The 121,896-nt window shown below is 44.8% G+C and overlaps 3 protein-coding genes and 2 long non-coding RNA genes across 8 annotated transcripts; 2 read left to right on the plus strand and 3 right to left on the minus strand.

Moving 5' to 3' along the window:
* The first annotated feature begins 27,374 nt into the window (after window positions 1-27,374).
* Window positions 27,375-34,153, plus strand: LOC110070586 (uncharacterized). Of its 3 annotated transcripts, none has more exons than XM_072987736.2 (2): window positions 27,375-27,524; window positions 29,603-34,153. In XM_072987736.2, the coding sequence occupies exon 2, from the start codon at window positions 29,848-29,850 to the stop codon at window positions 31,219-31,221; it is 1,374 nt and encodes a 457-aa protein (XP_072843837.2). In that variant the 5' UTR covers window positions 27,375-27,524; window positions 29,603-29,847; the 3' UTR covers window positions 31,222-34,153. The 3 variants fall into 3 exon arrangements, with proteins under 3 accessions (XP_072843837.2, XP_072843838.2, XP_078244003.1); XM_072987737.2 differs by having other exon boundaries at window positions 27,403-27,493; XM_078387877.1 differs by lacking the exon at window positions 27,375-27,524 and adding an exon at window positions 28,219-29,275.
* Window positions 31,779-38,888, minus strand: LOC140703927 (uncharacterized). Its single transcript, XR_012083108.2, has 2 exons — window positions 34,557-38,888; window positions 31,779-34,121 (listed from the first exon to the last, which is right to left on the minus strand). It is a non-coding gene; the product is annotated as an uncharacterized LOC140703927 (long non-coding RNA).
* A 20,553-nt stretch (window positions 38,889-59,441) lies between these two features.
* On the minus strand, window positions 59,442-78,024 carry LOC140703736 (uncharacterized). 2 transcript variants are annotated; one of them, XM_078387463.1, is made up of 4 exons: window positions 77,888-78,024; window positions 75,957-76,079; window positions 64,642-64,897; window positions 59,442-63,505 (listed from the first exon to the last, which is right to left on the minus strand). In XM_078387463.1, exon 4 carries the CDS (start codon window positions 63,028-63,030, stop codon window positions 60,457-60,459), a length of 2,574 nt encoding a protein of 857 aa, XP_078243589.1. In that variant the 5' UTR covers window positions 63,031-63,505; window positions 64,642-64,897; window positions 75,957-76,079; window positions 77,888-78,024; the 3' UTR covers window positions 59,442-60,456. The 2 variants fall into 2 exon arrangements, with proteins under 2 accessions (XP_078243589.1, XP_078243588.1); XM_078387462.1 differs by lacking the exons at window positions 64,642-64,897; window positions 75,957-76,079.
* A 101-nt stretch (window positions 78,025-78,125) lies between these two features.
* Window positions 78,126-121,517, plus strand: LOC140703891 (uncharacterized). Its single transcript, XM_078387996.1, is given in 4 exon segments — window positions 78,126-78,328; window positions 79,759-79,843; window positions 95,061-95,823; window positions 118,335-121,517. Coding segments are annotated over 2 exon segments (2,361 nt in total). The 5' UTR covers window positions 78,126-78,328; window positions 79,759-79,843; window positions 95,061-95,283; the 3' UTR covers window positions 120,156-121,517.
* Window positions 86,118-102,564, minus strand: LOC144587437 (uncharacterized). Its single transcript, XR_013542595.1, has 2 exons — window positions 99,067-102,564; window positions 86,118-96,564 (listed from the first exon to the last, which is right to left on the minus strand). It is a non-coding gene; the product is annotated as an uncharacterized LOC144587437 (long non-coding RNA).
* Window positions 121,518-121,896: the final 379 nt, after the last annotated feature.

The raw sequence follows: 121,896 nt of genomic DNA on the forward strand, positions 1-121,896 counted from the left end.
TTCCTTGAGGGGAGAGGGAAATCTACCCTCAAGGAAAGACCCATTAATTATTACAGTAGCCCATTCCGTTGTTGAGGGTCTGGCTGCCTTGATTAGCCAGGCCGGGCAGGGGTCCAAAGAGGAGGTGGTGGCACGACAGCGATCAAGCGTCCTGGCCACAGTGTCGGGCGATACGGGCTGAAAAGAGTCAAAATACACCGGGCAAGACGGAGCGCTGGACATCCCAACTTGACTCACTGTATTCAAAAAAGGAGCGAGATCCCGGCGGATGGCCTCCACTTTGGATTTAAAAAATGCTGCAAATTGGTCCAGGGTAAGACTAGGCGGAGGCCTATCTCCCGGGCCAACTCCGGATAGGTCACGTACTATACGGAATAGTTCCGCCTGCTGGTTGGATGCCTCACTTATCCGGTTAGCGAGGTAAGTTCTACTGGCAGCCTTTACCTTAGACTGGTAAAGGTTAGTTGCGACCTTAACAGCTATACGATTGAAAACCGTCGGGTCCTTTCTCCATTTGCGCTCCAGCCGTCTCCTGACCCGCTTCGACACCCGAAGATCCTGGTTAAACCAGGGCGCCGGGCGATCTCTGCGGCGGAGAGGGCGTTTAGGTGCGATCGTGTCAATGGCACTAGTCGCGGTGGTGAGCCAGCCGTCAACCAGGGCCTCGACAGGAGCGCCAGCCAGGTCAGCCGTAACCCCTCTCATGACATCCTGGAATCCAATCGGATCCAGTAGCCTTCGAGGGCGGACCATGACAATAGAAATACTGGACAACACCAGCAATCATTACGTCAGACTGCACAGGGAAGCCACTGAAATCCACAAGCACCAGTAAAACTTCAACAAAAAAGAGGAAAGTTTGAAACTCAACAAAACTTGGCTCCTAGCTCTCAAAAATACAGCGTGCAAAAGGTCACGAACTCTACCCAACCACAAGGTCAAGGGGATCACTACCATCAACCACAGTGACAGATAATTTCCTTATTACAACAATACACCCACAACAAAACACACTAATCACCCATCCACAGAAAACAATAAACCCACAACAATACAGACTAATCATCCCATCTCACAGCCATAAATACTCCACACCCTAGCCAAACTACACCAGAGCACAGTTTGCTGTCCTCTGAAGATGCCGGCCACAGAGACTGGCGAAACGTTAGGAAAAACCACCTTCAGAACACGGCCAAGAAGCCCGAAAAACCCACAACAACCAACCTTCAAATTGTCAGGCAGTCCTTCTGACAGTATATTCTTCTTTCTATTGTTGTTTCTTCTTGCAGAAATCCTCCCTTCTTTTATACTGCGCCTACTGAGAGAAACTGGACGTTTATTTCATTAATTTCACCCAAGTGTAAGGTCACAACGGATAGTGTGTCAGACTAGGCCTCATTTGTCCTAGAAATTCACTGGTGGGAAGGCAAGAATGAGACTGTTGTCAAAAGACTCACCCAAATTCTAAAAACCTACGATGGGAGACAGTGTATTGCTAGAAAAGAACTCAGGAGGCCTAACCACTTCCTGGACACCTTAGGTTTCCCAAAAAAAACTTAATTAGGGTTTTGGAAATGACTTGACAGTATTAAGAATGCCATTCTTACTTTGAAAACCCATAAAAATTCCTTGGTCACCCACTCCACTACTAAACCTGCAATGTATATAAATACAGAATGTGGGAATCAAGTACAACATTCACAGAGAAAAATAAAGAATGATTATTTCAGTCCTTAAAGTGCTCCAGTTCTTCTCCTTTATTTTTCTTCTGCATGGTCAATGTGACTGGCACAGTTGCTTTTTCAATGGGTGAATTTTGGAATAAGTAATTATAAGTAATTTGAAATAAGTAATTTGGAATTAACAAGCATTAACTCTTAAGGTTTAAAAGAACACTTAATCCTCTAAAATCACCAAATGAAAAAATTAACTGCTGGAGAATAAAGTAGGAAGAATTAAATTTTAACTGGAAAAAACATCTCTAAAGATGTTGAACTTTACTAGCACATTTCAAATGCAAACAATTATTTTCTTGTTTTTCTAGAGAACTGTCAAGAACCCTGGAATGAATCACCTGCAAAAAAAAGAGTTTTCATCTCGAGGTGGACTGCAAGCCACACTTATCTTCACTGCGATGGAAAATCACTTCATCCATGAATGAATGAATTTAAGACACCTCTGACTTCTGTTTCAAGGGGGGAAATGACAATACAGTAACTCAGACACAAACTCCAGCTTCAGACCACTGGATTTCCACCCCCATCAATTTTATGAACTTCTTGAGAGATCTAGGATTTAGTCCAAAAATCCAATATTGATAGGAAACAGAGTTGAGCCTAGAATCTAAGTGGGCCCCAAGTGCTTGCTTAAAAGGAGAGTACATTGAATTTGACCATATAAGATTCTCCAACTCTGTTTTATGAAGGAAGTTTAAAATATTGAAAGAGACTTTGTGGCAGTTCTCTTTGGTAAGTTTCTCCCCAGTGAGAGTTTTTTCGATGCTTAGAACACAACCTGCTGTCATGAAAGCTGTTACCACATCATATATTATGGCCAGAATCCTTGTCATGACATTGGAATCATGTGTCCAATTGCACATCATGCCATTTGTATTATCTCAGTATAGGGTCCGACATAGTTACGCCAGCATCACTTCAAATGATTTGGTGACAAACTGGAGCCATAATATAGTTCTGCTTCTGTGCACATTATCTTGTGGGAAGTAAAATCATTCCTTCAGTTGAACAACTTTCCATGTTGCATGCATCTGTATGACTTCTCCCGTGTGAGTTCTAAAATGTGAACTAAGGTCACTGCTCTGAATGAAGTTCTTTCCACATTCCATATATTTATATGGTTTCTCACCTGTGTGGGTTGTTTGATGGAAATGTAGATCTCCAACCTAACTGAAGCTCTTCTGAGATTCCTCAGATGCATATGGTTACTCATCACTGTGGATTTTTTGATGCCGACGAAGATGTCCACTCCGATTGAAGCTCTTTCCACATTCTTTGCACTTATATGGTTTCTCACCTGTGTGGATTTTTTGATGTTTAGCATATGATCCATAGTCACTGAAGCTTCTTCCACATTCCACACATTTATATGGTTTCTCACCTGTGTGGGTTCTTTGATGTGAACGTAGAACTACCCTCTGACTGAAGCTCTTTCCACATTCTAGGCACTTATATGGTTTCTCCCCTGTATGTGTTCGATAATGTTTAGTATATGTTCCACTGTCACTGAAGCTCTTTCCACATTCAATGCACTTATATGGTTTCTCTCCTGTGTGAGTGCTATGATGAAAATTAAGGCTACCACTGTGACTGAAGCATTTTCCGCATTCCATGCATTTATACGGTTTCACTCCTGTGTGAGTTTTCTGATGTGAACTAAGGCCCACGCGGTGACTGAAGCACTTTCCACATTCCATGCATTTATACGGTTTCTCTCCTGTGTGAGTTTTATGATGTGAATTAAGGGTACTGCTCTTACGGAAGCACTTTCCGCATTTCATGCATTTATATGGTTTCTCTCCTGCGTGAGTTGTGTGATGTGAATTAAGGGCACTGCTCGTACAAAAGCACTTTCCACATTCCATGCATTTATATGGTTTCTCTCCTGTGTGTCTTCTGTGATGTGAATTAAGGGCACTGCTCGTACAAAAGCACTTTCCACATTCCATGCATTTATATGGTTTCTCTCCTGTGTGAGTTCTATGATGTAAATTAAGGGCACTACTTTGACTGAAGCACTTTCCACATTCCATGCATTTATATGGTTTCTTGCCTGTGTGGGCTCTTTGATGTGTAGTATATGATCTGCTGTTATTGAAGCTCTTTCCACATTCCATACACTTATACGGTTTCTCCCCTGTGTGGATGCTATGATGTTGATGTAGCTTTCCCATCCGACTGAAGCTCTTTCCACATTCCAGGCATTGGTATGGTTTCTCCCCCGATTTCATCTGACTCAAGAGTTCCATTCCAACTATAGCTCTTCTCAAAAACCGTAAATTTCTCCCATACGGGCTCTTTGATTTTTTTTTCCTACGGTACACGTAGTCTATAGTGTCTCTTTAAGCTAGACTTGCAGCTTCTAGTTCTTGGTTTTCCTCTTCTTTTTTCTTCTGTATATTAATGGGTTCAGGGACCCAGAAACCGTGGAGCTCAGAGAAGCACAGGAGTCCTTCTTCCCATCTTTTCATTTGCTTCTATGTTGCCATTTATTTATTCTTTTGTTTCCCTTCTTCTCTTTTCCTGCTTCAGGCTCAGTTGTTTCCAAGCATTTTCTCATTTTCCTGAGATAGAAGAAGAAATGAATCTTATTCCCAGGTCATTACAGATGCAGAAGGAATCAGGTATCATGCCCTAGATTAATCTTGAAGGCTCCTCCCTCCCTCCCTCTGCACCCTAGTGTGACAAGAACTGCAATGATATGTTAGGCTACATTAACAGAAGTATAATCTCCAAATCCTGTAAAGTACTAAGCCCTCTCTGTTCGGCAGGGCTTAGGCCTCACAGAATCATCAAATAATGAAGTTTGAAGCGGCCTATAAAGCTGTCAAGTCCACCCCAACCAACTCAATCCAGGCATACAAGTCAAAGGATATCTGCCAGGTGGTTGTCTAAAATTCTCTTGAATGCCTCCAATGTTAGATGATTGTTGTAAGCCACCTTGGATTCTTCCTGGAGAAAGGTGGGGTAAAAATATTTTAACTAAATAAATAAATATCATCTCGAGAGGTAATTTTTCCATTGCTGTACTATTTGAAATGTTAGGAGGTTTTCCTGCTATTCTGTCAAAATCTGGCTTCCTGTAACTTGAGCCCATTTTTGCATGTTCAAAACCGCTTCCAGTTACTTGAAGAATAGTCAGTCGAACAGGACGCAGAGGAGACCCCACAGGAGGACATGAGTAGGGCTGAAGTGCAGCAGAATACAGTCAATGAACCCACACCCTACAAATAAAAGAAGAGGAGAGTAGTTGTAGTAGGGGACTCCATGCTACATGGAATTGAGACCGAAATATGCCGGGAGGATCCATGGACTCGCCAGGTATGCTGTCTCCCTGGAGGACGGATAAGGGATGTGGATGAAAGGATTGGCATTACTCATAACACCTAAAGATACATAGCCCTTTCTTCTAGTCCAGTGGTCCTCAACCTTGGGCCTCCAGATGTTCTTGGACTTCAACTCCCAGAAATCCTGGCCATCAGAGGTGGTGCTGAAGGCTTCTGGGAGTTGTAGTTCAAGAACATCTTGAGGCCCAAGGTTGGGGACCACCGTTCTAGTCCACGTGGAAACAGACGACATAGCCAAGAGGAGCTACTGAGAAATAACATCTGATTTTGAAGCTCTGGGAAAGAAACTCAAAGACTTTGGGGCCCAGATAGCTTTTTCTTCCATCCTACAGGAATCAAATGAGAAAGGACGATCTTCTGGGTGAATGACTGGATATGAAAGTGGCGTCGATGAGAGGGATTTGGTTTTTGGAACCCGGGGTAAGCTTCCTGGAAGAACGACTGCTAGCATGAGATGGCTTGCATCTCGCAAGGACTGGGAAGAACGTGTTTGCCCACAGCATGAAGAACCTCATCAGGAGGGCTTTTAAACTGAAATGGAAGGGGTAGGGAGAAGCAAGCACAGAGGGTAGATGAAGTAGATGAAGCCTTACACACAATTAAGAGGAATGGACCAAACTCATCTAAAGGGCAACAATAATAACATGAACAATAATAATCACAATAATAAACACAACAATAATCATAGTAATAATCATTGTCATGGTATAGATTATTAAGGTTAAAATGTGAATTATGAATGGGATAGAATCCATATTGGTTCTGTGTTAGCATGATTTTGTGCCATGAGAATGTTTTCTTCATGAGGTGAATGGAAAGTTCCATGTAAGCAGCCTTGTCCTGAGATGATAAGGAGTCAAGACACAAAATCCTTGTTTGGATCAAGACCCAGGAGGAGGAGATGGGAAAACAACCACCTGTACTTCTCATGGCAAACAGAGGTCTGATGAGAAGAGACTGTCCTTTACGCCTATTGGTTAACATCTCAAAGCAATAAAGAAGGGCAGTGCCAATAAGGAAGAAAATGGAGGATGTGGACGGAATCATTCATTCATTCATTCATTCATTCATTCATTCATTCATTCATTCATTCATTCATTCATTCATTCATTCATTCATTCATTCATTCATTCAACTTAGAATGGAGAATTAGAATGGAGGATTCAGATGCCAGTTTTTAGTGCTTTTTGCTAAGATGTAGTAGAGAGAAAGAATAGAGGAGGGGGCTAACCCTTGCCTACCTTCCAAATAGCTTTTTAGATTTTTATTTCATTTTTGCTAGATGGAATTTGTTAATATTCTAACTGCAATATCTTATGGAAATGTAACTGATGCTTTGCTTATGCAACAAACTGAATATCTCTAAATTTATTTATTTTTCTAATAAAACAATTATTCTTAAAATGCTGTCTCTTGAAGAGCAAATCTGCTGAGCCTGCTTCCGGAGTAATAGAAGGGCCACAGAGTGCTACTAGAGTCCTTTTTGCCTGAGCTTTGTTCGTCTTGGCAGATGCCAAAGCTCATAATTTTATCTTTGTTTTTTCTCTCAAATTACTTATTAGAACAGACTTCTGGAAAGGGGTTTGTGTCACATCCCAGCTGGGTTACCTGGATGCTGCTCAGCTAATTAGACCCTCTCTGTTCGACCATCAAGAATCCTTTAGGGGATCTTGGTGCTGACAATGATGATCATAACAAACGCAAGCACAGAGTATATGAATGACAGGATTATTGGAAACAAACAAGAAGAACTCGAAAATTTAATTGAGGGGGATAAGCATGACTTGATAGGAATAACTGAAACTTGGCGGGATGACTCCCATGACTGGAATCCAGCAATTGAGCAATATAAACTGATCAAAAAGAACAGAGAGAATAAAAAGGGAGGTGGAGTGGCAGGATATGTAAAAAAAAATACACATTCCTGCACAGAAATACAGGAGGAGGAGATTGTCTGCCGCATCGAGAGCATCTGAATCAATTGAGTTGGGGCAAAAAAAAACACCCTGAACTTGGCAGTTGGAGTCTACTACCGACCACCCAATCCAAAAGAGGAAGCTAACAAAAGTTTTGAAAAACAAACTGCAGGGTTTTCAAAGAGACACGACTTAGCAGTCATGAATTCAATTATCCAGATATATGCTGGGAGGAAAATTCTGCCAGGTATGGCCCTTCCAAGAAATTCCTGGCTTATGTGGCTGATCATTTTCTCCTACAAAAAGTGGAGAAACGAGCTAGAGGGTTTGCTATCCTTGATTTGATTCTGACTAACAGAGATGACTTGGTGGGAGAAGTGTCAGTAAGGGGAATTCTAGGTGAGAGCGACCATGTCCTTCTCAAATTCTTGATTTCAAAGAAAATGAAAGCAGAATGTAGCCACAGAAGTCTGCAGGATATTAAAAAAAGCCAACTGTAATAATCTCAGAACAAGGATAAGGAAGGTCCCATGGCAGGAGATCCTAACAAGAAAAGAAGTCCAAGAACATATGACAGGCAAATTTAACAAGAAAAATACTTTGTTTTAAACATTTAACTTAAATAGCTAAACTTCACCATAACAGCATATACATCACATATAATGACTGGTGACTCACGAACCCACTGTCAGCCTGACTGCCCTTAAGCAAGATGCCTGAGCTGGTTTTTATACAAACTTCAGCTCTTACAATCACAGGCGCCTGTCCGTGGCTACAGCAGCCTCAAACTTTCCCAGTAAATCAGCTACAGGTGTTTGGCTGACCTACATGCATTTTGTTCCTCAGTCTTTCCTACGTGAGCATGTTCAAGACTTTATTTACTGTATTTCTCAGTAAATTAAGCATGGGACATTCCAGTTCTGCTAGACAATGACACCTGTCTTTCTACAGGAAGTGTCTTAGTACGTAAATAGATCAGCAACATTATCCTTGCTTGGGCAAAATTCTGCTTTTAAATTCCCATCTTGAACAGCCTGTCTCACATCAAAAAAAATTAATACAGATATGCTTACTTCTACCTTTAACACTGTCGTTAGAAGACAAACTACTGTAATACATGCCATGTTATCAACATAGACCGGTTCAGGTTCAGTTACATTTATATACAAATCCTTTAGCAGCTGTTTCATCCAGTTCTTTTCGCAACTCATGTAAAGAACCAAACTCTGCTTCTGTACAACTTGAGGAAATTCCCATTGGTTTTCTGGATTTCCACATTACACAAGCATCACCCAGATGCGCTCTCAAGCCAACTACACCAGAGCACAGAGTGCTGTCCTCTGAAGATGCTGGCCACAGAGACTGGCGAAACATTAGAAAGAACAACCTTCAGAACACGGCCAAAGAGCCTGTAAAACCCACAACAACCATTAGATTCCGGCCTTGAAAGCCTTCGCGAATACATCACCCAGATAGATCACCATACCAGAAACTGATTTTCTATCTTTTGGATATTGCCCACTCTGAATACACTTTCAGATCAAAACTCTTTGAAACATTTAGCTTTAACCTCTGATCCATTGTACCTTTTAAACATCTCGACATTCTTTTCACTGCATTCCAATGAGGCTTTGCACACTTTACACACTTTTGAGGCTTTACAAGCCCACCTGCGACCATATCTTGATGGGGGGGCTCACTACTCATGTCCATGTGCTCGTAATCTCAAGGTTAGACCATTGTAATGCACTCTACGTGGGGCTGCCTTTGAGACTGACGCAGAAACTTCAAATGGTGCAAAATGCGGCAGCCAGGCTTCTTAGTGGGGTGAGAAAATATCAGCATATCTCCCCCACCCTGGCTGCTTTGCATTGGTTGCCCATCCATTTCCGCATTGATTTCAAAGTATTGATGATGACGTACAAAGCCCTAAGTGGTTTGGGACTTCAATACGTGGCAGATTGTCTTCTCCCACACAGGTCTACCCAAATCACTTGACAAAGCCAGCAGGGACGGCTGAGGGGCCTGACGCCAAGGGAGGCCCGGAAGGAAAGAACAAGAAACCGGGTCTTCTCGGCGGTGGCCCCTCGGCTGTGGAATACGCTCCCAACGGAAATCCGGCTGGCTCCCTCGCTGGGTGTTTTTAAAAGCCATTTAAAAACTTGATTCTTTAGGCAGGCCTTCCCTCCAGTCAATTAACTTAATTTCTGTTGCTGTTTCTTAACTATTCCCATCTTGATAATGTAGTTATGTATATAAAGGTAAAGGTTCCCCTTGACAATTTTTGTCCAGTCGTGTCCGACTCTAGGGGGTGGTGCTCATTCCCGTTTCCAAGCCATAGAGCCAGCATTTTGTCCGAAGACAATCTTCCGTGGTCACATGGCTGTTACCTTCCCACCGAGGTGGTCCCTATTTATCTACTTGCATTTCCATGCTTTTGAACCGCTAGGTTGGCAGGAGCTGGGACAAGCGACAGGCCCTCGCTCCGTCCCGTGGATTCGATCTTATGACTGCTGGTCTTCTGATCCATGCAGCACAGGCTCCTGCAGCGCCACCACGTCCCTAGTTACGTATGTAGACACTGGCTATTCGGTTTTACTATGTATGCTATTTTATCTTGTCTTATCACTCATGTAAGCCTTTTAAAAACTTGCCTCTTTAGGCAGGCCTTCCCTCCAGTCAATTAACTTAATTTCTGCTGCTGTTTCTTAACTATTCCCATCTTGACAATGTAGTTATGTATATAGACACTGGCTATTAGGTTTTACTATGTATGCTATTTTATCTTGTTTTATCACTCATGTAAGCTGCCCCAAGTAGACTTTGTCTAGAGGGCCAGGGTATAAATTCAATAAAAGACTGATACAATGTTATGTTTTCAAAATCACCTGTATCATTATCCGTATAAAAGTTTGTAACCCTAGGAGTTGCAACTTATTTGGAACAATCATCCACCAGAACTAACAGCCACTTTTTCTGGCCTTTGGTGGCAGATAAAAGATCCATCCCAATCTGCATAAATAAGTTGAAGAGGTCTCTTGGACACTCTTGAACTTTTCTTAATTATAGGAGACATTTTTGATTTACTTCTCTTGCATACACTGCAATCTAAATATATGTGGCAAGACTTGGGACACGTACAGACACACAAGTTTTGTTCACAACCCCAAAATTGGCATGACCTAACCGTCTATGAAGTAAATGCATACACTCGTTATGCTGTGGCTTATTATAAACATTTCAGATAGTTTTTCTTTCAAATATAACATACAAATTATTTTCAAACTTTCCATTTGCAAGAATTTTACCTCCTTGCTGTACGTAAGATTTACTACTGGAAAGGAATGTATTTTATTTCAGTCTTTTCCTATTAAGACAGACTATGAAACGCCAAACAATTTGGAAGTTTAAGATAGGGCTGGATTGCAACTGGAGATTGATAAACCAATAGCCAAGAAATACCTTACCACTTTGAATGATTTCAAATTTTTTTTATTTATTTTATTTATAACCCGCCTATCTAGTCGATAGACCACTCCAGGGCTGGATGAGAGGACTGATGGAATTGGCTGAAGAACTCTCAGAATGGCTCTCCATTACTGTATTTTCTTGAAATTATGGGAAACCGGGGAGGTGCCAGAGGATGGGAGGAGGGCCAATGTTGTACCCCATCTTCAAAAAAGGCAAAAAACCCTGGGGAACTACAGGTCAGTCATCCAGACATCAATCCCAGGCAAAATTCTAGATCATAAAGCGGTCATTGTGCAAGCACCTAGGAAACAAGGCAGTCATAATAGAAGCCAACATTAAGCCACATGGGTGTTGTAGTGTAGGGAAAACTCTCCTAGCATCCTGTGGCTGCATCTGAGGGGAGGAGCTGCCACCGTTCCTCCTCTTCCTCATCATCCTAGAGAGCTTGCCATAGAGGCCTTTCCTTAGGCCAGTCAGAGGGCGTGATTAATTGCCTTTCCCCAAACCAACCCTAATAACATGATGTAACTATTGTCCTAGCTGAACCCCGTCTACTATCTGTAATGCTGTCACTATCTGTGACCTTGTAATGTTAATAAAATGACAGTCTCCTGGGGGCAGGGCAGACAGACAGACAGAGACAGAGAGAGAGAGAGAGAGAGAGAGAGAGAGAGGCCAGAGAAGACTTCTCATTTTGCTTCCTTGATGTACAGCTGGCAGACATCTATCTGTGTGTGTGACTGACTTCCTTAATCTCTTGCTAAGAGACTCTTTGCTATCCTATTATCTGGTGATCACCACAAAGCCCATCAGCCTGCTCATTGCCTGAACCCAACAATTGGCACCCAACATTTTCTCTACACTACAACACCCATGTGGCTTAGCCACCTTGGGAATGGCACCCCCACACATGTACACTTTAGAAACCTTCTCAATCCCTTTTGACTGATTTATTAAGTGATCCCTTTATTGACTTCAAAGTTCTAATGCTTACCTATAAGGCCCTAAACGGTTTGGGACCTTGATACTTGGCGGAGCGCCTGCTCCCACCAAGATCTCCTTGGATCACCCCACGAGTCAGGAGGTGAGGCTGAGGAGCCTGACGCTGAGGGAGGCCCGGAGGGAAAAGACACGAAGCCGGACCTTCTCAGTGGCGGCTCCTCGCCTCTGGAACAACCTCCCTCCGGAGATTCGCAAGGCCCCTACGCTGGATACTTTCAAACGCCAGCTGAAAACATGGATGTACACCCAGGCCTTCCCTCCTGTCAACTTCTGATTTCTTTTGCTTTGCTATTTATTATTTATTATATTCCTGCACTATTTGTTACTGTTGTATGCCAATGTTTTATGTTTTGTAATTCTCTGTGATATGTTGTAAGCTGCCCAGAGTGGTAGAATATACCAGATGGGCGGGCTATAAATCGAACAAACAAACAAACAAACAAATAAATAAATTTATCTCCAAATGATAGTCTCTTATTAACTCTAAAATCACTCCCACAGGTATTAACCTGAAGTCCCTTGACTAATTATGGAGAAACCGTATTATCCACCAAGGGATATTGAACTTCAGACTCTGGCAGCTGATTTGAATTTAATTTGCTGTCCTTGTTTTTATGGTTTGCCCCCTTCGTCTGTAACTGGTGGCAATTATTTCACCAATCTCATTAATCCACTGTGGTGCCGGGCATTTACGCTGACCAGATGTAACACATTTCCCTTAGCTGTCCTTTCTGGCAGGAATCACAAGATCCCCTTTAAGAACCGCCGGTGTAGGCACACTGCTTAGCAGAACCAGACTCAATTCCACATATTCTTCTTCTTCACTCCCCTAAATTTAGGGAGCTCCATCAATTACTACCTAGCTCTGTTATTTCAAATATTTCTCTGGCTCCCCTGAGAGCTTAATTTGAATTATGTTAGCAGATAAACAACCGGCTTTAACTGAGCATGTAAGCTGAATATCTTGCTCTTGGAATAAACTAGGCTGTCTGCTTCGAGGAGCCTTGAAGTAGCTTGACCATATTTTTCTTATCATATTTGAAAGTACTATTGTTTTAATGCCAATAAAGGTTTTGACTGATTGAGTGATTGAGTGATTGAGTGATTGATTGACTTCAACAAAGCTTTTGACCAAGTGCTGATCCTCCTGCCCAGGGTGGGAAAAGACCCGGGAGACCCGGGTGGGGTGGGGGTTGGGTGGAGGAAAGAGGAGGCCGAACAGGGATGGAGGGAGGGGGAGACCCTCGGGCAGCGGCCAAAGGGGGGGGGACGGACTGCCTGGGAGATCTCCCTATTACACAAACCAGGAGGTGGGCAGAGGGGTCTGGAAACAGGCAGACAGGTTTGTACCTTTGGAGGGGGGTCGTTGAGGTGGGCCCCCTCCTGCCTTCTGCTTCCAGTCCTCCCTCCCCCTCCCCATGAATCATGGACGCCCCCCCCCGCCAAGACTGCAATGCCTCACAGCCACTCCCCTTGGGGACTCCGAAGGGTCTCCCTCCCTCTCCCTCCCCCCGCCTGGCAGCGCCTCCCCCCAGGCCCCCTCCCTTTGGACACCCCACCAGGAGCAGCAGGAGGAGGGGGATGGGCGGGGGTGGGAGGCTGGGGGGGCTCCGACCTCGGGAACACCCAGGCCCCTCCCCACCCACCCACCCACGCTCGCTGCCTCCGGGGCCTTGGAGGGACCGACCGACCGACCCCCCCCCCCACACACACGCAAGCACGCACGCACGGCCTTTGGGGGAAAACACCCTGTTATCCCGCCCCTCCCCTGAAGATCTTCGTCGGCGTCGTCCCCCCCCCCCCCCCCCCCCCCCGGCCGCCGGAGGAGAGGAGGAGAGCCTGCCAAGGCGTCCATGCAAAGCCTCGCCCAGGACGGGAGGAGGGCCTCTGCACCCAACTCCGGTGGCAGGGAAGAGAGCGCCGCCGCCGCCGCCGCCCCCCCCCCCCGCCACAGGAGGGGAAATCTCCCCACCAACCCCCTCCCTCCTGCGAACCCCCCCCCTCCAAATCCCATTGCCTACCATTTCTGCCCGGAAGCACCGGTTCCTGTCGGGGGAGGGGCTCCTCTGCCAGCTTCGCGCTGCAATAATACGCAGAGTTATCTGATTGGAGACACGCACACGCTCTTCTTCTTCTTCTGTAACAAGACACGTGTATTATACAAATATACAGACTGGCAGAACCTTGGCGTAGCAGGCAAACAATAGGCAAACCGGCATAGAGGATAGCAGCAAGAGAAAGAAGGAGAAGATATATTCATGTTCATACAGTTCACTTATACTGTATCCATTTACACAGCTTCTTCTGTCCAGTCACAGGACCCATTACATCATCTTCCCCATGTGGGTGTCAGCTCTTCTCCAGACATTGCATCATCTTCTCCTCTGTCACAGTGACTCAGCAGTCACACAGCTGTTCATTATGGCAGCTCATTAATGTTCCCTTTAATACATGTTCAGGCCTATAAAATTACAATACCTTGACATCCTCCTCTCCACTGCCTCCCTCCCCCCCCCCCGGAAGGAGGGGGAGGGGCGGAGGTGAGATGGTAGAAAGAGGAGGGGGGAGGGGGGAAGGAGGGAGGGATGATTGATGGCAGGTGGGTGGGGGAGGAGCTTTGCCCAGAGCCAAAAGGTTGGGGGGTGAAAAGAGGGACTCCCCCCCTTTGACAGACACATACACACAGAGAGAGACTATGACCGAGGCTTTGCAAGTGAAGCACCGAGGAAGAGGAAGAAGGAGGGGGGCAGAAAGGGGATCTACAGCGGGGGTGGGGTGGGATGGGGGGTGTCTTGTGCCTGCTCCTCCCCATCCTGTGAATGTACTGGGAGGCCGGTGGAAAGGGGAGGGAGGGAGGGGGAGCTGCTTCTTTTGGCGTCCCCCCTCACATGTGCCCAGGAGGGGCCATCAAATACATCGCACTCACACACCCCCTCCCCCCCTGCACGCAAGGTTAGCCTTTATGGACCTTGTGGCCATGTGGGGTGGGGTGGGAAGTTTGACTACCTACATGGGAAGGGGGAAGGAAACCTCTGAGTGCCCCCCAAGAAGCATCCCGGTTGAAAGCTAGGGCTCTCCACTCTAGGTGGGTCGGGGGGGGGAAGGAGACAAAATTGCGCCTGAGTCGGGGGGTGCCCCCTACTATCCAGCCCTCCTCCTCCCTTCCCCTCCTGCAGCCCCCAACCTGTGAAGGAAAGGGCCGTGGAGAAAGGACCGTCCCAAGGTGGGGCTCCCCTCCCCAAAGTCCCTTGACAAAAGGGACACCCCTCACCCACAGACCGGCCGCCCCTCCACCTTGGAGGAAGGGAATGCTTCTGGCAAGTGAAGACTTAAGCTGCTCACAGTGGTGGCCAAGGAGAGACAGACCTTCCGTTGGCTTCTTGCATCATCCGCCGACCCGACTCTTCTTCCCTTGGTCCTCATGAATTGCACCCCCAGCTGTGCTTGGCCTCCACCACCCATCTCTTTGGGTTCATAAACTCTGATTGTAGGACAATATCCAAACCTCCTGGTAAGACGGGGCCCGGGAGTCACACACAGGCCTTCCCCTCACTCCCCTCCCCGGCTCCTCCTTATGGGGTCGAACGGGCACAAAAATAGGGGGCAACAGAGGGAGGAAAGTTCTTCCCTCCGAGGCTCCTTTTTTCAGTTCAGGGCCCGCAGAGGAAAGGCAGAGCAGAAGGGGCAGGGGGGGGGACTCATCATCTGCCCTGTGCCCCCCTTCTCCTTTTCCAACTGGGAGTGCCTATGTCTGTTTTAGAGAAAGCTGCTTTCTCATGAGGTGCCTAAAGCAAGACCTCTTCAGCTTCAAGATTTTTGTCTCCAGAGATAGTGGAGGCTTGATTTGATCTAGGGCCACACTTGCTCCTGTTCCTGGCAGGCCACAATATCCACCAAGCTCTCCTCCAGCACTTCCGCATTTCAAAGGAATCAGTTGTTTATTTCCTGTCAGCTTTCTCAGCAGCCCAACTTACAGGGTGTGTGGGAACTCAAGAGAGTGGGTGATCTTAGCCTTTGTTTCCCGTCAGGCTTCCTTCCACTTGATGATCTTTTCTAGTTCCTTCGTTGCTGCTCTTCTGAGTCCATAGAAGAGCCGTAGGGTAGGAAGGGACCTTGGAGGTCTTCTAGTCCAACCCCCTGAGCAAGGTAGGAGATCTCAGACCATCTCAGACAGATGGCTCTCCAATCTCTTCTTGGAAACATCCAGCGATGAGGCACCCACGACATCAGGAGGCAAGTTATTCCACTGCTTAATGATTCTCACCATCAGGATGTTCCTCCTTACTTCCATGTTGGATCTCCCTCTAACAAGTTTCCACTGATTGGTCCTTGTCCTACCCTCAGGCGCAGTGGAGAATAAATCAATGCCATCTTCCGTGACAACCTTTTACATCTTCTTGTTGTTTAGTTGTGTCCGCTTCTTCATGGATTGCTGCCTTGTCGTGGCGAAGGGGCTTGAGTAACTCAGAGAAACTATGGGCTATGCCGTGCAGGGACACCCAAGACGGACAGGACATAGTGGAGAGTTCCGACTAAACGCAATCCACCTGGAGTAGGAAATGGCAAGCCACTCCAGTATCTTTGCCAAGAACGCCCCATGATCAGAAACAAAAGGCTAAAAGATATGACGCTGGAAGATGGGCCCCTCAGGTCGGAAGGCGTCCAACATGCTACTGAGGAAGAGCGGAGGACAAGTACAAGTAGCTCCAGAGCTAATGAAGTGGATGGGCCAAAGCCGAAAGGACGCTCAGCTGTGGATGTGCCTGGAAGTGAAAGGAAAATCCAATGCTGCAAAGAGAAATACTGCATAGGAACCTGGAATGTAAGATCTATGAACATTGGGAAGCTGGAGGTGGTCAAACAGGAGATGGCAAGAATAAACATCGACATCCTGGGCATCAGTGAACTAAAATGGACAGGAATGGGCGAATTCAGCTCAGATGATTATCATATCTACTATTGTGGACAAGAATCCCGTAGAAGGAATGGAGTAGCCGTCATAGTCAACAAAAGAGTGGGAAAAGCTGTAATGGGATACAATCTCAAAAATGATAGAATGATGTCAATACGAATCCAAGGCAGACCATTCAACATCACAATAATCCAAGTTTATGCACCAACCAGCATTGCTGAGGAGACTGAAATTGAACAGTTCTATGAAGATTTACAACACCTTCTAGAACTGACACCAAAGAAAGATGTTCTTCTCATTCTAGGGGACTGGAATGCTAAAGTAGGGAGCCAAGAGATAAAAGGAACAACAGGGAAGTTTGGCCTTGGAGTTCAGAACGAAGCAGGACAAAGGCTAATAGAGTTTTGTCAAGAGAATAAGCTGGTCATCACAAACACTCTTTTCCAACAACACAAGAGGCGACTCTATACATGGAAATCACCAGATGGGCAATATCGAAATCAGATTGATTATATTCTCTGCAGCCAAAGATGGAGAAGCTCTATACAGTCAGCAAAAACAAGACCTGGAGCTGACTGCGGTTCTGATCATCAGCTTCTCATAGCAAAATTCAAGCTTAGACTGAAGAGATTAGGAAAAACCACTGGGCCACTCAGGTATAATCTAAACCAAATCCCTTATGAATACACAGTGGAAGTAAAGAACAGATTTAAGGAACTAGATTTGGTGGACAGAGTGCCTGAAGAACTTTGGATAGAGGCTCGTAACATTGTCCAGGAGGCAGCAACGAAAACCATCCCAAAGAAAAGGAAATGCAAGAAAGCAAAGTGGCTGTCCAACGAGGCCTTAGAAATAGCAGAGAGGAGAAGGGAAGCAAAATGCAAGGGAGATAGGGAAAGTTACAGAAACTTGAATTCAGACTTCCAAAGAATAGCAAGGAGAGACAAGAGGGCCTTCTTAAATGAACAATGCAAAGAAATAGAGGAAGATAACAGAAAAGGAAAGACCAGAGATCTGTTCAGGAAAATTGGACATATTAGAGGAACATTTTGCGCAAAGATGAACATGATAAAAGACAAAAATGGGAGGGACCTAACAGAAGCAGAAGACGTCAAGAAGAGGTGGCAAGAATACACGGAGGAATTATATCAGAAAGATGTGGATATCCCGGACAACCCAGACAATGTAGTTGCTGACCTTGAGCCAGACATCCTGGAGAGTGAAGTCAAGTGGGCCTTAGAAAGCCTGGCTAACAACAAGGCCAGTGGAGGTGATGGCATTCCAGTTGAACTATTTAAAATCTTGAAAGATGATGCTGTTAAGGTGCTACATTCAATATGCCAGCAAGTTTGGAAAACTCAACAGTGGCCAGAGGATTGGAAAAGATCAGTCTACATCCCAATCCCAAAGAAAGGCAGTGCCAAAGAATGCTCCAACTACCGTACAATTGCACTCATTTCGCACGCTAGCAAGGTTATGCTCAAAATCCTACAAGGTAGGCTTCAGCAGTATGTGGACCGAGAACTCCCAGAAGTACAAGCGGGATTCCGAAGAGGCAGAGGAACTCGAGACCAAATTGCTAACTTGCGCTGGATTATGGAGAAAGCCAGAGAGTTCCAGAAAAATATCTACTTCTGCTTCATTGACTATGCGAAAGCCTTTGACTGTGTGGACCACAGCAAACTATGGCAAGTTCTTAAAGAAATGGGAGTGCCTGACCACTTTATCTGTCTCCTGAGAAACCTATATGTGGGACAGGAAGCAACAGTTAGAACTGGTCATGGAACAACTGAGTGGTTCAAAATTGGGAAAGGAGTACGGCAAGGCTGTATATTGTCCCCCAGCTTATTTAACTTATATGCAGAATACATCATGCGGAAGGCTGGACTGGAAGAAACCCAAGCCGGAATTAAGATTGCCGGAAGAAATATCAACAACCTCCGATATGCAGATGATACCACTCTGATGGCAGAAAGTGAGGAGGAATTAAAGAACCTTGTAATGAGAGTGAAAGAGGAGAGTGCAAAAAACGGTCTGAAACTCAACATCAAAAAAACTAAGATCATGGCCACTGGTCCCATCACCTCCTGGGAAATAGAAGGGGAAGATATGGAGGCAGTGTCAAATTTTATCTTCCTGGGCTCCATGATCACTGCAGATGGAGACAGCAGCCCTGAAATTAAAAGGCGCCTTCTTCTTGGGAGGAAAGCGATGACAAATCTGGACAGCATCTTGAAAAGCAGAGACATCACCTTGCCAACAAAAGTCCGAATAGTCAAAGCTATGGTTTTTCCTGTCGTGATGTATGGAAGTGAGAGCTGGACCATAAAGAAAGCAGACCGCCGAAGAATTGATGCCTTTGAATTGTGGTGCTGGAGGAGGCTCTTGAGAATCCCCTGGACTGCAAGGAGAACAAACCTATCAGTTCTAAAGGAAATCAACCCTGAGTGCTCACTGGAAGGACAGATCCTGAAGCTGAGGCTCCAGTACTTTGGCCATCTAATGAGAAGAAAAGACTCCCTGGAAAAGACCCTGATGCTGGGAAAGTGTGATGGCAAGAGGAGAAGGGGACGACCGAGGATGAGATGGCTGGACAGTGTCTGCGAAGCAACCAACATGAACCTGATGTGACAAACCCAGACCTACTGGGATCTATCACACAGTTACTAAGCTGCCACCAACCATTCCCTATAATAAGTCACACAGACCAGGGATGGATTTTTAAACAACAAAAGAATAAGGTTTATTTTAAATACAAACAGGGTAAATAAAACAATCAGGTGAATAAAATAAAGTAACGTGGCTTATTCTCACACACACAAGCATACAGTTTGGTTCACCTAGAACCTTTAACTTAAAGCACAGACCCTGAACCCATCAGTTCTGGCTAACCCACAGACACCTGAACTTATCAGGTTGGTACTCTGACACACAGTAGTACCCTGTCAGACACCCAGACTCCCACAACAGCTTCTTCTTCCCCAGCTGCTGCTTCGTCCCTCCCAGTGTCTCACAGTCTGTCTCAGCATCTCCCTTCACCACACAGGCATCACATATTTATACAGTACAGCCCCTCCTCCTGATGTCCCGCCTTCCACTCCCCATAGGATGGAACTTTCCCTCCAAACCCATGACAGACAGGTAACATCAGTGCTGTTATGTAACACCTCCCCTCTTTATAAGTTGTTTTGTAGGGGGAAAGCTAAGGTGCTTTTTCCCAAAAAAAACAACCTGTATAAAACACACAACATCAATTATACCTACCATATTATACTTACTTACATTCTAAGTTAAACATTTCAAATAGGCATTTAAACATTTACCATATACATTACATCAATTTACCTTTATTAATACCAACCAAATTCAAAACCAGGTACATTTTAACTTTTTGTTTTCATCATATACATATAGTCCATGTTCTTTCGCCGTCTTCAGTCTTCAGGTCTTCTTGATAAGGCGTCAGCAACACAGTTCACTGACCCTCTGACCACCTTCACTTCAAAGTCATAGTCCTGTAGGTTTAAAGCCCACCTCATAAGTTTGCTATTGTGGGTTTTCATTGTCTTTAACCATTGCAATGGTGAATGGTCAGTACACAGAACAAAATGTCTTCCCCAGATGTAAGGCTTGGCCTTCTGGATCGCGTAGACTATGGCCAAACACTCCTTCTCCACGGTTGCCAAATGTCTCTCACCTTTTCGAAGTTTCCTACTCAGGTAGGACACTGGATGCTGGTCACCATTCTCATCCTCCTGGCACAGAACTGCTCCTACCCCGCTGTTAGACGCATCGGTGTAGATGATGAACTCCCGGTCGAAGTCTGGAGCACGCAGGACAGGATAGTTGATTAACGCCTCCTTCAACCTCTGGAACGCCGCCTCACAGTCGCTGGTCCACGGGATGCGGTCATCAGTCTTCTTCCTCGTCAGATCGGTCAGCGGAGCCGCAATCTCGCTAAACCTCGGGATGAACTTTCTGTAGTAGCCCACCAACCCAAGAAATGATTTGACTTTTCTCTTGGTGGTGGGTCTAGGCCAATCTCGAACAGCTTCTATTTTGGCCTCCAGGGGTTTTATCATTCCTCCCCCTACCTTGTGACCCAAGTATTTTCTTTCTGGGATACCCAGCTGCAGTTTGCTCTCTCTGCAGAGCCTAGGCCAAAGCACTTCCTCCCCTGGGTTAAAGCGCCTCTCCCTGCCTTCCTGGTCATCCCAAGCTTTCTTTCTGACCTTTTGAGCTGGCAGGGTCTCTGCTGCTAGCTCTAGGTTTCTCCTTAGGTCATTCATCAAGGTGTCTATGTAAGTCACAACGTCTTGTGGGTCACCCTGGGCGATCTGCCCCCAACCCTGCTCGATCAAATCAAGGGGCCCCTTCACCCCTTTCCCAAATAAAAGTTCAAATGGACTGAACCCGGTACTGGCTTGTGGCACTGATCGATAAGCAACCAAAAGGGATTGCAGCTTCTGGTCCCAATTGTTTGGATTCTCTGCCAAGAAAGCCCTAATCATGCGCATTAGAGTCCCATTGAACTTCTCAGTTACCCCATCACTTTCAGGATGATAGGCAGTGGCTTCCCTGAGCTTAATTCCACAGATTTGCCATAAGCGTTTCATGAGCTTTGACGTGAACGATGTGCCCAAATCTGTGATTATCTCTGAGGCAAATCCCATCCTGGACATGTACCCCACCAAAGCATCGGCCACTGTGTTAGTTTCGATGTTTGTCAAGGGTATGGCTTCAGGATACCTTGTGGCATGGTCCACAATTGTTAGAATGAACCTATTCCCCCTCTTTGTGGCCTTGGGCAAAGGTCCCACAATATCCACCCCTATGCATTTGAACGGAGTGTCAACCACAGGCAAAGGGCACAACTTTGCTTTGGTCCTGTCGCGGTTATTCCCCTGCCTTTGACACACATCACATTGTTTACAGAACTCCCTGATCTGCTTCCCTATGTCAGGCCAGTAGAAATTCTGTGTGATTCTCTGCTGTGTTTTGTTCACTCCTAAGTGTGCAGCAACCATGTCAGAGTGACCTCTCTGTAAGATCATGGGGCGATACTTTTCAGGTACCACCAGCTGACTTCTGATCCCATCTCCCCCTTTTGAGATATTTCTCAGGGTTTCTCTATATAAAATCCCCCTTTTCTCCAGAAATCTCACTGGGGTTTCAGGTGTTAGTTGCGCGTCAGTCACCTGTTCAAAACACTTTTGGAGAGTGGCGTCTGCCTTCTGCTCCTGTCCAAATCTGCTGTCTGTGGTTAAGGTTTCCACCACAGCTTCTGAACTCCCCTCTGCCTCCGTCTCTGGCTCATCATTACCCCCCTGAACTGTCCCTGTGGTGGCTTGTGAGCGTGTAATCACTAGCACCCGTTTCACATGTTCAGCCAGGTCATTTCCCACGAGCACGGCTGCTGGCAGAGTCGATGAAATCGCTATCCGCCAATCTCCCCTCCAGCCTTGAAAGTTGACAGGTACCTCTGCTACTGGCAGAGAGATTACCTGCCCCTCAATACCTGCTACCTTTATGCTCTCATTTGGGATTATAAACTCCCGGGGAATAATATCTGGATGGCACAGGGTTACCTGGGAACAAGTGTCCCGCAGCCCCCTATACTGACGGTCAAGTATTCCTACGTCCACTCCTGCTGTCTCAAACAACGGAGAATCTGTTTTTATCAGCAAGCAGCGCTTTACCTCCACAAGAGGACCATTTTCCTCAGCCTGCTCAGCATAGGTAGCTGTTCCAGACTGAGTAGCCATGGCAACAGGCTCCCTCTGTGACACTGAGCCTTGCTCTTTCTGGACACAGAACACAGCTTTTGGCTTGGTCCCACTAGAATTCTGAGGCACCATTCCTTTTAGCTGCTTCAATTTCTCACACTCTGAGATCAGATGACCCTTTCCCTGACAGAAATAGCATTTTCTGGTGTATTTTGATTCTCTCTCCTCTTGTTTGGGTTTTCCCTCCAAATTCTGAGGGCTTGGTTTCATGTCTGAGGGCTTCCCTTCACCATGGGCCCCTCCCCCTTGCTGGCTTTTCCCTTTTATTCTCAAATCCAGCTCCTTTTGCTTGGCCTCAAACTCAGCCCTGATCTGTAAAATTTCTTCCTCAGCCCTAGCTTTTATCTCTTTTACTTTTTCTTCAGTCTTATCTCTGATTTCTTTTAATTTAATGTCTTTTTGCTGAGTATATTTTTCAAGATCTTGCTCACTTTGTCTGACCTGAGCCTCATACTTTTCCTTCTTTGACATTTCTTCCCCTGATAAATTGTTAATAAACTTATTTAGGAACTTCAATTCCAATTGTACCAGTCTAATTTGGTGTTTCAGTTCCATCTCTTTTATCCTCATGGCCATTCCCCTTTTCTTGGCATCTGCCTCTGCCTGACAGATTTCAGCTCTTTCTCTTTCCTCCATTTCCCTCACCCTCAGTTCATGCTGTTGGGCTAGGAGTAATTTTCTGAGTTCTGGGTCCTGCTCTCCTGTGCTGTCACCTTGCACTGAGCCAAATTCATCCTCAGAACCTTGGTCAATCTGGGGGTCTTTCACTTCACCCATGTCTGTTACTTGACTTCGAGTCAAGGGCATAATCCCCCCTCAGCACAGGCGGCTTTAAAAAGTCAAGCCTCAAAATAAAACGACCACTTTTTTTCCTTTTTGCCTCAGAACCAGCTCTCCCTAGAGATTGCTGCTGTTCTTCAGCACTACTTGCAACAGTATCGAGTCAGAGCCTACCCCCCTCTGCTGGGCCTCTCAGCTGGCAAGCTAGCTTGCTGTTGCTACGCAGTTTTGCCTCAGCGTTTTCCCGCCAAAATCAGGCTGCCTCAGAGCACCTTAATCTAAGTCTCCCCAGTTGGCACGTTCTTCTACTAGTGCACCTCCCCGTGAGGTACACCTAGAAGATTACCTACGCGCCTCAGACTGTCCCTGACTAGACCCCCCTTGCTCTGGGCACACTTGCCAAGGCTTTGCTGGACCGCTGGACAACTGGACCAGTCGTATCCCACCCGCTGGACACCAATCAATGTGACAAACCCAGACCTACTGGGATCTATCACACAGTTACTAAGCTGCCACCAACCATTCCCTATAATAAGTCACACAGACCAGGGATGGATTTTTAAACAACAAAAGAATAAGGTTTATTTTAAATACAAACAGGGTAAATAAAACAATCAGGTGAATAAAATAAAGTAACGTGGCTTATTCTCACACACACAAGCATACAGTTTGGTTCACCTAGAACCTTTAACTTAAAGCACAGACCCTGAACCCATCAGTTCTGGCTAACCCACAGACACCTGAACTTATCAGGTTGGTACTCTGACACACAGTAGTACCCTGTCAGACACCCAGACTCCCACAACAGCTTCTTCTTCCCCAGCTGCTGCTTCGTCCCTCCCAGTGTCTCACAGTCTGTCTCAGCATCTCCCTTCACCACACAGGCATCACATATTTATACAGTACAGCCCCTCCTCCTGATGTCCCGCCTTCCACTCCCCATAGGATGGAACTTTCCCTCCAAACCCATGACAGACAGGTAACATCAGTGCTGTTATGTAACACCTGACACAACTCCGGGAGGCAGTAGAAGACAGGAGGGCCTGGCGTGCTCTGGTCCATGGGGTCACGAAGAGTCGGACACGACTAAACGACTAAACACACACACACACACACAGTTGTGTCCGACTCTTCGTGACCCCATTGGCCAGAGCACGTGTGATTGAGATCTTTTATTAAGGTAGGCAGGCCCAAGGATTCGGCGGGAATGACAGATGGAGTAGATGTAACAGTTCCAAACGTTTTAGTTTTATTGCTTCCAGCATCAAGTAATTCAGGACCAAACGGGTCCAACAGTTCTGCATCAGTTAACAGGTTATATTTCTTAGGCTTAACAACTCCAGCTACATTTTCAGGTCTTACATTTTCTTCACCCCAAAGGGGGAGGTAGGGTTCGTGTTCCAAAGAGGTGCGCTCAACACCGCACAAGTTGTCCCGCAACAGGGGTGCTTCACGACTGAACCCTCCAGCCTGGGTAGATAAGTGCTGACACCATAAAGGGTCTCGTAGTGCTCTGGTAAAGGAGTAATCGAACCCACCTCCCGATTCCATTCTTTCTCCAATCCCCTAACTCCTCCCCCAAGTCCTTTGATCTCTCCGCTAGAAACACTTCCACCGCTTTATTCGTTCCGCCTTCTTCATCCAGTTTGATCAATTCTCCTACTACACAACCTTTGCCTTCCTCCAATGTCTTTTCTAGTCTGGATCTTCTGCTAACAGCATACCAGGCCCTCCTGTCTTCCACTGCCTCCCGGAGTTGGGTCAAATTCATGTTGGTCACTTCCATGACACTGTCCAACCACCTCATCCTCTGTCGTCCCCTTCTCCTCTTGCCTTCACAGTTTCTCAACATCAGGGTCTTTTCCCTAGATCAAGATGAATCGAAGCGACCCACATGAATTTGACCCAACTCCTCCCTCCCTCCCTCTATCACCCTAGTGTGATAAGAGCTGTAATGATATGTTAGGCTACATTAACAGAAGTATAATCTCCAAATCCTGTAAGGTACTAAACCCTCCCTATTCGGCAGGGCTTAGGCCTCACAGATTCATCAAATAATGAAGTTTGAAGCGGCCTATAAAGCTGTCAAGTCCAACCCAACCGGCTCAATCCAGGCATACAAGTCAAAAGATATCTGCCAGGTGGTTGTCTAAAATTGTCTTGAATACCTCCAGTGTTAGATGATTGTTGTAAGCCACCTTGGATTCTTCCCAGACAAAGATGGGGTAAAATATTTTTAAATAAATAAATATCATCTCTAGATCTTTCTGAATGTTGCATCTATCTCCCCCTAGCTTCATGTCATCAATGAATTTGAGGAGTGCTCCTTCAACCCCCTCATCCAGGTCATTTATGAAGTTGTTGAAGAAGAGCACTAGGCCCGAGAAAGAAACACGAGGGACCCCACTGCGTGCTTCCTTCCATGTAGATCTGGTGGTTGGGTTGTCTATATCACTTTGTTCTATCTTACTCAGAAGCAGGTTGTGGTCTACCTTATCCAGTGCCTTACTGAAGTCTAAGTAGACTATATCCACTGTGTTTCCACTAATTTAGTCACTTTATCAAAGATGGCAACAAGATTTGTTTGGCATGACCTGATCTGTTCTCAACAAACCCATGCTGGCTTCTAATCATCACTGTGTTGTCTTCTAGGTGCTCACAAATCTGCTGCTTGATTATTTTTTCAAGGATTTTCCCAGGTATTTATGTCAAGTTGCTTGGTCTGTAGTTTCCTGGATCCACTTTTCACCCCTTTTTGAAGACTGGAACCACAAGAGCTTTTTCCCAGTTCTCTGGCAGTTTGCCCGTGCAGGAGTACTCTTTTGCAAGATTCTTTCTGGTGTCGTTTTTGGGATGTTTAGTAGGCCACCTGCTGTCCTGAAAGTTGATTCCACCTCATACCCTTGGGCACGGAATCCTTGATGTTACGTTGGATCTGTGTGACAAACTGTGCACCATGCCATCTTGCATTGCCTAAGGATAAAGCCGGACACAGTTAAGCTGGCATATCATCTGATGTGGAGAGGAGCTGAAGTCCAACCATAGCGTAGTTTCCATTCTCTCTGGGTTGCTTCGTATGAGGCAAGGCTATTTTTCTAGCTAAATAAACCAAATAGAACAAAGTGAGGATGACTGATTTTCATTTTTGCAATTGCAATTTCTTTTGTGAAACCCGGATTTATTATTTGGTCTTTTCTCTTGTTATAGTGCACCTGGCCTTTCCTGAATCCTGTATTCTAAGTTCTGGGTGAATCTTTTTTTCCTTTCTTTTTCCCTCGTGTGAGGAGCCCGGCAGCACAATAATAATTTTCACCCCATGAGTGGTAACATCCAGAACACTGGAATCAGGAATCCTTGGAACTCAGAACCTCTGAAACATTACCCAAGAAGGGAATCTTAGAAACAGGTCCATGAAAGTTGAATACTGTGGGGTCCAAGGAAGACTTGTTCAACCGTGGTCCTACTCTGCCCTCCTTTAAGCCCATGGGGATTCTACCCTGTTTCACAAAGAGGCCTTCGCCTCTCCCCTCCTGACCACTCAACCCGTCCTTCTCCGGAGGTTTTTCCATCTCTGGGACAGGAGAGTCTTCCAATGGCTCCCGGCCTTCTTTTGAGGGGAAGACCCAGTGGCTGGTGCTGGGGGGGAGGGTCTCCTGCTCAACGCCCTGGACACTGGCCTGTGGGGATCCCTCAGATTTTGTCCCGTATGCTATTGACCATCTCCATGAAACCGCTGGCCAAGGTGGTCCAGAGTTTTGGGGTCGACGGTGACCCCCCCCCACTCGGCCTCTCCTTTCCCTCTCCTTTCCAAGAAAAGGCCGTTGTGGCTCTAGACCCGTGCGCCGGTTGTCAGGAACGGAACGGACGAGGCTGACCCTGAAGCAGGGCAAGAGAGAGGCGCTCATGGTCAGTAGAAAAGGAGGCCGAGGAATCAAGGGGGTGGCCTGTGCCGGACGGGGCGACACTGCCCCCCCCAAAAAAACAAACCAAAAGAAAACAGAGGGAATGATAGCCTGGCGGGGCTTCTGATATGGGGGGGGGGAGGCCTTTGTGCTTCGAGTGTGTTCTCGGGGTTCCTTTTGTGTGTCCTTTCCTTCTCAGGGCGGGAAATGGGATTTCCTCCTGTTGAGCGTGTTGGGCCTCCTCAATGTTTTTGCCAGTCAGGATTCTAGTCCAACAGAAAAGCTGGGTAGAAATGGTAGTCAAGAAAGGAAGAAATGTCAGGGACGTCAGGCTAGGTTTTTGAGGTGGTGGGGGTGTTGTGGGTCTGTGGGGTGTGTATTGTGTGTGTGGGGTGTCCCATTCAGGATCCCTCTCTTCCTCTCCCCGCGCCCCCCGCCCGCGTTCCTCAAGGGTCTCCCCCTCCCCCCCTCCAGTCACAACCATAACCACCCCCTCTCTTCGCGGAGGGGAGGAGCTTCTCGCGCTAGCTCCAACCGGAAGCGGAAGCCGTGTGCCTGCCCCTCCTGCTCTCTCTATCTCCCCGGACCCAACTCTATGGTCCTCCCAGGCGCGCAGCGTGGCGGAGCAAGTGGGCTTCCTCGTGAGTTTCCCGCCAGAGGACCTGGAAGGAGGTGGGGTGGTTGGGATACATGGGGGTGACAGAGGAGGAGGAGGAGGAGGAGGAGGAGGAGGAGGAAGGATCTATGGGGAGGGGGCTGAGATTTTCCCCCAGGGTGGGGCAGGCCTTGGTCTTCGGGGGGGGGTCTCTTCCCTGTTTGGTGGGGGGGAAGGGAAAGATTCAGTGGGGGAGGGGGGGTCCCGATCCGGCGTTTCGGGCCCAAGAGACTCTTCTTCCTCGCCCCCCTCCCGTCAAGGCAGCAATGCCTAATGGGAAGGGGGGGCTTTGTCCTCAGTTCTTCCTCCTACGGTGGGGGTCAAAAAAGCGCCCCTTGATTGCCATCCTGCCCCTCCTGGTAAAGCTAAGTCCACCCGCGGGGGTGGGGGCGATGAGGGTTCCTGGAAAGGACTCCCTCCCACCTCCCTTGCCCCCCCCGTGCCCCCCCAAGCCTGGGAAGATGATGGAAGGACCTGCAGCGTCTCTGGGTGGAAAGAGGGGCTGGGAGGAGGGGTATTAGGCATGGGGGGGAGAAGGTCATATCCAGACCCCCCCTCCTGCAAAGGGGTAACCTCTGCACCCTCTCTCTCCCACCCCCTTGGTGGCCCTTGGACTAAATTTCATCATCATCATAACAGCGCTGTGAGAACAGAGGGAGGGCAACCCATGGAAATCCACCGTGGGGGGAGGAGGGAGCCATTGGGGGAGAGGTTTGGGGGTGCCTGTTTGGGGGTAGAAAAGGGGAGTCAGGAAAGGGGGGCTGAGACCTTCACAGAGGCAGGGAGTTCCAGTCCATCGATCGGTCACACCCAAATCCGTGGCCTGGCGGGGAGAAGAGGCTGCTGGTTTACGGTCTTCCGAAGAGCAGGGATCTCTTGAGATGCTGCAGGAGGAACTCAGCGTGGCCACCCCTCCCCCCACTCCCTAAAAGCTGCCTTGGCTCAGTGGAGATTTGAACCCAGGTCTCCTGACTTCCAGCCCCAAATCTGTTTCCCATCATCTTTTAAGAGCCTCCTGGTCATTTTCTACCCCTAATACTATCCTACAGTTTTTACTTTCTGACTTTTTAATTGGCTTATCTTTTCCCTTCTCCCTTTGAATTCTAATTTCATCAACCTCCGTGCTTTTATCTCTAATGCATTTGTCTTTTCTAGTAATTTCTGTCCGTCATTTGTCATCAAATTTGTCATTTCTGTCCATCTCCTTAATTTTAAAACCAATCCTGATTACTTCCTTCCCCACATGGGCCAATTTCAAAGTTGGTTTAAAGGGCTGAAATTGCTTTCTGCATTTCCCCCTTCTCTTTAAGTTTTCCATCTCACCTCTTAAGCAGTTTACACTGGATACTATCCCAGTCTTTCAGGTCCTTTATCTTCTCCAGTAATTTATCTTCTTTTTGCCATTTCTCCTCGTACCAAAAGCTCTATTCTCCTGACTCTAGAGAAACATTTATACCTCAGTCGGCCTCTGGTCTCTAGTCCGCTGTACAGTCTTTACGCTTTGCTTCTCCTCTTATTTTGTATTACCTCTTATTATCAGATATAACCACACTTGAAATTCGTTAGACCCAACTGTAAAAATCTGTAACTTGTCACAAGCAGGATACAAATTGAATGAATGAATCAATCAATCATATTTCAGTTGACATTTTCCAGACATCCCCTAACTCCTTTATTAGCAGCAGAAATGAAAGTTTTGCACAAACATTAAGGAGGGGAAAAACACAGCAAAATTTTCAGGCTCACCTATCCTCAAAATTAAATTCTGGTAAGTGCTCCAAATCCTCATATAGTCTTCAAGAACACCACATTTCATGCCAGGGTGTCTGTCAGTTTTAGCAAATAAAAACAAGCCTTTCAACTGCATTGCAATGTTTGAGATGCCTTTCACTTGCCACTTCCAGTGCAAAATGTTGAGTTCATAAGCCTTTAAACACCAATCTCATCATCTTTTCCCCCCATTAATCTTAGCTGACTTTGAAGGGAATTAATCATGAATCCTTTTCTATTTGGAGATGAAAAAGGGTACGATGCCTGATGCTTTCCTCTTCTGTGATGAACAGGGAGTGAGATTTATTTATTTCTTTTCTCTCAGGACAAGAAGAACACTCTGCAAACAAGTGATCCTGAAAGAGGAAAAGAGGAATTTGGAAATACAGGGGAACAAAAAAGATAATAAGAAGGAATCCTGTGTCTCTCGAAGCTGTGAGGTGTTTGAGCCCCAGAACTGAATTACCAAAGAAAGAGACAAGGAAGCAGCCCAGTCTGTGAAGAAATAACCCTTGCAAGTGTAGCTCTAAAAGGCACTGCAGACGGCCTGTGCGGTGGGGTGGATTTTGTATGAAAATGCAAAAAACCCACGCAACGGAGAAACCATATAAAGGTTTGGCTTGCGGGAAGAGCTTATCTCAGAGTGGAAATCTACAGTCGTATCAACTGAACCACACAGGAGAAAAACCATATAAATATGTTAAATGTGCAAAGAACTTCAGTCAGGGGAGTCAGCTTAATGTACATCAAAGGACCCAGACAGGGGCGAAGCCATATAAATGCATGGAATGTGGGAAGCGCTTTAGTCAAAAAGGTAACCTTGGTTTACATCAAAAGACGCACACAGGAGAGAAACCTTATGCGTGCCTTGAATGTGGGAAGAGCTTCAGATTGAGTAGCCACCTACATGTACATCAAAGGACCCACACAGGAGAGAAACCCTTTACATGTGAGAAATGTTGGAAGACCTTCAGTCAGAGACCTCACCTGAGTAGACATCAAAGGATCCACACTGGGGAGAAGCCATATGAATGCATGGAATGTGGAAAGAATTTCAGTTGCAGTGGAAATCTACAGTTACATAAAAGGACTCACACAGGGGAGAAGCCGTATCAGTGCATAGAATGTGGAATGAGCTTCAGTGGGAGTGGACCATGTACTAAACATCAAAGAACCCACACAGGAGAGAAACCATATAAATGCATGGAGTGTGGAAAGTGCTTTAGTCAGAAAGGTAACTTTGATTTACATCAAAAGATGCACACAGGAGAGAAACCCTATGCATGCCTTGAATGTGGGAAGAAATTCAGATTGAGTGGACACCTACATGTACATCAAAGGTCACACACAGGGGAGAAACCCTTTACATGTGAGGAATGTGGGAGGAGCTTCAGTGTCAGCAGTAGCCTCAGTTCACATCAAAGGATCCACACTGGGGAGAAACCATATAAATGCATTGAATGTGGAAAGAGTTTCAGTGACAGTGCAACATATACAAAACACCAAAGGATCCATACAGGGGAGAAACCATTTAAGTGCATGGAATGTGGAAAGAGCTTCAATCAGAGCAGTAGTTTTAATTTACATCAAAGGACTCACACAGGGGAGAAACCCTTTAAATGCCTAGAATGTGGGACGAGCTTCCGTCAGAGTGGAGATCTACATGCACACCAAAGGATCCACACAGGAGAGAAACCCTTCACATGTGAGGAATGTGGAAAGAGTTTCAGTCGGAGCGGAAGTTTACGTTCCCATCAAAGGACCCACACTGGGGAGAAGAAACATCAATGCATGGAATGTGGGAAAAGCTTCAGTTGGCCCAGTAACCTCACCAAACATCAAACAACTCACATTGGGGAGAAACCCTACAAATGCATGGAATGTGGAAAGAGCTTCTGCCGGAGTGACCGTCTGCATTTACATCAAAGGACCCACACCAAGTGAGAAGGGTCCTTTCCTGAGAAGCATTGCTTTTGGCCTCCGCAGTGTAACCCACATGGAACAGCCCAATTGTAGGAGCCTGATGCTAGGCCACCTCACTGCTTTTGTTGGGTGGGGGAAGGAGGTTGGGAAGGGAAGTGGGATGTGTGGTAGGTAGAGGAGGAGGGGGGAGGGAGGGAATGGGGTAGAATTGGAGATGATTCAGAAAATCCTGTTTTATAAGGTTACAATATGAATAGTTAATGTTCTCTTAATATTTTTCACATGAAAATAATATTAATAGTATAGTTGTTTAGAGCAAAATGTTACATCGTTCAATATAAAGCAGCACCCTTGCATCAGCTGGATTGGTATCCACCGTTTCACTTCTCTGTTCTCTGAAATTATTAAAAATATTAAAAGAAAAATCCCTGAAATACCTCTTTCTATGATGCAATTATCAGAACTGGCCACTGGAGGGGATTCCCTCCAAATATAAACCAAGCACTTTAGAAAAGTTGTTGATATAAAATATGTTTTGTCCTGCCTTTCTCCTTAAAAAAGACCCAGGGTGGCTTACGTCATTTTAAAAATGGTATTTAAAGCTCAAAGCTGTGAGTATACAAATACAAAAAAGGATAAAAGGAATAGAATGGTAAAAAAAATTACAAGCAACACCAAAACACATTCAAAGCAGGAAGGTACATCATTTTGAATTCTGCCCGGAAATGGCTGAGCAGCCTCTGGAGCCGTAACAGGGTGTCTGTGTTTGTTTTGTTTGTTGCTTTCTGGACCTGCTAAAGTTCCCGGACACTTTCCAGAGGCTGTTCCCACATAGAGCGCAACACCAGAACTGGCATTTGAATCCGGATGCTCTGCTGTAACAAAGAGGGCATTAGAATCATCCTGCTGGGATGTGACTAAAGCATGTGTCAGCGTGGCCAGACCGGACCTCGTAAGGAGGAGGCACCTGTTTTAAGGCACTCAAGGCCACTGCAGTATCCTGGACATCTGAACTTCGAGACTATTCCAAGAGGACCCCCAGGTTTCGCACCTGGGTTGTCATCAGGATTTTAAAAGTCTCCTCCATTTTGGCCCGAAGGTTGAATAGCTTTCCAACAGATTATATCCACACAGATCACAAGGTCTTTGTGCCAGACAGACAAAGCTCAGATGCAATTGAAAGGCTGATAAATATTCCTATATAAATGCATGGAATGTGCAAAGAGCTTTAGTCGAAAAGGTAGCCTTGGTTTACATCAAGTAAGGCTTTATGATTTCTTTGGGTAGCTAAGTGCTTTCTGACAAGCAAGCATAAACCTCTCCCTCCTCCATTCTCCTGACAAGCAAGAAAGGGAATTCCTCCTGCATTCTCTTTGCTAGGTCTTAAATTCCATTTTGTTAGGCATCTCCTTAGCCAATCAGATTCAAGGTCCTTTGTTTAGTAGCTCCAATCCCAGAATGTCATTTCTTCTTCAGTTCCGCCTCTCCTTCTCACGGGATTCTACCTTGGTCAGCAACTCATAGATGGGACGGCCTTGACTGGCTGGCCTTAGACGAAAACACCTGTGAAAAGTCCTGAGAACAAAGGACTACATATCCCAGAAGAGAAACCTGTTTTAACCTCTTTTTTGTTCATGCACAGGAATTGGGGCAACCACGACTGTAATTCAGACCCTTTAATGACAGTCACTCCTCACTGGAGGACCAAGTTCCGTTCTTGTGACTTGGTTGTTAAGCCAGTTGGTTGATAAGCGAGGAGCTTAAAGGCAGAAGCAGGAAGAAGCTTTAGCCGGAGCCAGCCAGAAATCCCGCCATGTGAAGAAGCGGTTAAGAGGAAGCTCTTAAACCAAGTAGTACTGAGCCATCCCCTCAATCATCTGGGGCAGAAGGAATGTCCGGGAGTCTAACTTACCTGTGAGAATGGAGAGTTTAACTCTAGAGGGAGAAGGAAAAAAGGCAGGAAAGAGGGAGGATATAACAGAGAGGTTCCTGATGACAGAGGAGGAGGGAGAGGAGGAAAAGAAGAGCTGGCGTTCAAATGAGTCGGTCAATCCAGAGAGGGAGAAAAGGGAGTAAGGGAGTGTACAGAGAGGAGGTGAGGAGGAACCTTATGTCTTTAGAGTACAGTGGTGCCTTGCTTAATGATTGCCTCACTTAACAAGGAAATTGCTGTACGATCAGGTTTTTGTGATCACAAAACGATGGTTTAAATGGGGTTTTTTCATTTAACGATGATCGGTTCCCTGCTTCAGGAACTGATTTTCGCTTTACAACAATCAGCAAACAGCTGATTGTCGGGTTTCAAAATGGCCACCGGTTGAAGAAAATGGCCCCCTGCTGTTTTCTAGGATGGATCCCTCGCTTTACAGGCACCGAAAATGGCCGCCATATGGGGGATCTTCGCTGGACGAGCAGGTATTCAGCCCATTGGAACGCACTGAATGGTTTTCAGTGCGTTTCAATGGGTTTTTTTATTTCGTTTGACAATGTTTTCGCTCTACAGCAATTTCGCTGGAACAAATTAACATTGTCAAGCGAGGCACCACTGTACCAGAGAGAGAAGAAGGAGGAAGAGTAAGAGTTGGAGGACATATGCGAGGACGACGGGTTGCAGGCTTGGAACTACAGTTAGGAGAGCTTGAGCCCCTGGAATGGACTGTATATGTTTTTCCATGAGCGAAAGGTCCTTCAAGGAGGGTGGTCCGCCCCGAACCAGTACCAGTGACCCAAACTCAACACAAGGGAGATTGGGCTCACAACTCATGTTGTGAAACTATATGCATGGTGAGGAGCAATCCATTGAGAAGACCCATGGACAAGTAGTGAAAGACAATGAAGATATTAGTGCACTCTCCTTGTTATGAACTGACCTATGTTGATGACTGCTCCTGTTGGACACACAGAAGTTGCTGATTCCTCTCCTGTTACAGAAAGTAAAGGTTTTGTTGGTAAAGATATGTCTCCTGTGATTAATGCGGTCAGAGAAGGGGAACTGCTTAGTGTTTTATCAGAACCTAATCACAATGGCACCCAGCCTGGGGCAGTTCCCAGCCTGTTGGGAGAAGTTTTGAAAAAGGAAGGGGAGATGAAGAGGAGAGAGGACTTAAACAAACTGGTCTCATAAAAAATACATGCGTGGTGGGACTGGTTCCTATCTGCATTCAAAAGTGGGACCCAAAGATGACCTGGTGGTGTACCTGCACACGTTCGAGAGGGTAGCCACCATGGCAGGTTGGCCAAAGGAATATTGGACTCTTACTCTAACACCCTGTCTCATGGGGATCTTGCAAGAGGGAGGGGGTACCTTCTAAAGAAGCAGCTCAGTATGAAATGATTAAAATTGTCATTTTACATACGCTTAATTTGACGGACGTGGTGGCGCTGCGGGTTAAACCGCAGAAGCCTCTGTGTTATAAGGTCTGTAGATCTTCAGCTGTAAGTTCGAATCCACATGAGGGAGCAAACGCCCGTTGCTTGTCCCAGCTCCCGCCAACCTAGCGGTTCGAAAGCATGCAAATGAGTCAACAAATCCTAAAAAGGCTCAAACAGAGGCAAAACAAGAAGGTAAAACGGTTTCCAGAACCCCTCTCAGCTGGCTGAGTTTGTCCAGAGTTTTGGGGTCGACGGTGATCCCCCACTCGGCCTCTCCTTTCCCTCTCCTTTCCAGGAAAAGGCCGTTGTGGTTCTAGACCCGTGTGCTGGGTGTCAGGAACAGACCGGACGAGGCTGACCCTGAAGCCGGGCAAGAGGGAGAGAGGCGCTCCCGGTTGGTAGAAAAGGAGGCCGAGGAATCAGGGGGATGGCCTGTGCTGGACAACGGGGAAGCTTCCCTGATAGATAGGGGGTTCTGATATAACATATATGAAGTTGTGGCTTTACAATTTAAGATAACATGCTATTTGATTCACATGTACTTACACTAGTAATCATACCCTGTACCTGTAATTGAAATATGACTTCACTATTTCCTTACTATAATGATATTCTATATACATTTTTGTATCTGTACTTTATGTGAATAGTACTCCTGACCCTCCCCTCCCACTTGACGCTCACAGGAACATTCTTACATTATCACACGCTGTTAAACTGACACAGCTTTGTGTGAACCAAGGCCAACTAAGAATAACAAATTCACAGTGCTCCAGGCAAGGCTGTAACTTCCTAACGCCATGCACTAACACCCCAAAAGAACAATCCGTCATTAACATATTTAGAGATATATTGCACAATGGTTCACACATTCACAAACTTGGCAGCCACTAACCCTGGGATGCAATTTGATATTTTTTTCCCACTTCTACCACGGCCAGTGGAATGGCCCAGTGGGCAAACATGGGGTTCAGGAGGCCAATAAGGGGCTCCTGTGTTTTATTGTCCTTTGCATAAAATGCTGTACCACATGCATGATGGGACCCCCGATCTGCCTTTAAAATGGGAGTCCAGCTATATGTTTAATAAAAATAACAATTGACTCACATATAGTCTGACTGATGCACTATCTTTATCTGTTTCCCTGCCGGAGAATTGAAACCTAAAATTGGATGGAGAATGCGGGCAATCTCCGGTGACTTAAAAGTCCACAATGGGGGAAAACAGATTATTGAATACCCAGACCTCTGATGGGGCCCACTAGCCGTTTTCCATGGTGAATACCAGAAGGGCGTTTCTAGCCGTTCTTCGTTAAACTTCTGGAAGCTCCATTGAAGTTTTCCGAAGGGGAGTCTGCGGATTCCCAGAGAGTTTCATGGAATGCGTTTCATGGAACTCCTAAGGACCTGGGAAAAGTGTGATTGTGACAGCTACTCTCTTCCGTGAAGACGGCCCATCCCTGAACTAGGTTTCGGCACCTACGTTCTTGGGGTGAAAGCAAGTGCACGGAAAGACGGGGCTTGATTGGATGTGCGCGAATGAGCAGAGTGTTTGAAAAGAGGGAGTGAAAGAAGTGAGATTGCTCCCGGGTTTTCAGGAAAGGAAAAGGAAAAATAGGCTTGGCCAAGCAAAGGGTTAAAACCTACTGAGCCACCGCCGGGAGGGGTGCCTGCAGTATGGCATGATGATATTGGGACGCCGCAAAGTCGTGTGAAAGATAATTGGAAAAGCCTAGTGGGCAGGAGGTCTGGGCTCAAAAAAAGAGAGGTGCATCATTAAAATTATGCATGAGAATATGGCCTTTAGCCAATTCCTGCATTGCCGAAAGATAATTTATTTCCAAATCTGCACTCAGAGACTGGTCATCTGAGATATGTAGGCTGTTTTGCTTCATAGCAGCCCATCCCGAGAGAAAGAAAAATACAAGGGAACCTTAAAGTTAGTCCCTCTGAGATCAACAACATCCTGTATGGTTTTATGGATTATGTAGCCCCCCCCCCACCAACCTGCGAGTATAAAGTTTTAGTGGCAGGTCCTTGGGGGGCTTGAGGAAACAGAGAAAGACAAAACAAGCCTCATTCAACAACAGGAGAAACATCGGGACTTCTCCCTCCTCCTCCCCAGTAGCAGCCTCAGAAGGGGGGGAGGTGAGGGTGAATTTAGTTCCACACAAAAGAGTAGAAGCTGGAGGCGGCCAGGTTTCTTGGCTTCGCCTCCAGTAATCAGGAAAAAAGAAAGAAAACAAAGAAGGAACGAAAAGAAAAAAAGCACTAGGAGAAATTGCTGACTATGGAATCCCACAGAAACATGCGGGGAAATGAAAGATGCAGTATGTGGGCTGTTGGTACGTGTTTGAGAGCCTCTATTGACCTCAACTTTTTGGGACGAAGGACAAAGAGCAAGTTGCAAGGACAGAGGTGAGTTATTTGGAATTTTTTTGACTATTTCCCTGGTTCCCCTCCCAGATACTAAACAGGGCTGGTGTACGTTCCTAGGCATGGCAGGATTCTGGAAAGAAAAATATCTGGATTTCAAATTTTTCTGTTTTGGCATCCTCTATGAGGCACTTAAAGGGCTAGGAGACAGAGTGGGAAGGAAAAGACTCCCTGCCTGAGTGAGACAGCATGGCACTGGGGGTCCACACACACAGAGGATTGGCAACTGGTGAAAGTCTGTAGCTTACCTCTCAAAAGTTGTTGAACACCATGACCGGCCCCCATCTTTACAAGCCGTGGCAGCTGCTGTCCTCACAAAGGAGGCATGCTATTTTTCTTTGGGAGTGCCGGTAACAGTCCATGTGTCCCATGGGAAAAGGGGGGGCTCTGGCTTTGTCTGGTTAGCCTGGAGCCATGACTCCTTATGAGTCTGTGTTTGAACTCTGCCTCCCTTCTGCCCTTGCCTTGAAGTCAATTCTGATACGGTTGAGGCACAAGCCCGTCCCTTACCCTTGCCCTCACATTGGCCCCGGGCTGGGTAAATAAAATGTTTTCAGATTCCCATTATGCTTTTAGGGTTTTGTCTGTTTTTTGGGGAACTTTGGTGAAATAGGGACTTCAGGACAGTAGAAGGAGAGGAAAGAGACCATTTAAAGGAAGTCAAGACTCTGTTGGAAGCTGCCAGCTCTGTTGGCGGTGCCGCCTGTACAGAGAAAAGGAACATAGGGGATTTTCAGATAGGAGAAAGGAATGGGTTAGTGAATATGAGATAGCCAGCATCCCCCTCCTTGCTTCTCCAGATGCACAAAGTAGGGAGACAAGGGGGGGGTTGGTATCACAACCGGAATGACGTGCTTGTGTTGCCAGCATTGTTCGCTGGGAATTCCTTAGACATGCATGTGAAGGTTACTACATTACTTGATAATTTGTGGCCTTGGGCATCTGAACAATTGAGGCTGTACCACCTGCCTGTATATTTGTTGGAAATACATAATTTGGGGCAGGTTGACTGCCTCAGACATTGAATTGTTTATGATATAGGAAAATGTAGGAAACATGGTTCTTCTTGTTGTAACTGCTTTCACTACTGACATACGGAGATTTCCAACAAGGGCGGTTGGGAGGATCAGCATAACTATTTGCTTGGAGTTTTCTCATGTACAGGATAAAGAAAAAGTTGAAGGGATCGCTGCCTCCCCCATTGGTTGGAGAAAACAGACAGAGGCTGGAAGATCTTCGCCTTTAAACCATAGAGGAAAACACACAAAACACAGGGAATGAGGGCCTGGTGGGGCTTCTGACAGGGGGAGTCTTTGGGGGTGGCTTTTGTCCTTTGAGTGTGTTCTTGGGGTTCCTTTTGTGGGTCCTTTCTTTCCTCAGGGCGGGAATGGGCTCCCCCCCCCCGGTTGAGTGTGTTGGGCCTCCTCAAGGCTTTTGCCAGAAGATTCTCCAGGAGAAAAAATGGGTAGAAATGGTGGTCCATAAATGTAGGAAACCAAGGCCATGGACTGTCAGGCTAGGTTTTTGTATGTGTGGGGGTGTTTTGTGGGTCTGTGGGGTGTGTATTGTGTGTGGGGGGGGTGTCCCCTTCAGGACCCCTCTCTTCCTCTTCCCTCCCCGTGCTCCCCACAGGTCTCCTTCCCCCCCCATCACAATCACAACCATCACCACAACCAACCCCTCCCTTCGCGGGGGGGAGGCGGGGGAGGAGCTCCTCGCTCTAGCTCCCACCAGAAGCGGAAGCCGCACGCCTGCCCCTCCTTCTCCCTCTCTCTCCCCCCCCTATGGTCCTTTAAGGAGCGCAGACATGGCGGAGCAAGTGGGCTTCCTCCTGAGTTTCCCGCCAGAGGATCTGGAAGGAGGGGGGATGGTTGGGATATTTGGAGGGGAGAGGAGGAGGGGGGAATACATGGGGAGAGGGGGGAGATTTCTCCCCAGGGTGGGGGCAGGTCTTGGTCCTTGGGGGGGGCTCTCTTCCCTATTCTTTTGGGGGGAAGGGCAGTCCCGATCCGGCCTTTCGGGCCCAAGAGACTCTTGGGAAGGCAGCAGTGCCTAATGGGGAGGGGGGGCTTTGACCTCAGTTCTTCTTCCTACGGTGGGGGTCAAAAAAGTGGGGGGGGGGAGAAGAAGCGCCCCTTGATTGCCATCCTGCCCCGACTGGTAAAGCTAAGTCCACCCGCAGGTTGTGTGTGTCAGTGAGGGTTGCTGGAAAGGACTCCCTCCCACCTCCCTTGTGCCCCCCTTGCCCCCCCAGCCTGGGAAGGAGATGATGGAAGGACCTGCAGCGTCCCTGGGGGAGGGGAAGAGGGGCTGGGGGGGAGGAAGGGTACTAGGCGTGGGTTGGGGAGGGAGAAGGTCATATCCAGACCCCCATCCTGCAAAGGCGTAACCTCTTCACCCTCTCTCTCCCCCCCCCTCCTGTTGGCCCTTGGACTAAATTTCATCATCATAACAGCGCTGTGAGAACAGAAGGAGGCAACTCATGGAAATCCATGGTGGGGGAGGGGGGAGCCATCGGGGGGAGGTTTGGGGTGCCTGTTTGGGGATAGAAAAAGGGGGTCAGGAAAGTGGGGCAGAAACCTTCACAGAGGCAGGAGGTTCAAGTCTGTCAATCGGTCACCCCCAAATCCGTGGCCTGGGGGGGAGAAGAGGCTGCTGGTTTACGGTGTCCCGAAGAGGAGGGATCTCTTGAGATTCTGCAGGACGAACTCACCCCACTCCCTAAAGTCCTCCTTGGCTCAGTGGAGATTCGAACCCAGGTCTCCTGACTCCCAGCCCCAGATCTGCTTCCCATCATGTTTTAAGAGCCTCCTGTTCTCTTCTCTCCTTCTAACGTTATGCTTTTTTTTAAACCTTGGAATTCATTTTTAACCAGTCTTTAATCTACATTTGTCTTTCCTTTTTAATAAATCCTCAGAAATTCCATTCAGATTTTCCAAAAATTTCACTACAGGTGTTAAGGGAGGAGTTAACGGAGAAATTATTAATTTCCATTTAATCCAAATTTGCCAAGTGAGATTTTCCAACTCTTTTATACAGCCCTTATTATTTTTCCAAAAATATATTGCCCTTTAATTCTTGTGTTTCCCAACTTAAACCATCTCAGAGTATTAGGGGAAGATGTAATATCTGGAATAAATCTTATTTCGTTGGCTATATAAGAAAATATTATATTAGAAAGACTTAACCCTGCCTATTTTTCAGATTGATAGCATCATCTTTTATTTCTCCTGGCTCTTTTGTCTTCCCTTATTGATATTGGTAGATTCCAAAATAGAAATGTTAATTTTCGCCAAGATTATCCTTTTATGCAACATAATTTGACCAAACCGAGATAACCCAGTCTTCTTATATTCCTTTAATTATTTTTAACTTCTAGTATCAATCTATCATTTTTATTTTTTTTAATTCTTGTAAATGTTAAAATCTTCTAATTATTCAAAAATTTTCATTATATTGCTATGAAAATTTTCCTTTATCAGTGCTTTCTCCTCCTTTTAACAATTAAAAACAGCATTTATGATTTAGTCCAGTTTATTTTCAATATCAGGAAAAACTTCCTAACTGTTAGAGCAGTACGATAGTGGAACCAGTTACCTCAGGAGTTGGTGAGTGCTCCAAGAATTATTATTATTATTAAATGTATTTATATCCCGCCTATCTGGTTGGTTAAGACCACTCTAGGCGGCTTACAGCAAAAAACACACAGAAATATATATATAAACAGTTTCTAAATAATAAAACACATTTCACAAGATGGGAGCAAACAATGGGAAAAAGAAGGAAAGAAAGCATCAGGAATTGGAGGCATTCAAGAAAAAATCAGATAATCATCTGGCAGATCTCCTTGGATGGTATTCCTGAGCAGGGGGTTGGACTTGATGCCTTGTAAGCCTGTTTCAATTTCACTTTTCTATGATTCTTTGTAGACCCGTTTTTCCCTCCGTTTCTTCCAAATGAGCTTTATACAATCCTTAACCTTAGATGGGTCCTCTATTGTTAACAAAGTAGATTCAGCAAATACAGTGGTGCCCTGCATAACGAGCGATTTGTTTAACGACGAATGCAGCAGCCAGGCTCCTTAGTGGGGTGAGAAAACACCAGCATATCTCCCCCACCCTGGCTGCTTTGCACTGGTTGCCCATCCGTTTCTGCGTTGACTTCAAAGTGCTAATGATCACTTATAAAGCCCTAAACGGTTTGGGACCTCAATATTTGGCAGATCGTCTTCTCCCATCCAGATCTACCCGAATCACCCGACAGCCAGCAGGGGCGGCTGAGGGGTCTGACGCCGAGAGAGGCCCGGAAGGAAAAAACAAGAAACCGGGCCTTCTCGGCGGTGGCTCCTCGGCTGTGGAATGCCCTCCCAACAGAAATTTGGCTGGCACCCTCGCTGGGTGTTTTTAAAAGCCAGTTAAAAACGTGATTATTCAAGAAGGCCTTCCCTCCAGTCAATTAAGTCTTTCTCTCTTTTTTTCTTTGCTATTCCATCTTTGTAATCCTCTCTTTAAATTAATTGTTTTAAATTGAAATGTGTAATTTTATGATTTTATATATTTTTATACTGTTTTGTTTTATTTTGTAAGCCGCCCCGAGTAGACATGGTCTAGAGGGGTGGGGTAAAAATCATATAAATAAATAAATAAAATCAATAGACGAATCTGCATAGCGATGGCTTTTTTGCAATCACAAAAGCCATCGCATTACGATGTTTCTAATGGCAAAACATCGCTTTGCGATGATTGGTAAGCCTTTTGTTTACCAATTATCGCATAACAATGTTTTTAAAACAGCTGATTGGCGATTCCAAAATGGCCACCAGAAAAAAATTGCCGCCCACAGTGTTTTCGCGTCCTTTCCTCACTTACCGGGCAGCGAAAATGGCGGCCGCATGGAGGATTTCCGCAGAATGGTGAGTTTTTTGCCCATAGGAATGCATTGAAGGGGTTTCAATGCGTTCCTATGGGCTTTTCTGCCCCGCATAGTGACAAATTTATTTATTTATTTTATTTATATCCCACCTATCTAATTAATTAAGACTACTCTATAGCGATGGTTTTTTTCAGAACAGATTATCATCGCTATGCGGGGCACCACTGTAAATGAATCACAGACTTATCTTTTTCGCCAGTGTCCTGTATTTAATTAATAAATTGAGTTGCTTCTCCTGATAGCATTCACCAACAAATCTATGACCAAATCAAGTAATAACAGGGAAAGGATGTATCTTTATCTTGTGTCTCAGATTCAGGAAATGTGTTCTGGTCACTAATATGGATCCTGAATGATTCCTGAATGCTCTAGGAGAGTTTCCAGCTGAGATGGTTGGCGCTCCTGTTGAAGCCCAGGTCGCGTTGTGGTACAAGGAGATGGCCCGGGCGGTTGACACGATTGCACCTAGGCGCCCTCTCCCTGCCCGCAGAGCCTATTTGGCTCCATGGTACACAGAGGAGCTCCTGGCTATGAAACGGTTAGGGAGACGGCTTGAGTGCAGATGGAGAAAATATCGCTGCGACTATGACCAAACAAGCTTAGAGCCCATTATCGGGCCTACTCTGTGGCAATACAGCTGGCGAAATGCCAGTATTTCTCCAATCATATTGCTTCCTCAGCATGTCGTCCAGCAGAGCTATTTCGAGTGGTCTGGGACCTTAATGAATTTGTTACACACTTTGAGGGGGAAATTGCTCAGATTCGCAAAGAGTTGGACTCCACTGTTGATGCAGAGCCTATGGTTGTGTCCAGTGCTCCAGACTTATGTCATAATTTATTGGATGAGTTCCAGTTGTTATGGCCTGAGGACAGGGTGCTTGGATCGGTTCATGCCACCACTACACAACTTGACCCTTGCCCATCATGGCTAATAAATAACTCTGCCAAGGGAGTTCGCACCTGGATCCGGGAGGTCATCAACTCCTCGTTAAGAGAGGGAGTGGTCCCTGCCCCATTAAAGGAGGCGGTGATTCGCCCACTCCTAAAAAAAACCTAATCTGGACCCAGGTCTAGTGATCAACTATTAACCAATAGCAAACCTCCCTTTTCTGGGCAAGCTGTTGGAACATGTGGTGGCTGAGCACCTCCAAACTCTCCTGGATGAAACGGATTATCTAGATCCATTTCAATCGGGTTTCAGGCCGGGTTATGGGACGGAGACTGCCTTCGTCACCCTGTTTGACTACCTTTGCCGGGAGAAAGATGGGGCAGTGCATCCCTGTTGATCCCCCTGGACCTCTCGCCGGCTTTCGACACCATTGACCATGGTGTCCTTCTGGACAGATTGGCTGGGATGGGAATGGGAGGCACTGTTTTGCTCCTACCTGGCTGATTGAGTCCAGAAGGTGGTGATGGGGGACAGTAGCTCTGATCCATGGCAGTTGCGTCATGGGGTTCCTCAGACAAGTCAGAAGTGCTGCTGGTAGGTGCCCCACCAGATAGGTTAAAGGGCTATTTCCCTGCCTTAGACCGGATTTTTTGTTGTTTAGTCGTTTAGTCATGTCCGACTCTTCATGACCCCATGGACCAGAGCACTCCAGGCCCTCCTGTCCTCTACTTCCTCCTGGAGTTGGGCCAAATTCATGTTGGTCACTTCCATGACACTGTCCAACCATCTCATCCTCTATCTTCCCCTTCTCCTCCTGCCTTCACACTTTCCCAACATCAGGGTCTTTTTCCAGGGAGTCTTCTCATGAGATGGCCAAAGTATTGGAGCCTCAGCTTCAGGATCTGACCTTCCAGTGAGCACTCAGGCTTGATTTCCTTTAGAATGGATAGGTTTGTTTGGATAGGGGATTACATTCCCCCTGAAGGACAGGGTCTGCAGCTTGGTGGTGCTCCTTGACCCATACCCCCCCCCGACCTGCTCAATAATGTCTTTTGGGGATTTGATAACTTGCAGATTGTTGGAAACGGGACCCTCTGGCACCTTGGATCTGGCTAAGCCTTCCAGGGAAAATGAGGGGGGGGGACCAGCCAATTCAAAAAGGGGGCAGATGGACCACACACACTCCCCACACAAGCAGCTGTCGGTCTTTCCTGTTTTCCAGAATGGAAAGAGGGGAGGGGGGAGGAGCAGAAGGGGCGGAGCCTCAAAGGGGGGCAGAAACAGGAGGGGGGAGACTCACGTGGGGGTTGTGAGAGCCTCCTTATTCCACCCGCAACAGTGTGGGCCAAGCATTTCATGCTCCCCCTTGAAAAAGAAAAGCAGGGAGCAACCCCCCCGTAGAGCCTTTTCCTGCCTCCCTTTGGGGGTGTGTGACGCTGTCCAGCGATCCCCCTCCCTTGGTGGCCTTCCTGGAGGGGAGCCCGCTCCCCTCCAGGGCTAGCGCCCTCCCCACAGAACCTGGATCGATTCACGTCCGTGGGAGGGAGGGGAGGTGGGGTCCGAGGGGAAGGCGGAAGCCCCCCCACCCCCGGGGCGAGGAAGGGGGAGGCAGAAGGTCTTGCTCTCTGCAAGTTGGAACATTGCAACAAGCCATACTTGCAGAAGGGGTCGCAACTCTCTCTCTCTCTCTCTCTCTCTCTCTCTCTCACACACACACAGAAATCATGCAGAGCCAGCGCCCTCCCCCCCAAAGCTAGCCAGTCTCCCCGCTGCACATCTGCACCCTCTTGGCAGAGGCGGGGGGGTAAGAGAAGCCTGCAGAGGGGTGTAGTTTGCTGGAAGGCCATCAGCAATCCCTCCACACCGCCCCCAAGCCCTTGTTTTCTTCCAGACCTAGACCTTGAGCAGAATACCCATAATAGTCAAGAGAAGTGGGGAGGGAAAAAAGGGACGGCCTTGTCTGGTAGTTTCTGCCCACCCGGTTCAGGTACCGCCACAAAGGCAGAAGAAGGGAATCCACCATCTTTTTCCATTTGAAAAGGAACTCGACTGGATGATCTCTTAGTACTTCTGGGCCACGTGGGGGGGGCTGATTCATGTGTGGGTTTGCAGTGACCACACCGGGAAAGGGTCTCTGGCCTCCTCTGGTGGCCAGTTCTGTCATGGCACCTTGGAGACCTTTTCACAAGGAAGGCAAAGAATCTGTCTTTCCCTTGGCATATGGGATTGATAAAAACTCCAGAAAACAAGCCCCCCTTCAAGGAGAGAGGGTTTAAATCCCTCCACCCACCCACCCAACCCCCTTCCTACACCAGATCCCCAGCCTGGGATCTGGTTGGGAGCGGATCTGGTCACCCCTTCCCTCTTCTCCATCCAGAGCCCAGAATCAACTGCTTCTTAAGAGACCCCTTCAAATACCACAGAGGGAGAGGGAGGGGGATCCAGAAGAGACTCAGGATTGCCGGGCATGGGGGTGAAGGGAGCCCTGTCACAGCCAGCTGGCCCCCTCTTCTCCCCCAAAGCCCGATTTCTGGGACCCCACCCGGCTTCCCGTGTCCAGTTCCCCCTAAATGCAGCGCTGGCAGTGAGAGCTTCCCTTTTGCCCCTTCAATAGCTCTAGATTTTTGTGTTTTGCAGAATGGAAAGAGGGGTGAGGGGAAGGGGTGGAAGCTCAAAGGGGGGCAGAAACAGGAGAGGGGAGATCCACGTGGGGGGGGGTGCCAGAGCCTCTTTATTCCTCTCCCTCATGGCCAGGGCCAGCACCCTCCCTGCAAAAAGAAAGCCAGCCCAGGATGGATCCATGGTGAGGAGGCGTCCGAGGGGAAGTCAGGACCCCCCCAATAGGGAGAGGAAGGGGGAGGCAAGAGCCCCCGTCTGCCCCTCAGGATCACACACCGACCTCGAAAGGAAGTAAGGAAGGAAGGTCTGGCTCTCAGTGCAAGTTCAAACATGGCAACAAGAAATCACACTTGCAGTAGGGGGTAGCCGGGTCAATCTGTGCCAGTCACACACACACACACACACACACACACACACACACACACACACACACACACACACACACACACACACACGTGCGTCCCTTCTGCTCTGCCTGCGGGGAAGGCCAAACGGGCCAGGAATTCCTTCTGAAAGCAAAAAGGAGCAGATCTGGAAAAGAAGCCAAAAAAGGCACAGTCTCCCTACCCCCTCACCCCCATTTTCTCCTTCTCCAAGGCTTCTCTATGTTTGAGAAATTCCCCTGTTTTCCAGTGATGGGATTTATGCAAGGTCAGCTTCTGGGCCAAATCCCAAAAGGCCAGGGTCCCCTGAGCAAGCCCGGCCCAGTGGGGCCCCTCCTGACTGGATGGGGAGCGTCTCTCCCTCTGCTCACCCACCCAGGCCACCTGATCCACCCAGGTGTGGCCTATGCAGGGGGTGGGCACCCTCAAAAAGGCCCAGACAGCCAACCCCAGGAGCCAGGCTTTCTCAGTGGTGGCCTCCAGGCTCCGGAAGTGGTTTTCCTGGGGATCAACGTCCGGCTCCCTGCCTGTCGACCTTCAGGGAAGAGAAGGAAGGAAGGCTGAGCTTCTCAAAGGAAGCCTTTGGGACACAAGGGTTTTTGTTGTTGCTGCTGCTGCTGCTGTTGTTGTTCTTTATTATTTATTTATTATTATTATTATTATTATTATTATTATTATTATTATTATTATTATTATTATTATTATTATTATTATTATTATTATTATTATTATTATTATTATTATTATTATTATTATTATTATTATTATTAATGGTGGGTCTCTCTCTCTTTCTCTCTCTCTCACTCTCTCTCTCTCATATCTCCTCCTGTCTCCTCAGAAAGAGCCCGAGGTGGCTTTCTTCATAAGAAGATAATATTTAAAACTAAAAACAGGAAACAGGCAAATAATTATTGAAAAATCACAGAAATACCATACTAAACACAGGATACAAAAGCAATGCCAAACACACATTTGAAGCAACAAGCAGGAAAACAAAACAAACCTTTTTTAGAAACCCCACTGAGGAAATTATTCATAGGGGGAAAAGCAGATCCTTGAGGGACCTCACGGGTCAAAGGCCAGGGTGTCCGACTAGAGTCTTCCAGCCTCACCCGCTGGGTTCTCCCCTCAAGGAAGGACCAGAGCCACCATAAAAAAAGATGCCCCCAAGTCCCATCCTGGAGAAAAAGACCCAGAAGGACACCGTAGATCAGTGGTTCTTAATGAGGGCGATAATGCCCCCCAGGGGGCGATTTCAATTTTCAGGGAGGTGGTAGAATGAAAAGGGGCGGTGTGGGGGCGCTGGAGCAGAAGGGGGAGGTAGGGCGCACTGGAGCAAGCCAAACCTGTGAAGATGGCTGCAGCCTTTTTACAGTGTGCATGAATATATATTTTCCTCCAATTTAAATTTAGTTTCAGACTTTTTGTCTTGAAATTTTTAGTTCCTGCATTTGTTTTTATGCCCTTTTTATATTTCTTTTTGCGTCTTAAAATTCACTTCCAACTAAATCATCAAATATTACTTTTTGGGGGCATTTCATTTTCTTGGAATTTAATTTTGTTTTCAGGGGTCATTGGATTTAAGTGTCTTAAATAAATAAATAAATAAATAAATAAATAAATAAATAAATAAATAAATAAATAAATATCATCACCTCGAGGAGGGGGGCGATGATAACTTCCTCAATGGCTCAAGGGGGTGTTTCTTTCAAAAAGGTTAAGAACACAAAGTCCTGCGAAGAACACTCTGGTCGTAAAGATGATTATTTGATTTATAATCCACCTTCATGGCTCGAGACAGAATCACATAGGTTAAATTGTTTAGAGTTATTTAAGGTTCTCAAGCCTTTAATTAATTAAAAGCCCGTTCTTGGGGAGGGAGGGTTGAGGTGGAAAAGACAAAGTTAGTTTCGTTTTCCAAGTTCTCTCAGTTGTGACGCAGTACAAAATTTGTTATTGTGGGTTTTTCGGGCTCTTTGGCCGTATTCTGAAGGTTGTTCTTCCTAACATTTCACCAGTCTCTGTGGCTGGCATCTTCAGAGGATAGCAGTTTAAAAAAAGTCCAAGGTTGCAGGGCTTACCAAAGATTCTATGCCACTTAGAGATCTTCCTCCACAGTTAGCTTCCAAGAAAAAAAATCTGATCTATTACTTGTCATAAAAGTAGCCATTCATTTAACCTCTGTTCATGCAGTCAGATCGTAAATCTTCTTATCTCCCCCTTCTCTGGGCAGCTACTCACCATTCATCATGGTGACTTCACAAGTCACTTGTGATGCGGAAAGGAAACTCTTCCGAAAAAACAAATTGCAAGTCTGATTCTCAGCGTTTCCAAGCTCCACTTGCTGCAAGACCACTTCTCCTGTGGAAAACTTGACCCCCTGTTTCTTGGGGGGGGGGGTCTGCTGACTCAGAGTAAAACCCAGGGGTTCTCTGAGGTCTGAGAATTCCCCTGTTCCCGCTGCCCATTGCTCCGCCCTGCACTTTCTCAAGACTTTGAATACCCCTCTGTGTATTATTAATGGACAGCAGAGATGGAATGCCCTGCCCTCTCCAAGGGCCCAACTGCCCTTTTTGGAACTACAACAGCTCTCCAAAAGGCGGCAGACCAGCCAGGGTCACCTTTCAATATCAGCCAGGAGAGCCAGGGAACAGAAGCAGGAATAACAGCAGCTGAAGCCAGGGTCATCTGTGAAAGAACGCCAACAATCGCACGCCCAGGGGATGACGGCTGCAAGAGGAAAAAAGCCACCCGGGGCAAGCACAATACCCTCACAATGGGGCCAGACACCAGCAGTGTTGTCTCACCGTCCTTAGCAACCGCACCTCCCCTGTTCCAGCGCATTACCAGGAGGTTCCATGGTAGTCAACGTTTGAACCACCATCAGAGTCATCACATTCTCAAGCTGCAACCCAAACCTCTGTGGCACAAGCTGTAGCTCACTCCCATGGGATTCCAGACTAAGACCTTGTAACAAGGACTTATAAAGAATATGGAGAATGACAATTGCTGTCTGGGAATTGATAGGTGCACTAGAAAGGCCATGGAAAAAGCTGTAGTAAGCAGAATGAGAAAGGGAGGCAACATGAAAAGGATGTGCAACATTGAAGGGCCTGGAGAATAGCATATCTACAAATGGATTATCTGGACAGGAAGAGAGAGAGAGAGAGCGCCAAAATAGCTGAGGGAGAGAAAGATCTGCTTGTCGTGGTTTCAGCTGGCTGTTTTACAAGTCACCATGTTGAGAGCTGCAGCAATAGCAATATTGCCAGGACCCTTTTTCGTCATTTGTCTCGCTAACACTGACAACTTTTCAACTGTATCTCTCCTTCCATCCTTCTGCAGTGGATGCTGTCCCATTGGTGAGGGCTCCAACACTGAAGAGAAACTTAATCATCACCTGGCAGAACTGCTTTGATTGTATTCTTGCCTTGAGCAGGGGGTTGGGCTTGATGGCCTTGTAGGCCCCTCCCAACTTCACTTTTCTATGATTTCTATGAATGAAATTCAACAGTGCAAGTGAAAAGTACTGCACCTTGAAAATAGAAACCAAATGCACATTGAGAAGATCGGGGATAACTGTCTCAGCATTACTACAAGCAAGAAGAACCTTGAAATCATCGTAAATAAGAAGCTGAACAGGAGCCAGCCAGGTGATGTGTCTATAAAAAGGACAAACACTATTTCAGGAGCCATTAACAGAAGTAGACCTACAGTGTGCAGGGGATTGGACTCAATGGCCTCAGAAGCCCCTTCAAACTTCATGATTCTGGATTTTTGTTAGTTTATCATTTTCATAAAGGTGAAAGGCTCTCTTCCACCTTTCCCTCTCCAAAAGAACCCGACACGCAGTTGCAGCTTGGAAGGAGATATTTGGGAGATAATCATAAAATACAACTAAAATATTAATACAATTGGATTAAAAGTTAGCAGAGTGGAATACGAAGGGAGAAAGAAAAAAACCTTAGCTGGACAGGGACCTGGGAGCAGACAAAAGTGCCCCATGAAGAGGCAGAGAGAAGGAGGCAACAAGGGCTTAAGCCGAAACCCTCATATTGGGGAGAGACTGAGGCTCGCGAGTGGTGACGTAAGTTACGAGAGGAGCAAGAGACGGTTGCTTAAGAAATAGAAAGGAAAAGGGAATGGCATCTGTCCGAGTTGCAGAAGATGGGGGTCTACCTGGGCCCTGGTTGGTCAACCCGGGAGAAGGATCGCCCGGGTAGTTATGGAGTGGGGATGAAGAAACAATACCCCTGATAGACCCGGCACCCTTACCTGTTCCCGAGGGACCATGGCAGTTTGAGAACGTTAATCCGTTTTGTGGAAATTTATGGACTCCCTTGCAACCAAAGTTGCAAGAGAAAGTTACTGTTGATACTCAGACTGTTCCTGTTGGCGTTGGTGAACAAATAAATGCAGAACATGTTGGAGGCTTCCCCATGTTTGACAGATTTTCCCCTTTTTTTCCAGCAATGGGATTTCTGCAACATTGGCATCTGGGCCGAATCCCAAGGGCCAGGGTCCCCTGAGCAAGCCTAGCCCGGACAGGGAGCATCACTCCCTCTGCTCGTTCACCCAGGCCACCCATGTTTGGCCTTTGCAGGGGGGGTAGGAACCCCAAGAAAGGCCCGGACAATAACCCCCACAGGAGCTGGAAGTAGTTTTTCTGGTGATCAACGTCCGGCTCATTGCCTATCAACCTTCAGGAAAGAGAAGGAAGGAAGGTTGAGCTTCTCAGAGGAAGCCTTCAGGACACAAGGATTTTATTTATTATTATTATTATTATTATTATTATTATTATTATTATTATTATTATTATTATTATTATTATTATTATTATTATTATTATTATTATTATTATTATTATTAGTGGGTCTGTTTCTATCTCTGTCTCATATCCCCTCCTCTCTCCTCAGAAAGGGCCTGAGGTGGCTTTCTTCATAAGATATTTAAAACTAAAAACAGGAAACTGGCAAATAATTTTTGAAAAATGAAAGAAATGCCATGATAAAAACAGTATATTTATTTATTCATTTATTTTATTTATATCCTGCCTATCTAGTCAACTCAGGACCACTCTAGGCAGCTATACAAAAGCAATGGCAAACACACATTCGAAGCAACAAGTAGGAAAACAGAAAAACCTTTTTTTAGAAACCCCACTGAGGAAACCATGCATAGGGGGCAAAAGAGATCCTTGAGGGACCTCACGGGTCAAAGGCCAGCGTGTCCAACTGGAGTCCCTTAGCATCACCTGCTGCATTTTTCTCCTCCAGGAAGGACTGGATCCACCATAAAAAAGATGCCCTCGAGTCCCATCTGGGAGAAAAAGACCCAGAAGGACACCAGGGACGATGGTATCGAACACTCACGAGAGGCCCGACAGAACCCAAAGGGGACACACTCACTCCCCTTGTCCAGATCCCAGCCGAGGTCGTCCACCAAAGGGGACCAAAGCTGCGGTCCCTCTCATTTAACCAGGCCTGAAATGGCCAGATTGAATGGGGATTCTGGTCATCCATCTCCTGCAGGAACCGCTGGAGCTGAGAAACCACCACACGCTTGTCAAGAGTGGTGCAGATTTTAGCAGCGTCTGTCGCCAAAGCTCCTTGTTCCCATTGCAGACGTCAAGAAAATCAAGCAGAGACAACTCAGTCTATGGACAAATAAATACAGCAGCAACCGCACCACAGCTGTGAGGCATGACCCAAGAAATCACTACACAGTATCTCTCTATATTCTCACTCTCCAATTAATTGTCAGAGATTATTGCATCATCTTCACCCTAAAGAGGTGTATTCCAGTCTCCTTGTCAGGCACCCCTGCTGACACTTTGTACCTGATTTCTGTGCTTCATTTTCATAGCTGTAAAATTCAGGTTCCATTTTATTTGCCATATTTTATATAACCTTGCCCAGGAGTTGCAATCTTGGAGACGGGCCTCTCATTGTTCAGTAGACTGGGATCCCGGGAGGGCTTCCTCCATCATTGTCTTCTTCCTGCCTCATCAAAAGCAAGCGGGGATCCTGCCCTCCCTGCAAAGAGCCCTTCGCCACTCCCTGGACCCCCACGGCCATTTCTCCCTCCATCCAGCTGCTTTCCTGAGCCAGGAAGGGCCAAGGTCCCGCATGGCTCGGGGGAATGCATTCAGCTCTCCAGGAACCCTGTCCACATGATCTGACTGTGCTAACCAAAAAGTGGCTATGAAAATGGAGCAAGCAGGGGCCAGGATGACATCCACTGGACCTCCATTGATTACAGCAAAGTCTACCTCACAGGAGTGATGTGTGCAATGCCTTAAAAAGGCCTCTGGTGGGCAGGTCAGGTGGCAGGAATCTGGGTCATCCCCCTCCCACCAGAAACTTTGTTTTTTATTCCCACCTTGTGGGGAGAGGGCAGCTCCCCCTGGGAGGCCCCAAAGATGGGGGAAAGCAGGTGGAGGCCCCTGCCTTGTTCTTCTGGTTCCCATGCAGAGATAGCCATGGGTCCCTTCATGAAGGGGCTCTTTTGTGCTCCTTTGTTGCTCTGGGCACCCCTCCCTTTCCCAGGCATCCACCCCTCAGGTGGAAAGGGATCCTTGGGATCCTGAAAGAGAACCAAACCAATATACAAATATACAGACCAGTCAATAGACCAATTGGCAGCCTCTCTGCCTCTGAGGAAATATGAGTTCTCAGAGCAGTTGAGTTCAGGATAGCATCAACAGCATCTCTTCTCCTTTAAAGCTGCATTCAGATACAGTGGACCCTCAATTTACAGATGGCTCCATTTACAGACTTTTCAAGTTGCAGACTTTTCTGGCTGCAAAATTTAGGCTCAACTTGCAGCCGGAGAATTGACCTACAGACCGGGGGGAAAAACAAAATGGAACAAAAACAGCCAGTTATGGATTAATCGGTTTTCAATGCATTGTTGGTCAATGGAGACTCGACCTACAGACTTTTTGACCTGCAGCCACCATTCCAATATGGATTAATTTCGTAAAGTAGAGGGTCCACTGTATACAGTAGCAGGGCCTTAATGCTAACCCCATACCTGACGGGGTTACCACAAGAAATAGTCGATACTTTGGACACTGAAGACGCGGGGGACTACACAAAGGTTAGAACAGCGATACTGAATACACTCAACCTAAACGAGGATGCGTACATCTGACGCTTCAAAGAATTGCGGCTGAAACCAGGATTACACCCCAGAACGGTAGCCCAGAAAATGAGAGTAAACGCCACACGGTGGGTACAACCAAAAGGAAAGACTGCCGAACAAGTGTTGGAATTAATCATAATGGAATAGCTCATATCGACACTGAACCCAGGACCCAGGAATTGGGTAATGAAACACAAGCCCACCAGCATAGAGGGCACTGTGACATTGTGGCTACCCCGTCCTGCGGTGATGGGAGAGAAACCACGTGGCAGGGAGAAGATGGCAGAGGTAGCAAGCACCGGAGCTCCACGTGGCAGCCCGGGTGGCGGTATGAAGAAACAGGGTCCGGATCGCATTGAGTTCACGAAGCTGATGAGAACAAGGATTCCCCGACCCACCATCACAATAGACCCCGCGAAGAGCAGACTGGCCCCAACTTGGAACCCCAGCAAGGAAAAGATGGCAGCTTGCTTCGGCTGCGGCCAATTCGGGCATATTAAAAAATTCTGCCCGACGGAAGAGTGCGCATGGACCAACATATACACGAACATGGCCAAGGTGGGTGCTAAAAATCACCTGGGGTAGGTGGTGACTGCAAGGGTGAATGGGCAAAGGAAACAGGCTCTCATAGACACAGGGTGTACCCAAACACTGGTAAAAGAAATGGAGGGGCACCGACTCCCCAGGACGGTGATTATTAAATGCATCCACGGGGACTCCAAAGAATATGAAACGGCAAAGGCCGGGCCTAGAGGACCTTGCACGCAGGGTAGAAGATGGGTATGTGGGGGAAAGAGACAACTGGGAAGGGGAAACTGAAGTGATGCAGTTATTAAGAGACCTGTTTCGAAACTTTCAACAGGACGGCCCCAGCTTGGAACAAAGCTTACAACAGGCAGTATCCAAAAGCTAGATGCCCGAGGGAGAAGGGTTCGAAATACGCCAGGGCCTATTGTACTTTGTGGGGAAAGGCGAAAGCAAGGAAGAGGCCCTGCTGGTAGTACCAGAAGACTTGAGGCAATGGGTTATGCATAGTGTGGGACACCTCGCAACTCAGAAAACCTTGGCTAGGGTACAACAAAGGTTCTTTTGGCCCAAGATGGGGAAGCAGGTCGAGGAGTACTGTAAGTCCTGTCCGGAGTGCCAGCTTACCCAACCTAAAGTCGGGCCAGGGGCGGAACTGGTACCCATGCCTCTGGTAGACCGGCTGTTCAACCATATAGCCATGGACATTGTTGGGCCCCTAACCAAGTCCGAAGGGGGACACGAGTATATACTAGTGATCATTGACTATGCAATGCGCTACCTGGAAGCCATACTCTTGCAGTCTACCATGGTGAAAATTCTGGCCAAAGAACTATTAGGGGTGTTCTCTAGGGTGGGTTTTCCAAGGGAGGTGTTGATGGACCAAGGGTCCAACTTTATGAGTTTAACCTTCAAACAGATGTGGGAGTTGTTGAGGGTAAAACCTTTGAGAAACTCAATATACCACCCCCAAGCCAACAGTTTGGTGGAAAGGTTTAACCGTACGCTAAAACAGATGCTGAGGAAAGTGGTGCTAGAGCAACCCCGAAAATGGCATGTTTGTGAACCCTCTCATGTTTGCAGTCAGAGAAGCCCCTTAGGTTTCGACGGGCTTCTCGCCATTTGAATTATTGTACGGGCGTTGACCCAGGGGGATATTGGATTTGGTAAAGGAAAAATGGGAAGAAGGTGAAGACACGTCATGGAACACTCTGCAACAAATAGTAGAAATGAGAAACAATCTGAAGGTCGCGTGGGAGGTAGCTCACGAGAATCTGGGCAGGGCACAGGGCAAACAGAAAGAACATTATGACAAAAGGGTAAGATCTTGCAAATTTGAACCAGGCCAAAAGGTGTTGGTGCTGTTACCCACCGAGGCGTCCAAATTCCTATCCAAATGGCATGGCCCCTATGAGATAGTGCGAAAGCTTAATGATGTGGATTATGAGGTAGAGACACCTGATCGGAAGAGGAAGTTGCAGATCTTTCACGTGAATCTTCTGAAAGCGTGGGTAGACCGGGAATGTTTTTTCGATGGGGTAACAGATGAAGATCTGGGACCGGAAATAGAAGAAACAGAGGGGGATGACATAGTAGTAGGAAAGGTACTAAATCACACCCAGCAAAGACAGGCAATGGCACTGAAGGGGGAGTTTCCCCAAGTATTCTCTAAAACTCCCGGCCACATCTCCCTGGTAGAGCATGCCATTGAAACCGACCCGGGAGTGGTAGTGCGGGACAATGGGAGAACCTGGCCCCACCATGTAGTGGGTATAATGGAAAGAGGTGGAAGAGATGTTTAGAATTGGGGTGACTGAACCAGCAAAGAGGCCTTGGAGAAGCTTCCCTGTGGTTGTACCAAAACCTGTTGGATCTCTAAGATTCTGCATTGATTTCAGAAAGGTCAACACCGTATCCAAATTCGACGCTTACCCAATGCCACGCATTGGCAACTTGCTGGATAAGCTGGGCAACACCCACTTCAATCGATCTGACTAAGGGTTATTGGCAGATTCCAGTAAGGCTCCAAGATAGAGAGAAAACAGCATTTTGTACCCCAAGGGGGCTTTTCCAATTCGTCAAAATGCCCTTCAGGCTGCATGGGGCGGCAGCCACATTTCAATGCCTCATGGATAGGTTGCTGGAATCCCAGTGGGAGTGGGCCGCTGTATATATTGATGACATTATTGTTTTCAGTCAAACAAGGGAAGAACATTTGTGGCATCTTAGGCTGGTCTTAGATGAGTTACGTAAAGCAGGTTTGACAGGCAACCCAAGTCAGGGCTAGATAAGGTGGAATACCTGGGCTTCAAAGTGGGCCAGGGGGGAATACAACTCCAGGAAGAGAAAGTAACCAAAATTTCCAATTGGTACAGACCCAGGACGAAGAGGGAGGTACAACAGTTCTTGGGCTTGATATGATATTTCTGGCAGTTTATCCCCGCGTTTGCGTCCATTGCCGCCCCTCTTACTGATCTGACTCAAAAGAGAGCCCCTGTTAGGGAAAAATGGACAAGGGAACATGAAAGAGCATAGAGTACCTGATCTTGTACCTCAGCAGAAAGCTGAAGCCCCAAGAGGAGAAATATGCTGTGATCGAGAAAGAGGCGTTGGCCATTAAGTGGGCCATCCATAGTCTGAGGTACTACCTGCAAGGGGTGCTGTTTACATTGGTTACGGATCATGCACCCTTACAGTGGCTCAACCGCATGAAGGAAACCAATCCTAGGTTGACCCGTTGGTATCTCGCGCTCCAACCCTTTTAGTTTAACATCCAATATCAGAAGGGACTAGAACATGTTAATATCGATTATTTTTCTCGGCAAGGGCCGTGGGCACGCAGTGAAGAAGAGCGAGCGGAACTCTTGGATGGGGGGGTAAGTGAAGCCCCCTGCCAGGAGGCTTATGTAGGAGTGCCGTCGCTCCCGTCGCGGGTACAGACCACCCAGACATCCCCTCCTCCTTCCCCTCCTTGACGCAAGGACAAACAGGTGGACATCCAGGAGCTAGGTGAACTATTGGAGGCTAAAGGCAGCTCCGAGATAGGAGTCGATACCAGTGACCTGGTGCAAGAAACCAAGGGGTTAACCCTAACCAGGAAACAGGAGAGAGTTTTGGTGGGACAGGAGAGGGAGATAGAGGGGGCTGCAGGAGATATTATTTATTTATTTATATATTTATATATTTATATATATATATATATATTTATTTATTTATTTATTTATTTATTAAATTTATACCCCTCTCCTCTAGACGATGTCTACTCGGGGTGGCTTACAACATAAAATGGACAATATAAAATATAGATAATCATAAAATACAACTAAAATATTAATAGTTGGATTTAAAGTTAGCAGAGTGGAATATGAAGGGAGAAAGAAAAAAACCTAAGCTGGACAGGGACCTGGGAGCAGGCAAAAGTGCCTCATGAAGAGGCAGAGAGAAGGAGGCAACAAGGGCTTAAGCCGAGACCATCATATTGGGGAGAGACCGAGGCTTGCGAGTGGCGACGTAAGTTACGAGAGGAGCAAGAGACGGTTGCTTAAGAAATAGAAAGGAAAAGGGAATGGCATCTGTCCGAGTTGCAGAAGATGGGGGTCTACCTGGGCCCTGGTTGGTCAACCCGGGAGAAGGATCGCCCGGGTAGTTATGGAGTGGGGATGAAGAAACAATACCCCTGATAGACCCGGCACCCTTACCTGTTCCCGAGGGACCATGGCAGTTTGAGGACGTTAATCCGTTTTGTGGAAATTTATGGACTCCCTTGCGACCAAAGTTAGTGCTGCAAGAGAAAGTTACTGTTGATACTCAGACTGTTCCTGTTGGTGAACAAATAAATGCAGAACCTGTTGGATTGTTAAGTCTGTCTCGTGCTTTATTTGGAGCGATTGCCCCGGACAATGTTGAACCCTCACACATGGGCAATGGGATGGCTTTATGACTCTGAGATGAATGACATTTTTCACTGCCCATTCAATTTCCTGCTATAGCTGTATTGACCCGTTGCTCCATGGAGCCCTCATTACTACACCTGTGTTGAGGTTGATGGCAGGATTCTCCAATAAGTCAATGAAAATACATCCCAGAATTCTACCTTTTGTCAAAGCTGTTTGTCAAGGGGACAAATCCTCCCTCAGGGCTACTTGCTTCTGGGATTCCTGCTCTACCAGGACAGCCGCAGGTCCCGGCAAGGCATCTCCTACCTTCCCAAATGTAGGGAATGGCCCTTCCACTCCTTCTCCAGATTTACATGAGAGAGTTACAGTGGGTTCTGATGATTGGGCATATAAATCATATACTCAATGGGCCCAACACACTGGACTACCTCAAATGGGCTCTGTCACTGGCCAAGGAACTTTGCTGAGGTGGAGGGGAGTAGACAGACTACCTTTGGTTTCAGTTGGAACTCCTGGGGTTTCAATTTGGTGTTGTAACCATGCTTCTGGGCCAGTTGTAGCCTACTGGTAACTGTTCTCACATTCCATGAATCTTCTGTTTTTTCACTTAGGTATCTATCAGGTCAAGTATGGAACTGGTGCTCAGATGAGACCAGGGAATATGGTGTTGGCTTTGCGGTTAGAAATACTCCAGAGTCTATTCAGAATCACAGTGTGGATTTTGAGCTAACAGATTCATCTCTGAAATGGTTGCTGTTGTTTAGTTGTTAAGTCATGTCCGACTCTTTGTGATCCCATGGACCAGGGCATGCCAGGCCCTCCTCTCTTCCACTGCCTCCTGGAATGGCAAGGTATTCTCCCTCAAACTGCTGCGGGACAAATGTAGGGGAAAATAACAACCACTCTTTTTTGCCTTCATGGATGATCTAACAAAGGTCTTTGAGTTGGTTATCAGATAGTGTTTTTTAAAATACTTCCCAAGATTGGATGTCCACGTCAACTCCTTAACATAATCAGGTTGTTTCATTGAAGGGCACTGTAACATGCAGCCCTCACCACACCTGTCCATCACAGCTGAGGCAGTGAGTCATCAACCAATGGTGTGACAGAGGGTGGGACGTAAGGGGAGAAGCTGGTGTATAAAGGGGGGTGAATGTGTGTGAAAGAGGAGATGAGATCAGATCAAATGGCAGAGAGATGAGATAGGATGGAGACTGAGTGTTGAAGTGATCTGAGTGTCAGTGAGAAAGAGTCTGTGATAGCTAGTGCCTAAGTAACAGTGATTGACTTATTTTATTATCAGTGATTTACCATTCCTGTGTTTTGTAATCAATAAACCAAGTTTTTATTTTTGAAAGTTATCCCGGCCTGATGCTATTTATTTTAAGGAATGGTTGGTGGCAGTGAAGTGGAGTAAAGTGTTTTGAAGTGTAGTAGCGACCCCCTTTGTGAGTCAAGAGGGAGGCCGTTTCAGGCACTGTGGTTTTTGATGGCTCAAAATTAGATCTCTTTGACATCAGATGTCAGGGCTGTGTCCTCGTGCCGACTCTGTTTGGCCAGGTTCCTCTACTTCTTTAATTAATAAATTGTCTTTCCTGAATACATTCACCAACAATTCTAAAACCAAATCAAACAGCAACAGGAAAAGCAGGTATCCTCACATTGTATTCCAACCTCGGGAAATCTGTTCTCTCACATATTTTTCCATATATAATCACAGTACAATGTGCTTTATTATTCATGCTTTCATTTTACTTCCAGAGCCGATCCTGGTCAGTGGAAAAGCAGGTCAAGGAGGGTGGTGGCAGCCTGTGCAGGATGGTGAGCGAGATCTTCTGGAACCACGCTGGAGAGATCTCCACAAGGACAAAATGCTAGAGATTTCTCGAAATGAGGTCTCTCCAGGTAAGGATCCCTTTCCCACCTGGGCACAAATTGTGACTGTTATTTCTAACATGCCACTGTTTATAGAAGTGGCCAAACTTTCATAGCTTCAAAGAAGGTCACAACAAATAATCTAAGAACCACCAGTCAACCTCAGAGCTGTTTTACAATACAGGCTATTTATTGGAGACAATGATCATGGAATGGCACCATTCTCCTCAAAGCCAACCTGTCCAAAGTTACCTTCCCGAACAATGGCCTTTTCTGTCTGGTCACCCCCGGTGTCCCTCACAGGCATCCTTTTATTTCCCCATTACTGACTCCAAGACTGGCCTTTCCAATCTAAATCACTACAGATTCTAAGCAGTTCATTTTATGATCTGGTGTCGATTTCTGGTTGTCCCTTTTTTCAACTTTGTGGTAAATTCCTGTGGTTTCTGACTGCTGAAATAGTTTCTCTTTTTACTCAGTAGAGAAAATGTTACATTCCAGGATACAGTAGAAGTCCCATCTGCCTGTTACAAGTCCACTTCTTGATTAATATGGCTAATTAATATAATAGTTCCTCCTCTTCACTTTTCTTAGGAAAACCGATATACTTGGTCCAGAAAGTGAATAAGGATCTTGATGTGAAGGCTTTATTGAAATGGCAGGCATCCAAACTCAGGTCTAATTCTTACTAAGTCTATCCTATCATTCTTAAAGCATAAAACAGAGGAAAATTCTCATCCTATGGTTAAGAAAAGTACACTACTAAATTTCTAAAAAATCATTTCCCAACATTAAAAAAAGTCACCACAAACTAATGGGTTACAGATTGTATTCTAATTAGCTTATAAATGCTCAAATACTCACACACTATGAAAAGCTGCATTGTATAGCTTCTTCGAGGCTTACTTTCATTCAAAATATTTAAATTTCAATCCGAATGTCATTCCCAATAAAATCCTCAGCAGAAAAAGGCAGCTCTCTAACAAAAATATTTAAATTTGCCCATCGAGATGAACACCTGAAAGACGAAAAGTCACAACATTGTTCTTCTAGCAAACAACTTCAGTTGATTCTCTCACATTTCATAATTCCATGCACTTCTATGGTTTTTCCCCTGTGTGAGTTCTTTGATGTAAACGGAAGGATTTGCAGTGACTGAAGCTCTTTCCACATTCCATGCATTTCTATGGTTTCTCCCCAGTGTGAGTTCTTTGATGTGAACTCACGGTAGTGCTCTGACTGAAGACCTTTCCACATTCCATACATTTACATGGTTTCTCCCCAGTGTGAATTCTCTTCCCACATTCCATGCATTTATATAGTTTCTCCCCTGTGTGAGTTCTTAGATGGCAACTCAGGTGATCTTTCCGACTGAAGCTCTTTCTACATTCCATGCATTTATACGGTTTCTCCCCTGTGTGAGTTCTTTGATGTAAATTAAGTTTACTGCTGTGACTGAAGGTCTTCCCACATTCCATGCATTTATATGGTTTCTCCCCAGTGTGATTACTTTGATGCGAACTCAGGTGATCTTGCCGACTGAATTTCTTTCCACATTCTATGCATTTATACGGTTTCTCCCCTGTGTGAATTCTTAGATGGGAACTGAAGTGACTGCTTTGACTGAAGCACTTCCCACATTCTATGCATTTATATGGTTTCTCCCCAGTGTGAGTTCTTTGATGTGAACTCAGGGATATTCGGTGACTGAAGCTCTTTCCACATTCCATGCATTTATATGGCTTCTCCCCAGTGTGAGTTCTTTGATGTAAACTCAGGTGAACTCGCCGACTGAAGTTCTTCCCACATTCCATGCATTTATATGGTTTCTCCCCAGTGTGAGTTCTTTGATGTGAACTCAGGTGAACTCTCTGACTAAAGCTCTTCCCACATTCCATGCATTTATATGGTTTTTCCCCTGTGTGAGTTCTTTGATGTGAACTCAGGGCACTGCTATGACTGAAGCTCTTTCCACATTCCATGCATTTATATGGTTTCTCCCCAGTGTGAGTTCTTTGATGAGATTTAAGGGTACTCTTATCACTGAAGCTCTTTCCACATTCCATGCATTTATATGGTTTCTCCCCAGTGTGAGTTCTTTGATGTGAACTCAAGGTACCGCTGTGACTGAAGCACTTTCCACATTCCATGCATTTATATGGTCTTTCCCCAGTGTGAGTTCTTTGATGTAAATTAAGTTTACTGTTGTGACTGAAGGTCTTCTCACATTCCATGCATTTATATGGTTTCTCCCCAGTGTGAGTTCTTTGATGTGAACTCACGGTACCGCTCTGACTGAAGCTCTTTCCACATTCCATGCATTTATAAGGTTTCTCCACACTGTGAATTCTCTTCCCACATTCCATGCATTTATATAGTTTCTCCCCTGTGTGAGTTCTTAGATGTGAACTCAGGTTATCTTTCCGACTGAAGCTCCTTCCACATTCCATGCATTTATATGGTTTCTCCCCTGTGTGAATTCTTAGATGTAAACTCAACTGACTGCTACGCCTGAAGCTCTTTCTACATTCCATGCATTTATATGGTTTTTCCCCAGTGTGAGTTCTTTGATGTAAATTAAGTTTACTGCTGTGACTGAAGGTCTTCCCACATTCCATGCATTTATATGGTTTCTCCCCAGTGTGATTACTTTGATGCGAACTCAGGTGATCTTGCCGACTGAATTTCTTTCCACATTCTATGCATTTATACGGTTTCTCCCCTGTGTGAATTCTTAGATGGGAACTGAAGTGACTGCTTTGACTGAAGCACTTCCCACATTCCATGCATTTATATGGTTTCTCCCCAGTGTGAGTTCTTTGATGTGAACTCAGGGATATTCGGTGACTGAAGCTCTTTCCACATTCCATGCATTTATATGGTTTCTCCCCAGTGTGAACTCTCTTGCCACTTTCCATGCTTTTATATGGTTTCTCCCTTGTGTGAGTTCTTTGATGTGAAATCAGGTGATCTTTCCGACTGAAGCTCTTTCCACATTCCATGCATTTGTATGGTTTCTCCCCAGTGTGAGTTCTTTGATGGGAACTCAATTTATCTCTCTTATTGAAGCTCTTTCCACATTCCATGCATTTATATGGTTTCTCCCCAGTGTGAGTTCTTTGATGGGAACTCAGTTTACCTCTCTGACTGAAGCTCTTTCCACATTCCATGCATTTATATGGTTGCTCCCCAGTGTGAGTTCTTTGATGTGAACTCAGGTGAGCTTGCCGACTGAAGTTCTTTCCACATTCTATGCATTTATACGGTTTCTCCCCTGTGTGAATTCTTAGATGTGAACTGAAGTGACTCCTCTGACTGAAGCTCTTTCCACATTCCATGCATTTATATGGTTTCTCCCCAGTGTGAGTTCTTTGATGTGAACTCAAGGTACTGATCTGACTGAAGCTCTTTCCACATTCCATGCATTTATATGGCTTCTCCCCAGTATGAGTTCTTTTATGTGATCTAAGCGTACTGCTATGACTGAAGTTCTTTCCACATTCCATACATTTATATGGCTTCTCCCCAGTATGAGTTCTTTTATGTGATCTAAGCGTACTGCTTTCACTGAAGCTCTTTCCACATTCCATGCATTTATATGGTTTCTCCCCAGTGTCAGTTCTTTGATGTGGTCTAAGCGTACTGCTTTCACTGAACGTCTTCTCACATTCCATGGGTTTATATGGTTTCTCCCCAGTGTGAATTCTTAGATGTAAACTCAACTGACTGCTACACCGGAAGTTCTTTCCACATTCCATGCATTTATAAGGTTTCTCCCAAGTGTGAGTTCTTTGATGGCAACTGAGCGTACTGCTCTTACTGAATCTCTTTCCATGTTGTAGGCATTTGTATTGTCTCACTGCTCAGGGATTTGTCACTTGAAGTACAATCACTGTGCATCATTATGCTCTTTCCTTTTTCTATGCATTGACCTCGTTTCTCCTCTAGGTAAACTATGCGAAGTCCACTTTCATCTGAGGAACCCTTGAATGTTTATCTGCCCAGGGAAATTTTTGTCCTTTTCCTTGTTGATTTTTTCACCTGATCAGAAGTGCATCAAATTCTATAGCTGTCGAAGCTGGAGTTTTCTTTATCTCTTTTTTTTCCTGGCTTCCCTTCTTCCCTTTTCCTCCTTTTAATGTGTAAAGAACTTTTTTGTTGTTCCACACTTGGGTTTTCTTTTTAATGAAAGACTGACTGGCTCTACAGAATTGCAGTTGTCCTCTTCATCGCCTGATGGAGGGGAAGAAAGAGATGAAAGAGGACTGTAACATAAAATACCTTACTTGTTTTCGCAAAGGCTTTCACGGCCAGGATAGAATGGTTGTTGTGGGTTTTTTGGGCTCTTTGGCTGTTTTGAATGTTGTTCTTCCTAATGTTTCACCAGTCTCTGTGGCCAGCATGTTTAGAGGACAGCACTCTGTGCTCTGCTCTGGTGTAGTTTGTTTGGGACTCCCAATCAACCAAAGAAACTACAACAGAGTATTCCCAAACCAACTACACCAGAGCACAGAGGGCTGTCCTCTGAAGGGCCCGAAAAACCCACAACAACCAAATACAGTGGTGCCTCGCTTAACGATTGCTTCGTATAACAAAAAATTTGCCTAATGATGCCTTTTTCAGAGCGATCTTGCACTTCGCTTAACGATTTTCCCTATGGGCAATTTTCACTTAATGATTTCAGGACCATGCTTTGCTTAACGATTAGGTTTTCAGTCCCCTTGTTTCGCTTAACGATTTTTTTGACAGCCCCGTTTTTGCTATTTTTAAAATATTCTAAAATGTTTAAAAATGTTTAAAATGCTTGGAATCGTTAGAGCACCTAATAAAACCTTCATTAACTTAATTTGGCTTTGTTCTGAGTCTTTTTGAATTTTTGTGAATTTTTCCCCCATCGAAATAGGTTTCAATGCATTTCAATGGGTTTCGCTTAACTTTTTTTCCTATGGGGATTTTTGCGTAAGGACGGTAAAGGTAAAGGTTCCCCTTGATAATTTTTTCCAGTCGTGTCTGACTCTAGGGGGCGGCGCTCATCCTGCTCTTCAAGCCATAGAGACAGCATTTTGTCCGAAGACAATCTTTCCGTGGTCACATGGCCAGTGTGATTTAGACACGGAACGCTGTTTACCTTCCCACCATGGTGGTACCTATTTATCTACTCACATTTGCATGCTTTCGAACCGCTAGGTTGGCGGGAGCTGGGACAGGCGACGGGTGCTCATTCTGTCGCGTGGATTCGAACTTATGACTGCTGGTCTTCTGACCCTGCAGCACAGGCTTCTGTGGGAAATGGTGTTTCGCATAACAATGTTTTCACATAGCAATTTGTTTTGAACCAATTAAAATAGTTAAGCGAGGCACTACTGTACCTTTCTTGTTTGGAGGATTTCAAATCCCCAGGACCAGATGAGCTCTATCCAAGGATACTGAACAAACTGGATGAAGAAATTGCAGAACCACTGTGTAATATTCTCTTCTCATCATGGGAAGTGGGTCAAGAGCTAGGCAGGTGGAGGAAAGCTGACACTCTTCCTATCTTCAAAAAGGGGAACCAGGGAACTGCAGACCAGTCAGCCTGACATCCATCTCAGGGAAGGTTCTTGAGCAGATTACAGAATAGACACTCTGCAAGAAGATCCAAAACAATGAAGTAAAACCCGAAAGCCAACGTAGAAAGACTGAAGGAACTCAGCATGTTAGGCTTTGAGAAAAGGAGTCTGAGGTGAGAGACATGATTCCCCGCTTTCCCCATCATGGCAAACAGTTTATAATGTGTATTGGTCTGGTCTCTGTGGTTTGTTATTTGTTTTCTTTTGTTAAGTTCTATTAATTTTTTTTCCTCACTTCATCCTAATCTCTACTGGTCTTACATAATTGGAGAATTCCTCTTCACCTTCTGATGGGACGACTTCCTGCACGAAAGCTGGTCCATGCCCGTCTAAGGACAAAACGATCCAAAGCCAGTATTTAGAAAATCGATAGAAATGAAAGTCAGAGGGATGAGGGAAAACCTCGTGCTAAGAACATCATGGGAGGTTCAGAGTGGTTCCCCCACTTGACAGCAGAACCGTCGCTAACATCCAGAAAATCATGGGAACCGAATGTTCCATTCATAACAGAGCGACTAATCTCTCGGAACTTAGTCGATTCAATTTCTGAATGGGAAGGTTTAGGGTCCCTCTTATGTTCTGAAAACTCCTGGAACCACTGGCTGCTTGCATGGGGACTACAGATGGTATGCTCATTGCTTGTTACAGGAAGTGCTGGATGGTTCAAGAATGGGTTGTAGAAGAGGGAGGAAGGTGTACTTAAGGGATGGAATGGTTTACATTTTAATTCAAGTCTGATGAATTAACCTATCTAATACATCAATGTTATGAAATGCAAAACAGACATCTGAGTTTAAATCCCACCGACTATTGTTTTTGCTTCACTATCACTTGAGAGGGTGGAGATGTAAATTAACCTGGAAATTTAGCTAATACCTTAACTATTGACCCAATAAAACTATAATTAGAACTTCAAATTTTATAATTGATCAACCCTACTTAAAATTATTTCAACAATCAGAACTGATTAACTGTGAAATTATATCACTGCAATTTTAAAAACTGAATACACCAATTGATTCATTGATTTTTCCCCCAGTGATAAACTTTATTTATTTGTTTATATTTTTAAAGAATGAAAAGGCAATCCACCATACAGTATTACAAATAATACATACAAAGTCATTCCCCACAATTCTCCAAATCACGTTTATACCACTCCCCCTCACCTTTTAAAGAAATATTGACCAACAAAGAATGGGAGTTGGAAAAAGAAATAGAGGGCCAACTCCCATTCTTAGATGTCATGGTCCTACACAAAACTGACCTCCGACTGGGACACAAGGTCTACAGAAAACCTACCCACACAGACCGGTACCTACACAAAAACTCCAACCACCACCCACAGCAAAAAAGAGGCATAATTAAAACACTGGTAGACCGTGCAAATCGGAACTGTGAAGCTCAGTTTCTCAGCACAGAATGCAACCATCTGAATTGGGCCCTACAGGCAAATGCCTACTCCAAAAATGAAATTTCAAGAGCCATCAAACCAAGAAAACAACAGCGAACTGAAGAAGAGAAACAGCCACCCAGAAAGTATTTCTGCCATACATCAAGGGGGGGGGGATCACAGACCGCATGGGGAAACTTTTGAAAAAACACAACCTACAAACAGTATTCAAGCCCACCACAAAAATACAACAAATGTTACAGTCAGCAAAGGACAGAAGGGACCCCCTCACTACTGCAGGAGTATACTGGAAACCTTGCAGTTGTGGCCAGGTATATATTGGAACCACAAAACGAAGCATCCACACCAGAATCAAGGAACACGAGAGATACTGTAAACAACCAGAAAAATCTGCAGTAGCTGAATATGCCTAAAACAGGACATGAAATTTTATTTCAAAATACTGAAATACTGGACAACAGCAACAATCACTACATCAGACTGCACAGGGAAGCCGTTGAAATCCACAAGCCCTTCAGCAAAAAAGAGGAAAGTGTGAAGTTCAACAAAACTTGGCTCCCAGCTCTCAAAAATACAGCGTGCAAAAGGTCAACAAATTCTACCCAGCCACAAGGACAGGGGATCAAAAAGACCAGCTAATGACACCCATCAACCACAGTGGCAGATAATCTCTTCTCCTTATCACCAACAATACGCCCACAACAAGACATACTAATCACCCATCTACAGAAAAAGACAAAAGCCTATCCCACAGCCATAAATACTGGACTCCCAAGCCAACTACACCAGAGCACAGAGTGCTGTCCTCTGAAGATGCCATCCACAGAGACTGGCGAAACGTTAGGAAGAACTTCAGAACACGGCCTGTGGCCACCTCCTCATACGTCACAGAGAAGCCACTATTTCACACTCTCTATCTTTATTCAACAAGCTGCCACCAACCACACACATATATCTGACTCCTCAGACAAAGGTATGGATTTAAAATTGAAAATGATTGTTTATTGTAAGAAGTAAATACATAAATAAAGTATCCCTTCAATCACACTATCACTCAGACCTTATATAACAGTGCTTCATAACTTGTACATGCCTTCAGTTCCTTTTTAGACTTAACCAAGTCCCTAACCGGTCCTTAACCAGTCCCTATCTGACTCACACATCACTCACTCCCCCCTTATATACATAACTCCACCCCCTGGAGTCCCACCTCCTGCCCTGCCATAGGCAGATGAGCTCCAGCAGTATCAGTGACAGGCAGGTGACGTCATCGCAGCCGTCGCATACCTCCCCCCTTATAAAGTTGTTTTGCGGTGAAAAGCTATAGTGCTTTTCATCACAAAACAACAGCAGGTAAAATATATCATCAAACACAACATTTCAATAACTATCATAAACATACCACATTTGTATGCATACACATACCTACCATTAATACTTACTTTAAATAATAAATACACATATATCAAGGTATAGAACAATATACTCAACATTGCAATACATATCATAACAGTCAACATTCAGATATACTTCAAGAGTCCATATCGCTTCATCCGTTGTCTTCTGGTCTTCTGGATAAGGCATCAGCAACACAGTTCATAGTCCTTCTGACCACCTTAACCTCAAAGTCATAGTCCTGTAAGAGAAGTGCCCACCTCATCAGCTTACTGTTCTGGGCTTTCATAGTCTTTAGCCACATTAGAGGTGAGTGATCGGTGCACAAAATAAAATGTCGACCCCAGATGTAGGCTTTCAGTTTCTGGATCGCGAACATGATCACCCAACACTCCTTCTCAATGGTAGACAAGTGCTTTTCTCTCAGTTGCAGCTTCTTACTTAAGTAGGACACAGGATGTTGGTCCCTGTCGTTATCTTGTTGACACAGCACTGCTCCAACTCCGGCATTAGACGCGTCGGTGTAGATGATGAATTCTCTGCTGAAGTCAGGAGCATGCAGCACAGGATGGTTGGTTAAAGCTTCTTTCAGCCGACCAAACGCCACCTCACAGTCTTGGGACCAGGAAACAGGGTCACTGCTCCTTTTCTTCGTCAGCTCCGATAATGGTGCAGCAATCTCACTAAAGTTGGGAATAAACTTTCTATAGTACCCTACCAGACCCAAAAAGGATCTTACTTTCTTTTTGGTATTGGGTCTGGGCCATTTAAGAATTGCCTCTACCTTGGTCTCTAGGGGTTTGATAAGGCCTCCCCCAACTCTATGACCTAGGTATTTCATCTCAGGGCTCCCCAGCTGACACTTACTGGCTTTTACAGTTAACCCAGCATCCTTTAATCTTTGTAACACTATTTCTAAATGACATAGGTGATCCCGCCAGGTGTTGCTAAAGATCCCTATATCATCGATGTAAGCCACAGTAAATGCACTGAGCCCTTGCAACGTTTTGTCCATTAGCCTCTGAAATGTAGCTGGTGAATTTCTAAGGCCAAAACTGAGGACCCGGAATTCAAACAGACCGAATGGACTACAAAATGCTGTTTTCTCTTGGTCCCTAGGGTCTATTCTTACTTGCCATAATCCTTTAGTTAAATCTAAACACGAAATGTATTTGCAGCCACCAATAGTCTCAATTAGGTCATCAAGCCTGAGCATAGGATATGCATCAGGTTTAGTTACGACATTTAACTTCCTGTAGTCTACACAGAACCTGACACTGCCGTCCGGCTTGTCCACTAAAACTACAGGGGCTGGCCAAGTGCTAGACGATGGTACAATAATTTGATCTTTCAGCATTTCATCTAGCTCTTTGCGTACTTTCTCTACATAAGGCCCTGTTACTCTGTACGGAGTTACAGACTGAGGGGAAGCATTCCCTGTATCAATCTTGTGTAGCACTCCCTTGGCAACTCCTGTTTTTTTGGAGAACACCTCTTGATATTTTGTAACTAGTGTTCTCAGAGCACATTGCTGTTCACTAGATAAAGCAGAGCTGATCTGCACATCTTGTGGATTGAACTTTTGCTGACCCCTCCCTTCCCAGAAGGGTAACTCAAGTTCCTCTTTTTCAGCTGCTTTCATTGCAAACAGCACAATGTTAGTTTCTCTAAAATAAGGCTTAAGGGCATTGACATGAACGACCCTCCTGCCTAAACTTTCATCACCCTCAATAATATAATTGAGGTCACTCATTTTCTGAATCACTCTATAAGGACCATTCCATCTAAGTTGCAATTTGTTTCCCTTAATGGGTCTCAGCATGAGAACCTCATCCCCAGGGTTGAACTGACATTCTCTTGCTCTTTTGTCGCACCACTGTTTCTGTTTGGACTTTTTAGCTGTTAAATTCTCAACAGCTAAATCCATATTCCTTTTGAGGCAGTTCATTAAGGAATCAATATAAGTTACTACATTTTGGGGATCTTCTTCAATACACTGTTCCCAATTTTGCTTGACTAGATCAAGCGGTCCCCTCACATGTCTCCCAAATAATAGCTCGAAAGGACTGAACCCAGTACTTTCCTGTGGGACTGATCTGTATGCATATAAGAGTAGTTGTAATTTTTGGTCCCAATTATTTGGATTCTCATGTAAATAAGCTTTGATCATCCTGATAAGGGTCCCATTGAATCTCTCTGTTAACCCATTACTTTCTGGATGATAAGGAGACATTTCTAGGTGTTTGAATCCACAAATCTGCCATAATCTTTTCATAAGTTTGGATGTAAATGAGGTCCCTAAGTCTGTAATTATCTCTGAAGGGAATCCCATCCTACTCATGTAATTTACTAAAGCATCGGTTACAGTCTGGGTCTCAATGTTTCGTAAAGGAATCGTCTCAGGGTATCTAGTGGCATGGTCCACAATGGTTAAAATAAATCTGTTCCCTCGCTTAGTGACTGCGGGCAATGGTCCTATAATATCCACACCTAACCACTTAAAAGGCGTTGATATTACTGGTAAAGGACACAGCTTTGCCTTAGTCTTATCACGGTTATGTCCCTGTTTCTGGCAAACATCACACCTCTGACAGAAACTTCTAATATGTTTTCCCATATAAGGCCAATAGAAATTTTGGGCTATTCTCTGTTTGGTCTTATTTATCCCCAAATGAGCTGAGAAAATGTCTGCATGTCCCTTTTCTAGAATCATAAGGCAATATTTATCAGGCACCACCAACAGACTTTTAACCTCAGGCCCCCCTTTTGCAATATTGATCAGTTTTTCTTTGTAAAGCAACCTGCGTTTTATAATGAAACGTTCAGAATATTCAAGGGTTAATTCTTTGTTATTCACCTTGTCAAAACAGATTTTTAAAGTGGGGTCTGCTATCTGTTCTTTGGCAAACACATTTTTCTGAGGTATCTCTAAAGAAAATGCCTCAGCTTGGGGTATATGTTCCTCATTCTCTTGAAAGTCAGTAACACTACTTGCAGCCTCAATCTGTTCAGACTGGGATCGTGTAATCCCCAAGGCACTCTTGACATGTTTTGTTAAGTCAGTTCCAATAAGAACTGGAGTAGGAATCTGAGAAGAAACCCCAACTCGCCAATTTCCCTTCCATCCTCTATAATCAATTAAAACTTCAGCCACAGGCAATATCACTATCTCTTTCCCAATTCCTTTGAGAGTCAAATGCTGATCAGGAATTAAACATTTCTGAGGTACAATGTCAGCGTGACAGATAGTAACTTGGGAGCAAGTGTCTCTTAAGGCTGTATATTTATTTCCAAAAATATTTATTCTGTCCCCAGCTGAATCCAGTAATTGTGAATTGGTCTGAATAAACAGGCAGTGTCTAATCTCAGCTAAAGGCAATTCTTCATAATCACGAACTCTGCCCACTCAAAGTACCAATTTCAGAGTGCTCAGCAGCTGCCTCTGGTTGCGTTTCCATGGTTACAGAGCTACCACTAGAGGGAGTCAACTGGCTGTTCTGTATACAATATACAGACTTTGCATCTTTTAAATTCACTTTCTGAGGGGAGATTTTTTATTTTGTTTATTCTGAAAACATTGAGAGGCAATGTGTCCTCTTTTTTTACAATAAAAGCAGATTTTATCTCCCAATGAGCTTTTGTTAGTGAATCTTTCTGATTTTTCTTTTCCCTCCAAAATCTGGTTTCTGGACTGGCCTGAAGTCCTTTCAACAAAATGGCCACCCATTTTAGGCTGACCCTGACCTGGCCCTTTGGAGTACTTTGGGTCCCATGTTTTCCTCATGTATTTTCCCTCAGAATTTACAGGCCCCCTTATGTGTGAAATAAAATCAGCTATTTGTGCAGTCTGTCTAATGTCTGAAGGTTTATTTTCCTGTACCAAATATTTTAGTTCTCCGTGGAGTAAGGAATAGAACTGCTCCAAGCCTATAATATCTTTTAATTGTTGAAAAGTCTGTACATTCTCCTGTTCTAGCCACCTGTCCAAACATTTCTCTAAGTTAAAACCAAGCTGTGTATAAGTTTCATCTGATTTCTTGGTAAGCTTTCTAATTTTCTGTCTTAGGTGTTCAGAAGATATGCCAAATCTAAGAAAAACCATCTTTTTAAACTCTGAATAATCTTTACTGAGTTCGATTGGCATGTCAGCATAAACTTCCGCCATTTTCCCACTAATCAGAGACCTTAAAACTATCATTTTCTCTGATTCTCTGAGAGAAAAATCTGAGTACGTTCGTTCAAATGTAGTAAGGAACACTTCAACAGAATCCCCTTGTTTATAAGTAGGGAATTTCTTTAAATCTGCTTTTGATATTTGAACCACGTCAGATTCTCTATTATTATTATTATTGTTCTGGTTCATCATTTCCAATTTTCTTAACTCAAACGCCATCCTCTCTCTCGCCAATCTTTCTTCTCTTTCCATTCTCTCTCTCTCTAATCTTTCTTCTTTTTCCATTTCTAATTGTTTCAACCTAAATTCATGTTCCCAAGTTAATTGAATTCTCCTCAGTTCTGCTAACTGTGCACTATCAATTATATCCTCCTGCTCTGAGGCAAATCTGGCCCCTTCTCCATCAAATGGCTCTCCAACTCTTCCAGACATCTCTGGAGATTTTGGCTCACTCTCAGCCATTTTACTTCGCGTTAAAGGCATGTTTCTTACACAAAAGGCTCCTGACTATTTCCAAGCCTCTGTTTAAAATACTTTTTTCCTTTCCGTGTTAAGGTCTGATATAAATTAGCAGTGTGTTCCAGCTGATCTGACACTAGAAACTGTAACTAAGCTTCTATGTCGTCTTCTTTTCCCCTTTTCTGGGCCTCTTGCCAACTAAGGATACTTATATATTTTGTTTTATATTACTGCCTTTGGCTACCTTTAAATTCACCACAGCTCTCTCCACTCACTGGAGCTGTTTTAAAATGGAGACCCCTCAGCCTTGCTGGGCTTGGTCTGTCCTCTCAGAGTTCACCTAACTCAGGACACTCTGACCCACTCGCCACAGCCTCTGCTTAGGGCTACTCTCCCTCACAAAAATGGCCACTACAGAGCTCATAAATCAGTTCTCCCACACTGAAGCCAAGCACCTCTCCACTAGATTTGCTCCCCTTGAGTCAAATCCTAGAGATGCCCACGCTTTCCACTTCAGGTGACCCTCACTGAAGTCCTTTTGCTCTTGCCACTTTAGCCAAGGCTTTACTGGCCAACTGGTATCCCACACGCTGGCACCAAATATTATTGTGGCCACCTCCTCATAAGTCACAGAGGAGAAGCCACTATTTCACACTCTCTATCTTTATTCAACAAGCTGCCACCAACCACACACATATAACTGACTCCTCAGACAAAGGTATGGATTTAAAATTAAAAATGATTGTTTATTGTAAGAAGTAAATACATAAATAAAGTATCCCTTCAATCACACTATCACTCAGACCTTATATAACAGTGCTTCATAACTTGTACATGCCTTCAGTTCCTTTTTAGACTTAACCAAGTCCCTAACCGGTCCCTAACCAGTCCCTATCTGACTCACACATCACTCACTCCCCCCTTATATACATAACTCCACCCCCTGGAGTCCCACCTCCTGCCCTGCCATAGGCAGATGAGCTCCAGCAGTATCAGTGACAGGCAGGTGACGTTATCGCAGCCGTCACACAGCCAAAGAGCCTGAAAAACCCAAAACAACCATTAGATCCCGGCCGTAAAAGCCTTTGTGAATACACTATCTGATGACTCTAACCATTTGTGAAATAAGTCCATTTGTGAAATAAGACTAGACACAGAACGCCGTGACGTTCCCACTGCAGTGTACCTATTCATCTACACATATTTTTACAGGCTTTCGAACTGCTAGGTTGGCAGGAGAAACACTATTTTAGCCATTAAAGGAAGTTCCTTCTCCAAATCCCACAAGGTGCTAGTTCCTCTCTATTCAGCATTGGTTAGGCCCCCTCTTGAGTTCCGTGTTTAGTTCTGAACACCACACTTCAAGAAAAGTACTGATAAATTGGACCAAGTTCAGAGGAGGGCAACCAGGATGATCAGAGGGCTGGAAACCAAGCCGTGGGAGGAAAGACAGAAAGAACTGGGCTTGTTTAGCTTTGAGAAAAGAAGGCTGAGGGGACATATGATCACACTCTTGAAAGACTTCAAAGGCTCTCCTACAAAAGAGGGGCAGGATCCTCCCAGAGTGCGGGACATGAAAAAATAGGCTGAACTTTACAGAAAGCCAGATTTAGGCTGAATCAGGCGAAACCTCTTAAGTCTTGACAGTGGAATGACCATGGGATCATTTACCTTTATTGGATAGAGGGTTGGACTACATGGCCTTACAGGCCCCATCCACTTTCACTATTCTCTGATTCTGTACCTCAAGAGGTGATGAACCAGCCCTGGGGGTGTTCAAAAGAAATTTAGACAACCACCTGGCAGATATTCTTTGATGTGTTTACCTTCACTGAGCAGAGGGCTGGACGGGATGGCCTCAGATTCCCCTCCCAACTTCATGATTCTGGGACTCATGCTTTCTGAGGGGCAGCCTGCATTAGAGAACGTCTCACTGCACATGCGCGAGTCCCCTCTCAGCTGAGGGGCAGGTGCACAGGGAGCCCAGCCTCTGCAAGCAGCTGCTAGCCTTCCTCTCACGATGGCAGCAGTGGCAGCAGGAAAAGTTAAGGAGGCCAGAGGGGCCACAGGAATGGAGTGGAGGGAGGAAGGGTGTTTGGGCAGGAGGGGGGCCAATGAACCAAAAAGTTCAGGAACAGGAGACTGAATTGAGGGATAGGGCCTATATACAGGGTAGTAAAGTCGGGGGGTGGAGAAGCGGGACAAATGGTTTTACCCCATAGGTTGCAGAGGGAGGTGCTTCGATTGTCTCATGACCCACCCCAAGCAGGACCCACCCTGGCCAGAGGAAAACGGCGGTTCTTCGGGCCAAACAGGAGGGAAGAGGTGGACGAAGGCTACCCATCAGGTCCCCAAGGCCCGTTCCCTCCAGCGAACCCACCCCAAGCAGAGCCATGAACACCGAGGCCCCACCGAGGACAGGCCTTTCAACAGAATAGGGAGATTTTCGACAACAGGTTTCTCTAAAAAAGGTCTTCACTGACCAAGGATCTCACTTTTATGAGCTGGACCTTTGGACCGACGTGGTAATTTTAAGGGGCGAATCACCGAAGGTTTCCATTTGTAATTCCCATGCAAATGGGCATGTGGAAAGGTTTAATCGAACACTGAAGTTAACATGTTTACACCTGTGGAGGAACCAGTGGTGGGAGGGAACCACCAAGAACAATCCTTAATTTAAAAAAAACAACAGATTTCTTGCCACTTCTTGCTCGCCTCCTTTCTCATTTCCTGAAATAATCTTTTCTCCTCTTCCGCAGCCTGAGCAACGCCTGCCACCTGGCAGCAGTTGAGGTTCCCCCCACAGCCTGGGATCAGGGCCCCAGTGGTTCGGGCACAAAGCTCTGCCTCCCTTCCTTGGCTGTGGTTTTTTCCCCCCTTCCTTCCGGATCACTCCCTTGCCTGCCCACAAGTTTAGGAGACCGAGGCACCCCATCCATGCCGGATGCAGGGGAAGAGGGCTCTCTGGAGAGGGGGGGCCTGGTGCTCTCGGGAGCATCTGGTGGGGGCACGGGGAGAGACAGGAAAGGGAGCTAAGAGGGGCCCCGGGCCTGATCCACCACAGGGCTCTCCTGAGGTTCTTATGTATCTTCCTCTAGGAGAAAGGCGAGAGGGAAAAGGACTCCCTCTCCCACCTTTCCTTCTCCAAAAGAACGGGACACCCAGGAGTGTCTTAGAAGGAAAAATTTAGGAGACTCCCACACCAAACTGCCTCTCAACCACAGCAGTTAAGGCAGGGTTGAGCTGAGGAAGATTGTGAACTAAAATAATAACAACACTCTGCACCTGTTCAGAGAGGCAGCATGGTAGATAACCGAATAGGGGATATTGCAATCTGGGCTTGAAGCTGCACTTGGCCCATGAAACTCACTGGTTGTTTCCCTCCTTCTGGGGCCTTCTTTTGGGAAACCCGAGGTCTCCTCTTCCCCACCCCACCGGGGTTGGCTGGAAGCCCCTTCACAGGCTACGAAACACAGAGAGAAAGGGAGAGGGAGAAAAATCCTTCCACCCACCCACCCCAAACTGCCACCTGGGTTTCCATGGTAAGTGCCAGGTCCAGATGTATCCCCAAGCTGCGGACTTCACTCTTTGCAGCAAGGGCTGTCCCCCCAAAAGGAAAGGGAGTCACTATACCGCTGATGGAAGGGTCTCCCACCCTCAAGACCTCCGTCTTGTCCGGGTTCAGCCTCAATCCATTCGACTGCATCCATTCCAGTACAGTTTCCAGGCAGCGCTGAAGGGACAGGACGGCATCTCCTGCAGTAGGTGGAAAGGAGATGTAGAGCTGTGTGTCATCAGCATGCTGATGGCACGATGCTCCACACCCCTTGATGACCCCGCCCAGCGGCCTCATATAGATGTTGAACAGCATTGGGGAGGTAATCAACCCCTGCGGAACCCCACAGCTGAGACTCTACGGGGCCGAGACACTCTCCCCAAGCTGTACTCTCTGGGGACGGTCCTCCAAGAAGGAACGGAGCCAGGCAAGCGCGAGGCCACTTATCCCCATCTCGGAGAGCCGCCCCAGGAGAATACTGTGGTTGATGGTATGAAAGGCAGCTGAGACATCGAGGAGGACCAATAAGGATATATTGCCCCCATTGGCCTCCCTCAACAGGTCATCCAACAGTGCGACCAGTGCCGTCTCTGTACCATAGCACGGCCTGAAGCCCGACTGAAATGGGTCCAGAGCGTTGGCTTCGTCCAGAAGCACCTGAAGTTGATCTGCCACCACCCTCTCGACCACTTTGCTGAGGAAGGAAACATTGGCGACGGGCCTATAATTTCCAGTGTTATCCGCCGCCAAATTTGGTTTCTTCCTAATGGGCCTAATGAGTGTCTCCTTGAGGGCAAGGGGGACCTTGCCCTCCTGAAGAGACCCATTAATTATTGCAGTGGCCCATTCAGTTGTTACCGGCCTGGCTGCTTTGATTAGCCAAACCGGGCAAGGGTCAAGAGAGGAGGTGGAGGCCGGATAGCGATCAAGCGCCTTGGCCACCACATCTGGTGTCACAGGCTGAAAAGAGTCGAGAATTACCGGGCAGGACGGAGCTCTGGACATCTCTGCTCAATCCATTGTGTTTTTTTAAAAAAGGAGAAAGGTCATGGCGGATGGCCTCCACTTTTGATTTAAAAAACGCTGCAAACTGGTCAGGTGAGATGCTAGCGGGGGAGGGCCTTCACCTTCCTGTTTTTCAGAATGGAAAGAGGGGCAGGGGGTGAGAGCAGAAGGTGTGGAGCTTCAAACGGGGATGGGGGAGATGGACAGACAGGAGAGGGGAGGACCATGTGGAGGGGTCCGAACGTCTCCTTATTCTTCCCCCACCAACAGGGTCTGCGATGCCCACCTTCCCTAGGACGAGAAGCAGGGAGTGTCCCCGGGGGGGGGGAGCCCTTTTCCAGGCAGCTCAAGCCCTTTAGGGGGAAATGCCCTCTATCAAACCCCTACCCCCCTTAGTGGCCCCCATGGCCAGGACCAGCATTGCAACAAGTCTTTCTCCTTGGAGAAGGGGTCGCAACTCACAAACACACACAGCCACCCCACCATGCAGAGACAGCGCCCTTCCCGGGGAAAGCTAGCCCATCCTCCCCACCCCACGGGCACCCTCTTGTCAGAAACAGGGTGGGGGCCCCAAGGCGGAAAGAGAAGTCTGGGGAGGGATTTTTGCAGGAGGGGTTTTGCTACTCCCGCTTCCCACCCACCCCGCCCCCCCTCCGCGGTTTTCTTCCACAAGATCAGAGCCCGGGAAGTGGGGAGGCCGAAAGGGGCAACAGCGGGGAAGGGGGGGGCTTTCTGCCCACCCAGATCAGGCACCACCATAGAGGCAGAAGAAGGGGGGAAAGCCCCACCTTTCCCCCCCCCCAAGACATTGTGAAAGGAACTCGACTTCTGTATCACTTCTGGGCCACTCGGGGAGGGAGGGGGCCCTGATTCATACGTGGCTTTGTGCGTTGCAGACCGAGCGGGAGGAGGGGCCCCATCCGGACTGCAGGGCCTTTGTGGGGGGGGTTTGTTTGTTTCTTAGCCCCCCCCCGTCGGCGTCTTGCCCCTCCGGATTGCTCACCTCCTGGCAGCTCCTCTTTTCTGGCGGGAAACTAGCGAGGAAGCCCCTACCGCCCCCCCCTTGCAAAGCGGCCTTTTCCCTTGGGGGGGAGCCTAGAGGCGTAGGGGGGGCAGGAGGAGGACGCCGGACTCCCAGCTTCTCACCTCTTTGGAGCGGCTTCTCTTCTCCTCCCCCTTTGAGAGCGTGGAAAGAGGGGGCGGGGTGAGGAGGAGGGATGAGCGGAAGGGGCGGAGCCTCAAGGTTGGCGACCACTGTACAAAACAACGTGAGACAGATTCCTAGAGAGGAACTCTCTTAGATTAGAGACATTCTGGTTGGCTTGAACAGAGAGAGAAGATTCCTAGAGCGTCAGCGTCCGAGACGAGAAAGAGATCAGATAGACACGGAGTCCTAGATGGGAAGCACGCCAGACAAGATGGATTCCTAGAGGCGACTGGAAAGGTGAGGCAGGAGGGGGTGAGGAGCGGAAGGGGCGGAGCCTCAATGCGGGGGGGGGAGGTGCACAGACAGGAGAGGGGGGACCACGTGGAGGGGGTCCGAGAGCCTCCTTTTTCTTCCCCCACCAACAGGGTCGGCCAAGCATTTCAGGGGGGGCCCTCCGGGGGGAAAAAACGGGGAGCTGAGGCCCTTTGGAGGGAGACACCCTCTATCAAGCCCCCCTTTAGTGGCCCTCCTGAAGCGGAGCCCCCCCCCATGGCTGGGACCAGCATCCTCCTCCCGGAGGGAAACCGAGCCCGGGGTCGACCCACAGCCAGTTGACGCCCCCCCTCTTCTCCCCTAAAGCCCCATTTGTGGGACCCCCTCATGTTCTCCCTTTGCAGCCCCCTCCCTCCCTCCCTGCACGCCCCAGGAAAGGGGGCTTTAAAGTAACTTTTCCAAACCAGGGCAAAACGGGGGGTGGTGGTTTGAGGCTGTGGGCAGTGCCTAGACGAAGGAGAAGTTGGGGGGGAGGCTCTTTTTTGTTTCTTAAAAGTATCTCTGCAATCCCTTAGCCCCCCCCTCCTGTCCCGGTCCTTCAGCCCCCACCCCTGATCACTTACCTCCTGCCCCCGTCCTCTGGTGGGAAAACTCGTGAGGAAATCGCCCCTCCCCCCTTGCAAAGCAGCCAGCCTTGGGGGGAGGGATCCTAGAGGTGGGGGGCAGGAGGAGGCTGGAGCCCAGATTCCCAACTCCGGTTCCCCTTGGACGCAGCGCTGGGAGCAGCTCCCCCTATTCCCCCCCCCCTTTGAGGAACCCGTGGTCGAAGGGAACCACCAAGAACAATCCTTAATTTGAAAAAAGAAAAACACATTTGTGAGGGACAGGTCAGTAACACTCCTGTCCATCACAATAGAACCTTGACGGTTCAACCAATGGGTGAACAGAAGAGGTGGAACGAAGGATATTTAAGAAGAATGGATGATAGTTAATGGGCAGTTAGAGTTTGGAGTTAAGTTAGCAGTTAGAGAGGACTTCGGTTAGGGAGAAGAAGTTAGGCAGTTAGGACCAGTGTTGTGTTAGAGAAGAGTAACAGAGAGACAGGGAATAAGAAAAGAAATGAATAAATACTTGGATTAACACGATTCTACATAAGCAACTATAAATGTTACTAAAGCACAGTTGATTGATTAGATGAAACAAGACCATCCATGATTTACTTTACACGATTACTTATGAACACTTTAATAAACATTGTTTAATGGAAGAAAACTGATTTAAATGTCATATTTGATGCAGTGAGGAGTGACTCCTCTGGTGGCAGCGGAAAGGGTTGAAAAATAAATGTCACACCTGAAAGTGAACCTGGGTTGTGGGGAGAAAAAACAGGGGAACTGGGTTCGTGACAAAATTTCTTGCCACTTCTTTCTTGCCTCCTTTCTCGTTTCCTCTAGAAGATTCCGAGAAGACCCATGCAGGAGCTATTTTACCTCATTTGTGTGAATTCAGAGGGGTCCACGTGGAGAATCATAGTTATAGGTAACTAACCTGTCTTTTTTGTACTATAACTGAGACTGAGTACTATACTATAGGCTGAGGTTCCCCCCACAGCCTGGGATCGGGGCCCCAGTGGTCCGGACGCAAAGCTCTGCCTCCCTTCCTTGCTGTGGTTCCCCCCCCCTTCCTTCCAGATCATTCCCTTGCCTGCCCACAAGTTTAGGAGACGAAAGCACCCCATCCATGCCGGATGCAGGGGAAGAGGGATCTCTGGAGAGGGGGGGCCTGGTGCTCTCGGGAGCATCTGGTGGGGGCACGGAGAGAGACAGGAAAGGGAGCTAAGAGGGGCCCTGGGCCTGATCCACCACAGGGCTCTCCTGAGGTTGTTATGTAACTTCCTCTAGAACGGTGAGAGGGAAAAAGGACTCTCTCCCACCTTTCCTTCTCCAAAAGAACCCAACACCCAGGAGTGGCTTAGAAGGAAAAATTTGGGAGACTCCCACGCGGAGCTGCTTCTCACCCACAGCAGTTAAGGCAGGGTTGAGCTGAGGAGGATTGCGAACTAAAATAATAACCACACTCTGCACATGTTCAGAGAGGCAATCTGGGCTCGAAGGTGCACTTGGCCCGGGAAACTCACCGGTCGTTTCCCTCTTTCTGGGGCCTTCTTTTGGGAAACCCCTGAGGTCTCCTCTCCCCCCCGGGGTTTGTTGGAAGTCGCTTCACAGGCTACGAAATGAAGCGGAGAGAACCGAACCAAAAGCGAAGGGAAGAAGATGGAGGTTTCACACCCACTCAATCCTCTGCGAGGGGCGGAGAAGAAGAGCAGGCTGGGTCCAGCCCATCTCCATGGCTTCTCTGCCCCTCGAGAGTGCCTACAGGAGACCCTGTCCTGCTTTCCTCTCCGGATAAAAAATAAGGCTTTTCCAGCAATGGCACCAGGAAGGCCCCCCCCCCGACACAGGAAGGGAGAGGAGGAAATCCCTCCTCCCACGCACCCACCCCAAAACCTTTCCTGTAGTGGATAACCAGCCTGGGATCTGGTCAAGAGGGGGATCTGGTCGGCCCTTCCCTCTCCTGGACCCAGAGCCACGGAATCGAGTTCTTCTGAAGAGTCCCCTTCAAACACCAGAGAGGGAGGGGGATCCAGAAGGGGCTCAGGAGGGCAGGGCTGGCATAGCCAGGGTACCCTATCGCTCCCAGCTGACACCCACTTCTACACAGCACAATTTCTGGGACCCCTCATGCCCCCCCCTTTGCAGCCCCCTCACTCACTCCCTGCACCCCCAGAAAAGGGAGCCTTAAAGTAACTTTTCTAAGCCTCAGGAAAAGGGGAGGGTCAGGTGGGGGGGTGTTGTATGGAGGATGGAGCAATTGGGGGGAGAGAAAGAGCACAGGGGGAAAGAGCTCCCTCTTTTTTCCCCCTCTGCCACCACAGCCCCCCCAAAAGGCAGCCTGCCGGGTCTGTGGAACAAGGCGGTGTCTCCTCGGACGAAAGCCGAGGAGAAGCCATTGACACACATAGAGAAAGCCCCCCCCCGTGTCTTACTCAGGCGGAGGGGGGCGAGGGCAGGATCGAGACCCCTCCCAGACTTCCCAACTGTCTCCCCTCCAAATTCAGCCCCTCCCCCAGGAGGGAGGAGGATCGTGAGGAGAACAAAGGAGGCGCATTGCAGACCGAGCGGGAGGAGGGGCCCCAATCCGGACTGCAGGGCCGGGGGGGGGTTTGTTTGTTTGTTTCTTAAACGTATTTCTGCAACCCCTTAGCCCCCCCATTGTTCCAGTCCTGCGCCCCCCACCCTGATTGCTCACCTCCTGGCCGGTCCTCTGGCGGGAAACTCGCGAGAAAGCCTCCGCCTCCCCCCCCCCCCCGTTGCAAAGCGACCTTTCCGAGAGCCTCCTTATTATTCACCCACCAACAGGGTCCGCCAAGCATTTAATGTCCGGGCTCTCCGGGGGGGGGAAGCAGGGAGCTGAAGCCCTTTGGGGGGAGAACCCCTCCATCAAGCCCCCGCCCTTAGTGGCCCGCCTGGAGCGGGTTCCTCCCCCCATGGAGGGGACCAGCATCTTCTGTTACCTTTGAAAATTAAAGTTCAGAATCTTCGGCAAGGACAACAGGCTGAGACGCACAGCTGATACTAAAGCCAATCTTTATTAGAAAGTACAGCCGGACTCTTCGTCTTAAAAGCAGAGAAGGGCATCGATTAAAAATTGCATAGCCATTTTATAGGGTTTTACACAAAGAGCAATAAAGCAAAACATAATTCCCTTATTGGTTCCCTGAACCCCAAGTTTGGATCCTGCTTCTAATTGGACTAAAAATGCTAATTAACTCCAAACATTGGTTATGCGTAAATATGCGTTGTGCCCCCGTGTTCCCTTGACCTAAAGTCAGAATATGCCCAGGGTGTGCAAAAATGTTGCCCGATTGTCTGAAGAGATATTTTCCCTTTCCCTCTTATTTCATTAAGATGTTGATTTCTCTTATTGCTGGTCTGGCAAGGATCAAGGTAATTCTGGCATGCAGGAAGATGTTCTAAGAGTACAAGGGCATTATAAGAGGAAATGTCATCTTATAGCGTGGAAAGTTACACGAGTTTGTTGGAGTTCTGTTACAAAGGTTACAAGGTATTTTGATTACAGACTACATAGCCCATGCAGTGCTTAAGACTCATTACAGAAAAATCTATCATAGAAAATATACATCAAGCATTAACTATGAATAAGAATGAAGAATAAAGCATAATATTGCTTGTTAAAATAAGTTTTCATCCTGGCCTCCTTACACCTCCTCCCGGAGGGAAAGCGAGCCCGGGGTCGACCCACAGTGGGAGGGGGGGAGAAGCAGAAGGTCTTGGTCTCTGCAAGCTGAAGCATTGCAACAAGTCTTCCTCCTTGCAGAAGGGGTCGCTACTCACAAACACACACACAGAAACACCCCATCATGAAGAGCCAGCGCCCTCCCCGCGGAAAGCTAGCCCGTCCTAGCTAGAGGTGGGGGGGCCTCGGCGGAAAGAGAAGTCGGGGGGGGGGTTTGCTGCTCCAGGAGAAGATCAGGAGCAGGGGAAGCGGGGGGCTTTCTGCCCACCCAGATCATGCACTGCCGTGGATGCAGGAAAAAGGAAACCCCCCACCTCTCCCCCCTGCGACACTGTGAAACGAACTCGACTGTAGGATCTACTGTATTAATATTGAGCGATTCTGGGGGGGGGAGTGCGGAAGAGGGGGGGCCTGAATCACGCGTGGCTTTGCACTACCACGCGGGGGGGGGGCGGTGGTGGAGAAAGGCTCTCTGGCCTCCCCTGGTGGCCGGTTCCTGGCATGGCGCCTTGGAGACTTTTTCACAGAGAAGGCCAAGAATCTGTATTCTCACTGGGCAACAGGATGGAGAAAAAGAGATCCATAAAAGCCCCCAGAAAACAAGACTTTTCCCCCCATGGCACCAGAAACGCCCCCCCTTCAACACATACATGCAAATGGAGGGAAGAAGGAAATCCCTCCACCCACCCCAACCCCCCTCTTGTATTGGATCTCCAGCCTGGGATCTGGTCAGGAGGGGGATCTGGTGAGCCCCACCCCTCCCCTGGATCCAGAGCCACTGAACCAAGGGCTTCTTAAGAGCCCCCTTCTTAAGAGGGAGGGGGAGGGGGATCCAGAAGAGGCTCAGGATGGCAGGCCAGGCACCTGGGGGAGGGAGCCTCGTTGCCAGCAGCTGACCCCCTTTCCCCCAAACCCTATTTCTCAGACCCCCGTGCCCCCCCTTTGCAAACCCATCTCTCCCTCCCTCCCTGCTGCAGGCCTGGAGCCTTAAAGTGACCAACCTGGGAGGAAAAAGGGGGGGTTGAAGCTGGGGGGTGTGCGTAGACGAAGGAGAAATTGAGAGAAAGGGACACCCCATCCTTTCCCCTCGGCCACCCCCCCAAAGGGGGTCCTGCAGGCTCTGGGGAAAGAAGGGGGGTCTCCTCACAAAAAAGCCGAGGAGGACCCACTGATACAGGGCTCGGGTGTCTTGCGGGGGGGGATGAGGACGGATCAATACCCCCCCAGACATCTCCCCGCCCCAAGGAGGAGGAAGAGGAGGAGGGACAGGATAAAAGAGAGACGCTTCCCCCCCGTAAGGCCTTCCCCCGTTGCAGACCAGGATTGAACGGCCTCTGGGGATCGATGGGGGGAAGATTCTTTTCCTGGGTATTTTTATAACATACAGTGGTGCCTCACACAACGATGTTAATTGGTTCCAAAAAAATCAACGTTGTGTGAAAACATCGTTCTGTGAAGCACCATTTCCCATAGGAATGCATTGAAAACCGGTTAATCCATTCCAATTGGAACGGATTGCCATCGTTCAGTGAAAATCCCCATAGGAAACATCATTGAGTGAAACAATGTTTCCTATATTGGAATGTATTGAAGCTGACTCAATACATTTCAATGGCATTCCGATGTCTCTTTTCCCTCATTTAAAAGTGCCTTAAACTGTTTGAAACCTGTTTTAAATGCTTGGCATCGATAGTCCAGCTTGTGAAAGGTATGCAAACTTAATTTGGTGTTGTTCTGAGTCTTCGTTCATTTTTGCTGATTTTTTTATTTTTCCTCATTTCAATGGAGAAAACAGGTATTAAAGGCTGTGTGTTGCGTTATTTTGACATTTACACCATTATACAATCTGTATACTCACTGCTTTACATTGTAGCTGTGTCATTTCTTCAGTGTCGTCACATGAAAAGATATACAAAAAACTTTGCTTTCTTGCATTTCCTTTTCTTTGGGATGTTTTTTGTTCAACAACATACAGACCTTTATTAGCATTAAAAGGAAGAGTAAGAAAGGTACAGTAAATTTTAACCCAGAAATAAAACTGTACAATATAATAAGTCCTGCAAAACCAGATTAAAATTGTGTGTGTGTGTGTGTTAATACAAACATGGTCTATGCTTGGGAGATAATCTCTCTAATTTGAATAGCAGATTGTAGAAAGCAAGCCACATGAGTAGTAACATACTTGTTTTCCCTGTGGACTAAAAAGCAAACTTTGGCATTATTAAAAAGATCTTGAAAGTCATGGAGCAGTGGCTCAAGAAATCTAGCTCGGGAGCTGTTATAGAAAGGACAGTCCAAGAGAACATGATGAACTGTTTCAATAGCTCCCAGGCTGCAAGGGCATCGTCTGTGGATGTATGGGGTTCCACGGAATCTTCCAAATAGAACGGCAGAGGGGAGTGCATTGAATCTGGCCAGCATAAAAGCTCTTCTTAGGTGAGGATCAGTCAAGTGAGAGAAATAAGAAGCTAGAAGCCGAGAATTCTGGGATAGAGCCTGATGACTAGGAGAACAGGTTTTCCAAGCTGCCTCGGTCAGATGTTGCAGTTGGACATCTAGTAGTCTACAATTGATTGAATGGAATATTGCCGAGGCAGAGGACAGATATAAAGCATCCATGGAAATTCCTAGGGAAATGATTTTCTTCTGGATCACAGTCAACCATTTAGATGCATGATGAGCCATCAGCATCGAAAAGGTGAGGGAGTTCTGGTCAGAGTTGAATAAAAGGCGAAGCCAGAACTTAAAGGTTGAGAACCAGGCACGGGTTTCTAGCAGTAATGATCCAGTTTCCATGCATATTGCAGCATAGGGGACACGATTTGGTAGTCTGAGTATTTTCCTCAAGAAAAGGGATTGTAAGCCTTCGGTGGTATGGCCGAAGGCATCGATCCATATAGGGGCACCGTATAAAAGCTGGAGGCTGGATTTCACGTTAAAAGCTCTTAGGGCCATAGGGACATATTGGTTACCTTTTAAATAAAAAAAGGGGCAATGGCCAAGGCACTAGTTCTTGCGACTGATACAGCACATTTACGATGGGTTGCCCAGCTACCGTTATAAGAAAAATTAATCCCTAGATATTTCATGGTTTTGACCTGCTCAATTGAGTTTCCCTGTATTGACCATGATAATTGTTTGCAAGATTTAGAGAAAACTAAGATCTTTGTTTTCTCATAGTTGAGGGTTAACATATTGGCATTAAGATTGTAAGCTTCGTCCATCTCCGGAGAGATTAGACAAGCCAGGAATAGAGAGATTCCGGAGCTCAGTGAGTTCCAATATAGCTAAGATGAGCCCAATCTCAGCCTGGCCATTGCACTGATCCCATTCCTCAAGTCTACCCCCTTTGTTAAAGAAATAGAAAGAAACACAACATAAATCATGAGTTAGAACTCAGGTAAATTATGGGCTCTACGGTAGCAAATACGTGGCCAATTATTAGGTAGCAAATTAATTATTCAGGCTGTTCTGTTCAACAGACCAAAACATAAGATCTTAAGCATTATAGTTTTTATTAGAAAAATATAGATCTAGAAAGGATTCAGTTTATTGCAAAGCAAAGCATTTAGTAACATCTCCAAACAAGTCATTAGAATACTCCACAAACTCCAGCTAGAAAAATAAAATAAAATATCCAGGAATTCCATAGTCCATCAGGAACTGTAAGGTACATTATAGTCCATCAGGTCCATGTTAGGAAAAAGGCTTCTAATCCATTCTAGGAAAAAGACTCTATTTTGAAAAAAAGCTCTCTCTGTCTCAGAAACTCTCCATTTTACAACCCACAACTCCATTACCCTCCTCCTTCTTCAGGATAACCAATCAGGAACAAGTAAAAAGTGTCTTGTCCCGCCTTAGTTTCACATGAGAATCTGCAGGTGTTATTTATGTTACTGGTGGGATGTTATGACTCCAAAAAGTTCTTCTCTTCGGCCTCCTAGCAACCAGATAAGGACTGAGAGCTAGCAGACGAAAACAGTGTCTTGAAACTTCTTTCACAGACACAGACTTGGACTCAAAATGGATTCTATAAAGACAAGTACGTGACTACATATCCCATTCTAAGAAACACTCTATAGCTTCAAAAACACATTATTACAAAGATAAGTCATGGCTTATCATAATAAATGCCTCAGTCCATTTTGTGAGCATAACAGTAGCACTGCGTCATCCGCATATAATAAGATGGGAACATGGTGGTGGGCATGTTTAGGAGCATGTCCATTGATTGCATGTAGAGCTGGGGCTAAATCATTTAAAATAGGTTAAAAGTGTTGGGGCAAGAATACAGCCCTGTTTCACACCCTTGCTAATTGGAGTTTCCGGGGTTAAATTCCCGTGAAGATTGTATGTAACTTGGCAGCTGGTGCATGTGTACAGGTTTTTAATCAAGGAGAGCAGTCTGGGGGTCCATGTTCATCTTGGCTAGCTTAACCCAAAGCAACTCTCTCGCGATTGAATCAAATGCTGCCTTGAGATCTAAGAAGGCAGCAAAGACTTTATTTCCTGATTTCTCTCTGTATTTAGAGGCTAAATGTGTTAATACAACACAGTGGTCGAGGATGGTCTTGCCATGACAAAACCCTATTTGTTCTGGGCCTAATATGCTGGACGTTGTCAGCCAGCCTTGTTAAAAGAAGTTTAGCATAAAGTTTGCCGATAACCGATAAAAGGCTAATCGGCCGATAGTTCTTGGGAAATGGAGTGCCTTTTTTGTATATAGGAACAACGATGGCGTTGGTCCATGTCTTGGGCATTATTCCGGTGCTATTTATCGTGGTAAACAGGGCATCTAGAGGAGGAGCCCACCAATCTGGATGGAACTTCAGTAGTTCTGGGATGACTGCATCGGGGCCAGGGGCCTTTTTGGATTTAAGTTGCAAAATCAAGATGATAATGTCCTCAGGAGATACTGGTGGCCACTCAGGGTATTCATTGATACCAAATTCAAGGTCAGTGGAGAGAATTGCCCTGTCACTACTAAAAAGGTTTATAAAGTATGAGAACCAGATCTGAGGAGGAATTGTTATTGGTTGATGAGGTATCCCCTGCAGATCCCTGGAGATTAAAGGCCAAAATTCCCCGCTATCGTTGGACCTGCAAGCTTCAATCAAGCGCTCCCATTGTGTCCTGGTGAGCTGGAGCTTCTTAGCCTTGACCATATCTGACAACTGGTGTTTGACGACAAAGTAATCTTTTAATAGGCTGGGCTTATTTTGGCTCCTATAACAATGGAAAATGGAGCGTAGGGTGGACTTCAAGCAAAGACCTTTGTTGTGCCAACGGTTATGTTTGGAATTGCTTTTGGAACCATGGGTGAGAAGGGGTTGAGGAAGGAAATAAGATTAATAACAAGATTATCATAAGAGGATGATTTCCTTGGGGTTCGAAGAAAACATAAGGGTAAAATGTAAATTCTCAAGTGCTTGCTCAGTGGTTATTAGTTGGGTTTTCATAGCAAGATTGCGTGACCAGTTCAATCTGGGAATAGACTCAGCAGGCATATGTACTATTTCGCGGACTGAGTTATCATCAGGGGATAATGGATTATCAAATATAAAAACCATGGGGAAGTGGTCACTCTCGGAACGATTATCAATATAAAAGTACTTTAAGTTATCTTTAAAGGATGGGGGAATTAAAATGTAATATAAAATACTGCAACCTCGAGTTGATGCGAATGTAATTTCCCCTGGGGAGTCCCCGACAGAGGAACCATTTAGCACTAATTTGTTGAATTGGATACAGAACTTAGTAAATTGGATGCCGGCCTGGTTGATGTGAGCATCTTTAGAGATCCTACCAGACCTAAAAAACCAGGGAGAGGAACATTAGGGTCTAAATTCAAGGCTTCCAAGAGGTCCCAGTTCTCTTTGCCAATTCTAGCATTGAAGTCTCAAGTAGAATAATGTCTGTCGTGGGAAAGAGATGTTCAAGGTATGTAGTCAGACACTCCTAAAGGAGGCATAACGAGGCTTTGTCGGGAGAGGGGGGAAGGTAAACATTAACGACAATAAACACAAAACTATGACTAAAACAAAAAGCATGGGCAAGGGGACTACAAGAAGGTAGTTCCAGCACTTTAAATTTAGGTGGTTGAGAAACTAATAGGGAGAGGCCTGCTTGGAACCGGCCACGTGTATTACTTTTGAATCCGGGCAGGGAGTACACTAAAAAGCCCTCTAGGTCACTGGTTCTTAACCTTGGGTTACTCAGGAGTTTTGGACTGCAACTCCCAGAAGCCTTCACCACCAACTGTGCTGGCTGGGGTTTCTGGAAGTTGCAGTTTGACAGAGGTGCGGTGTTACCAGACTACGCCAGGGGGCGCTATGGTGAAATGAACTGCTCAGAGATGAAACCAAACAGACACTGTTGTAGTGTAGGTAGAATTATTTATATTAAAGTTCATATATACAGGTACAAATACAACTTCTCTTGGTCTTTACACAGTCCTGGTCATTCACAGTAGTTCTTCAGTTTGCAATAGTAAATTACAGGTTCAGTATCCAAAGATTGTTACCAATATAAATATTCCAGCATCCACGAAGTCTTCTCCTCTCACCACGGAGATAGTCTTCCTCCAGGACCTTCCTCTTGCAATGTAGCAAGTCTTCATCCAGCGATGCAGCATAAATTTCTTTCACAATCAATGAGACTTATCAACCAAATAAACAGCTCTCAACTACACAACCACCAACTACCCAACAGCTTGTGTCTGTTAGCTTAGCTAGCTTTATTCTTGGTTGCTCCAATTAACTTGGTTGTCCTACAGCTGTCTCAATTAACCCAGCTGTATTACTTTGGTACATGTTGCTCACTAAATTCTGATCCTGTTGTGACTTATCTACTGAATTGCAATGAACAATTCCTAAAGGTTGATTTGAGACCTGTCAATCTCCTCCAATTGTTTAGAGCAATTCTGTTACATATTTACTTATATTTTTCATTGCTTCTAGCATATACAGAGTTCTTTTTACATTCATATATATATTATTATATCATTCCCAACATTTCACAAGCTTTGTCATGTTTAGTTGGCCCCAATACTTTAGTCAAACAATCAGCTTTATTATTTTCTGTTCCACAGTATACTAGTTCTATTAACCCATTTTCTATACTTTGTTTAAAATTTTGGTACCTGATATCCATGTGTTTTGATCTGCTCCTTATATTTGGTGAGTTTGCCATTTGTATGACTGCTTGATTATCTTCAAACACTTTAATTTGTGATTTTATATTTACTCCCAGATCTTGTGCCAATTGTTTATAGAAAATTAAATCTGTACATAATTCAGATAATGCTGCATATTCAGATTCAGCAGAAGACAATGATATAAATTTTTGTCTAGCTGTCTTCCAGCTTACCAAACTTCCTCCCAAATGCACTGTCACGCCTGATGTTGATCTTCTGGTTATTAAATCACTCCCATAATTAGCATCGGCATAAGCAGTAATAGAAAGTTCTCCCTCTGGTTCTAAATTTAGCTTTTTATTTTGTGCCTCCTTTAAATACCTTAGTACTCTTTTTGCTGATTGCCAGTGCCTCTCATTCGGTTTGCTCACATTCCTTGATAATAAGTTCACAGCTATAGATATATCTGGCCTTGACCATCTACTCAAATATAGTAAGCTGCCTATCAGTGATCTATATATTTCAATATTACATTCTGGACCATTAATATGTTCTTTCTCAAACTCAATGTTCATAGGAGTTGCTGCACCTTTACAATCTTCCATCTTGTATTGTTTTAGGAGTTTTAATATTTTGCTCTTTTGAGCTATTTTAAATCCTCTCTCACTTCTTTCTATTTCTACTCCTAAGTAGTTACTTATTTCTCCTAAATCTCTTAATTTGTAGTGTCTCTTTAACATTTGAATTGTTTCTTCAGCTTCTTTCTTATCCTTGGTAAATATGGCTAAATCGTCAACAAATACTAATATTATAGCTTGTGTTTTCTCATTTATGAATAAACAAGGGTCTGCCTTTCCTTGCACAAAACCATTATCTTTTAAAGTTTTGGTTAAATGTTGGTTCCATTCATGGCCACTTTGCCTCAGACCATATAAGCTTTTCTTTAATATCCAGCATTTACCTTCATTTTCAATGCCTGGTGGTATTTCCATATAAATTGTGTGTTTCAGGTCAGCATATAAATAGGCTGTTTCTATGTCAATATGCCTGGTCATGAGATTATGTTTGGCTGCATAGGTTAAAACAAATCTCAATGTCTCTGGTTTTAGAGCCGGTGCAAAAACTTGATCATAGTTGTTTGATGTTTGAGCATACCCCTGTGCCACTAGCCTTGCTCTATACCTCATATTACCATTGGCATCCACCTTCCTTTTAAATACCCATCTGGATCCAATAACTTTTGATTTTTCAGGCAGTTTCACCTCCTCATAAACTTTTAGTTGTTTTAATGAATTTAACTCTTTCTCCATTGCCTCTTTCCATTTTATTTGTTCCTTCTCAGGCATACTGCATATATCATCATATGTCTCTGGCTCAGCTACATGGAGACAGTAATAGGTCTCAGGCTTGTACCTGTCTGGAGTTCTTCTCTCTCTGCTAGACCTCCTAGGTAATTCCCTGTCCTCCTCAAGAGTTTCCCTCTCTTCTGAGTTGGATGGAATTTCTGTATCAGATTGCATTTCCACAGGTTCTACTTCCTTTTTTATTTCCTGCTCTGCTTGAGAGTCGCTATCATCTCCACTATCCTCACTATTTTTATTCAGGCAATTTAATTATTGTTTCTGGGGGTTTACATATTTTGTCCCAGTTACTGTGCTCGTTAAATGAAGCACTGCTACTTATTACAAGTTTGTTGGTATTTGGCAATCCAAACCTAAATGCTCTTCTATTTTGTTGGTATCCTAGGAAATACATTAATTTGGCTTTCTTTTCTCCCTTTCTCCTTATTTCTTTTGGGATGTGAACCCATGCAGGAGATCCAAAAACGTGTAAAAATTTTAAATTTGGTTTTTTCCCAGTCCAAATTGTGTAAGGTATGTTGTCTATTCCACTGTGCCAAAGAATATTAATATAAAAATTTGCGCACAGTATAGCTTCACCCCAATATTTCTCAGACAGTTTACTCCCCCTAATCATTGCCTCAGCCATGTTCTGCAGAGTTTGGCCCCTTCTTTCAATAAAGGCATTTTGAGTAGGTGTATAGGGAGCGGCTCTCCTGTGAGTAATACCATTTTTTTCTTAATATTACCTGAAATTTGGCATTGGTAAACTCCGTTCCATTGTCAGTTTGTACCATCTTAACCTTTTTTTCTGTTTTGCGCTCTACAAATTTGAGCCATTTCTCAAACTCTACATGTACTGTACTTTTATCTTTCATGAGATAGCAGAATCCAAACCTGGACTTTTGGTCTTGGATAGAGAGAATGTATCTAGCTCCTCCTAATGATGCACATTTGGGTCCTATTACATCAATTGACACCAAATCTAATATATTTTTCACTTGTACATCACTATGTTTCATTATAGGAGCTTTCTTACTCTTGGCTAATTGACATGGTTGACAATTTACATATTCATTACATTGCCTTAAATTAACTCCTACTGAGTTTTCAATTGTTTTTCTCAGTGTTTTGTAGTTTGCATGCCCTAGTCTTTGATGCCATAAATGAATACAATCTTTGTGTGTACATTTGTTCTCATAGACATTGTTAGCCCTAGTACAGTTTAGTCTATATAAATTATTTTTAACATAGCAATTCAATTTTTCATTGTTCTTGCTAGTTATTATACATTTATCCTCATAGAAAGTGCTGATAAACCCATTCTTTGCTAATGAACTCACAGAAAGTAAATTATGCTTCAATTTTGGAACATGTAAAACATCTATTGGTTTAGCTATAAAAGGCAATTTAACTTTACCTCTTCCCAGTATTTTAGCACTAATACCATCTGCTAAGCATACTTGTTGGTAGTTAAATATTAGCTTTTTGTTCTTACACATGCTAGCTGTTGCTCCAGAATCAACAATCCACTCTTCTTGTTGTTCAGAGTTATAAATTTCCTCAGTTAGGTTTAGTATTTCTCTCTTGCGTCTTGTTTGTTTTTCTTTTTCTTTCTTAAATTTACAATCTCTTATCAGATGTTTTCTTGAGCCACAGGAAAAAACAGCGTTTTCCAGAATGAATGTTTGCAGCTGTGTCCAAATCCTCCTCACTTTCTTTCAGCTTATTACGGTGATTAGTGAGTTTGGAGTCTCGGAGTTGTTTGTTATCTTTCCTCTTTTGCTCTTCTTCCAAAAGTTTGCTCGTTATATTAATTACTGTCAGCTCTGCTTGAGGAAGAATTTCCAAATTGGTCACCAGCTGATCATATGACTCATCTAATGAAGACAGAATAATAAATACTTCCTGTATTTCTGTAAATGTGATGTTCTTTTCTCTTAAGTCCATCAGCATTGACTTCATTACCTCTAAATGTTGAAGCATACTCCCTCCAGCTTGCAGTCTAGTTCGAAAAAGTTTTCTGGCAATTTGTATCTGGCTTCCAACGTTATCTCTTACGAAGAGTCTCCTTAAATCCTCCCATGCCTTCTTTGCTGAGTTTTGGCCTCTCAGGTGGATAAGAAGATGGTCCTCTAGAGTTAACCCAATAATCGCCAGTGCTTTTGCATTTAGTTTCTTTTTTCTTTCATTTAGCACTGCTGGGGGATTTTCTACTATGTCCCATAATGCTTCCTTTTGTAGTAGCAATTGAACCTTCTGCTGCCAAGTTGAATAATTCTCCCCATTCAACTTCTTTATGCACAGTCCAGCCATAGACATTTCGTTGGCCATTTTTACCACAGACTGTAGCCACACCACTTGGCTTTCTCTCTCTGGTCAGCAGTTTCTTCAATAGTTTCTTAAATTTATACCTGGATGCAGTCTGGTGCGCTGTCTGGGCCCATAACCAATTGACAGAGGTGCGGCATTACCAGACTACGCCAGGGGGCGCTATGGTGAAATGAACTGCTCAGAGATGAAACCAAACAGACACTGTTGTAGTGTAGGTAGAATTATTTACATTAAAGTTCATATATACAGGTACAAATACAACTTCTCTTGGTCTTTACACAGTCCTGGTCATTCACAGTAGTTCTTCAGTTTGCAATAGTAAATTACAGGTTCAGTATCCAAAGATTGTTACCAATATAAATATTCCAGCATCCACGAAGTCTTCTCCTCTCACCACGGACCTTCCTCTTGCAATGTAGCAAGTCTTCATCCAGCGATGCAGCATAAATTTCTTTCACAATCAATGAGACTTATCAACCAAATAAACAGCTCTCAACTACACAACCACCAACTACCCAACAGCTTGTGTCTGCTAGCTTAGCTAGCTTTATTCTTGGTTGCTCCAATTAACTTGGTTGTCCTACAGCTGTCTCAATTAACCCAGCTGTATTACTTTGGTACATGTTGCTCACTAAATTCTGATCCTGTTGTGACTTATCTACTGAATTGCAATGAACAATTCCTAAAGGTTGATTTGAGACCTGTCACAGTTCAAAAACATCCAAGTAACAAAGGTTAAGAACCACTGCTCTAGGTGGATCAGGGAGTCCGTCCAAGTTTCCTGGAGGAAAATGATTTAAAATTGTTGAAGGTAAGAGCAGAGGTCAAGGTCCCAATTCTTGGCTGCCCAGCCAGCTATATTCCATGATAACAGTTTCACTGCTGAGGGCTGGGGCTTTGTTGACCATCAGTTGATTTCAGTCAGCTGATCAAGTGAACTGTTCGGATCAAAATTGATGCAGCCATTGTTGAGGCTGGAACCACTGGGTATATCAGGGGAAGGGTATGTAGGGTTGACCACTCTGGGCTGCATAGAGTTGATCACCCCCGAGTCCAATGGGGGGTGGATCTCTGCTTCAACCACCATTGGATGTTCAGGGAGTCTGGCTGGGTTTTGAATTGCTATGGGACATGTCGTCAAGTCATCTCTGATTCTTTGTTAGCACGCTAGCAATTTAGAAGATCTAAAGTGGTTTTTGTTGCTGCCCCTTGTACAATGTTACGAGCCTCCAACCATAGTTCCTCAGGCACTATGTCCACCAAATCGAGTTCCTTAAATCTGTTCTTTGCTTCCATTGTGTATTCATAAGAGATTTGGTTTAGATTATACCTGACTAGCCCAGTGGTTTTTCATCTCCATCTTTGAACAAAAGTTTGCTTTAATATCTCCAGTTTTCTTGAACAGATCTCTGGTTTATTCCTTTCTCTTATTTTCCTCTATTTCTTTGCACTGTTCATTTAAGAAGGCCCTCATGTCTCTCCTTGCTATTCTTTGGAAGTCTTCAGCCAGCTGCTACAATATCCTTGGATGCAGTTCATCTGGCCCTGGGGATTTGAACTCCTCCAAGCAAGTAAGGTCTTTTTTTTTTACATTGCACTCCTCTTTGATCTCTTTTGCTCTCTCCATCAGGTGATGAAGAGAACAATGGGAATTCTATGGAGCCAGTCATTCTTTCTTTGAAAAGAAAACCCAAGTGGAGAGCACCAAAGAAATTCTACCTATTTAAAAGGAGGAGGAAGGAAGAAGGGAAGCCAGAAAAAAAGAGAAATAAAGAAAACTCCAGCTTCTCTTGCTATTAATGTTGATGCACTTCTGATCAAATGAAAAAATCAAGAAGAAGAGAAAAGGACATATGTTCATAGAAAAAGGAAAGAGCATCATGATGCACAGTGATTGTACATCACGTGAAAAACCCACGAGAGTCGAGAGACAATACAAATGCCAACAGTGTGGAAAAGGTTACAGTCAGAGAAGTAGCCTCCATTCCCATCAAAGAACACACACAGGGGAAAAACCATTTAAATGCATGGAATGTGGAAAAAGCTTCAGTCAGAGAGTTCACCTGAGTTCCCATGAAAAAAGTCACACGGGGGAGAAACCATATAAATGCATGGAATGTGGAAAGAGCTTCAGTCGGAGAGATGAATTGACTTCCCATGAAAGAAGTCACACGGGGGAGAACCCATATAAATGCATGGAATGCGGAAAGAGCTTCAGTTGGAGCAGTGGCCTCAGTTCCCATCAAAGAATTCACACTGGGGAGAAACCATATAAATGCATGGGATGTGGGAAGAGCTTCAATGAGAGAGTTAACCTGAGTTCCCATCAAAGAACTCACACTGGGGAGAAACCGTATAAATGCATGGAATGTGGAAAGAGCTTTAGTGAGAGAGTTAACCTGAGTTCCCATGAAAGAACTCACACTGGGGAGAAACCATATAAATGCATGGAATGGAAAGAGCTTCAGTCACAGCAGTCAGATGAATTCACATCTAAGAATTCACACAACAAAGTGTGTGTGCTAGGTCTGCTAGCTTTATCCCAGGGTTATCCAATCGTGTGATTTCTTCCTCAGCTCTTACAATTAACTCAGCTGTATAAATTCTAGCCTTACTTCTTTTTACAGCATTGATCCTTACAAATACTTATTTCATTGTACAAAATTGTATTCAACAATTCCTCCAGGTTTATCCTAAACCTGTCAGAACTCACAATGGGGAGAAACTATATAAATGCATGGAATGTGGAAAGAGCTTCACTCAGAGAAATCAATTGAGTTCACATCAAAGAACTCACACGGGGGAGAAACCATATGAATGCATGGAATGTGGAAAGAGCTTCATTTGGAGAAGTCAATTGAGTTCACATCAAAGAACTCACACTGAGGAGAAACCATAGAAATGCATGGAATGCAGAAAGAGCTTCAGTCAGAGCAGTAGCCTCAGTTCCCATCAAAGGACTCACACTAGGGAGAAACCATAGAAATTTATGGAACGTGGAAAGAACTTCCGTCTGAGCAGTAGCCTTACTTTACATCAAAGAAGTCACGTGGAATGGAAAGCATAGAAGTGCATGGAATGTGGAAAAGTTCTCAGTGTCAGCAGTCTCCTTTGCTCGCATCACAGACATCATACTGGGGAAAAACCATAGAAATGCTTCAAAGTCATAAGAGTTGTTGAAATCGAAAAATTCACAGAAGGAGCAGAACAATCCAGGGAATGTGAAATGCTTCTCCTCAAGTGCTATGGTGTTGAAATGAAACAGATTTACACACTGGGGAGTATCTATATCAGTACTTGGTGTGATGCTCAAGTCTCCCTTAACAGCTTATGGCATTCGGTCAGAGTTCCACAGGCAACGAATCTACCGCTTTCTTCTGAGTCAAGTCCTCAAACCTCAGCAGTGCATATCATATGTGCCTTGAACAAGCCTGACTCTTAAAGAACACTTTACTCAATACTTTGCAAGTACTTCAACATGGGCTTTGTGATTCCATAGAACTCACAACAGCTCACTTAAAGAGGACTTCTCTATGGTAGCTAATCAATGACCTTTTCCACTCATCTGGATTTAGCCAAACCTTGGTCCCAGACACTAATCCTCAGTTAGAATTTTTATAATTATTTGTTATTAAGAAAATATGGTTTCATAGAAACAGATTGTTTGCTTAAGCATTAGCGTAAAGACATGTTCATGGAGTTGCATTAGTTAAATAAAACAACTACTTCCCATGAAATTAAGAAACACTACAAAGCTGAACTAAGGGGAGTTAACACCACCTTCTTCTTTGTTACCATGCTACGTTCTGTACCATTCAATCCATCATGAACTTCTCTTAGGAAAAAAGTGCTCTCTCACATAACCCATCATTCATTTTTCTACATTCCTTGGACCTCCTCCTTCATGGCTGTAAACCAATTAAAAGTGTGCTGCTTATATACCGCCCCATAGTGCTTCAAGCACTCTCTGGGCAGTTTACAAGTTAATTATGCAGGCTACACATTGCCCCCCAGCGAACTGGGTACAGTACTCATTTTACCGACCTCAGAAGGATAGAAGGCTGAGTCAACCTTGAGTCGGCTACATGGGATTGAACCCCAGGTTGTGAGCACAGTTTTGGCTACAGTACAGCGTTTTAACCACTGTGCCACGAGGCTCCTCCTTCATGGCTGTAAACCAATTAACTCAAGAGAGGCGTAAGTGCTCCCTCTGCGTCAGCTGCAGGTGTGTTTTCTCCATTCCAATTAGTCGGGAATTTTTTGGGTCTTCACCTTGGGGCCTCTTCGACCTTGCCTCTCATCAGGATTCACTCTCTACCAGCCTGGCTATAAATTAAGGAAATGAGCCTCTCGGCATTTTCTACATTCCCATGCCTTCCTTTCACTTTGAGACCTGACTGACATGATTTTCTCTCATCCTCAGTGACTACAAGTCCCATTCTCCTTCAATATCATCACACTTGGATTGTGGAAGGAGCTGGTCCTACAGTCGTGGCCTTTACAGGGAAGAACACATCCAAGGCCAAAACTACTTCAGCTATGTGGAAAGAGCCCACTGTTCCAGTGGCCACCTTATTGAAACATGAGAGAAGCAACTGTTTAAAGATGTCTGCTGGAAGAACAGCATTGTGACTTTTCTTCTTTCAGGAGTAGCAAAACTGTTTATCTCGATGGGCAAAATTAAATATTTTGTTAGATAGCTGCCTTTTTCTGGTGAGGATTTTATTGGGAATGACATTTGGATTGAAATTTATTCTGACTGAAAGTAATTCTTGAAGAAGTTACGCAATGCAGCCTGTCTTTGTGATAGTATTTGAGCATTTATAAGCTAATTAGAATACAATCTGTAACCTATCTGTTTGTGGTGGCTTTTTTAATGTTGGGAAATGCTTTTTAAGAAATTAAATAGTGTCCTTTTCTTAACCTTAATTTGTGAATGTTTCTATGTTTTATGCTTTAAGATTGGTAGGATAGACTTAGTAAGAATTAGACTGGAGGTTGGATGCCTGCCATTTCAATAAAGCCTTCACATCAACATCCTTGTTCACTTTCTGGACAAAGTATATTGTTTTGCTATGAACAGTGAAAAGGAGGGACTATTATTTTTATTAACCATATTAATTAAGAAATGGATTTGTAACAGGTAGAGGGACTTTTTCCTGGAAATGCAACATTTTCTCTTCTGAGTAAAAAGATAAGAAACAATTTCAGGAGTCAGAAAATTAACCACCATCTTGAAAAAAGGGTCTTTTCCAGAAATCAACACCAGAGGATAAAATGGACTGCTTAAAATGTGTAGTGACTTAGATTGGAAAGGCCGGTGTTGGAGCCTGTAAAGGGAAAATAAAAGGATGGCTGCGATGGAGACAAAGGGTGACGAGAGCAGAAAAGGCCACCGTTTGGGGCAGATGGTGATTTTGGCCAGGTTGGCCTTGAGGGGAATGTTGCCCTTCCATGATCATTGTCTCCGATAAATAGCCCGTATTGCAGAACAGCTCTGAGGCTGACTGGTGGGTCTTGGATTATTTCAGATTAATTGGTTGTGACCTTCTTTGAAGATTTGGCCACTTCTATAAACAGTGGCAGGTTAGAAATATTAGTCACCATCTGTCCCCAAGTGGCAAAGGGATGCTTACCTGGAGATTCCTTGTTTCCAGAAATTTCCAGAAATCTTTTTCCTTGTGGAGACATCTCTAGACTAGATCCAGAAGATCTCGCTCCCCATCCAGCACAGGCTGCCACCCTCTTCCGTGATCTGCTTTTCCACTGACCAGGATCACCTCTGAAAGTAAACTGAAAGCAGGAATAAAAAATAGCATCCAATATTTCTAAATGATTAAATTACATGGAAAGAGCAGCATTAAAAGAACAGACAGAAACATTTTGATCTGGCAGATGGTACGTCAATTATGTACGGAAAGGTTTGCAACAGTATTAATGATCAGCTATGTTCCAGGATACCAGTTCAACAGGAGTATGTAGGGGCCACTTTTCGATTGTGGAGGTTGGACTTGTGAACTTGACCAGTTCAATACAATATGCTTTCTGAGAATCTGACAATGCCAGCTGGGCTTCATTGAGTCATACTAACCTATCTATCTGTATTGGGGAATTAGAACCTTCACTGTCTCGGCAAATTACCTGTCCTTTAGAAAAACCAGACAGCAAATGTTAGACTTTACTGGGGAAATTATTTCTGGTTTGGGGGGGTTTGTTATGGTCGTTCCTTCAGGGACTCCCAGCCCCCCTTCCACGAGGAGGACTTCCCAGGTTTGCTATCGGAATAGGATGTGATTGTGCTGTAGGGAACCTGGCTTACTGAAAAAGATAGGATTGTACTTCTAGGTTACCTTTAGTGGCAGGAACCAGAAAGTGAAATTAAAGGAAAAATAATCCAGAGGATGAAGAGCATCTTAAAGAAGAGCATCTTCTTTAACAGCAGTTAAAGAAGCTTTACGGTGGGAGATCGCTATTCCGCAGAACTGTTTAATAATTAAGTTATGTACCCTCAGTTTACTCATAATACTACTTAACTTATACATTCCACCTGCAAACTCTTAAGTACTAGATGGGCTGCCTTCCAGGTCTGATCAGTCCCACCTAACCTGGAGGCCTTTAACTAGTAAGAGTCCCACTTTGAAAGGAGTGCACCAGGGTTGTTTTTCGGCTCTATTCCTTGTTAATTTTTATATTAATGACCTAGATCCATTTATGTTCAATCTGGAATTCCATATGCCAAAAATATTTGTTATGGTATATCACATCTGCGCAGAGAAGCATGTTTACAGATCTACAGTATATCACAGAAGTGAGTACACCCCTCACATTTCATAAACATTTTTGTATATCTTTTCATGTGACAACATTGAAGAAAAGCAGTGAGTATACAGATTGTATGACAGTGTAAATGTGCAGTCGCCTCTAAATAACACAACACACAGCCATTAATGTCTAAACCGCTGGCAACAAAAGTGAGTACACCCCTAAGTGAGAATGTCCAAATTGGGCCCAAGTAGCCATTTTCCCTCCCTGGTGTCATGAGACCTTTTAGTGTCACAAGTGTCAGGTTTGAAGGGGGAGCAGGTATTATTGCTATCACACATCAACACCACCAGTTGGTCTGTGTAGTCAACTGAGAAAGTTCAGTGCATATTGTCAGCTTAACGATTTAGTCATTAATAACAGTAAACCAAAATTTGTTGTCTTTGGAAAGAAAAGGAAACAACATACCGTGTTTCATAGAGGCAAAAAATTTAGAACAGACTGGAACCTATAATTATCTTGGCACAGTTTTCTCTGTGACAGGATCTTATTCCCAACAAACAAAAGGTTTACTAGCAGCTAACTCTCTGAACAAGCTACTTAATTATAAATATCCCAGGCTCCCTCCAACCAATTATAAAAGTATTTAAGGGACACTCATCTTTGGTGCAGAAATATGGGGCCTGGGTATTAGTAAGAACATTGAAAGAGTTCAGAGCAAATTTATAAGGGGAATCTTGGGCTTGCCAAAATGTTCGCCCACTTATGCCATTAGAGCAGAACTTGGTTTTGTAGCTAGCTGTATTCAAACAAAGAGGGTCTGACCTCGGAGCTGAAACCGATATGGCGGCCTTACCCTCAGGGCAATCTATGAAATGGCTAGCGAGCGCTAAAACCATTTTTCTGGTAGAAAAATACATGCTCTTTCCAATGAAAAAAGATCTGTGTGAGGTGTTTACCCGCCTCCGTTTTGAGCTAATGGAGACAAGGATGCTAGAAGGCCGATATCAGGGCATTTCCGTGCAGGAGAGATGGTGTATTTGTGGGACAGCAAAAGTTGAAGATCTGGCACATTATCTATTACCTGGTCACATCAGAAAACTTTATGTCACACCCTATCTGGAGTGTTTGAGGGTTTGGGCTGATGAGAGGAATTTTATTTATTTACTGCAAGGGGATAACCCCCATTTAACTCAAAAAGTGCCAATTTTTGCTGTAGAAGCAGCAATCCTGAGGAAGCAAGAAGTCTGTAAAGGGTCTACAAGGTAAGGATACCTGCTTTTTCTCTGTTATTACATGATTTGTTTATAGAATTCTTGGTAAATGCTATCAGGAGAGGCAACTCGATTTCTTAATTAATGAAATACAGGATGCTGGCCAAAGTGTTAGGTCTGTGATTAATTTATTTGCTGAGCCTGCTTTGTTAACAATAGAGGACCCATCTAAGGTTAAGCACTGTATAAACGCTCATTTGGAAGAAAATGGGGAAATAAAGGGTCTATAAAGAAACTGGAATAAATAAAAATGATGTTGTATTGTAATAATGAGAAGAAAGCACTGATCAAGGGAAAAATTTTCATAGTAAGATAATGAAAAATATTGGACATTTACAAGAATATAAAAATGACAAGAATTTTTTAAAAAAAGAACAAATGATAAATTGATACTAGAAGTCCAAAATAAATTAAAGGAATATAGGAACATTGATTTATCCTGCCAATATCGACAAGAATCGCTGAATATGAGGAATTATTTTGTAAGGGCAACAAAAGAGCCATTATAAAAAATAGATTACAGTGGTGCCTCGCATAACGAGTGCACCATTTAACGATGAATCCGCATAGCGATGCGGATTATGCGATCGCTAATGTAATCGCATACTGATATTCTAAATGGAGAAAAATCGCTTTGCGATGATCGGTAAGCGTTTCACTTAACGATTTTCGCATAGCGATTTTTTTAAAACAGCTGTTCGGCGGTTCCAAAATGGCCGCCAGACGCCCAAAATGGCCACATGCAGCGCTTTCACGCTGTGCTCTCGCTTACCGAGGGCATGAAAATGGCAGCCGTATGGGGAAACTTTGCTGAACTGTGAGTTTGGGCCCCATTGGAATGCATTAAACTAAGTTTAATGCGCTCCAAAGGGTTTTTCCATTCCGTATAGTGATGTTTCCCCATAGCGACGGTTAATCCGGAACGGCACCACTGTATTTTATCCATCTGAAAACTAGACAGGGTTAGGTCTTCCTAATATAACATTTTATTCTTTAGCCAACCAAAAAAAGATTTATTCCAGATATTATACCTTCCACTAATACTGGCCCTGAGGGGCAGGAATAAAGAGGCTCTCGGTCCCCCCCCCCACGTGGGTCTCCCCTCTCCCGTTTCTGCCCCATTTGAGGCTCTGCCCCCTCCCCCCCGCCCTTCTTTCCATTCTGGAAAAGAGGAAAACCGACAGCTCTCAAAGGGGTTGGAATAGGGGGAGCTGCTCTTTGCGCTGTGTCCAAGGGGAACCGGAGGTGGGAAACTGGGCTCCGGCCTCCTCCTGGCCCCCTACCTCTAGTATCTCCGGGCAAAGCTGGCTGCTTCGCAAGGGGGGAGGGGCGATTTCCTCGCGGGTTTTCCTGCCAGAGGACGTGCAAGGATGTGAGAAATCAGGGGTGGGGGCTGAAGGACCGGGACAGGAGGGGGGGGCTAAGGGGTTGCAGGGATACTTTTAAGAAACAAAACAAAAAAGAGCCTCCCCCCAATTTCTCTTTCTTCCAGGCACCGCCCCCAGCCTCATACTCCCCGCCCCCGTTTTGCCCAGGTTTGGAACAGTTACTTTAAGGCCCCCTGCGGGGTGCAGGGAGGGAGTGAGGGGGCTGTAAAGGGGAGACACGAGGGGGTCGCAGAAATGGGGCTTTGGGGGAGAAGAAGGGGGCATCATCTGGCTGTGCCGGGGCTCCCTCCCCCCCTCCCGACCCCATGCCTGCCCTGTTTACTTTGGAAGCCAAAATCAGGAGGGCAGGAAAGCAAGCCTGGGGAGGGAAGAAGAGGAGGGGTGATGAAGAGTGGGGCTGGGGTTCAGGGGGGAGGAGAAGAAAGAGTGGACGGGGGGGGGCATGGGTTGCCCTGGATGCCAATGCAGGGAAGTGAAATAGGCCAAGAGGGGTGGGGGAAGAGAAAGGGGAAATGGCCAAAGAAGATCCTGGGAAATTGGCGGGGGGGGGGAAGGACCAGAGGCAGCTCCACCCTCGTCCTCCTTCTTTCCTTTCTCCCTCTTGTTCTTTTCATCCCTACTTTTCCATCATCTTCTTTCGGCTCTTGGAAGACAGGAAAGACAGACGGATGAGAAACTGTCATCAGGAACCGGAAGAGGGGTCTGTGCTCCTCCTGGCCCCTCTTTCCCCCGCCACCTCTATGGTCTCAGGCGGACGCTCTTCCCAAAGAAGGAGGACTCCTCTCGTGAGTTTCCCCGCTTGCTTCCCTCCCGCTGCACCTCCTTGGGGGAGGCGGGGGGGGGGGGGGAAAGGAGAATAAGGGACTCCCCAAGGAGAGAGGAGGGGGGTCTCCTCCGGGCAATGCGGATCACAAACCGGTTTCTCCCTTGGTTTGCATGGCAGGCTCTGGCTTGCAAGGGAAGCGCTTCCACCTTTTCCCCCCCCCTCCTTTGCAAGCTCTCCTCTTTTGCGGGGGGGGGGAGGGAGAATATTCAGACGGGGTTGATATCCCCCCCCACCAGGAAAGATTCCTCGTCCCCCCCCATGGCTTGGGCAAAGCGGGGGGGGGGGGGCAAGGAAGGCGGCCAGGATCAGGGCCAGGTCTGGGGGAGGAGGAGGAGGGGAAATGACCGAAGAAGATTGTGGGAAATCCCGGGGGGGGGGGGGGAGGACCAGAGGCAGCTCGTCCTTTGTCCTCTTTCTTTCCTTTCCCCCTCTTGTTCTTTTCATCCCTACCACATACGGCCCGCAAGCCACTCCTGTCTGGCCCGTGGATATTTTTTGAATATCAAAACCATTTATAGCTTTTTGTCTAAAGTTGATCAGTAGCTTATCTTTAACATACTGCAAAAAAAAACCCTCTTTAGTATTTGTGAAGGTTAACAAGTCTAAAATAAAAACAATCATAACATCACTGTTTCATTTTATTTTTAAGTAAAGTTGGTTTGGCCCCCCCCCCCCCGACACAGTTCAGATTTTTCATGTGCCCCCCCCCCATAGAAATTAATTGCCCACGCCTGCACTAGGGGGAACGAAAGACCCGAGGCGGATCATCCTTCATTCTCTTTCTTTCCGTTCTCCCTCCTGCTCTTTTCATCCCTGCCTTTCTATTATCTTTTCTCTTTTTTTTTGGCTCTTGGAAGAAAGGACAGACAGACGGATGTTCCTCCACAAGAAGTAAAAAAGACCAAAGGAGCTTTAATGCTCTTTTCTTTGACCAAGAAGCCTCTTTACTGATTACTTTCTTCTTCTGTTATCTAAAGGAGGGCCTGAGAGGGGAGCTGACCACTCAGTGGCTTTTCTCTAGCGCAAAAGGAAAGAATCCAACTCCAGAGTCCTCCAGCGTTTGCAAAGCAGGTGAGAGTGCTCCCTCCCTCCCTCCCTCCTTCCTTCCTTCCTTCCTTCCTTCCTTCCTTCCTTCCTTCCTTCCTTCCTTCCTTCCTTCCTTCCTTCCTTCCTTCCTTCCTTCCTTCCTTCCTCCCTTCCTCCCTTCCTCCCTTCCTCCCTTCCTCCCTCCCTCAGGAGCACCTCTGTACACTTGATACCATGCAGTATTTGTAAAGCTTAGACCAGAATGTTAGTTAATTTATAATGACTAGCAAACCACGTCAAGAGCAAGTTCGTATGCATTTGCGGGTGGGCTTCTGTACGTATGTGTTCCCTATACTTATGCTGCTTCTGTTAAATCCATAGCTAATGGCACCATTAGTGGAGTTGGGCCTACAAGGCCATGCGGCAGGCAGTGGAAGACAGGAGGGCTTGGCGTACTCTGGCCATGGCGTCACAAAGAGTTGGACATGACTTCACAACTAAACAACAACAAGAAGGCCATCAAGTCCAACCCCCTGCTCAAGGCAGGACTATCATCAAAGCATATCTGCTAAACGATTATCTCAGTTTTTCTTGAATGCTTCCACTGTTGGAGCACTCACCAACTCCCAAGGTCACTTCCACTGGCATGCTGCTCTAACACTTAGGAAGTTTTTCCTGATATTCAACCGAAATCTGGCTTCCTTTAACTCGAGCCCCTTGTTGCATGTCCTGCACTCTGGGATAATCTGGGAAGCTTCAATCAAGAAGGATTGGAAGGGTTTTTCTCACAAGGATTTTTGCTCCTATCCTCCCATTTTTTTGGTCTTCTCTTGTCATTAAGTTGTGTCCAACTCCTCGTGACCCCTTGGACCAGGCCCTCCTGTCTTCCACTGCCTCCCGGAGTTGGGTCAGATTCATGTTGGTTGCTTCGGTGACACTGTCCAACCATCTCATCCTCTATCGTCCCCTTCTCCTCTTGCCTTCACACTTTCCTAACATCAGGGTCTTTTCCAGGGAGTCATCTCATGAGATGGCCTCATGAAAAGGATTGAAGCCTCAGCTTCAGGATCTGTCCTTCCAGTGAGCACTTAAGGTTGATTTCCATCAGAACAGAAAGTTTTGTTCTCTTTGCAGTCCAGGGGATTCTTAAGAGCCTCCTCCAGCACCACAATTCAAAAGCATCAATTCCTTGGTGGTGAGCCTTCTTTATGGTCCAGCTCCCACTTCCATACATCACTACTGGAAGAACCATAGCTTTGACTACGTTGACCTTTGTCAGCAAGGTGATGTCTCTGCTTTTTAAGATGCTGTCTAGGTTTGTCATTGCTTTCCTCCCAAGAAGCAGGTGTCTTTTAATTTTGTGGCTGCTGTCCCCATCTGCAGGGACCATGGAGCCCAAGAAGGCAAAATCTGTCACGGCCCCCATATCATTCCCTTCTATTTGCCATGAGGTGTTGGCACCAGTGGCCATGATCTTAGTGTTTTTGATGTTCAGCTTCAGACCATTTTTTGCACTCTCCACTTTCACCGTCATTACGAGGTTCCTATCCACACCAATTCTTTTCCACCCCATCCAGGGTCCTCTCAACCCCATTTCTTTTCCAACCCATTGTCACATTCCTGGGGGTTACAGCAGAAGAGTACAATAAGCCAGTCCTATGCCAGGAATTCAGGGAATGCAGAGCCGATATCCAAATACCAAAGCAACTCACACAATGTAGTCCAGGGTCAGAGTCCAAAACCAAGAGTCCAGGGAACAAGGTTCAAGGTTGTCAGGAGCGTGGATGCAAGCCAGAGGTCTGACTTGTTGCTTTCACAGATTTTGAGCCATCTGAGAGCTGTTTATATAGTAAAACAGCCCCTTGAACTGCTGGAAGCCTTTTCATCCTATCAGAACTCAGGGCTAGTTGGTTGGATGTTTCTGCAGGCAGCCTTCAAGCGATCCTCTGACCTTTTTGTCATAAGTCTTTCCTGAAGCATGGCCCTCAACCCGTCTACTGGGGGAGGAGAATCTGAAGGCGATTCAGGCATTTATATTTCTAATTCCTCAGCTACAGTTAACCCTTCAGGTTCCAGATCTTTGGCTGCACTCATGACACTCATCCAGGGTCCTCTCCACTGCATTTCCTTTCCTCTATCTCTAGGGTACTCTCCACCCCATTTCTTTTCCGTCCCATACAGGGTCATCTCCACCCCATTTCTTTTCCAAAGCATCCAGGGTCCTCTCAACCCCATTTCCTTTCCACCCCTCTAGGGTCCTCTCCAACCCATTTCTTTTCCAACCCATCCATGGTCCTCGCCACCCCCATTTCTTTTCCAACACATCAAGGATCCTCTCCACCCCACTTCCTTTCCGCGCTATTAGGGAGCAGGCCGGGTAGGTGGGGCTTGACAGCCTTGGAAAGCAGCCCATCTAGGAGAAGGAAAACTCCAATTTCAAGCCTCCACTGCTTTGTGGCTATATCCAATGATGGAAAAGACCTCAGCAGTTAACTTGGAGGCAAAATCCGGAGCTGGAGTCCCAGAGGCAGTTCATGTCGTTCTGTCAACTCCCACGATTTCGCTGGAACCAGTCGTATTGGCTCTTGCCTTTCCATTGGACTATTTCAGCGACATAGAGAGGGGAGATTTGCTGCTTGGGTAACAGCCTATCCTCCATTTTCACTTTTGCCTTTTCCTCAGTATTTCTTTTTTAAAAAAACATTTTTTTATTATATAAATCTATCCATACTGATTTAACATTGTGTCACCAGGGTACAGCTTATAATCATTTGTAAAACAACTACTACACACATTACACTCCTAATCTATACAACATCCTTCTAACCATGGATAGAATAAATCCCATGTTTGATAATATTTGTATCTTCTTTTCCTTTGATTTTCAATATTAGTCTGTCCATTTCGGCGCAGTCCAATATCTTTTTAATTATTTCTGTCTATCAACACTTTCTGGTATTATGCCTAACAGAAAGAGCTCTGGCCTAAAATCTACATGTTTTTGATTATTTTAACAAGCCATGTATGCATTTTGTTCCAAAAATTTTTTGCTTTATCACAAGTCCACCAGAGGTGATAATAGGTTCCAGTTTTTTAATGACATTTCCAACATTTACTTGACCTGTTAGAATACATCTTAGCCAATCTATCAGAAGGTAAATGCCATCTATAAAACATTTTATATAGATTCTCTTTATAAGATGTTGCCATTGTCATCTTATAGTTTCTAGACCACAGCCCTTGCCATTTTTCTAAGTCAATATTGTACCCAAAAATTTTTGCCCATTGAACCATCGTTTCTTTGACCTGTTCATCCTCCATTTTCCAATTTAGCAAGTATTTATATACTTTCCTAATTAGTTTATCATCTGATGTTAACATTATTTGGTCAAAAGTTGTCTGTTCTTTATAAAAATCATACATTTTTAGGTCCCGTTCATATCTTGATTGTATTTGCATTATAGACCACCACGATGCATCTAACCCCTGGTCTATAAGATCTTGTTTTGGCTTTAATCTCCTATTTTTGTCTAGAATATCTGTATAAGTCAAAATTTTTCTAACATTCAAAAGGTTGGGATGAACAAATGCTTCTATGGATGAAACCCATCCTGGTATTTTCGTGTACCTTTTCATTTTTATTTTTTCCCATATTGTATACAGGGAGTTTCTAATATAATGATTTTGAAAATACCTATGAGTTTTGGCTTTCTGATACCATAAAAAGGCATGCCAACCCAACTGTAGATCATGTCCTTCTAAATACAGAAGTCTCTTGTTTTTCAGGCTAATCCATTCTTTCAGCCAAGTTAGAGCAGATGACTGGTAATATAAGGTCCAGTCCGGTAAACCAAATCCTCCGTTTTCTTTGGATTCTTGGAGCATTTTTAGTTTGATTCTGGCTTTCTTCCCTTGCCAAATATATTGTAATATCACTTTGTTTAGATCATCAAAATATTTCTTCTCTATTTTCACTGGCAGTGTTTGGAACAAGAAAAGTAGCTTTGGCAAAATGTTCATTTTGATTGTTGCAATTCTTTCTAATAGTGATAGTTGTAAGTTTTTCCATTTTTCTAGGTCTATTTTTATTTGGTTAAGTAATTTCATATAATTATCTTCTTTTATAGTTACACATCTAGCAGTTAAATATATTCCAAGGTACTTAACTTTTTTAACTATTTGTAAATCTGACATCTTTGAGAGTTGATTTTTTTGCTTGGCTGTTAAGTTTTTCACTATAACTTTAGTTTTTTCTTTATTTATCTTCAATCCTGCTACTTTCCCAAATTCATCGATTTTGTCCAGTAGTCTCAATGTTGTTTCCAGTGGGTCTTCCAATATAAACACCGTCGTCTGCAAATGCTTGTAGTTTGTAGCTCTCGTCCTTTATTTTGGTACCTTTAATCTCTGGGTTGTTCCTCACATTCCTATTTAATACCTCCAGAGTTAATATAAATAGCAATGGAAAGAGCGGACATCCTTGTCTTGTGCCTTTTTTTATATGAATATTATCTGTCAGTTCACCATTTACCATTACTTTAGCTATTTGTTCATTGTAGATTGTCTCAATTACATTTGTAAAATTTTTGCCAAAATCCATAGCTTTTATTTGCTATATCATAAATTGCCAGTTCACATTATCAAAGGCTTTTTGGGCATCCAAGAAGATTAATGTCATTTGCTTCTCTGGATGTACCTCTTAATATTCTAATATGTCCAAAATTATCCTTAGGTTATACCTTAGTTGTCTTTTTGGCAAAAATCCATTTTGATCTGAATGGATGAACTCCATTTAAAACTTTTTCAATCTTTCCGCTATAATTACTGCAAAGATTTTATAGTCCACATTCAACAGTGATATTGGTCTAAAAATTTTTATATGTGTGGAGTCCGTATCTTCTTTTGGTATTAACGTGATATATGCCTCTAGCCATGTCTTGGGTGTTTTAGCTTCTAGTAGGACTTCATTGCAGACCTCTTTTATTGGTAAGCTTATTATATCTTGGAAGGATTTATAAAATTCCGCTGGTAATCCCTCTGGTCCTGGAGTCTTATCATTTTTTTTGTTTTTTAATTGCTTCCTTTACTTCCATCATTGTTATTTTCTCATTTAGGAGATTTTTAGTGTTTTCTGGTACTTTAGGGAGATTTGCTTTTTTAATATATTGTACTATCTTTTCAAGAGAAACTTCTTCAGTATCATGGAGATTAGCATAATATTCTTTAGTTATTTTTTATTTGCTCTTTTTTATATTGGAGGTCTCCGTTTTGATCTTGTAGCTTCGTTATCAGTCTTTTTTGTTTTTCTTTTTTCAATCTATAGGATAGGCATCTTCCAGGTTTGTTGGCATTCTCGAAGAAATTTTGTTTAGCTCTTTTGACTTGTTGAGCTAATTCTTCTGATTCTATTAAGTTTAATTTGTTTCACTATCTCCATCTGGTTTTTAAGAGTTTTTTCCTGTGGTTCTTTTTGTAGCTCTAGCTCCAGTTTTTTGAGTCCTTCTTTCAGTTTTATAAGTTGTTGGTTTTTTCTTTTATTCCTCTTGGCTATATATGATATGGCCAATCTTCTGAAGTATGCTTTAGCTGTGTCCCAGATTGTCTGCAGGGATGTTTCCTCTTTTTTATTCTCTTTGAAGAAGAGTTCCATTTCTTTTTTAGTTCTTTCCACAAATTCTTTATCCTTCAAAATTTCCTGATTTAAAGTCCATCTTGTCTTGTCTTTTCTCTCTCCTTTCCACCGCATTTTCATTGGATTATGATCTGCCCAAATATTGGTTTCTATTTCTATTTCCTGTATTTCAGTTTTTAATTCTGAGGATAGCCAGATCATATCTATACTCGACCAGGATTTATGTCTATTTGAATAGAAGGTAAATTGAGAGCTTTTAGTATTTGTTTCTCTCCATATATCTTGTAGTCCTAGTTCTTCTGCCATCTGAAAGAAAACGTTTGACAGCCTTCTCCTTCCCTTTTTCCCTTTTTTGCCATTTTTATAATCTAATCTCTCATCTACAATTGCATTAAAGTCACCTAATATGCAAATGTTTTGGTATTCTTTTTCCAATATTGTTTTGTATAGCTTACGATAGAATTTTTCTTGTTTACTATTAGGTGCATATATTGCTATCATCAAGACCTTTTTTTGATTTATTGTTATTTCTACCATTAAGATTCTCCCTTCTTCATCAGAATAGATATGTTTAGAGTTTAACTTTTCCTTCACATACAAAGCTACCCCTCTTTTCTTTTGTTGTGCAGCTGAGTAGTAGAGCTTCCCAATCTTCAGGTAGGTCAGATATTTGTAATGCTGCTGTTTGATGTGTGTTTCTTGAAGACAAATTATATCTGCTTTGGATTTTTGTAGTTTTGAAAAAACATGATTTCTTTTTCTTGGTGCGTTCAAACCGTTAATGTTCACTGAGAAAATCCCAATTTCATTCTCCATCTTGTTTACTTATATTTAGGTTTTACTGCCCTAGTATTCCTTTTTTCTCCTTGTGTTTTGTTCAAATCTTGTTCAGTATCCTTTTTCTGACTCTCTTCTTCACTTAGTTCACTCTCCTCTTCTGGTGTTTTCTCTCTCTTCTTTCTGCTTTCTCCTTCATTTATATCTTGTCCCTGTGCTTCTTCTTCAAAGAAGGTTATATGTCTTTCAAGGAATTCTCTTGCTTTTTGGATAGAGTCAAGTCTGTGTCTTCTTGCGTTCCAATTGACCAGGATCCCTTCAGGTACCAGCCATCTGAAATTCACTCCTTTTCTAATCAATTTAGTGGTCAAAAATTGATATTGTTTCCTCCCCTCTCTTATTCTTCAAGGTATCAGTTTCAATACCACAATTTCCTTTTGTTGGTACTGTATTGGTTCTTCACTGGCCCTTCACAGTATTTCATCTCTTGTCGATCTTTTCACAAACTTTACATGTACTTCACGTGGTATTCTATTCTTTCTCGCGTAGCTTGAATTTAATCTATATGTTTGGTCTATCTCACTTTCCAGCTCTTCTTTTTCAATTCCCAATGCCTCTGCCAAAATAGTTGCCATCAGTTCTGGTAAGTCCTCCTGTTTATCTTCTGGTATGTTTTGAAATCTAAGAATGTTTGAGGCTCTTTCCATCTCCATCACTGCACTTGAGTCTTGTAAATTTTTATTAGCCTGAACAAGTTTGTGGTTTTCTCTTTTCAGTTCATCCAGTCTCTTCTCTGTTTGTTCTGCCTTATTTTCCAATTTTCCAATTCTTTGTTGGTTCTTTATAGTATTTTGCTGAATATCTTGGAGTTGTGTATTCATCATCCCGATCTGTTTGTTGATTTTATCCATTTTCTCTTCCAGTTTCTGTTGGTTGAGCTTGGCTTCTTCATGGTTTCTTCTTGATTCTTCCTGATTTTTCTTTGTCTCCTCTTTGTGCGATACAACTGTATCTTGAATCTTTTGGAGTGTTGCTTGTAGATCTTGCTGAAATTTTCCTTGAAATAGCATTGTATCAATAGACCTTTGCTTTACTGGACTGGGAGCCCCAGATGATGGTGGAGAGGTTGTTTTTTTAACAGTTTTAGATAAATTTGGTAGGCTCATTATGAATATTTTCCCCCAAATATCAGACCAACCCTCCAAAGTTCTATTGATCTACTACACTATCTTTTTCACCCTTTAGGTATTCAAATACTGTCAATATATCATTTTATCAGCAATACCTTATATTCAATGGTCATCAATAATACCTGATCATCACAACTCTATATTCTAAGCAAACTATTAGCTTTACAATTTTACAATTTGATATAACAAAGTTTCAAAGATTATTCCCACTGTCCAGTTCTCGACATATATATCCAAATCTGACCAGATGGTCTAGAGTTTTTAGTTGTAAATCCAGCTCGATCAGAAAGCTATCAAGTTTATTATTTGTAATCCAAGAGTTAATTGTCTGTAATCATCTGTAATTAATCCAAGCTGCAGCTCCAAAAGGAAAACAGAAAAAAACAGGCTTTAAAAGTTTTAGCTAAGCCAAGGTCATTATAAAAGATATCTGTTGCTCTTCATCTGGGCTCACCGCCAGTTCCACTGTTTAGACACCCATTTAGACATAACAAAGTTTCAGAGTTTGCGTCCACTCTTTAATGCCTGGAAAGATGATTCCCGATCTCCATTTGCAATATTAGGTTCAAAAACACCCATTATTTTCCCTCTATTGCTTTCGAAGAGTTTTTAACAAATACAGATTAATGTTCCATAGGATAGGATAGACTTGGCTGTCCTTCTTAGCCTCCCCTTCAGAGCAGCGGATCGCTCCTCTCTTCTGTCGACGCTTCTTTCACCAGCTAGGGGATGGCTTAGAATCTTTCTTTCTTTCTTTTAAGGAGTTATTTTAGTCAGGAATGTTGATAGAGTTAATAAAAGGAGAAGAAAAATAGTCTCACCCAGGTTGATAACACGATGAAAAATATCCAAAACTTAGTGCTGTTTTTCTTCGGCAGCCGATGACTTGGACAAACCGCTAGCAAGCAAGCGGTTTGTTTTCCTCCTGCTGGTTTGGGGAGTTTCCTGGATCAAACAAAGACAATTGCCATTATCTTCGTGATCTACAGGCATCTCCCCCTCACTCGTCACCTCTCCGGGGTGACTTAAACCCCTTGTGGCTCCCCAGCAGGCTGAAAAACAGTCCAGGGAGCAGAGCTCTGTCTCCCTGGACTGTATCGTCACGACGTCAAGCCAGAAGTCTCTCCTCAGTATTTCTTAAATGTGAAGTATTGAGCTTCCAATGAAATTCTCTTGATTTGCTACCCAGTTGCAATGAAATTGGACTGTGGTCTGCAAATGTGTTAGGTAAAATGTCTATTTGCTCCAATTCTTAGGCGTGTTGATATCCAACATGCATCAATTCTTGACCACGAATTATGTCTGTTAGAGTAAAAAGTATAAACTCTTGTCTTTGGGTAAAACATCCTCCAAGCATCTGTGATATTTACTTCTTCAGCCAATTGTAGAAAATTTCTTGAGATCGTTCCTCTCTCTATTTTTGGTTATTTTATCTGTCTAGTTCTTCGTCAAAAACAGCATTAAAATCTCCAATCACACAATAGTAGTCATAATCTTTATTTGCTCATTCTAATAGTAGTTGTTTAAATTTTTTTCTTGATTTCCATTTGGCGCAAAAATATTAATATTTAGCATTTTTGTTGATTCTCTTTGGATTGCCACCATTAATATCCTTCCGTTGTCTGAGGCAAATAGTTTTGGTTCCAGTTCTTTCTTTATATACATGGCCGTATTTTTCTTCTTTTTACTTAAGTCCGAATTTTCCTAGCCTTGAACTTTCCAACAGTTTCTGGTCTGCTCTTTTCATATGGGTTTCTTGAATGCAAATTACATCAGATTTCTGTTGCTGCAGTTGTAGAAAGGTCTTTTTTCCATTTTTGAGGTGAGTTCAGGCCATTTATATTAACTGAAAAAATCTTCACTTGTTTTTTAGTCATCTTGTTGTTTGTTACTACCTTTCTCTTTTTTTCCTCGCCATGCCTCTGATATGTCATGGCTCAGCTACTTCCTGTTTGGTTCTGTCTGATTCTGATTGTGATTCTCTTGAGGTCTTTCTTCTGATTTTTCTTCCTCCTTTCTTTCTCCCTGGTTTGCCAGATTCTTCTCATTTTTTCCCATAAAGTCTTGCACTTTCATCAGCGAAGTTATCTTGTATCTATGTGTGTCAATTGAAAAGAATAAATCTTCTAGTGCAGTGGTTCTTAACCTTGGGTTATTCAGGTGTTTTTGAACTGCAACTCCCAGAAACCCCAGCCAGCACAGCTGGGGGTGAAGGCTTCTGGGAGTTGCAGTCCAAAAACACCTGAGTAACTCAAGGTTAAGAACCACTGTTCTAGTGTCAGCACTTTTCAAAACTTCCATTTTGTTGAAGTAACAGTGCAAAGGAGGAGTATTGCTTCCTCCTCTGCCTCATTTGCCAGCGAATTTGTTTTAAGACATCAATTTTCTTGTCTTCTATTATCAATTGTTTATCTTGTGAGGCTCTCAAAAGCTTGTCTCTAATTGATTTTTTCATAAATCTCACATGGATTTCTTTGGAGAGATTGTTTCTGTTTCATATGCTGAATTCACCCTGAAAGAGGCTTCCATATATTGATGGAAGTCAGCAGCTTCCATCCCTATTTCTGCAGCCAAGGCTTTACTCAATATCTCTAGATCCTCCCCTTCCTTTTCTGGCACATATTGAAAATTAAGTATCTCTGATGCTCTCTCCATCTCTAGCATTACTAATCTGCCGTCACTTTATTTTTTGTTCTTCAGCACTGCCTCTAATGTTTCTTCAGTTCGATTCAGTCTAGCATATGTTCTTCTCACTTTTTCCTCAAGATCTTGTGTTTTTGTTTTGACTTCAGTTATTTGTTGTTCGTCATCTTTAATCTCTAGTGTCATCTCTTTCATCTGATCTGCTATTTGGCTGAGATGTTCATTTACGTGCTGAAATCCTGCTGTTAGTATATTTTGCATGATAGTCTGCCATTTAAAAGAAGAAATTCTAAAGGCACAACTACAAACAATTCCAACAAGAATAAAAGGGGTAAGGTGGCAAAAAGGCCAGTGTGGCTTCACCAAAAGCTCAGTGAGGATCTGAAAACCAAAAAAGACATGCACAGGAAATGGAAAGAAGGCGAAGCCACCAAGGATGAGTACAGACAAGTAGCAAGGAAATGCAGGGATGGCATCAGGAGCGCAAAAGCTGAGAATGAGCTGAGGTTAGCTAGAGACACAAAATCAATTAAAAAAGCATTCTTCAGATATGTGAGTACCAAAAAACAAAAGACATCATGGCACAGCTCCACAATGGAGATGAAAAAATGATAACAGAGGAAAAAGAAGAGGCAGAGGTGCTCAATTCCTATTTTAGTTCCATCTTTTCCCATAAAACAGACTATGAACTTCCAAACAAATTGGAAGTGTAAGTGGGGGAGACAGGATTGCAGCTGGAGATTGATAAACCAATAGTCAAGGAATACCTTACCAACTTGAAAAGGTTGAAAACTCCAGGGCCAGATGAACTGCTTCCGAGAGTACTGAAGGAATTGGCTGACGAACTTTCAGAACCGCTCTCCATTATTTTCTTGAAATCAAGGGAAATGGGGGAGGTTCCGGAGGATTGGAGGAGGGACAATGTTGTCCCTACCTTCAAAAAGGTCAAAAAAGAGGAACCTGGGAACTACAGGCCACTCAGCCTGACATCAATCCGATGCAAAATTTTGAAACACATCGTAAAGCGGTCATTGTGTAAGCACCTAGAAAACAATGCAGTAAGAACTAGAAGACAACAGGGATTTGTCAAGAACAATTCCTGCCAAACTAATTTGATCTTGTTTTTTGATCAGGACCCCTCCCTGACAGAGGGAATGCTATAGACGTAATATATATTGACTTCAGCAAAGCTTTTGACAAAGTGGCCCATGATCTCCTGATTAGGAAGCTCACTAGGTGTGTGCTGGATAGATCAAGTGTCAGGTGGATACACCATTGGCTACAGAATTGTACTCAGAGGGTGATGATGAATGAGTTCTGGAACACTGGACTGAAAGCAACAGAATGAAATTCAACAGGGATAAGTGCAAAGTCCTGCACCTTTGAAAAAGAAACCAATGGCACAGTTACAAGATGGGGGATAACTGGCTCATCAAAACTACCACAAGAAAGATCTGGGAATTGTCATAGATCACAAGCTAAATATGAGCCAACAGTATGATGGGGCTACAAAAAAGGCAAACGCTATTTCAGGCCACATTAATAGAAATAGAGTTTTCAAAATCCTACAAGGTTCTGGCCCCCCTCTATTCAGCACTGGTTAGGCCTCACCTTGGTATTGTGTCCAGTTCTAGACACCACGTTTCAAGATGGATGTTGACAAACTGGAACAAATTCAGAGGAGGGCGACAAGGATGATCAGAGTTCTGGAAACCAAGCCTTATGAAGAAAGGCTGAAAGACTTGGGCATGTTTCGCCTTGAGAAAATGAGACTGAGGGGGTGATACAATAGCACATTTCAAATGTTTGAAAGGATGTCATATAGAGGAGGGGCAAGATCTGTTCTCGATCATCCCAGAGTGCAGGACATGCAACAATTAGCCATCCTTCAGTCTCGAGAGACTATGGTAATGTGCTCTGTATGGAGTAGCTGGAGTGTCCTCTCCAAAGCCCAAAGCTTGGATAAAATAATATGGAGGCTAGGCTGTTACCCAAGCAGCAAATCCCCCCTCTACATGTCACTCAAGTTAAAGGAAGCCAGATTTTGGTTGAATATCCTAACTGTTAGAGCAGTATGACAGGGGAACCCATCACCTCAGGAGTTGGTGAGTGCTCCAACTCTGGAGGCATTCATTCAAGAGAAGCTGAGATCATCACCTGGCAGATCTGCTTGGATGGTATTCCTGCCTTGAGCAGGAGGTTGGACTGGATGGCCTTGTAGGCCCCTAACTCTATGATTCCATGATTATTAGAAGAACACCCACCCCCAGAGATTCCATCACTCTGACAGTCATTTCTTTCTCTTCTTGAAATGCTGGCTTGGGCTCGTTTTGTCCGTAGTGAGATGGGCGGGTACTAGCTCAGTTTGTTTTCTGTTGGAAGCCATCCCATTAGAGGATGAAGAGGAGTTCTCCAATTACGTAAGACCAGTTGAAATCAGGATCAAGTGAGGTAAAAAATAATTAGACAGAACTTAACAAAAGAAAACAAAGAATGAACCACACAGAGATCAGACCAATACACACTATCAATTGTCCACCCTGTTGAAAAACAAAAGGAAAAAAAATCATGTCTCTTCCCTCAGGCTCCTTTTCTCAAAGCCAAACATGCCCAGTTCCTTCAGTCTTTCTATGTTGGCTTTCGGTTCTTACTGCATTGTTTTGAATATTCTTGCAGAGTGTCTATTCTGTAATCTGCTCAAGAACCTTCCCTGAGATGGATGTCAGGCTGAATGGTTTGCAGTTCCCTTCATTCCCCCTTTTGAAGATAGGGACAGGGTCAGCTCTCCTGCACATGTTTGTCTGATCACCCACCTCCCATGATGACAAGAGAATATTAGACAGTGGTTCTGCAATTTCTTCACCCTTCAATATCCATGGATGCACTTCATCTGGACTTGGGGATTAGAACTCATCCAAACAAATATGGTATTTCTTTCGCATTGCACTCCTCTTTCATCTCTTTTTTTCTCTCCATCAGGGGATGAAGAGCACAACGGGAATCCTATGGAGCCAGCCATTCTTTCATTGACAGAAAACCCCAATTGTGAAGCACCAAAAATATTCTACATATTTAAAAGGATAAAAAGGGAAGAAGGGAAGCCAGGGAAAAAAGAGAGATAAAGAAATATCCAGCTTCACCTGCTATTGACGTTGATGCACTTCTGATCATGTGAAAAAATCAACAGGGAAAAGGAAGGATAAAAGGTTCCCTGGGCATATAAACATTCAAAGGAATCTTATATGAAAATAGACTTGACAAAGTCCACATACTGTACAAAGAAAAAAGAGAGCATCACTATGCACAGTGATTCTACTTCACGTGAAAACCATCTGAGAGGTGAGAGACCGTACAAATGCCTACAGTGTGGAAAGAGCTTCTTTGAGAAAAATCACCTAAGTTCCCATCAAATAATTCACACAAATGAAAAACCATATAAATGCATGGAATGTGGAAAGAGCTTCAGTCAAAACCGTAGCCTCAGTTGTCATCAAAGAACACACACTGGGGAGAAACCATATAAATGCATGGAGTGTGGAAAGAGCTTCAGTCAAAACAGTAGCCTGAGTTGCCATCAAAGAACACACACTGGGGAGAAACCATATAAATGCATGGAATGTGGAAAGAACTTTAGTAATAGCAGTAGGCTCAGTTGCCATCAAAGAATTCACACAGGGGAGAAACCATATACATGCATGGAATGTGGAAAAAGCTTTAGTGAGAGCACTAACCTGAGTTCACATCAAATTACTCACACTGGGCAGAAACCATTTAAATGCATGGAATGTGGGAAGAGCTTCAGTCAGAGCAGTGACCTTAATTTACATCATAGAACTCACACTGGGGAGAAACCATATAAATGCATAGAATGTGGAAAGAGCTTCAGTCAGAGTAGTAACCTGAGTTCACATCAAAGAATGCACACAGGGGAGGAACCATATAAATGCATGGAATGTGGAAAGAGCTTCAGTCAGAGCAGTGGGCTCAGTTGCCATCAAAGAATTCACACAGGGGAGAAACCATATACATGCATGGAATGTGGAAAGAGCTTTAGTCAGAGAGTTCACCTGAGTTCACATCAAAGAACTCACACTGGGGAGAAACCATTTAAATGCATGGAATGTGGGAAGAGCTTCAGTCAGAGCAGTAACCTTAGTTTACATCAAAAAATTCACACTGGGGAGAAACCATATAAATGCATGGAATGTGGGAAGAGCTTCAGTAATAGTGGTCACCTGAGTTCACATCAAAGAATTCACACTGGAGAGAAACCATATACATGCATGGAATGTGGAAAGAGCTTTAGTTGGAGTGGTGCCCTTAGGTTACATCAAAGAACTCACACTGGGGAGAAACCATTTAAATGCATGGCATGTGGAAAGAGCTTCAGTCACAGCAATAGTCTTAGTATACATCAAAGAATTCACACAGGGGAGAAACCATATAAATGCATGGAATGTGGAAAGAGCTTCAGTAATAGTAGTCACCTGAGTTCACATCAAAGAATTCACACAGGGGAGAAACCATATAAATGCATGGACTGTGGAAAGAGTTTCAGTCAGAGACCTCTATTGACTTCCCATGAAAGAACTCACTCTGGGGATAAACCATTTAAATGCATGGCATGTGGAAAGAGCTTCAGTCACAGCAATAACCTTAGTATGCATCAAAGAATTCACACAGGGGAGAAACCATATAAATGCATGGACTGTGGAAAGAGCTTTAGTCAGAGAGTTCACCTGAGTTCACATCAAAGAACTCACACTGGGCAGAAACCATTTAAATGCATGGAATGTGGGAAGAGCTTCAGACAGAGCAGTTCCCTTAGTTTACATCAAAGAACTCACACTGGAGAGAAACCATATAAATGCATAGAATGTAGAAAGAGCTTCAGTAATAGCGGTATCCTTAGTTCACATCAAAGAATTCACACAGGGGAGAAACCATATAAATGCATGGAATGTGGAAAGAGCTTCAGTCAGAGCAGTCACCTTAGTTCACATCAAAGAACTCACACTGGGGAGAAACCATTTAAATGCATGGAATGTGGGAAGAGTTTCAGTCACAGCAATAGACGTAGTCTACATCAAAGAATTCACACTGGGGAGAAACCATATAAATGCATGGAAGAGCTTCAGTCGTAAAGTCACCTGAGTTCACATCATAGAACTCACACAGGGGAGAAGCCATATAAATTCATGGAATGAGGAAGTGCTTCAGTCAAAACCATGGACTTAGTTTCCCACAGAGAACTGACACGGTGAAAAACAGGGAATATGAAAAGATCTGTTGCCTCCATTTACATCAGAGGGCTTGCTCTGACGAGAAACCATATAAATGCATGAAATGTGGAAGAGGTCATTTTTAAAATTAATCCTATTAATCAAGAAATGCATTTAGAACAGGCAGATGACACTTCTACTTTGTTGTGGAATGCAACGTTTTATCTTCTGAGTAAGATGAGAAACTTTCAGCAGTCAGGACATTAACCGCAATCTTGAAAATAACGTAACCAGTAATCAATCCTAGACCTACAAATGGACTGGTTAAAATGTGTAGTTAGTTAGATTGGAAAGGCCAGTCTTGGAATTGATAATGGGGAAACAAAAGGATGCCTGTGATGGATGCAGGGGTGGCCAGAATAGAAAAGGCCACCATTTGCAGGTGATGGTCCAATTGGCCTTGAGGGAAACTGTGCCATTCCATGATCTTTGTTTCCAGTAAATAGCCCGCATTGCAGAACAGCTCTGTGGGTGTCTGATGGTTCTTGGATTATTTGAAATCAATTTGTTGTGAACTTCTTCGAAGCTTTGAAGGCTTGGCCACTTCTATCAACAGTGGCATGTTAGAATTGAGGCATCCCAGCACGACAATCGGAAATACCCTTTGCAATTGTGCCCCGGTGGCCGAGGGATCCTTAAATGGAGAGACCTTATTTCCAGAAATCTCCAGAAACCTTTGTCCTTGTGGAGACCTCTCTTGCCTGGATCCAGAAGATCTCACCCCCATCCAGCACAGGCTGCCACCATCTTCTGTGATCTGCTTTTCCACTCACCAGGATCACCTCTGAAAGTAAAGTGAAAGCAGGACTAATAAATATTTTTAAAGGGTTGAATTCCATGGAAAGGGCAGCATTAAAAGCACAGACAGAAAAATTTTGATCTAGCAGATGGTACATCGATTATATACGGAAAGGTTTGCGACAGTATTAGTGACCAGCTATGTTCCAGGATACCAGTTCAACAGGAGTATATAGGCGCGGGTTATCATTTGTGGAGGTTGGAGTTGACGACTGGTTCAGTACAATATGTTTTCTGAGCCTCTGACAACGCCAGGTGGGCTTAATTGAGTCATAGTAACCTACAGTATGGCTTACTGAAAAAGATAGTATTATACTTCCAGGTTAACTTTCATGGCAGGAACCGGCAAGGAAAGTGAAATTAAAGGGAAGAGCCTCAAGAGGTCTATTAACAGCAGTTAAAAAAGATTTAGGGTGGGAGGGCGTCTTGGTATCAGAAATTGCTATTCTGCAGAACTGTCTAATAATAAAGTTCAGTACCTTTAGTTTACTTATAATTCTAATTAACATATACATTTTGCTGCAAACTCCATCTGGACATAAATGGAACAAATGCTGGATGAGTTAAGCATAGTTTTTCCAAATGCTTTACTTGTTAGGTGACTTTAATGCCTGAATTGGATCTTCACCCCCTACATTTGTGGGTCTACAGGAGGGTCACCCATGGATCTAAAGGAGGAACTCGAGCAATCGTTTGAGCCGAAAGGTTGTCGGCAGCACTCATGCAACCCCAGATCATGACACTCCCACCACCATGACTGACAATAGGCATGACACACTTGTCTTTGTACTTTTCACTTCGTTGCCGCCACACACGCTTGACACCATCTGAACCAATAAGTTTATCTTGGTCTCACTAGACATGGTTG

The sequence above is a fragment of the Pogona vitticeps genome, chromosome 2 (assembly GCF_051106095.1).
Source record: "Pogona vitticeps strain Pit_001003342236 chromosome 2, PviZW2.1, whole genome shotgun sequence".
Classification (NCBI taxonomy): Eukaryota; Metazoa; Chordata; class Lepidosauria; order Squamata; family Agamidae; genus Pogona; species Pogona vitticeps.

What these genes read in the sequence shown, in the direction of transcription:
- LOC110070586 (XM_072987736.2), top strand. Translation starts at nt 29,848, where the DNA reads ATGAAAATGCAAAAAACCCACGCAACGGAGAAACCATATAAAGGTTTG.
- LOC140703736 (XM_078387462.1), bottom strand. Translation starts at nt 63,030, where the DNA reads ATGGAATGTGGAAAGAACTTCCGGTGTAGCAGTCAGTTGAGTTTACAT.